Genomic DNA, 144,179 nt, shown 5'->3' on the forward strand with positions numbered 1-144,179 from the left:
ATGGGGCAGGCTGCCCTGGGAGTAGCTCTCATTGACTGGATGGGCATTCAAGTAAAATGTAATAGAGGTTGGGACCGAGAGCCTTGGGGTGGCCCAGGTCATGGTGGAATCTCAGACAGCTGGGTCTGTGGGCTTCTGTGGGAAGGGGGACGGACGGATCCTAGTCTGCTTCCACATTATTCTGAAACCTCGGGCAAATCTCTGTTGCCTGTCCTGGAAGGAAAGGAGGTTGAACTGGATCTCATCCAGCTGTGATCTGGGGCAGGGAGGACATGCCCGCCCCAAAGCAGGGCTGGCCTGGGCTTCAGTGGCATGACAGAATCACTGTCCCCAGCCCCCCATGGGAGGAATGGAGGCAGGGTTACCCCGTGGGGCTGTAGTGACCATGGGGGCTCTACGGTCTTTCCTTCCCGGGTGCCTCAGAACTACAAGGAGCTGGAGCTGCTCCGGCAGGTTTACTATGGGGGCGTGGAGCACGAAATCCGTAAGGACGTCTGGCCCTTTCTGCTTGGCCACTACAAGTTTGGCATGAGCAAGAAAGAGATGGAGCAGGTAAGGGGAGCCCACTCCCATGGGGTACAGAGATGGGGAGCTGGGCCAAGGGGCCCCAGGGAGGGGCCTCTCAAGCCTGGCCCCTTCCCAGCTGGAAAGAAATATGGCAGAGGAAGGTGTTAGCAGAGTAGCCCTGCTGTCTTCACCGCTAGGCCCAATCCTGGTCTCCAGCTGTCCTGGGGCACTCCCCCACCTCCGTGGTCGTGGTGTGCTCTCGGACAGGTGGACTCAGCTGTGGCAGCAAGGTACAAGAGGGTGCTGGCCGAGTGGAAGGCCTGCGAGGCGGCGGTGAGGCAGCGCGAGCGGGAGGCCCAGCCAGCCACGCTCACCAAGTTCTCCTCAGGCAGCAGCATCGACAGCCACGTTCAGCGCCTCGTCCACCGAGATTCCACCATCAGCAATGACGTGAGCCTGATGGGACCTGGGGGAGCTGGGGGCAGGGGCCGCTGGCGTTCTATAGGATTAAGGTGGAGTCCTGAGCACCAGCCTGAACTCTAGGAGTCACTGGGAGAATGGCTTAATGTGTTTTGTGTGTCATTTTCTTCTGCTGAAAAGCCAGCTGACGGTCCCCCTGCCGCCCACTTCTCTGAGTGTCGCAGGAATAAAATGAGATAGTGCACTGTGTTCTGTTTTAATGGACAAACGGGGAAAGAAGCTTGGGTCAGGATTTAGGGAAGTCCTCCTTCCTTGTAGAGAGATCTTTCAAAGCTAGAAACAGGCAGCCCAGGGTTGGAGACCCAGGTCCATGGCCAGTGAGATGAGTAACTCCTTTTCTCTGGGGCTTCGTGTCCACCTCTTAGCTCTGCTGTCCTCTGACTGTGGAGGTTTCACCAAGAGCTGTTGATCAGAGACCGAGACAGAGGGCTCCCATCGGCATCTACTGGCAAGACTATCCCCCCAACCCCACCATCCACCATGGTGTCCTCTGTTCCCTATAGAACTTACGGTGCAAAGCTAGTTCAGAGCTTACGTAGTTCTCCTGGCCTCACCCTAGCCTTTAGATGAACAGCGAGTTCCACACTATGGCTCCTGGGCCAAACCAGAAACAATAAGAAATTCCTATTCTTTGACTAACTTATGCTTTTTCCCTTTAAATTGTCTCTCTAGATAATGTCTAGTCTTGTTACTTTACTAAATCCTTGCACTAACGGAGAACTGAAGCTGGAACAAGACTTAAAGAAATATAACCACCAAGAGAATTCTTTGCACTCCTTTCTATGTGCCTTATTCTTACGCCCCTGTTCGTGAGCGTGCTCCCTCTCTCTGCCTTTGGGTTCTGTGCCTTCCCGGGTCTGTACTGGTGCCCCCGCTGCTTAGCCCACGAGCAGGAATAGCTTTCCTTGCTGACACTGACACAGGGCTCTGTGCTGCCTTTCCTGATTCTAACCCAATGCCTTACGCTTGTTGCCAGAGAGAAAACGCCTTTTAGCGTCCCTTTCCCTACATAGTCCAAATAGAAAATCTGTATACATATAGTCTGTATATGTCTCTTTTCTTTTTCATAGGACTTGTCCATAGTGGCAGACTGTTACAAATCTAGAACAGGTTATCTTTCACTTCTTTAAGCCCCCCTCCTAAGCTTGTGTGAAGCTCCCATAACTGATTAGGCTAGAGAAGATTCCTGTCTTGTTCTGCTAAATGTCCAATTCTGAACATAGGAAGAACCTGTTTTCCTCACACCTCCAGCCTGCTGCCCTTTGGGCTGCCCCAGCAGCCACCCCAAGGCTGGGGGTAGCCTTTATTTGTGCGCAGCTCTCCGGACCCGAGGCCGCCTTGTGACTTAGGTGTTTGGAGATCTACACGTGGCTCACGTTGGCCATCCAGTGTCTGAGCCTCCAGTTCCCCTTCCTTGTGGCCACTACAGGAAGTCCTGGCATGCTTCCCACCTTTTCTCAGGCCTCAGAGAGAGGCCCAGGAGGGGGACTAGATAGGGCTAAATATGGTGTCTTTCCGCTTGCCTGGAGCCTGATCGCTTTCCAGCTGGTTGCCTGGGTCAGAAGAGGCTCGGCAAGCCGGGTGGAGGTGCATTGTGGAGGCCAGGACAAGGCCTGGTTCAGACCCCAGGAAGGAGACTGAGGGAAGGGGCTGGAGTAGGGGTATGAGCCCCACCATCTCTTCACCACCACCAGGTATTTCTCTCTGTGGATGACCTGGAGCCCCCACAGCCCCCAGGCACTGAAGACTGCAGACCGGAGCTTGCACAGGAGCTAGGAGCAGGGCCCCCGGGCACTGCCGTGGTGGGACAGCAACAGTCTGTGGAGTTTGACTCTCCGGACTCAGGACTGCCATCCTCTCGCAATTACTCTGTGGCCTCGGGCATCCAGTCAAGCATAGACGAGACGCAGAGCATGGGCTTCGAAGAGGAGGATGGTGGTGGGGAGGAAGACTCCAGCAGGCTGGGCCCAGCAGCCGGTGCTTTCCTGGAGCCCCCAGATGCCAGCCAGCAGAAGGCCTCACAGGCTAGCGAGCCAGAGGCAGGGGAGGAGCTGGCAGCCGTGTGTGCTGCTGCCTACACTGTATGTGGATGTTCCCCAGACACTGTTCACAGCCAGCCCCAGAGGCCCTCCTGACCCTGACCCTGAGGCTTGGGGACAGGGGCTGGTGGGTGGCAGGTGGGGGCACCCTGACCGCCACATAGAGGGTACTAAGCCCATCCCTCGACATCCCCTGAGGGCTCTGTCCTCAGAGTCCCGGGGTTTCTGCATTCTGCTATCTAGGGGTCCCTGCCAGCCCCCACTCACTCCTGAGGCACCCCCGCTCTTTCAGATAGAATTACTGGATACTATGGCCTTAAATCTGCACCGCATTGACAAGGATGTGCAGCGCTGTGACCGCAATTACTGGTACTTCACGCCCCCCAACCTGGAGAGGCTCAGAGACGTCATGTGCAGGTGCTACACGGGGGGAGGTCAAGGTGGGGAGGGGAAGATGGTTAGGTCTGGCAGGTGCCCTGCTCCTCTCCCTTGCGCTGAATCATAATTGATGCTCTCTGCCTCTGCTCTCTGCGTTCCCTGCCGTGCTCCCCGCTCCACCCCTTTCTTTGTCTGAGGTCTGTCAATTCACAGCTTCAGCCAGACTCCTCCAGGAAACCTAGCTGATTGCCTCCTAACTGCCCCAGCCAGTTCACCATCTCTTTGCCTGAGCCCCCAAGGGCCTCAAGGACAGAAACTGTGGGCTTTCGACCATGGTCGTCCCAGTGTTTCAGGGTCGTAGAAAGACCGACTTCTGGGTAGCAGGCTGCTCTAGGGACCAGCTCCCCAGGGATCCCCACAGGGTAGAGAACAGCACACCCCCATGGTGACCATACCCTTGGCTTTTCAGCTATGTGTGGGAGCACCTGGACGTGGGCTATGTGCAGGGAATGTGTGACCTGCTTGCACCGCTCCTGGTCGTCTTGGACAACGGTGAGGGACCGAGCTGGGGTGGGGGGCAGGTAGAGCACATTCCCAGTGCTGTTGGGATTGGGCTGATGCCAGCCAGAGAGAGGAAAAGAAGATTGCTAGGTCTGGAAGGGCGGGGGTGTAAGCCAGCCCTGTCCTCTGGGCCACAGGACACCCCCTGTGAAGTGAGGCATGGGGGTCCTCTGCCTTGCCAGCCTCATTCCCATCTCCCCTCAGATCAGCTGGCCTACAGCTGTTTCAGCCACCACATGAAGCGGATGAGCCAGAACTTCCCCAATGGGGGTGCCATGGACACCCACTTTGCCAACATGCGCTCCCTCATCCAGGTGAGGTCAGCAGCTGCCCGTGGGCTGGGTACCAGGCACCGCTGGGCTCATCTGTCACCCACAGGGAGGCCAGGGAGCGTTCTCAACATCCCCTTTCCACATAAGCTCAGTATCTTTCATTCGAGAACCATTGTTTCAGCATTACAAATTGAGGGGCAATGTCAGCATATAAATATGGCGCTCCTGAAAATTGTGGTGAGCGGTGTGGTTGACAGCGAATTGAACACCCAGAAAGTGGTACAGTTCCACAAGGAGCACCTCCCTGAGAGCTGGCTGGGGCAGCAGAGCGCAGCCTCCACCTCAGGAGACTGGACGGGCTCTCCCCAGGCAGCGCGCTGCTGGTCGCAGGTGGAGGGGCCTGTTGGGTGGGTGATGGTGGCCCCCAGAGAGGCGATGGCGGCTCAGTCCTACTCCCTTTTCTTTACTTCTGCAAGATCCTGGACTCAGAGCTGTTTGAGTTGATGCACCAGAATGGAGACTACACCCACTTTTACTTCTGTTACCGCTGGTTCTTGTTGGATTTTAAGAGAGGTAAGAGGTGTGGGTGGGATGGTGGGGCTGGGCTCAGGGCGGTGGGAGACCCTCTCCCCCAGAGTCAGTGGCTGCTAACCTTCCCTGCACTTAAGAACCACCTGGGGAGCTGGTTGGAGATGCCAGCGCCTCGGCCTCACCTGGCCCCAGCCTGAGAAAGCCTGGCTGCTTGGGCATCCACAGTTTTAAAAGCTCCTTCAGTGATTCCAAAGTGCTGCCAACAGTCACCCTCAGCCAGCGGTTCTGGGGGCTGTTTTCCAGCCAAGTTTCTCAAGCAGCAAGGCCCGTCCAAGTAGAGCTGCTCTGGGTGACAAGTGTCCAAGAAGTCCATCCCTGAGGAGAAGGGCCAGGGCATGACCTTGGCCCTGGAACCCTCCTCTTGGACTAGGTTCTGTGTAGTGGGGAGACTCCCAGGACTTGGGTCCCTGGGGCTCTGTCTCTACCTTTGGCTCCATTTGGGCTCTTGGGGAGCCAGGCTCAGCCTTAGCCTCCGACTGTCCCTAGAGCTGCTCTACGAGGATGTGTTCGCTGTGTGGGAGGTGATCTGGGCAGCCCGGCACATCTCATCAGAGCACTTTGTCCTGTTCATCGCCCTGGCCCTGGTGGAGGCCTACCGCGAGATCGTCCGCGACAACAACATGGACTTCACCGACGTCATCAGGTTCTTCAATGGTAGGAGCTGCCCCAGCCATCCTGGATGCCCCCAGTGGGAGCATGGGGGTCCCCACTCCTGGCCTGGGCAGGGCTGGAAGGGCTCCCGTCCCTGGAAGCAGGTGGAACAGCAGGGTGGATGGCTACAGGGCTCCTCCCAGACGCCTGTCCCTGTCCCGGCAACCCTACAGCTGTGTGTGTGTCCCCCAGAACGGGCCGAGCATCATGACGCCCAGGAGATCCTGCAGATTGCCCGGGAGCTCGTCCACAAGGTGCAGATGCTCATAGAGAACAAGTAATGGCTGCAGCCGGGAAGTGGTGGCCGACTAGAGCCCGGGCTCCAGGCCCAAGCACAGGGCAGGGAGTGGGGCAGCGGCACGGAGACTGCCAGACCCCCAGCCAGCCCTGCCTGCCCACTCGCTTTCCTAATAAAGTGCTTGTGAGCCCGGGATCCAACTCTGGGCAGCGCTAGCCTTGCGGGGTCACAAGTCAGGGGGCTGGATGCCTCAGGCTGGAAGGGAAGGGGACGTGTTGGCCTCAGGGAGTGAATGCCTTGGGGGACACCTACTCTGCTCCCCTCTCAGACACCTGGGAATAGCCCCCCGTCACCTGCAGCCTCAGCCTGGACTGCTCTCACAGCCTCTCCTAGCTCAGCCTGGGGCCCTGTAGAGTTAACAGGGCTGTAGCTGCCTGCCTCCCCACCCTCGCCCAACCCTGCATGGGTCATGTGGGCAAACGGATTCTGTGCTGGATCTCTTCTTCGAGTCCCTTGGCAGGCGACGTGCATGTGCCCACCCCAGCCCCAATGCAGGCTGCCAGCTTGGGCCTGGGTCCCGGGTGCAGGAGTCCAAAGATGTGGGCCCTGGGTGGGAGCAGTCCTCCACAGCTGCACTGCCACTACCTCTGGCTGCCCGAGGTGACCCCATGCCCTGCCCCGGCCCCACGGGGTGCCTGCGTGCACCCACACGGTTTCACTTTCACCCCCTGGCTCTTGCTTTATGCATTAGTTGCTTCCCTGATAACAGTGTGACACTTTGGCCAGCCGGATGATCTAGAATGCAGGAGGAGCACTTCCCTCTCGAGAGGAATTCCAGGGTAACTCTTGAGGGAGGAAATCCTCTCATAGCCTCCTCTCAGGAACAGGCCCTGGAGCTTCGGGGCAGTCCATCGCCAATCTCAGGCATGAGTCCCTGGGTCTGGGGGAAGGGGAGGTTGCTTGGATCTCCTGTTTGTCCCTGGTGAGAAGCAAGGCCAGCTCTGCCTGCCCCAATGCTTCTCAGGGTGCAGAGAGGCCTAGAGACCCAGGAACCCCCTTGGAGGAGCCTCACTCGCAGGGGTGCTAGGAAGGGCCTGGCTCCTTGGCACACTGCTTGCTCTGCCATCCCCACTTCTCCTCCACCCCTAAACACGTGAGGCTAAGGCTTTGCCCTGGGGCCAGGAGGCCACTCTACCACAGTGGTGAGGGCCTGTCCTGCAGTCACTTCGGTCTGGAGACTTCCTGCATCTGAGGAACAGGGAAAGGGCCCCATGGCCCTCCTGCCTCCAGTACAGTCTCCCCAGCCCATCCCTGTCCTGGGCACTGCCTAGCCCATCTGGGGACCAGCTGCCCCACTGCCTACCCCTGTTGTCTGTGAGTCCTTGGCTGCCACCAGGCATGGTGGCCCTTGTGTGCCTGCCTTAGTAACTCAGTGGTTTTGTGAGAAGCAGAGTGTTTGTTTTTGTTTTTCCTTGGAAACTATACTCTTCAGTGTTAACAGACCAATAAACATAGCATTTGGCAATGCCTGAGCCTCTGGGAGCTGCTTGGGGGTTGGCACTAGACTGTGAGTGTCAGCACTCCCTATCCCCCCGGCTGGGCTTCTGGGACCAGAGGGAATTCTACAGCCACAGCGATAGGTCTGCTGGCCCTCCGATTGTGGAAGCCCTGCCCACACAGAGCTGCTAAATGGAAGCACCTGGATTCCTACTCAGGCCCCTGGCAGGCTCCAGCTGGGGAGTTTCTGCCGATCTTTAAGATCCAGTGATAGCCCTCAGATGACACTGGGTCAGCACGGCCAGAGGCTGAGGCTTCATCTTTCTCCTCAGTGCCAGACAGTGGGACACTAACCCTAACTATAGGCTTTCCCTAAAGTCAAGGGATGCCTCTCTTCCTGTTAGCTACCAGCAGAGGGAGCTAGCATCTCACAAGCGAAGGGGCTGGCCGCGTTGTTGGGCCAAGGAGGGGCACCGGATGGGCCTTTCTTGAGGTTAGCGTTTTCTCAGAGAAGGGGACCCCAAGACATTCGTGGCCATCCCGTCCTTCCCTAAGGATAACCCCTCCCAGGAAGAGAAGCTAACTTCATTCCTCTGGCTGGGACTGGGAGTGGGGAAGCTGTAGTCGGGGAGCTGGATGAGGCAGCCTGTCTATAGCTAAGCCGCTTTCTTCCCTCCATGCTTCCTCCTGCCACAGCCTGCCAAAGGGCTGGGTTCCCCTAACTTGGGACAGATGCAGTTCTAAGGACAAAGGTCTTCCAGGCCCATCTTAGGACATGGTTCTCTGAGTTCTGACTTCCAACTTCTTATTCTTTTCCCATATGGACTCCCCAGATGACCTGGCCTGACTTAGCACCTCAGAAGCATCTCCCTTCTCAGGAAGCCTCTCCCCTTTCCTTGCACTGATCCCCAATCCCCGACCCCCCGGGGGTCCTCCACCTTTCCTATTGGAACTTTCTTCAGTTGGGGATAGCTAGCTCTTTGGCAGGCCCCAAGGCAGAGTGGCACACGCTGGGAAACCCTGCCCAGAGCTCTGACTCCCCATGCTCCCAGGCCAGCTGTGTGACCACAACACGTCACTCAGCCACCTCTAACCTGTTTCCTTACCTGCCAGAACAGGGCTAGTTCTTGGCTTATGTATTCCACTGTGCTGTGAAGAGATGAAACAAGATAGTGTTTGTACGAATGGTTTGAGGAAGTATTACAAAAGCGTAAGGAAGACCAGCACTGCAGTTCTCAAGGCTTGCTGAGGACTGAACGTTGGTGTCAGAACTGGAAGGCCATGTCTTCTAAAACCGACCAGCATGGAAGCTGCTGGAGGACCCATTTGAGGGTCGCCGACAGGGTGAGACCCCCGGTGATTCTTGCTGGAGGTCCTTCCCGAGCGGTCGTGGCCTCTTGTGGCAATAGAGTGACCCAGATGCTGCAGCCTGGCGGCTCCATCTCTGGTTTCAGTGCAGGTTTATTTCAGTTTTATATTTTATTCCAGGCAAGTGCTTATTACATGGATAGTATTCATGTCTCAATACCTAAAGTCTTGGAGCATGAACAGCCACTAGAATACAGTTCAATAGTAAAAATACAATATGTACAAAATTAGGGTTTTTTGTAGGTTTTTTTTTTTTTTTTTTCCCACACAGCAGATGTATCCAAACACATAAAAATCTCTACAGTCTGGGGTCGCTACAGTTTATATTTCAGGAAACGGAGACACAGTGACCAAGTCCTCACTGTAAACAAGGGCCACCTCTTTGGGGGATGGGGGTGGAACCCTGGGATGGGGGAGAAGCTGTTCCTGGAGAGCAGGGGTTATAGTGACCCCCCAGTTCCCCTCCAGGCACTCCCTGCCCTTCTTTGGCCCCCAAGGAACCAACCACCCCCTCTCCCCGAGGTAAAAGCTCCCAGCCAGTGAGCCACTCTTAACGTCAAAAAGTAAAACACACATGAGAGGTAAGGGGTGTGTGTGTGTGTGTGTGTGTGTGTGTGTGTGTACACGCACGCGTCCCCCAGGCTGGAAGGGCTGGGGAGGGGGAGGGGCAGGCGGTCCCACAGGGTGAGGACAGACGTGGTCCTGACAGCTCTCAGAGGGGAGATGCCCATGGAAGGGCTGGGTGGTGGCTGCCCTCTCGGGCACACAGCATCACAGCATTCACAAACAACAACAAAAACAACAGCAACAACACCCATCATCACCAATCTGGACATAGTCATTCGGCACTAGATTCGAAGGCCCCCACTGCTAGGGGTGGGGAGGGGCAGGGGCGGTGAGCGGGCGGATGAGGTATCTGTGCAGGCCCCAGAGGCCACTGGGTGACACACTTTCAACTCTGGAATGGCCTCAGGATGCAGGGAGGTGAACAGAGCTTGAAAGGGCAGGCTCCCCAATGCTTCTCTGACTATTCCCTGGGCACCAGGCCCGTCCAGCTCCCTCTGCTCTTTCAGTTGGTATCACTCAGGGAAAAGCGGAGACTGGTTCCCCAAGAACCAGGGTTGGCAGAAGGTGGCTGCAGGGACAGGAAGGCAGGGAGCTTGTGGGGTGTGAAGCTCCCTATTGGGGGCCTCTAGGATGACCAGAGGCCTTCCCTTTCCCCACCCCAGGCAAGACAAAGGAGACCAGGCCCCTGGGAGGTCTCCAAGACTAGGAAAGAACTGAAAGGGACCTCTGCCAGCCTCCTCAGTTTCCTGTAGGTTGCTCCCCTTGCTCGTCAAAGCAAACTTCACACCTACGGACACTGGCTTCCTTTCCCCATGCTGAAAGGCCACCATGTGCGTCCAGGTGGGGAGGCGAGTGTGCACATGTGTACAACTGTGTGTCTAACACAAGGTCACTTGTAATAAATACCCACATAAAAAGAGAAGCCAAAGCAGTGGGCAGAGGCAAAGGCAGGGAAAGAAGCAGGCCTTGCACAAAGGCCCCCTCACTACCCACCCCAAGCTCAGCCTTGCCCTAGATCCAACTTAAGGACCTTCCTCAGAGGAAGGCTGTGGCACACTCAGAAGAGCCCACTGGAGAAAAGCTGATGTTCAGGGGAAAGAGATGATGCCAAAGACAAATCAGTTGGGGGCACAAGCAGCAGTCCTCCTCCCTGCTCTACAGGTCCCCCCAGGGCATCAGGGACGCGGGGAGGGGGGGTGATGCTGGGGATTTGGCTCAGGCCTTGGATTTAGACTTCCTAAGACCCAGACCAGAGGCTATAGGAGGAGACACTCCAGCATACACCCCTCAGGGGCGCGCATGGCTCTGAGCAGAGGCCAGGGAACTGGGACAGCAGAAGTGACCTCACCCCAGCCCCTCTGCTTTTGGGAAGCTAAGAGCCAGGCCCAGGGCTGGGGACAGAGATCCAGAGCAGCTCTCTCCTCAGTCCAGCCCCAGGCCAGCGGTGGGGTGGGTGTGGGGGCAGGACGGCCAAGCCATTCGTTCCCACCCTCCACCCTCAGCCTACCCTCCTGAGGTCAGGAGCCCAGTGGCAAGGACTGGGGGCGGGGGAGGCTCAGGGAGCTCAGCAACAGCATGGGATGAGTTGCTGGTAGAGACTCCTCTTAACTAGTTTCTGTGGTAACAAATCAGTGACTACGACTGGGTTGGAGAGTCCCAGGCTGGGGTGCCCAACTGTCAGGATGGGACCACACAGCCGCTGTGTCCTAGGATCTGTCATCTGTACTCGGAGCAGAGCCCCCCAGGCACCCAGCTCCCCAGCTCCCTGGGCCAAGTTGCTTCAGTCCTGCTCCCTACCCCCTTCCCCTCTGAGGGCCTGGGAAGAGAAGGCTGAGGCTAAGGACAGAGGGAGCTCGGCCACCTCATCAGCCAGAGCAGTAGCAGCAGCAGCAGCACAGGAAGGCAGGCAGAGCAGGGAAGTCGGGAGAACACAACAGCCACATCGCACGGGGTTGCAGGGTACAAAGTGGGGAGGCAGGAACGGCACTGGAGCTGGCACCAGGCCAGACAGAGTGGCACATTCACAAGAGTGTCTCATCACTTGATCAAGTCCTAGTGCAGTGGGGGTAACCCCCTGCCCTGTGCCCAGCTCCCTGGGGTGGCCCTCCCTCCCCTGGCTCAGAGTCTCTGCACCCCCTTCCCCTAGGAGGCCTGGGGGTGGGTGTGTGTGGGGGGGTCGGGCCTGGGCCTGGCTGGAATGTGTGGAGCTGGTGGGTGGGAGAGCGGGGGACGGGCCCCCTCCCTGCCCCCACTGGGGGCCTCTGAGTGGCCTCCTCCTCAAGCCAGTTTGAGCGTGCTGACTGGGAAGGAGGGCATGGTGACCATAGTCACAGGGTTGAGCACTGTCTGGCCCACCAGCTGGGGGTGGTGTACCACCTGAGCCCCCACAGCTGGCTTCGCCATGACAGTGGCCGGGGGCCCCAGCCCAGCTGTGCCATTCACTTGCTGGTGTGAGAGGGTGTGGGCAATGTGGCTCACCGCCACAGGCTGGCTCACCGCCACGGGCTGCGGATACAGGGGCAGCTGGGAGCCGAGGTGGGCCACGTGGTTGAGGGTGGCAGGGTGCACGGTGATGTGGCCGATGGGGGGTGTGGCGGGGGCCAGCTGCACAGCAGGGCTGGGGGCCGAGGGGGCGATGTGGGCGATGTGCTTGCCGCCTGGCCCCTGGAGAACGTGGTTCACAGTCTGGATGACTGAGGCGTGGGTGGTGGCTGTGTGGGCGATGACCGTGGAGCCCCCGCCAGCTGCTGCCACTAGATGGGCTGGAGCCGGCACCAGCGTCTGGGCAGGGGCAGCCGCTGGGGGAGGAGGGGCCGGCAGTGGTGTCTTCTGTGGTGGCGGTGGCTGCTGCCCAGGCAGGTGGACGGGAGACAGGGCCACAGGCTGGGGGTGGGGGTGTGGATGGGGAGGCAGAGGTGCAGGGGCAGCGTTGGGCGGGGGCTTCGGCAGCTCCGGGTGGGGGCGATGATTCAGTTTAGGTGGGCCCAGGCCAGCCTGGTCCTCCTCCATATCCTCGTCTATGTTGTCCTCACCCTCTGTCGGGGGACAGAGGGACAGGGACAGGTTAGAAAGGGTGGGGAAACAAGAGGCCGGAGCAGTAAATGCCCCCAGGGTCTGGGGACAGGGAGCTGGGGGGCAAGGGCCTGGCCAGGGAGGGGCAGGAGGGTGCTCACCAGAGGCCGTGGAGGTGGAGGCCTGGTCGTCCTCGGGCTGGCCAGTCTGCCGGAGCACACGGTCGATCTCCAGCACGTCCATCCACTGGCTCAGCTCATGCTTGAGCTCTGTCAACCGCTGCTGGGTAGCAATCTTCTCCCTCGCCAGCCGCTCCATCTCATGCTCGTATTCCTTCTCCTTCCTCTTCAGAGACTGGAGAACAAGGCAAGGACCCGAAGCATACCCTGAGCAGGAGCTCTAAGGCATCCAGTACTGCCAACCGCTCCCCTGGGGCACCCTGCTCTCAAGGTCCCTCAGCCCCCAGTGGTAGGCCCGCAGGGAGGGGGCTGCTGGAGACCACAGCTGCCCCTGCTTCTTGGCCAGGCCCCAGGGTGGGGGGGCCCATGTCCTGTGGACTGCAGGCGCTCTAGCAGGCACCACTGACAGAAAGCACAGATGCAGGTCAGCTCCCCGACCCCAGGATAAACGCCCTCCCCTCCACCCTCCCCGAAGCCTCCTCCCTCCATCCTGTGGGGGACAGAAGGGGAAACAGACTTCTTGGTGCTGCTCAAGGCACCACTCATACCACGCTGTTGGTCACCGAGCCACAAGCTACCCTCCTTGGAACTCATTCCCCAAAGAACCCCACACGATCGTGCCCTTCTCTTCACAGCATCATCCCCTAGTCGTCTCCATTTCAGTATCCCTGAGCATGCCCCTGAGACTTTGTGGCACACCGACCCCTCCCCCTGCACTTGGACCCCCTGCATTTCTTCCCAACCTGCCTCCATTTCCTTCATCCCAGGCAGCTGCTGGCTCTGCCCCCTCGCCCGGCCCGCCATGGGGTACTCCCCATGGTGCCTCCCTGGGCTGTCTCTCAACAACGTGGTTTCACTGCCCGCAGCCCTCTGGGCTACTGACCGACCCCCAAACCCTGGAATGTGCCCCCCACCTTCCACACCTGTAGCTGAGTTGCACTGACCAATGAACAACCGCTCCACAGCACCTCTCACACTGAGCACTGCCGCCACCTCCACCACAGGGTCCGGGCTGGCCCTGTCCCATGACCTGGAGGTACCCACCTCACTAAGAACACCAGAAGGGAATGCCCTTGGCCATGGGACCCCTAGCTGCTTCAGCCCCTCCAGGCGCACAGGCAGCTGGGGACCCTCACACAGGCCATGCCTCACCTATCAGAAGGATCCCCAGTTTCCCCTCACATGAGAGACTTCTCTGCAGCTCCAAAAGGCCAGCCTGTGTCCTTCACCTCAGCTCCTGTCCTCTGTGACCTCCTGACTCTGACGCTTTATTAAACGGACACCTCGAAGTCTCGTAGGCCTCCCCACTGCCAGCTTCTCCTTGGCCCAGGCATGTCAGGAGTGCTGGGGCCACCAAACATGGCCACTCTTGCCCTACAGCATCCTGGAATCTGGGAACCCACGCTGCTCCTGAGCTCCTCCGGGCTTCCAAGGCTTGCTGGCCACATGGGTGCAGAACCCACCAACCCTGCATACACCAAACTATCCAGCTAGTCTCGGTTTTCCTCTGAACCCTCTCACACACACAGACCCTTTCTCACCTCTCTGCCTCTTATCTGCTTGAACTCCAAGCCCACACCTGAGCACTGAATAAGACATCAGTACTTAATCACAAACTAAAATCATCCCTAAAAACTTCCTGTTTTGTCTTTCCACCTCACCTGTCCTATGCTGTGAGTAAAAGCCAAGACTACTCCATAATTAGCTTTTTTCCCTTGACCCTACCAGCAGCCCGGACAGAACTATGCATATCTTAGCCCCAGGGAAATGATCTGTGAGGATGTGAGCCTGTGGATTCCCACCTCTATCCTGTCCCTCTCCTTTATCACAGGAGAATCAGTCATCCATCACACCGAGTTTCCCTGGACTCCATTTACTACGAGTAGAGCAGCCTTCCTGGCTGTTCAGTTGCCCCTCCTGGGTATGGCAAGATCCTCGACTTCACCCACTCCCTCCAGTATCTCCAAACTCTTTGTATTTCTTTTTCTTTTTTTTTTTTTTTTAAAGATTTTATTTATTTATTTGTAAGAGAGAGAGAGTGAGAGCGAGCACAGGCAGACAGAGTGGAAGGCAGAGTCAGAGGGAGAAGCAGGCTCCCTGCGGAGCAAGGAGCCCGATGTGGGACTCGATCCCAGGACGCTGGGATCATGACCTGAGCCGAAGGCAGCTGCTTAACCAACTGAGCCACCCAGGCGTCCCAGCTCTTTGTATTTCTGACCTCACCACTCAAAGATGCCTCCAACCATTACTGCTCCAACACATAACCCAGATAGAACCTTACTCTGTTCTGGCCTGAAACCCGGTGGCTTTACAGTTCGGCCAGCAGCCCTGGGCCACACACAGCCTCCTCTGCATCCTGGTTTTTGAGATTTAACCTGCTTCTCTCCACAGTTCTGCCAGAAAGTCCCTCCCTTACACACACACACATCTGGCTTCTCACCTGGCTCTACCCTGAGAGGCCTGTGCTGGACATGACATCAGATGAGACCATACCAGTGATAGGGCCTGTGGTGAGTCAGCTCTCACTTGAACCTGGCTGCTGGGGGCTGGAAGTGGCTGTCCTAAACTTTACACAGGGAGAGCAGATTTCTGGCTCTGGGAGGAACTCAGAGGTCAAGACCTCTTTTTCTTAACCAGCCCAGTTCTCCACAAGCCTAGAGGCCCCTGGAGAGTTTCCCCAGATTCTAGCTTTGTCCACACTGCTTCATTTTAAACACATTTCCTAAGACTGCCTGGATGCATAGTTTGGTACCTGCCTACTCCTCTTCCTGTTTTCCTCCACTTCACAGTGGCTTGCTTCAGATCCCATAAGCACCTCCAAGCCACCCTGAGTTGGCCGGGGTGACAGCCTGCCCATCTCAGCACACACCCAGGGCCTTGAGTCTACACAGCTAATGTGGTCTCTCTGCTATTTCACTCCCAGCTAGTGCCCTGCTGTCCCCATCTCTCCATGGCAACCTTCGTGACCACCTTTAACTTCCAAAACTGCATTCTGCTCCCCAGGGCTGGAGAAACTTCGGAGAAGGCATTGGGCCTTCTGCCCTCTGCTTTGCCTAGGTCATCCTGAAATCTTCAGGTCCCAGCTTGAATGCCCCTTCCTCAAGCTACAACTTCCCTCACTCCCTAGAACAGATTCTGTGACCCCTGTCCCTACTACATCCTCATGGCACAGTCCTTTGTTTCTCCTCTGCCATCAACACCAAACATGTGACTAATGTATGAAGACAGAGACCCACACTTTTTTCTTTGCTCCCTGCTTTACTCTCAAAATCAGACAGAGCTGTCCAAAGCACCTAAATGAATAAATGAGTGAGGTTAAGGATTTAGAAGGCCTTGTCAGTTTTCTATTTCTGCCTCTGTTGCCAGCCCCAGTTACAAGTATCTCTTACGAACAGCCTGGGTACACCTCGCTGCCTACTCAGCCTAGACCCAAGTCTGCTACCTGTCTATAAAGTGGAATGTGCTATTCCATCCTTCCCCTGTCTTAGTAATTGCGATTAAGTTAGTATTTAGAGCGCGAATCCTCCTAACATCCCCAAGAGGAAGATACTATTTTTTTTTATTTAGCAAAATGGCAGTACAGAAGAAACTGATATTCACAGAAAACGTCACAGCATTTGGACAAGGATTTGCTCCTAGGTCATGTGACTGTGAATGACTGAAGAACCCGTAATATTCTCAACACCCAAGTTCTATAAAAACATGTCAGAAGTAGGCCTCCTGGGGACCCTCCAATCCCCGCTCCTCGGGCCCCTCCTCCTCCGAGGCCAGACGGGCCGAAAACGAGGCCCCTCCCCTCCCGGAGCACGCGCGCACCCACGCGGACTCGGCTTTGCAGCGTCACTCCGAGCCCGCGGCACCCCACCGATCGGCGCGCGGGAGCCCCGCCCCCACCCCGGCCCTGCCAATCCCCGAGCCCGGCTCCACCCCTCTCGGGTGCCGGGAAGCTGCCTGGAGGCCCGCCAACCACGCCTCCTCGCCTGCAGGGCGGGCGGAAGGGCGCGCGTTCGCAGGAGGCCGGGAGGGAGCCGCCGGCTGGGAGCAGTGGCGTAACAGCGCCTCCGCCCCCCGAACGAGTCAGGCTCCGGTTACCTCAGGGCTGTGACCCCGCAGTCTTGGCTGGGGGTGGGGTAGGGGGTGGGTGACGCCTCTGGCTCATAGTTCGGTCGGACCCCAGACCACGGGACCTTTGACGCTGCCCGGCTCCCCCTCACCCCCGCCCCCAGGTGCCCTAGTGCGCCGGCAGAGGGACCCCAAGCTGCCCCCGCCCCCACCCCGCGCGGGCTGGGAGCTCTAAGTCCCTCCCACTCCCCAACGGCTCGGTTCCGACTCAGTCTCCGCGGCAGCCAAGCGTGGCCACCCGCCCCACCCCCACAGCCTCCTTCCCCGCACGCGGAACCCTCGGCCGGTTTCCAAGGAAACCGAAACACGGGGCCGTCATGGCAACTGTCTTATCTGGCGGGAGCCCCCCCCCCCCCACCGTACAGCGGAGAGAAGCCAGTGCCCAAAGGGGGTTGGGGCACACGGCCAGGAGGGCCTCCTGAAAAGAAGCTTTTAAAAACCCAAACAGGAGGAGAGCGTAATTTTTTAAAGGTTCGGTGACCCCATGACTGCTTTGGTCACCCAGAACCACCACATTTCCCCAGCCTCCAGGTTTAACCCCCCAAATCCAGTCGTGGCACCTCAACGCTCTCACTGAAGGATCGTAATCATTCTGGGGTCAGAGTCGGGGTGGGGGGGAGGCTCAGCGGCGCGCCACCGTCTGCAAGCAGCCACGCCCAGGGGACTCCCCACCCCTCCGCGAGCGACATACTCTCGGGCTGTCCGCGTTCCCGCCCAGGCACCGCGGACGGGGTGGAGGCGCCGGGGCCGCTCCACGCCCTTCTCACTCGCGGGCACACTAACCGCGCCGGACGCTAACGCGGACCCCAGCGCCTGGTCTCAAAACTGAGCTGCGGGGGTGGTGCAGATGGTGGTGGTCCGTGGGGTGGCCCCGCAGGGATAGGGGGACATGGGAACGCCGCGGCCGCCCTCCCCCGCGCACGCGCGCCGGTTCCCCCGCCCCCTCGCGGGCGGGGAGCCCCGCTGACGTCAGCCGAACCATGTGCTCAGCGCCCGCGTGGAGGCGGGCGGGGGAGCCGGAGAGGGAGCGAGGGCCGGGCGGGGCCGCGGCTAGGGGAAGAGGGCGGGCGGGAGTGGGGAGGAAGCTGGCGCCGCGGCCACCGCCCGCCCTCCTCTCGGCGGTGCTTCCCTCCCCCATACCTGGATGTACCGCAGCGCCGTCCGCAGCACACTCAGATTCGACGTCTTCTTGTCGTCCACGTTGGGGATGTTGCGCTTTAGGGTCTCAAAGCATTCCTTCAGATGGGCCCTCCTGGGGAGAGGGAGTGGCGCTGGTTAGCCAGCACCTGGGGGATGGGGGTGGAGAGGAAGGCCCCAGGAGAGCTTGGGGGACCAAGGGTGGGAGCAGTCCCCACGGGGGGCGGGTCGGGCCCAGAGATACACAAGCAAGCACACACACCTGTTCTTCTCCAATTTGTTGTGTACTTCTCTGGTTCCGATCCTGAAACCCAGACAGACAGGAAGGAGGTTCAGGGAGGAGGACCCAATTCGGTGGCCTTCCTGCCCCCACTCCCCAAATGCCACAAGCGGTTTGCTCCCCAGATTCTCCGTACAAAGCTGCCATGGGAGACATTCACCCTGCACGGAGGTGGATATACCCCCTGGAGGGCACATGTATGCTCATAATTCACAATCCCTTTAACCCTCCATCCTGCTCTTGTCCACCTGTGAGGAGACAAGAGGGTGTCCTGGGGCTCACAGAAATAGCCAATTGGCCCCAGCCCTCACCCAAGAGATCTCCAATCCAATACTCTGTCCAAAGGCCTGGCAATGCCATCGGCCCATCCTTGAGGGTGTCAGAGAACAAAGAAGCCTGACAACAACAGACACCCATGACCATTCCCCACTCTCTGGGTGTGGATAGACACAGGCACAGTGAGAACTGTCCAAATACAGCAGGGTACTTCTCAGCTGGGGAGGTAGGATAACGCTTTGAAGGATGAGTTTAGGAGGGGGGGCTACTTTCTCCTGCACACACTGCCCAGAATGTGGGCAATTCTCCATCCCACCGGTCCCGACTCGGCTACACCTCACTCACCCCCCAGGCCTCTTCTTCTGTTCGTTGGATTTGACTTCTTCCGCTGGTGCCAACTTCAGGGTCCCAAGAGTGGGTGGGGGTGGCTGCTGGGGGGCCAGCTGGGGCTGAACTCCAGGGTGAGGTGCTATGGTCAGGATGGGTGTGGGGAGGGGCTGCAAAGGCTTGGGACTGCCAGTGGATGCAAGGGTGGTCTTGGAGTCTGGCAGCAGGGGAGTGGGATTGGGCACCTGTGGCCTAGTGGGCAAGGGAGCAGACTCCTTAATGCTGAGTCCAGGGGTGCTAACCAGGGCTGGCTGGCGAGGTGCCAGAGGCAAAGGCTGGGCTGCAGGAGGCAGTGGTGGGGGCGGGGGCAGGGGCTGAGGAGAGTTGGTCACTACTGGAATAGGAATGACAGTCAGTGGGGTGGGGGTGGCAAGTGGGGGTGGGGGTGCTGGAGGGGGTGCTGGTGGGGACAGAGGTAGGGGTGGTGCTTCAATGCGGGGCTCCTCCACAGGCAGGGCATGGGCCAGCCTGGCCAGGCTGCTGGCCTTCTTCTGCTCCTGCTCCCTCTCCCGCTCCAAGCGAAGCCGCTCCTGCTCCTCTACGCAGAGAGAACACAAGGGGTTTCTCAGTAGGCCAACAGTCCTGGGCTTTGGCTTCTGAAATCTTCCAACCACAAAGTATCCCCTGACCCTGTCCCAGTCAGTGCTCAGGGACATGCCTGCTCAGCCTGAGACACCACAAATGCCCATCCACACCCAGCTAGGCATGGGGGCTAAGTGCTGGGGGCATGGCAGTGAACAGTGAAAAGAGGCCTGGTCTCTGCCTTTGGGGAGCCCAAGACCTAGGGGATGAGAGGAAGGACAAGTAACAGAATAATCCATGCTAGGAGAGGAGAAGGGTGGTAGAAGGACAGAGCAGGAGCTGTCAGATGGGATGCTGGAAGCCTGGCCACCTGAAGGTTAAGGAGTTAGTGGAGCAGGGAAATTCAGGAACAACAAGGCTGAGGTGCATGGGATTATAGGTATGGTGGGCAGAGAGAGGCCAGTCAGCGAAAGACCTCACCAGCCACCACAGGAGAATGTAGGAGAGGCCAACAGAGCACAACTTTTGGGGAAGGTATTCAACAGTATTTACCAAGTACCTTCCAGAAGGCAGGCAGCATCTTCATATCAAGATGAAATAAATGAGCTCAGAGGAGTAAAGTGATTTGTTGAGGATCACAGAGCAAGTAACAGGTAAACTGGAACCAGACCCAGCCACCTGGCGGATGCCCATACCTGCTGTGTTAGCACATGCTCACTAGATGTCTGTACACACACACACCCGCCCCATCTGAATCCTCATGGAAGTCCATGCCACAGGCAGGGCAGGGACATCACCTTCAGTTCACACATGAGGACATCAGGCCCAGGAGTCCCAGGCCAGGTCCCAGTGTCTGGTTTCCTCAGAGACCACACAAAACCCATTCAGTCCTTCTCTGCCTTTTGTGGTGCTAGAACTCATGGGTCCCAAATCCCTCACCCTGGCTGTTCCCACCACCAGCAGCAGAAAGGGAAGAAAGGGAAAGGGAAGAGGCAGACCGAAAGGAAAAGAAAGCAGCCTCACACCTGTCCCTTCAGCATCCCCATGGCCAGCCCTGCTTCAAGGTGAGGCCTACTCAAGGGGCTGGCTGCCACCAGGGGAAGGGAAGGGCCCTTCCTGAGCCACAAGTACCTCCCCACCTCCACCCTGCCGGGGCTGGCCAGGCCCCACCAATCCGGTTCCCTGACTACAGGGCTGGGCAGGGTCTCTGGAGAGCAGCCGTAGCCCCCCAGGCCAGAGTGCAGGCAGGTCAACCAGCCCTTCTGCGGTTTGGGGACTGGCCACACAGCAGACTAATTGGGCTGACAGCAGGAGCTGGAAGACACGCCCCAAACATACCATGCCACAAGGGGTGGGGCTGGAGGACCAGGTAAACTAAGAGCCCCCAATAGAGGAGGGAATCAACCCCTCCAATGGTCTCTGGGGCTGAGGGCCCTCAGGCCCACCAACAAGGTGGGCACAAGCCAGGCCTGCTCCAAGCTCCTCCCTCCCGCAGGGGGGCAGGGGAGAAGGGGCCAGAGGAGGAAGTAGAGCAAGGTTGTGAGAGGGGAAGCACTCAGCGGTCTCCCAGCAGCACAGGCCTCTTCCGTAGCTCCCCTGCCCTTCAGAAAGGGGAGCTGCCAGGCCTGCTCCAATGAGGGCTCTCCCAGGCCTTTCCGGCTGGCACTGGCTTATGTTACAGCCCCAGAGAAAACCAGCTTTCTGCATTCCAGCTTCCCAGAGACCACACTAGCAGAGAAGTCTGTGGAGAGTTCCACCTACTAGCTACCTAGTCCATCCCCCATACTGCTCCCCACCTCCTCCCACCCCATCCCCTTCAGCTGATACAATACAGCCCACCTTCATTCCTTTGGGCCACGACCCAAATTCCTTCATTGGCTTTGGGACCAGGGTTACACTTTCCCATTAGCAGTGCGACAGAGAGGGCCCCAAGCCCCAAAGACAGGTGCCCTGGTAATCTAGACTGAAAGTAAACCTCATATTCCCCATGTTTTAAAGCAACTCCACAGCTCATCCAGGAGATGGCAACCACCTTCTCACCTACCCTCTCTCTTCCAGGGTCAGGCAGGTATGCCTCACGGGTGCCAGGAGGGACCCAGGTGAATGGCCAAGCTGTATCACACCTGGATCAGCATGGAAAGTCTTGACTGGTGGCGAAGAGGGGGTGTCCTGGGCCAGATTCAGCCCACCAAAGCTTCCTGCCTCCTCCCCACCCAGCAGCGACCCTCTTCCTATGCCCTGGGGAGGGGGAAACAAAAGGGGGGGAGCAAACTGGCAGTCACTCAGGGACTCCCTCAGGAACAAAACAGATTCAGTCTCTGTGAAATAACCCTGTGCTGCACTCAGGGGTGCACTCCCTCTCCCATTCCCAAATATGCACACGAGGGGGCCCCAGAGAATTCAGCATGACACATCTGGGGTGATTCAGGGGCCACAGTCAACACTAGGTAGCCTCCACTGTTCAGGGGGAGTTCTCCCCTTCTTCAGGCCAACAGGGAACTTGTGGATACAGCAGCCCCTCACCCCCCACCTGCCATATGACTAGGTCAGGTAGAAGAGGGTCGGTCCCATTTGAGCCACCTCCATGAATGCTGGAAATGACTTCTTCAATGCTGCTGACCACTTCTTCCCTCTCCCACATGCATGTGTGCACACATCCTCCCACACATCCACCCTTAAAATTGAAATGGGGCATGGACAAGAGAATCCCTGTTCAGAGCTGCTCATCAGGTCAGCAGGTCCACACACGACCTCTTCTCTCCCACCATCCCCATCCCAAGTTAGAGGACAGAACCTCAAGGAGGAGGAAGAAATGAATTTGAGACTTAAGTGCTGCGGCTAGGTCTAGCCATGTGTGCACGTGGGCTTTTGGAGTCCATCTGGCTTTGCAACACCCATTCCCTAAGAACTCCTGGCCCCAACAAGAAGAAACTGTGACCACTCAGTTAAACAGGGCCTCTACTCAGCTCCCTGCCCCCAGTTCTCACCACCTGGGGGAGGGGCAGGGCTCTGCAACTTCTTAGGAGGGAATCATTCCCAGGCTCCTCCACAGTGTTGCACACATCATTCCCGTCGTCCTTACTGCCAGCTCTGGACTTAGTATTTTGGAAAGGGTGGGGGAGATGGCAGTGGGGGCGGGGTGGGCTTCTCCCCTTCCCCATAAAACCAATCAGCCTGAGGGCAAACTGAAGGTGAAGTGAGTGCTCTCTTGGGGAAAAAGCAGGGTCAATCCTGTTCACCTCTAGCACAGTGCCTGAGAGGACACAATAGGTACCCCTCAAATGCACTGTGTTGATGGTGGCAGCAGGTGACTCAAATCTCTCCAGTTCTTGTCCACGCACCCCCTCCTCTCGCCCACTTGCTGCGTCCGCAAACGGGACATTTTCCGTCACAACCAGCACTGCCCAGGGCCTGACCCTGCTGGGGACCCCGGAGATAAGGAGGAGGGGCACGCGGGCTGAGGTCCCGGCCCATCAATCTCGCAAAATCTAAGCATCTCACTCTCACAGATCTCGAGTGACTCCTGACCTTGAGAGGCCGGTCGCCCTACTAGGCCGGGAGAACCCGCCGCTCCCCCGCCCCTGGCCCGCTGCCGCTCCCCCCACCCCACCCCCTCCGCCGCCGCGGCAAAAGCTGCAGGGCGCGCGCGCACACAACACACACTACTACCTCCAGCATGACTCATCATTGAAGCAACAATAGGCAGAGAGAAAGGAAAGGAGGGCGAAGCACTCTCTTCACCACAACGAACCCGTCAGGAGGAGGGAGGGGAGGCTGGAAGGGACAGGAGTCCCCGGATATCGTACACACACCGATCCAGGGCCGAGGGCCTCTCAATGGTCCGAAAAACGGAGGTCTTTCCCTCCAACCCCTAACCCTGCAACACCATGAAGCTGGGGACCACCGACAGGGCGGGTGGGACTGGAAGCATCTGAAATCCTCGTTTCCTAAAGAGGGAACGCCAAAGTTTGCCCCTTCTCCGCCTGGCTCATTCCACAATGTGACTAGGGGTACTGCCAGGAGGTCCTGGTGAGAACGTTCCCCCAAACGTCAATGGGAGTATGTGAGCTCTAAATGTCCTGTCACCCTGCGATTCAGAGGGCTTCCCTCGCCCCAGGATCAAGAACAGGAGTTTGGGGCAAGAACCGGCAGGTGAGCTCGGCGGCTCCTCCTCCCAGTACACAGGCTCTCCCTGGGAGGTGCCCGGCGGCCGGAGCCAGGGCCCAACCCCGCGCAAGGCCACTCGCCAGCCCCGCCCTGGCCCCGCCCCCGGCCGAGCGCGAGGCAGCTGGGAGGGGCCGGGCCGCTCAGTCCCCAGCGGGAGTGTCCCCCGTGCACGTGGTCGGAGGCGGGGCCCGTCCACGTCACCACCCGGTGTAACCAACGGGCTTGGAACGCAGGCACACGCAACATTCCAGCCGAGAGCGGGTTTGGAACGCGCAGACACGCCACATTCCACACCGGCTAAAGTGGGGCGCAGCAAGGGGGGCCCGGGGACTGCCCCCCAACGACCTGCGGGCCGTTTCGCAGACACCCAATCCTCCCAGCTCTCACCCAAACCCCTGAAGCGCGACCCAGCCCAGGCTTGGGAGGCGGGGTCAGGCGGGGCTGGCCAGGATCATAAGACACGCGATGTCATTTCATTCTGCAAAGGCCGCCTCCGCCCCAAGCGGCGCGTACCTCGGCCGGGAGCGCCCCCCGCACCCTCCCCACAGGGCCAGGGAAGCCGGGGAGCTGCTCGGCGTAGAGTAATTCCCACCCCCCACTCCGTTACACACACGCCCACTCGTGTGCACTATACACTCGCCCGTGTACACGTCCGTTCATCCGCTCTCCTCGAGGCTCGCATCACACATACCCCGTGCACACACGCACGCACACGCGGGTCTGCCACCCCCACGCAACACCATTCCGCACCCCACCCCCCACCGACTCACACATTTTCAGCGCTACCGAGGGCGCCGCTGGCCCACGCGAAAGGAGCCCCCACGAAAGGTGCACACAGGGTGGCAGGCAACTGAGGTGGCGCCCACAGGAGCCGAGTCCCTCTCTGCATGTTAATGAATTCATTAATTAATTTTACTGCCCCCAACACTTCTCCCCGGGCGGCGGCTCTTTGCGGAACCTTGAGCTGCCCGGCTTCGCGGGCAGCCCAGGAAAGCGTCCTGCCCGCGGTTTCGGAGATCAGGGTCGCTCGTCTCCCCTTCCCCGGTGCCCCAGGGGCCCAGCCCGGCCGCTCACCACGTGCTCTCTGTTGTTGCTGCGCTTGCCATTCCAGGAAGCGGGCCGCCTCCAGTAGCGTCTCTATGCTCATCGCGCCGAGAGCTGCCGGGGGCGCGCCGGGGCCGAGACTGCGGCCCGCGAGCGGGGCACAGGTCAGGCTGGCGGGCAGGCAGGAGGGAGGGATCACCTCCGGGGGGCGACAGGGCTGGGCGGCGCAGCGCACTCCGCAAGGAAAAATGGGAGAGCACGGAGAGAAAAAATTAATGTTTCCCAAAATATTTGCAAAATATAATTTGCAAATTTAAAAAATTTTGGTGCAAAAAAACAAAAGGCGGCACTGCCTCCCTCCTTCCCCTCCCTCTCTTTTTCCCCCTCTGATGCCTCCCGCCCCGCGGCCCCCGGGAGTCCCGCCGACAAGAAAAGGCTTTGCAACAAGATGGCGAGGAGGCACCGACACACACAACAAGGGAAGGAGCCGCGCTGCCCCCGGCCGCCGCCCCCGCTACTACACCGGGGCCGCAGCCAAAGCCCGGACCGGAGCCCCCGCCCGCAGGGCCGCGGCGTCTCAGGAAGGGAGGGGCGGGGTGCTGAGCGGGCTTGCCCCGCCCACTAAGGACGGCGCGCGCACACGTGGCCTGGATGGGGGTGGGAGAATAACCCGCCCCGCTCGCGCCCTGCATTTCCGCTTTCTCTCCTCGCCCCGCCCCGATGGCAAGCCACAAGTTGAGCAAGGGCTGCGTGTTGCGGTCATTCACAACGAAGTGTGTCCTGCTGGAAGAAAAGAGGGGTAGAAAATTTAAGACTTAAGTTAGCTCAAATAAGGATATTCCAGGTCAGGGAAACCTTAGGATGACTTAGAAGACTGGCCTAACCCCTGGGTCTCCGCTCCCTACCCACACGTGACCTAATTCCTGCAACCACCCCGGCTGTCGCAATTCCCCCGGGATCCGCCCGTGGGCGGAGCTGACGGCAGGAGGCTGCCAGAGACAGGCGGAGGGAGCGGAGCGATAATCCGGTTCCTCGTTTTGCCTCCGTTCCTCCCCCCGCAGTGCGTTCGCATCCTATTAGACGACGTCACCGGGCCACGGGCCAATGGGCGGGCAGGACAACACGGCATGGAGCAGCTCCACATGGACACCCCGCGCCGCCAGCCTTCTGTTTAAAGGGCCAGTGTCTAACACGGTCACATTCTTAGGTGCGGATGGGTCCACTCTAAGAACGGAGGGTGAGACGCCGAGAGGAAAATTCTGCAGTTGTGCCGTGGCCTACCCTTTACTTTTCAACACCCTTCCTTCCAAATGAAGTCTCTCTTTTCTACCCCCAAATTCTTCTTTGTCCACGCCTATCTAAGTTGATGCCCCCACAGGCCACCCTTTGCTACGGGGCCTGGGCGGGGGCAGTTAACGCCGGGCGTCCGCGGCCGAGACCAAGGGGGCGGGGCCCAAATCGGGAACAACAACGTGGAGGGCGGAAGCCTGGCCCTGCCAGCCGCTGGGCGGTTGAGGCCGCGGGCGGGGCGGGGGGTCGGGACGCTCTGCCTGGTCTCCACCGCGCTCGCCAAGAGGGCGGGACCCCGGGCTGGCGCTCGCTGCCGCCGCTACTTGAGCTAGTGTTTGGGGCTGCCTGCGGTACGATCATAACATAAAGTTAGACCTTTGTCAGCATAAGTAGTCTCATTTTGCAGATAAGGAAACTGAGGCCCAGACACGAGAGAGGACTTGTCTGAAGTCACTCGGTCTGCCAACTGCTGCATGCCCTGGAGGAAGGAGTATTTATCCTTGACCCCATCGACGACTCTTCTGAAGGCAGTTCTGAAACAGGGCAGGGCACCCAATTCGAAAAAAAATCGTGTAGGAATATCAAACTGTCTGCACAGGAAGTTGTCCACTTAATATACTGTAGTCTGGGTCTCCAAAATCTTCACCTGAAACGCTGCTGTTCTGCTTCTTTTGGCACAGGCCACACAAGCCCCACTGGTAGAGTTGGTAGTGGCACAAAGACCGACTGAAGGCACTTTGGTAGCACCCTAACACATGTACAGCTCTGTGGGCCCAATGCCTGCAGTCCTTTGGCCCCTGCGTCCTAGCCTTAAATTCCTTTTTTGCTACCAGTTCAGAATGGGACAATGCCAGCTGGGTTCAGAATCCTGCAGCCTGGGATTCACCATCAAAGCTACAAAGCAAAACGTAATGAGGACAGCTGAGTGGCAGACCATCCTGCCAACCCATCTCTTCCCATCCCATCCCAACCCCACTGTGCCCTTGGAGGGCTATGTTCCTATTTTGGGGTCTAGCTTAGAGGCACAAAAAGCCGGTACAAATGCATGCCTGTTGGCTTTGCTCCCTTCCTTTGAGGGCATAATACATACCAAGGAAAGAAAACCTGCACGGATCTTGGAAATCAAGAACCTAGTGAAGAGAAGGAAGGGGACTGTTTGCCAGCAGCAGTCTACGGAAGGATCTGATCTTCACACATTTGATGCCCTAACATCTGTAACTGAGCAGAGGCCATTACACACGTCCAGGTGCCACTGGCTTGGCTTGTGATGGATCTGGAAAGGAAGGTGGGGGAGAGGGTGGGAACAATGGAGCCCAGGTGTCCTGGGATGAATGCCCTTCTCTTGGAAGGGCGAGATCTGTGCTGGTCCTTAAATTGCTTCCTTTTAGATATCTGCCACCTTCTACTAGTGTGGCTGGCCTGGCCCACTGAACAACCAAAGAAAATGAGAAGTTTGAAGGCAATACACAGGTGTGTATGCTGGGGTGGGGCACTAAACAGTGTATATAACGTAACAGTGACCTGCAACAATGTTGACCAAATTTTTTGTTTGGGGGTCAGCACTGTACTATTCTGTCCAGTGGCCCATGATGCTCAGAGAGCTCCATTCAGCTGTATCTTCTGCCGTCCTCAAGTGGTCATAGCACTCAAATAGTCCTGAAGTCTCTTACAGAGGCCCAAGCCCAATTTTTGACTTCTTGCCAGATACCAGCTCTTTTCAATTAAGTAGGCACCCCTCTGAAAAGGAGCATTCTGAAGACACCTTTTCCTTCATGGGTGGGTAAGCCTGAGATAAAGGTGGGGTGAACAGAGTCAAATGCCAGTCTCTCCCTTGCCCCCAATACCCCATCTGCTCCAGAGCTTAGTGGAGATGCTTGCTATTTAAAACAAACAGCCTTACTGGCTTCACATGATCATCTGTTTATTTGGGTCATGTGGGGACAGCAGCCAGGGGATGTTAGGCAAAAGCAAGGGTTTATAAAGGAGGCTTTTTTTCTGAGCCGTTGTTGCCTACAGGAGCCTGAAAATGGCTAACCAGAATATATCAGCCAGGGTTTCCCAAGCTGGGGAAGGGACACAGTTGGGGTGGGAGATACCTACAAGGTGGGTATAAAAGGAGAGGGGAGGGGCACCTGGGTGGCTCAGTGGGTTAAGCCTCTGCCTGTGGCTCGGGACATGGTCTCAGGGTCCTGGGATCAAGCCCCATGTCAGGCTCTCTACTCAGCGGAGAACCTGCTTCCCCCACCTCCTTGCGCCTACCTCTCTGCCTATTTGTGATCTCTCTCTCTTAATAAAATCTAAAAAAAAAAAAAAAAGAAGAAGAAGAAGGGGAGAGGGGAATGAATAGGAGAGCCGTTTAACATTTTAGCCCCAGCTCCCTGTTCCAAAGGGATGGAACTGGGGTAGAAGCTGGCAACTGTATTCATTCAAAGCAAAGTGAAAAGAAGCCTTCTGATGTTTCAGCATAAAGGTACACTTTGGGAATGATCCAAAGCCCAGCCATCTCCAAAAAGTTGTTCCTAAAGTTCTATTATGGCTTCTAGGTGCTTAGTAACTTTAGAGCAGGGGGACACCTAGGCCACCCATCACTGTGTACTTTCTCATGAAAGGATTTCTATTTTTAGTCTTCCTCTTCAAGTCTGTGCATCCCAATGCCCAGTTCATCCCTCAATTTTTTAATATGCCAAGCTAGAGATATTCTCTTAATGAGACTGTCTTCCACCCTCCACCCCACCCCACTCCCTCAAACAAAGCATTGCATACATACATACATACAAATGCAACTCCAAGACGTATGAAGATCAGTTTCCTGACCCTCTAAGATGCATACATAATGAGATGGCAGAAAGGAAGTAAAGCCAAAGTACAGGTATTTGCATTAGATCCCAGAAGATGTCCTAACTGTTCAGGACCAACTTCTCAAATTCTGCATGTGGTTTTAAGGAGCTTTTCACATATCATAATTAAGACAAGACCAAAGGGAAAAAGAAAGCCAGCCAGGACGAAGAAGGGACAGAAAACTAGTAGTAAACCCAGGGTCACAGACGACATTCATTTAACAAATATTTACTGTGTGCCCAACATGTGCTAGGTAGCCTTGTAGCCAAGGCCAGGTGAACTTTGGTAAGCCAGGGTGGGGTAAGAGGTCACAAACAGGACTCTACTCCACAGTAATACCTGGAAAAGGTTAGCTTTGCTCTCTACCACCACCACACTGGACACAGCATAGAGATCCTACAACCACACAAAGACCCATAAGCATGCTGATGTACTCATTTAGTTTAGGTTCCCAGAGCATCATATTTCCTAAGAACGGATAAGAAGAAATTAAGTGGCCCATACATGATTCCTGACAAGCCCAGTCTGAATGATGAGCAGGTTTGTGAATGGCTCTGATAGAGGTGTATTCCATATAGTATTCATCCAGCCATCAGTGAGGTGGGACCCTCAGAGCCAGCAGTTTCCACCAAAGTCTCCAGCTACCTTCCTCCACTCCCACTGAGTAAAGGACTTCTCCTGAACCTACAAAACAGGTACAATCAAGTCACTTACTTTCTCCTCTCCCTTGCCTCATATGATCTCACAGCTGAAGAGTTGAGATAATCTAGTCTATCCTCCCAAGAGAAGATGTCTTATCCAACGTCACAAAGCTGCTTAGTGTCAGCTGGGATGAGAAGAATGGCCTGGTTCTCCCCTGACTGCGTTGGATAGCCAAACCTGGGAAGTGGGTCCAGAGTCCTAGAAAACCTCACAGAAATGGGTGATAGGGAGATAACTTCTCCCCTTCTGGCTAAAGACAGGAATAGTTATTAGCTTTGCTTAGTGGTATCCAATAAATAAACTTAGCAGAGGGGTGACAAGGCAAAGGAAAGAGAACTAGACTTAGGATCCAGAGGCCCAGACAATCTCAGAGACTCAGGCCACTGAGGAAATAAGAGCTTCTAACTGGGCCTGGGCAGACAGCCATTCCTCACTGGTGCCTATATCTGGCCCGAAAAGGTGACTGGGGGAAAGGGGCAGATTTTTATCCAGACAACCGCCCTGGGTGTGGACACTGAGTAATAAGGAAAGAAATGCAGTTCTGAAGCAAAAGGGGAGGAGCCATGCACTTTGAGCTTTTCTGAGAAACCAAAGAGGCTAACTAAACACTGTGGCTAGAGATGGGGGCTCTGGAGACTTGGTAGGAAGAAGCTGATCAAAGCAGAAAGGCACGAGGGAAAGGATATGAACTTCAGCTATTCCTCTGGGGAGGGGGGGAAGAGGAGGCTTTATGAGAGAAAATGAATTCAGGTCATTGGCAGTGAGACGGGGCAAGGTTATGAGCAGAGGCAAGGTGCAGTTTTGTAATGTGAGTCAAGAGCCAACTGGGTCAAGTGGGGGTGGGGTGTGTCCATGACAGGGGAGGACCCCCAGGGCAGAGCAGCTAGACTGTAATGCCCCATGGAAAGGACTGAGGTGGATTGTCCCAGCAATCCAAGCTCACCCAAAGGGCAGGCTGCACAGTCAAGTCTCTAAAACCCAAGAAATCAGCTACCTGTGCTCATAATAACTGATGCCCTCTCAGAATAGTATATAAGGCCCTGAGCAGTGGCCTGTGAATGACCAGACTGCCTAAATCCGAGGCTCAGCTCCACACCTACAACTGGATATCTTTCTAAAGACCCAGAGCCCATTGGGAAGTCTCTACTGGACAGTGCTGGGGACAACCCAGGACACTCCAGGAGCCACATACCAGCCTATACCTCTCCTGACACTTCTAGGCTGGGGGATGCTACAGTCCATGACCCTACCCCCCACACCCCAGCCTGCGGGAGTACCTTTCCCATCACAGATACCTCAGACTGCAGTGCTGGAGCTTACCAGTCATCTCTCTTGAGAGTTACTTTGTGAGGACTAGTAACCATTTGCTAAACACAGTTAGGTTCTTAAATGTCACATCATATACCAACATAAATTCAAATGTTACATGTAAAAAATAATGCCAAAAAGAGTCATAAGAAAATATAAGGAAACATTTTTTTCTGCTGCAAGAGCAGTTAAGAGTTCTGCCTATGAAGGCAAACAAAGAAAATATAAAGGCAGATGGTGTGCCTGGGTAGCTTGGTTGGTTAAACGTCCAACTCTTGATTTTGGCTCAGGTCATGATCTCAGGGTATTGAGATGGAGCCCTGGGTGAGGGGGGCAGTCGGCTTCTCTCTCCCCTCCTCTTCCTTTTTTTTTTTTTTTTCTTTAAAGATTTTATTTATTTGACAGAGATCACAAGTAGGCAGAGAGGCAGGCAGAGAGAGGAGGAGCAGGCTCCCTGCTGAGCAGAGAGCCCAACAAGGGGCTCGATCCCAGGACCCTGAGATCATGACCTGAGCTGAAGGCAGAGGCTTAACCCACTGAGGCACCCAGGCACCCCCCACCTTCCATTACTCACCCACCCCTCCCTCATGTACTCTCTCTTAAAAAAAAAAAAAAAAAAAGAAAATATAAAGGCAGACACATAACAGATTTGATTACATAAACCCTCTACAAGCTCCTGGGATGCATGGGTGGCTCAGTCGGTTAAGCAACTGCCTTCAGCTCAGGTCATGATCCCCGAGTCTGGGATCAAGTCCCTCATGGGGCTCCTTGCTCAGTGGGGAGCCTGTCCTCCCTCTCCCTGCTGCTCCCCCTGCTTGTGCTCGCTCTATGTCAAATACATAAAATCTTAAAAAAAACAAAAACAAAAACAAAACAAAACACCTCTACAGGCTCCTAATTATAAAAACAAAACAAAATCACCATGAATAAAAGGGGAAGGTAAATGACAGAATGGACGGTAATATTGGCAAATGTGCTCTTGCAGTTCAATAACAAAAAGAACACCTGTGTAGAAAAATGAACACAGAATAGAATTTAAATTTTATAAAATATATAAAATTGTGTATATTTGCCAATATATAAATTTTATAAAATATATTTACTACATATAAATATATGAAAATGACCTTGCTATAACCATAATAAAATTAAAACACTGGGAATATTCTTGTCTATCAATTGATAAAGGACTTATTTATTTTAAAGGTTTTATTTCTTTGTCTCAGAGAGCTAACGCACAAGCAGGGGGAACAGGAGAAGGAGAAGCAGGCTCCCCTGCTGAGCAACGAGCCTGATTCAGGGCTCAATCCCAGGAACCAGGGATCATGACGTGAGCCAAAGGCAGACGCTTAATCTACTGAGCCACACAGGCAACCTTAAGATTTTATTTCTTTTCTTTTTTTTTTTTTTAAAGATTTTATTTATTTGACAGAGAGAGATCACAAGTTGGCAGAGAGGCAGGCAGAGAGAGAGAAGGAAGCAGGCTCCCTGCTGAGCAGAGAGCCTGATGCGGAACCCGATCCTAGCACCCTGAGATCATGACCTGAGCCAAAGGCAGCGGCTTAACCCACTGAGCCACCCAGGCGCCCAAAGATTTTATTTCTAAATAACCTCTACACCCAATGTAGAGCTTGAACCTACAAAGCTGAGATCAAGGGTCGCATGCTCTACCAGCCAGCCAGGCACCTCAAAAGAGGATTTTTTTAAAAAAGCAGCCTTGGGGCGCCTGGGTTGAAAATCTGACTCTTGATCATGGCTCAGGCCATGATCTCATCATGGTTGTGCGCAGATCAAGCTCTGTATCAGACTCAGCACTTAGCATAGGCTTGCTTGAGATTCTCTCTCCCTCTCCCTTTGCCCCTCCCCTCACTTCTACGTGCTCTCTAAAATAAATAAATAAAGAAACAAAAACCTTAAAAAAAAAAAAAGAAAAAGAAAAAGACACCAAAAATTAGCCTTGTAGTGCTAACAAAGGTGTGGTAAAAACTGGCACTTGGGTGGCTCCATGGGTTAAAGCCTCTGCCTTCCACTCAGGTCATGATCACAGGGTCTGGGAATCAAGCCTCTCATCCAGCTCTCTGCTCAGCAGGGAGCCTGCTTCCCCTCCTCTCTCTCTGCCTACTTGTGGTCTCTGTCAAATAAATAAATAAAATCTTAAAAAACAAACAAACAGGCACTTAATGGAAATGTAAACTAGCATAACCTTTTTAGTGACCAAACTGGCAAATATACACAAAGAACCTTTAAGAATGTTCCTCTGCTTCAGTAATTCTTGTATAAGTTTAGGATGTAAAGCAGTAAGAAAACACAGTACGATTTTCTTTTTAAGTAAACTCTATCCCTAACATGGGGCTTCAACTCACGACTTGGAGATCAAGTCACATGCTCTACTGAGTCAGCCAGGCGCCTCACACACACATAAAAAGATTTTTATATAAAGATACTAAGGGGCACCTGGGTGGCTCAGTGTGGGTTAAGCTGCTGCCTTCGGCTCAGGTCATGATCTCAGGGTCCTGGGATCGAGTCCCGCATGGGGCTCTCTGCCCGGCAGGGAGCCTGCTTCCTCCTCTCTCTCTGCCTGCCTCTCTGCCTGCTTGTGATCTCTCTCTGTCAAATAAATAAAATCTTTAAAAAAAAAAAAAGATACTCACTAAAGCATTACTTATAATAGTAAAAACCAGAAAACTAGAATTTCCAGCAAGGAACAACTGGTTTACTGAAGTAACACAATACCGCATGTAAAGAAAACAGGTTATTAGTAAACCAAAATATTAGTGGTGGTTGTCTCTGGGCCGTGTGATTACTGGCAAACTTTTTTTTTTTTTTTTTTAACAGGTTTTCTGACACAGAGATTAGTTTTATAATGAGAAGGTTATCACAATATATTGCTACATGAAAAAGATTATAAAAAGTCATATACAATATGATCCCATACTTGCTATTTAAAATATATATGCATATAAAAATACTAACAAAATATAAAGTAACTCCATTTGCATAATGGAATTATACATTTTTATTCATTATTTTCTAAATTCTTTAACCCACTGAGCCACCCAGGCACTCCTCATTATTTTCTAAATTCTTATAATGAGAAAGCATTACCTTTGTAACTATGAAACAAGTTAAAGGGGAAAAAAAGTTCTGTGCTTTTCTCAGGAAGGGCCTTATATCTCTTAAAACCGACCAATGTGACAAGTTGCTATGAATCTACTTCCCACCTGAGTCCTTCTTCTGAAAGTGCTCCTGCTTCACCCCCCAACATGGGTTTCTTCATCTCCCTCCCTGCCACCAAAGGTATCTAAATCTCTTTCTGCTACTCAGCTGTGAAGTCCCCCAGAAATGGTTCAGGTGACCCTTCCAGTCCAGGTGAGAGATGAGGAAGAGCACTAAGGAAGTGGCAATTTGGATGGAAATGCTGGGCTGAACTGGGGAGATTATTTCTAACGTGACAGATTTTAGTCCCTGGTGGTAAAGCAGAGAGAGGAACAGAGATTCCTAATCTGGACCGTTTGATGGATGGTGATTAAGAATATGGGAGAGAAGTAGGTTTAGACAGTAAGTTGAGTTTGACATTGCCATGGTCCTGGGGCAGATGTCCAATAGGTGGTTAGGTATGAGGATGTTGAATGTTCAGGAAAGGTCCATTATTTGGGAACAATGAATCTGTGGGTAAACAGTAGCTGATGTCATGGGAATGGATGTGGTTAGCCAGAAGTGTGAGGAGCAAAAAGCAAACAAGGACCCTGGATGGAATCTTTGGGATTCTCTCCTAAGAGGTGAGAAGGACTCTATAAAAAAGTCAGGCAGGCGGCCGCCTGGGTGGCTCAGTGGTTGAATCCTCTGCCTTCGGCTCAGCTCATGATCTCAGGGTCCTGGGATCGAGTCCCACATCAGGCTCTCTGCTCAGCGGGGAACCTGCTTCCTCCTCTCTCTCTGCCTGCCTCTCTGCCTACTTGTGATCTCTGCCTGTCAAAAAAAAAAAAAAGAAGTCAGGAAGGCAAGCACAGAGCAAGCCAACTCGAGTAGAAGAGGTAAATGGGAATTTTAGGGAAACGAAGGTAGCAAATATTTAGACAGTTCTACCACCTGGTGGTGAAGAGGTCACAAAACTGATGGTCTACCAGGTTTTTACAGACTACTGAATTAGATGTTGGGATTTACAATTAAGTAAATTTCTCATAAATCTGGATTTCTGCTTCTTGCAAAAATTCAGAAGACCCCAGAAACACTATTTTTGCATGGCAACAACCAATGGGAATTGAATAAAAGCTACTCCCTTTTAGTCAGAACATGAGCTCCATCCCTTCTTGCCTGGCTCCTGCTATACAGAGCATGAGAAAATACTTCCCTCTGTGAATGAATCAAGTCTTTATTAGTGCTCATCTAGACTTCAGAGAAATACAGGCTAGAGTTTTGTTCAGAAAGCCCCACATGTGCCAACAAAAGGCAGGAAACCTGGGACAAACACACCTGAGTTAAGGATCCTATACTAGGGCTAACTGGGAAACCCCTTTCCTAGCAAGAGACATCCAATCTCTTGAATCACAGAATCTACGGGAGCGGGCCCATGCCTCCTCCGCTGTCCCAGGAGCCGTCTGGCTCCAACAGTGTTCTCTGCAGAGCCTTCTCCTTTTGGACAGCAGTAGCACAAGCTGCCATTTCCCTGGGGGCTGACTGGCTGCTGAAGCCAGCCAAGTCCCCTAGCTGGGAATTTCCTGGCTCTAGTTTCTAGAATCTTGGGCCACACTCTCTGAACGGGTCCACCAGATGGCAGGCAGCCTCTTCTTTTCTCTTGACTTACAGGAGTTCATTCACCCTACCTGGGGAAGATGACTTGCTGTTTTTCTGACAATTGTGACACTCTCTAGTAAGATCAAAAAGCTCATCAATTCTGTAAGTGAAATATTTTGAGCTGTCTATTAAAATATTAAAAAAGTCAAACCCTTCTCCCATTATTACACAATTATGTATTATCAAAGAGTCATTACCTAATTATTAGTATTTTACATTGATTCTGATCCAACATGTGCTTGCACTAGACATTTTATTATGTGGTTTCACTAACTACTTAATTATCTGCACTGCTGCCAAATACAAAGTTCTATGAAGATTTGGTAGCACAAATTAAGAACTAATTATAAGCAATTTCATTTATCAAATCTTGCTCATTGATCACAGGCTTGAAAATACTACCTTAAAGTGCTAAATGAAGTGAAGCTGGTTGAGACACTTTTTCTCTCTTCTGTATGCCATATAATAGAAGTCTCCCTCCCTAGAGGTAGGTCAAATGAGCCTGAAAGTCTATTTCCATTTAAGTGTAGCAATTGCTACAAATCTTGAGATTTGGTACAAGGCCCCTGTCTCAGATTTCTGAACCCGAATTCAAACCCCATTTCTGACTTAGCTCTGTGGATAACCTTAGAGCAAGTCACTTAAGCTGAGCTTCCATTTTCTAAAGCTCTCACACAGAGGGACACCCCACTACTGTGCTGGATTACTAAATGATACAATTTATATAGAAGATGGGCAATCACCTTGTACCCCACGCTCTGCTCCAGGAGGCAATCAACTTGGTTCCCTGTTCGTCACTCATGTACATGGAAGTATGGGTTTTGTTCTTGGCCAAGAAGTGGGACCCTACATCCGCAGTTCCACACTTGAGTTACTGGCTTTCTGACAGGAGTAGGTGTTCTGACCACAAATGAAAAACTCAAAGAAGATGAGAAGTTGAGAAAACCACTCTGCTCATGCACTCCTACAGGTGTCTTAGCACTTCTCTCATTTAACTGCCGCTACAACTCTGTGAAGCAAGAATCCCTCATCTTTTGCACGAGGAAGCCAACCAAGGCTTAGTGAAACCAACTTACCCCACGAGTAGAACCGGAACACAAAGCCAGGTCTGATGATGCAAAGTCTCTTTTCTGCTTTTCATTCTCCTAGGGGGCTGGAGAAGCATCTGGGATCAAATATCCTCTGCCCTCCTGGGAACATCACATACAAGCCAATTCTGCCAAGTACAGCAGCAGTTTCTGGTCCATGCCTTCTTATCTCAGTTTCTTGACTCACCACAAGCACCCGTGACCCTCCACTTCTCCAGCGAGAGCCTAAAATCCCTAATGTGTTTGCATGGACTGAGAGGCAGATAGGCCACACCTCCGAGGGCGTTCAGAGGTGCAAGGCCCTCACTCAGTCACAACACAGTCCCCTGCAGTAAAAGCACAACCTCCAGAAGGCAGCATTAGCTGCTCTAAAAGGGAGCATTAGCTGTTCCAACCAGTAATTAAAAAAATAAACTGCTGTTTTAGTCATTTGGGTGAGTCACAGCAGAGGATCTCAATGTCTTCACAGAGCAGAGCAGGAGCTCTTGGGTACGTGTGTGAGGAGGCCCTGCTGCCTGCGGGGTGGGACCCCAGAGGGCTTTCAAGTACTGTGCTGGCACCGGCACCAACACCCAGTCCTGGGCAGCATTCAGGGAGGCTCAAGACAATCCATGCTCTGCTGCAGGAGGCAAAAGCCAATTCAGTCTCAGGGGTAAACCTCTTCTGCATTTTACTGGGGTTAGTGCCCATTCAGCAAACCCAATCTCCTGGGCACCCTTTTCTAGGGGCACCTCTTTGTTGGCTGCAAATCTGCTGCACCTTTGAGACCTTCCTTCTCCAAGGGCCTCCTTAGTTTTCCAAACCGGACCTTCTCCCTCCTAATGTGCAGATAGATCTGCTGGGTGGCCCCTCATCACGTCCACTCTGTGCCATAATAAGGGTAGATGGAAATTTTCCCTGAACCCACATAGACCCCGGAGTTAGTAATATTAATGTTCTACAGAGAAACATCCCTTGTGGGAAACAAGGCCTAGCTCACCTACATCATGTACACAACACAGAGCCAACTGTGCCAACTTCTGAAGTAAACAACATATATGCCAGTCAACCACTCAGATAAACCAAAACAAGAATTTAAAGACAGAAGAGCAGCGAAAACGGTTTCTTAGAATTCTCTCTATTAACTCTTCCTGGAACCCACGACTTCTGGAAAACTACTGTTTAAGATAACCAAACAGCCCCTTCTCCTGTACCCCTATTAACTATGTAAAAGTTAATCCAAGACTGACCCAACCTGGAAATCTTCTAGAGTAGCAGGACATATGGAAATAAAAGAAAATACTGTCAACTAAGACCATCAAGAAACAGAAAAGGACTGAAATACTATGCCCAGATAAAGACCTTGGGGTGGTAGGTTTTCCAGTCTTTCTACTTTCATTTTGCAAATTTGACTTTATGTGAAAATGTACTTGTTTGCATAAAAATTATTATCTGGGTAGCAAATGGACATTTCAAGAAAATAGCAAGGACACATTTTATCCATTCCTGCAGTGAAGTTAAGGTGCTTGATTGAAGTGCCAAAGATGCCCCCGTGTGGCTAGAGAGGAAAATGCTTTGGTTTAGGTAAGATGAAGGGCTGCTACTACTACTCCCTTCTTTTAAAGAGGCCTTTGATTTTCCACAGGCTTTTGCATCCTTTTCACATCTCGCAGTTAGTTTTATTACCTGTTGGAGCTTAGACATTGGTGTGCTCACATCATTTCCATCAATAGAAGAGAGGTTTCATTATTTCAAAAAATATATACGAAAATTTTAAGAGACCAACATGAGCCCTTCAGATCAGCTGAAATTCCACCACAGCAACACCAACCCTTCTAGGACATGCAGCAGTTTGCTCTGGTGTGTCAACAGCAGGGCATGGATGTGAGGTGAAGGAACCAAATTGCCAGAAGCAAAGCAGATTCCAAAGAACAAAAGCAGCTTTGGTCTGCCTTGGAAAACATGTTCAGCTTCTGTTTCTACTTTAGTTACCAAGAGATCAGAAGCCAATGCCAGGACCAGAATAGAACTAAGATTATACCACAAAGATTTAAGTCCATAAAATCCATTAACATGAACCTGACCTCTAGGAACTTAGGAAAAGCATCACTCAACCTTATAATACATTGGTCAATAACCTATTTCTTTAAAGAAAAAAGAATTCCAGGGCGCCTGGGTGGCTGCTTTTGGCTCAGGTCATGATCTCAGGGTTCTGAGATCGAGCCCCTCATCAGTCTCCCTGCTTAGCAGGGAGTCTGCTTTCCCCTCTCTCTCTGCTGTTCCTCCTGCTTGTGCTCTCTCTGTGGCAAATAAACAAAATATTTAAAAAAAAGAAAAAAAAATCCCTTTCCCCTTATACCAGAGGTATATGCCACCACACATCACACAGTTATGCAATATATGTATAATTAAAATAATTTCTGGATGTCTTTTAAAAATGTGTTCTATGCTCTCCTGTTAGATAGAAAAAACTATTCTTCTTAGAGAAGAACATGAAGACATCCCAGTGCAAAGAGGCACTCACAGCTCTAGTTGGAAGCATCCCTTGTCACCCGGTTTTTGCCCAGTGAACGTGGGCTTACCACCTATAAAGCTTCCTCCAGGACAAGGAGCCTTAAACCTGGGCCACTGAAACACACAGGAATGCAAGACCCATCTTCTGTGCCTCCAGTCACACAAAGCACTTCCCAGGCAGCCTTCAGTACAAGCATTAAACGAATATTACTACTCTGTCTGAGATGCATTTTGAACAGGCAGAGAGTGTCTATAAATATGATACTGTTTTAACAGAGAAAAATATAAGACATTAAATGAAGTGTAATATAAAATCAAATACACACGTGTACACAAATGCACATCCTTGCACACCCACATTATCAATGGAAAGAGACACCAGAAGGAAATCCTGAAATACCAATAATGGTCATGAGACTGTGACGAGGAGTGACCTGGTTGCTGTTTTCTACTCTCATTTTCCACATCTTTAATGAGAACGTACTACTCTGTGTGACCCTGGGTATTGGTTTTCTCATCCTGTCAGCGATTCTTCTGAAGGGCTGGGGCTAGGGGTGTTCACAGAGCTCTCAGAAATAATGCAGGAGGTATATGGATTCTTTTGCGGTCCTTGGACTTCTAGTGAAGAACACTAGTTAATATGTTCTATTGGGCAGCTCTGTCTTTGCTGATAGAGGGAAGTATAATACAGTCCTATTTTTAGTTCTTTTATCTCTGCTGAGGGCCAGGTCTAGGTGCTGCCAAGACAGGCCAAGTTCATTAGTTTTCTGCCAGAACGAACAGCCACCTTTCAAAAGCATGGGTTAACCACTCAGCCCCCATCTACTCTGTGGACAGGAAGGGGCTCTGGCACTGTACTTCAGTCTAGACAGAGCCTTAGACCACTGGTATAAAATCACACTCAAGGGGGGGGGGGGCACCTGGGTGGTTCAGTGGGTTAAGCCGCTGCCTTCGGCTCAGGTCATGATCTCAGGGTCCTGGGATCGAGTCCAGCATCGGGCTATCTGCTCAGCGGGGAGCCTGCTTCGTCCTCTCTCTCTCTCTGCCTGCCTCTCTGCCTACTTGTGATCTCTGTCAAATAAATAAATAAAATCTTAAAAAAAAAAAATCACAATCAAGGTATGAAAGTTAAGCACGGCAGAGGGTAACTGAGACACCAAGAGAACAAAAAAAGAGACCCCCTTTCCAGAAGCATTCCTGCTGAGTCCTGAGACATTCCAATGAAAAACATGTTTTAAGAACATGGTCACCCTGGCCTCAGAATTCTCTAGTACCAACAGGTAAGCACCAAAGAGATTACAAGGGAACTCACAAAAAGCAACAACTGATCAGCTATAACTTCTCTGACAATAGATGAGACCTTAAGCAACCTACTGCTCATAACTATCTCGATCCATTTCTTATTTCTACCCTCAATCATTTATCCGTTCAAGCTATGAAAATACACCCCTCAATCCCAGGATTCAAACAGGACAGACAGATTTCAAATCTGAATACTTTTATATTAAAAATAAAACAAAGTTCCAATTCAAATATCAAAAGAAAAAAAATCACACATCAGTAAACCCGCTACAGAACAGTACTTTCAAATAGTTTGGAGGTAGGGCGGGGTATGGCTTCACTTCATTGTGTCTCAGTCACAACAGCGGGAGTTTTGCTCACCTAACTCTGTTTTACCTCAAAACAGACGTTAAGCCAGGAAATGACCTTTCCAGGTGCCTCCAGGTCAGCCCTTCTTCCTAGCATTACTAAGCTTTCTCTCCCTGACTGTTCACCACCTACCATTAAGCCAGGTCCTTTCTTATGACTGATGCAGGGGTACTCAACTATGTACCCAGGGGTCTTGCGGGTGACTCTAGAAGAGGGCACAGGGCCTATCTGTCCGGTGTACTGCCTCCATTCAGAGAAAGAGAAAGCCACCCCCCCTCATGAAGTAACTAGGGCTGACACAGCAAGACGCTCTGTAGTTCGGACCCAGACCAGACTCCAAAAACAGTCCTTTCAGCCTCAGCCTAAAGCTAAGGTGGTCAATTTAAGTCAGGTTTAAATACCTCCTGATTTTACTGATCGCTTTTTGTTGATACTGGTAACAATTTTTCCTCATGAACATGATACTAATGCCTAACAACTTTAGGGGGGGCGGGTGGGAGTGTTTTAAAATAGATGAATTTATTTATTTTTTGAAGTTAATTGCACATAATGTTATCAGTGGGCCTATGGTGGAATGAATGCCTCTTAACACCCTGAAGCAGGCTACTTTATAGAAACATACCCAATTGTGCAAGCAGTTAACTAGCAACAAGTCTGAAAATCTGGTTACGGATATAAGTACAAAGCTGGTTCATCAAATCCCTGTTCTGGCCCTCAACCCAATGCATTTCAACTAAAGCATCATCCACTTCCTTCTTCACATTTATCAAACACTTGAATAGGTAATGTCCAGCCACTCCTTGGAGATGGCTCCCTTTTTCAGACACTGGACTGCTGAACTGCTCAGAAGCCTCTCGGTCCTGGGCTCCATTGCTAGAGCCTTTACAACTCTCCAAAACCTCCATCCCTCCCTTCTCCTCACTCCTTTCATCCTCCATGTGTTCTGGGTTTTCTTCTTGGGGAAGTGAATCCTGGTTTGAGCAATGGCCCTCAACAGTGGCAGACTCGCCTTCCTGTGTGGCGGGCTCGCATGGGACACTCTCCTGGGGGCCCTGGGCCAAATCTTGGCCACTACCCGACTCTTTGGGGGTGGTGGACTTTTTCTCCTCCAAGGCTTGGATGACATCCTCAGGAGCTCGGGGAACTTCTCTCAATTGTCTCACTCGTTCTCTTTTCTTTCTCCTTAAATGAATCCAGGAGTTTTCTATTGCTGTTAGGAAAAGGCTAACTTCTTCCTTTCCACAGGGAACTCGTTTATGCTGGACCTATTTGGAGGAAGAACATAATTTTAGAGGAAATCACTTTTGTCTTAACTCCTTTAAAAAAAAACAAAAAAGAGGAGAAAGGAAAAAAGAGATTGTTGTAAGATTCTTCAATGTGCTTAACCAGGTACCTTCAGGTCGGTGAGGATTTTTTCAATCCATGCTGTCACCACTACTATGCCTTCCACTGCCTCTGACCCCAGAGATGATGCTTTGAGGGACAATTCTTTCATCACAGACTCCAACACTATGAACGTAATGGGTTTCCTTGACTTCTCTAATTTTCTTCGCTTACTGGGTGGTGACTAAAAGAAAAAGAAGGGATGGGGGAAGAAGGGAAAGTTATCCAAATAATCAAATCCTATGCATTATAATAAACTCGACTAGGAACATTTCCATGACTTCTACTACAAAACAGAGCACGGGCGCCTGGGTGGCTCAGTGGGTTAAGCCGCTGCCTTCGGCTCAGGTCATGATCTCAGGGTTCTGGGATCAAGTCCCGCATCGGGCTCTCTGCTCAGCAGGGAGCCTGCTTCCTCCTCTCTCTCTCTGCCTGCCTCTCTGCCTACTTGTGATCTCTCTCTGTCAAATAAATAAATAAAATCTTTAAAAACAAACAAACAAAAAAAACCACAGAGCACTAAAAACACAAAGAAAGGCCTTTGCATGTTTAATTTTAATACTAAAACAACTATGCCAAATAGATTGATCACCTCTTCATTTTATAGAAAGGAAAACTAAGATACAAAGATATGTAACCAGCTCAAGGTCACATAGCTAGTAATTTGGAAAGTTAGAACCGAACCCCAAACCCAGGTTCTTTGCCATGGGCTATCCGTATATAATACCCCCCAATTACTAAATGTCCTTAATCTACATGTTGTGCCTAACACATGCCTGTACAATTATTTATTTCAAAGGCCCTGGGGGCACTGAGTTCTCTTCTCTAAAAAACTACATGGTTTAGAGGCACCAGGGTGGCTCAGGCCATTGAGCATCTGCCTTCTGCTTGGATCCTAACCCAGGGGTCCTGGGATAGAGCCCAAGTCAGAATCCCTGCTCAGTGGGGAGTCTACTTCTCCCTCTGCCCCTCCTCCTGCTCAAGCTCTCTCTCATAATAATCTTTTAAAAAAAGGAAAAGAAAGAAAAAGAACTGCATGGTGTAATCTAAGTTGATACTTGTTGAGGCCTGAAGGAAAGCAGCTGGTTAGCCACAGCCTGTGAGATCATATGTGAGGAAAGTCCAGGGCCACTAGGATCAAATGGGCAGAGCAGGAGGCCTGCTGCACCTTGGTTAAGGTTAGGACCAAACCAATAGCTAGCTGAGCACTGCCTCTCTGCTCGAAGAGGAGATACCAGTAGTGAAAAGAAGAGTGGATTTTAAAACTAGTTCCACATAATTCAAGACTGTCATCTTTCATGGGCACCTGGGTGGCTCAGTGGGTTAAAGCCTCTGCCTTCGGCTCAGGTCATGATCCCAGGATCCTGGGATCGAGCCCCGCATCGGGCTCTCTGCTTGGCGGGGAGCCTGTTTTCTCCTCTCTCTCTGCCTGCCTTCCTGCCTACTTAGGATCTCTGTCAAATTAAAAAAAAAAAAAGAAAAGAAAAGACTGTCATCTTTCAATTTCAAGCTTAGGAAGTGAACTATACTCTACCCACTAGAGGGACTCAAGTTCCATTTAAAAAACTAAATGACATTGCTGTATTTAAAACTAATTTCTCTAAAGTAAAAGTTCACCGATTTTTTTAGTGACTCTTAGCTAAGAACAGATATATCATGAACACTTTAAGAGACAGACCTGTACCTGTTGGCAAAATTTATCAAAATTTTAAAAAATCGGGGCACCTGGGTGGCTCAGTAGGTTAAAACTTTAAAAAATCAAGATAATTCTAATGGTTAGGGTCAAAATGAGCAGGTAAGGATTATAAGGAGAAGGCTCATCAAGAGGGAACACCTTAGTCAGCTACGAAGACCATTTCCTGCAAAAAGCAGCCCGACAGTGGTGATGTCACTGCAAATCCACCTAGAAACACTAAGCGAACAAATGCGTAGGCACACAGAATCACATCCACTTACTGGGGGAGGCCTTGTACAGACTTAACCAGCAACTCCACATCATATAAATACACAACAAAACAGCCAGTTCTTTTCTATGCTAGAAAACTTCTAGATCATATTTCTATGAAATAATCTATATTTTCCCTTTATACCAGCTATCAACTAAAAAAATAAAAACAGGGACACCTGGGTGGCTTGGTTGGTTAAGTGCCTGCCTTTGGCTCAGGTCATGATCCCAGGGTCCTGAGATCAGGCTCCTTGCTTAGCAGGTAGCTTGCTTCTTCTCTCTCTGCCTGCTACTCCCCCTGCTTATCCTTTCATTCTTTCTATCAAATAAATAAATAAAATCTTAAAAATAAATAAAAAAATTAAAATTAAAAAAGGAAATTAAAGAACACTAGAAAACAAGCTTAGAAGAAAAGGCAGGGTGCCTGAGTGGCTCAGTTGGTTAAGCGTCTGCCTTTGGCTTAGGTCATGATCCCAGCTTCCTGGGATCCAGCCCCTCATTGTTGCTCAGCAGTGAGTTTGCTTCTTCCTCTCCCTTTGACTTTGCCCCTCTCCTCTACTTGTGTGCTTTCATGCAAGCTCTTCTCTATCAAAGAAATAAATAGAATCTTTAAAGGAGAAAAAGAAGGAAAGAAAGAAAAAATAAAAAACAAAAAACAAAGGGTTTATATATGACTAAGAACCTGCTCTTGAAAAATAAATTATGGACTCCAAGCTCTGAGTCTGAACTTATTCAAATAATGTTTCAGACAAGATGAGACAAATTCATATTGATATTAACACAGAAGTACTGTTATTACTCAATCACCTAGCATAAGATAATTTCTACAGTCTACTTAGAGTCTAACACTTTTCACTAAGAAGCTTAAGATGTGATTATTAAGCTGGGGAGGAAGTAAGTTAGTGGTGTGTAGGAGGGGGCTGGGGAATGAGAACCAGATTCCCCACCCCACTTCCCAATATCCAAAGATGTTACTAGGGACAGATCACTGTACCAGGATCATACCGGACAGCCCACTTGGCACACCAAAGGTCACCAAGAAATAAGGCTGAAAAAATAGCACCTCATATCTCTTCTGACAGAGATGATAATCATTGTGTTTAAATTCCAATGAACAAAGTGAAGATGCTGCTGTTCCTCAATCTCTGTGGCCTCCAACAGTCTTTCTCCAAAAGAAAAAAAGGACTCATCATTTCTAGAACTTACAGGAGAGAAATGCATCCTCAATGAACTTAATAAGAGCGCTATTAGGGATCCACTTTCCAACTTCTGAGGGAGTCAGAAATAACAAAATAGACAACTTATTACCCTATGACCCCAGGGTGAAAATGAAAACTTCTGTATCTCAAAAACAGGTCCTTTACCTGGCACTGTGGCCCCACTTTTTCATATATAATGGCCAAAAAATAAATCTGGTACTTCAAATACTTCTAGTGAACTGCTTTAAAGATTTACATATATATATTTGAGAGGGAGATGGAGATCAAATGCATGCGAACACAGGGAGAGGGGCAGAGGGAGAGAATCTCAAGCAGACTCCCTGCTGAGCACAGAGTCAGTCAGGCTCCATCCCATGATCATGAGCCAAAATCAAGAGTCAGACATTCAACTGAATGAGGCACTCAGGAACCCCTTTAGTGAACTGCTTTAATACACACGTACATATACACAGTCACAGGACTGTTTAATTTTATTCTATTATAGAAACTAGGCACTTAAGAGACAGATAATTCATACTCTAGAAATTCTTTTATTTTTCACTGTATTTTAACTGTATATTTTTTTTTTTAAGATTTTATTTATTTGTCAGAGTGAGAAAGGAGAGAATGCACAAGCAGGGGGAACAGCAAGCAGAGGCAGGGAGCCTGATGCAGGACTCAATCCAAGGACCCTGGATCATGACCTGAGCTGAAGGCTGACACTTAAACGACTAAACCTCCCAGGCATCCTGGGATTCTCAGTTTTTCAAACATTTTTAAGAAGATTTACCCATGTATTTGAGAGAGAGAATGCACCCATGAGCAGGGGAAGAGGTAGAAGGAAAGGAAGAAGAGGGAGAAGCAGACTCCCTGCTGAGTGTGACGCCCCAATATGGGGTTTGATCCCATGACCCCTGAGATCATGACTTGAGCCGAAATCAAAAGTCAAATGCTTAACTGACTGAGCCACCCATGAGGCCCCCCAAATTCTCAAAGTTTTTAAATGACTGAAGTTTAACATAAGCTTGGCTTACAGCAAACATTCCTTTACCCCTTGTGTTTGTACTGAAATTTCTTAGTAGGCAGGGCCAGAGTAAAATACAGGAGCAGGCCTTGAGAAATTAATAGTTAAATTCAACCCCACAGGTCTCTAGTAGCAGGTAATTTTATAACCTGCCACTAGTACAGAACACTAGTACAGAAGCTGTTTTCTTCCAATTGAGATGAACTTTGCAAATATGCTTATAATCTCAAACCACAATTATTTTTCAAAAAATATTTTATTTACTTATTTGAAAGAGAGAGAGAGAGAGAGACCATGAGCAGGGTGAAGGGCAGAGGGAGAAGCAGACTCCCTGTTGAGCAGGGACAACCCCCCCCCCCCAATGTGGAACTTGATACTGGGACTCTGGGAGCAAGACCCAAGCAAAGGCAGACGCTTAACTGACTGAGCCACCCAGGTGCCCAGAACCACAAATATTTTAACCAAAGAGTGCTATACTATACTATACTCAAACTTAAATCACAAGGTACTTTAAGCAGGCAAGATAAGATAAAAAAATTCAACATTTTTTTCTTTTAAGTATTTTATTTATTTGACAGAGAGAGAGAGAGAGAAAGAGAGACAGCAAGAAAGGGAATACAGGGACAGGGAGGAACAGGCTTTCTATTGAACAAAGAGCCTGATGTGGGATTCAATCCCAGGACCCTGGGATCATGACCTGAGCAGAAGGCAGATGCTTAATGACTAAGCCACCCAGGCACCCCAATAATTCAACATTTTAAAGTGTAAAACAAAAATCACTTATTTACAAGGAGTAGTCTAGTTTACGTGCAGAACTGTAAGGTGAACTTAGAACTGATTTTGAATTAGAAGATATTCTGTATTCCGCAGCTGAAAGGACAATGTCAAAGAAGTTTGGTGAGGAACTCTAAAGCCTATAGGGGATACTGGCTTTCTAACTTTTGAACTACACGGAGATGGGCCTCAAGTGTTATTTTGCTGCATCGTTAAAAATACAGTAGATTGAAACCATAAGTGAACAAAAACAGTTCTTAAATTTTAAAATAGGCTTTACCTAGCAGGGCTGTCTATAAATCTCTTAAATCCTGCTCTTTAATTTCTAGATCTCAGTGGTGCAATCAATCAAGAGACTTCCATATGAGGTACAACTTGACACAGATCCATGTAATGCCTATTATGCTTCTGTTGTTAACTAGAGCTAGGGCAAAACCTCCCAAAGAAGCCACAAGATACACAAAATCATTAAGTTCTCCCTAGGCTCTGCAGGAAAGGAAGGGTGTCATTCACTAGAATCTGCAGAGCATGTGGCCACAGCCTCCTTGTTTTGACACACCAACCTCCAGGATGGTCTTGAGGGGAAAGGAGTGCTCTTGCTCTTGGCCACAGGAATGGAGTCCTGCCATTCTGCTGTACTCTGAATGGCTGATTCCCCCACCCCTGGAAACAAGCCGCAATGCCTGGGAGCTGTGATTCTGAACAGGCTCTAACAATCTGGAGAAAGAGAGCCAAGGGCCAACAGTTACACCTGACTAGAATATAGACGGGGAGTGTGCCAGCCAGACTACCTTACAAACTATGCCTTATTTGAATGGGTTATCAGCTTTGCTGCCATGAAGGGGATTGAATATTCTGTTGTCTAAGGGTGTAACTTCCTTATTAACAAACAGTTCAGTAGATTTATCTATTACTATCTTAATCTGACAGGTTCCTTTTTAAAATGTCCTGAAATCGGAGCACCTGGCTGGCTGGCTGAGTTAATAGAGCATGTGACTCCTTTTTGTTACTATTTTTTGAAAATTTTATTTATTGAAAGAGAGAGCAGGGGAAGGTGCAGAGGTTGAGGGAGAAGCAGGCTCCACACCCAGCAGGGAGTCTGACTGGTGCTTGATCCCAGGACACTGGGATCAAAACCTGAGCCCAAGGCTAACTGAGCCATCGAGGCACCCCATGACTTTTTTTAAAATCATTTTTTAAAAAGATTTTATTTATTTGTCACAGAGTGATGAAGCACATAAGCAAAGGGAGAGGGAGGCAGAGGGAGAGGGAGGCAGAGGGAGAAGCAGGCTCCCCTCTGAGCAAGGAGCCTGATGCAGGACTTGATTCCAGGACCTGGGGATCGTGACCTGAGCCGAAGGCAGATTACTTAACCGACAGAGCCACTCAGGCGTGCTGGAACTTTTTAAAAAATGATTTTAAGTAATCTCTAAACCCAGTGTGGGGCTCGAGCTCAAGATCAAGAGTCACATGCTCTACTGAGCCAGCTAAGCACCCCAAAGAGCTTGTGCCTCTTGAGTTTTATATATATATATATGTATGTGTATATGTATATATAATATATATTATAGTATATTTTATTATATAATATTAATATATTAAAATATAAATCATATAAATAAATTATATACACAAATAAAATTGAATACTATGCAGCCATCAAAAAACCCCAAATCTTGGGCGCCTGGCTGGCTCAGTGGATTAAGCCGCTGCCTTCGGCTCAGGTCATGATCTCAGGGTCCTGGGGTCGAGTCCCGTATCGACTCAGAGAGTCCCTCTCTGCTCAGCAGGGAGCCTGCTTCCCTCTCTCTCTCTCTCTGCCTGCCTCTGAGTCTACTTGTGATTTCTCTCTGTCAAATAAATAAATAAAATCTTAAAAAACAAACAAACAAACAAACAAACTCCAAATCTTGCCATTTGCAATGACATGGATGGAAATAGAGGGTATTATGCTAAGTGAAATAAGTCAGTTGGAGAAAGACAATTATCGGGGCACCTGGGTGGCTCAGTGGGTTGAGCCGCTGCCTTTGGCTCAGGTCATGATCTCAGGGTCCTGGGATCGAGTCCTGCATCGGGCTCTCTGCTCAGCGGGGACCCTGCTTCCCTCTCTCTCTCTCTCTGCCTGCCTCTCCATCTACTTGTGATTTCTCTCTGTCAAATAAATGAGTAAAATATTTAAAAAAAAAAAAAAGAAAAAAAGAGAGAAAGACAATTATCATATGATCTCTCCGATATGAGGAATCTGAGATAGGGCGGGGGGTCATGGGGGGGGGAAGTGAAATAAGATGGAACCAGGGAGGGAACCAATCCATAAGAGACTCTTCATCTCCAGAAAAAAACCTGAGGGTTGCTGGAGGGGTGGCGGGTGGGAAGGAAGGGGTAACTGGATGATAGACACTGGGGAGGCTATGTGCTGTGGTGAGTACTGTGAATTGTTATGACTGATGAATCACAGACATGTACCCCTGAAACAAATAATACATTATATGTCGATTAAAAAAAAAAAAGCAAGGGGGAGAAAAGTCTATGTAGAATGTTATCTAAGAAGGGATGGTTTATTTATTGTTTCTAAGATTTTTTGGGGGGGCCACCTAAGTGGCTCGGTTGGTTAAGCAACTGACTCTTGATTTTGATCCTCAGAGTTGTGGGATCAGGTCCTGGGTCAGGCTCTGCACTGGGTGTGGAGCCTGCTTAAGATTCTCTCTCGCAGGGGCACCTGGGTGGCTCAGTGAATTAAAGCCTCTGCCTTTGGCTTAGGTCATGATCCCAGGGTCCTGGGATCAAGCCCTGAATCTGGCTCTCGGCTCAGCAGGTAGCCTACTTCCCCCCACCACCCCACCTGCCTCTCTGCCTACTTGTGATCTGTCAAATAAATAAAATCTTAAAAAAAAAAAAAAGATTCTCTCTCTCCCTCTGTTCCTCTACCCTTCTCCCCTACCCCCAGCTAGATAGATAGATACATAAATGAATAAATACTTTCTCTCTCCTTTCAAAGTAATCACCACACCCACTGAGGGGCTCAAACTCATGACCCCTTGACCAAGAGTTGCATGCTCTTCTGATGAGCCAGCCAGTCATGGTGGTCTGAACTGTACATATATAGTTCCTATGTTAAAAGACACATAGAGGGCGCCTGGGTGGCTCAGTGGGTTTGAGCCGCTGCCTTCAGCTCAGGTCATGATCTCAGAGTCCTGGGATCGAGTCCCGCGTCGGGCTCTCTGCTCGGTGGAGAGCCTGCTTCCCTCTCTCTCTCTGCCTGCCTCTCCATCTACTTGTGATTTCTCTCTGTCAAATAAATAAATAAAATCTTAAAAAAAAATAAATAAAATAAAAGACACATAGAACAGAAGAATAAATTATAATGACACATGGAGCAGGACCAGCCTGACTTCTTAGAGCCCCCTGTTTCCTCTTCTAGAAAGTGGGGAAAATACCATCTACTTTTACTTGATTGTTGTCAGGTTTAAATAAAGACGACATTGGGACGCCTGGGTGGCTCAGTTGGTTGGACGACTGCCTTCGGCTCGGGTCATGATCCCGGAGTCCTGGGATCGAGTCCCGCATCAGGCTCCCAGTTTCATGGGGAGTCTGCTTCTCCCTTTGATTTCTCCTCGCTCATGCTCTCTCTCAATAAATAAATAAAAATCTTAAAAAAAAAAAAAAACCGACATTAACCTGTGTGATGCATTCAAATAACAAAGACTACCCACCGGGCTTCAATTCTATTAGCTCTATTAATGTCCTGTTCACAATGCTGCACCTTAGTACAAATCCTACACCATTTCCTTTGGCATTCGAAGAAAACTTACTGAGCACCCGTCAGATATTGACAACTCCTCCATGAAGTCAGCTCTAACTAGGCCAGCCAGAACTGCTTTTGTTTTGGGAACTCCCTAACTCCCAACCATTCATTTCAGCATTTGCTAAGATGTAATTTCGGAGCAATGCTTGTGTGTGTTTCCCACCCATAAAACTTGTCAATGTTAAGGACAGAAAATGGTGTCTTCTTTCTTTGGTATTATCACAATGAAGGTCATCCTTAATAAGATACACTGCACCTAGGGTGTACTCAGTTGGGTTAAGCCTCTGACTTTGGCTCAGGTCATGATCTCAGAGTTCTGGGATCGAGCCCCGCATGGGGCGCTCTGCTCAGCGGGGAGCCTGCTTCCCCCTTCTCTCTCTGCCTGCCTCTCTGACTACTTGTGATCTCTTTCTCTCAGTCAAATAAATAAATAAAATCTTTTTTTTAAAAAAAAGATACATTGTTTCTGTTTTACAGCCTATGGTATAGCCTGGTATGATACTGGTTTTCAAACCATTTAACAACAGAATCCTTTCAATACATAATATCAATGCAAGCAGATCAGCTCTGATTAAAAGGAGGGAAAGGCCTGAATTACCAACCTGACATCTGCCCCCAGCTGCCAACCCCCTGTGGCACCCGATACAGAATCCCTAATCTTTCTAGAACCAGTGTGAATACCTATGCAGTAGTAAGAAAAATATTGCCAGGAGACCCTAGCTCTGACACTAACAAGGTTACCTGATTAATATGACCCCTTCCCTCCATCTGATTTCCAAAAGCCCTCTAATTTTACTCCCTAGACAGGAAAGTCTCCAGGCATAAAAGAAATGTCTTGAACACAGGGGGATAATTTTTTTAAAACCAGAGTTCCAGGGCAATGCTCATACCAAGAGTGCACAACTTACTGGGGCCACACTATTTTTCCCTCTTAGTTTGACAAGTGTTAAACTTCTGAAAGCAAAGCAAAGGTAAAATAACATGTTGAGCAATCAGAGAAGCAGGGACAAAGAGGCATTCTCAGTGGCATGTTAAATTTGTAAAGAGCAGTCCTCACAATACACTTCCTTATACTCATCATCAGTCAGGATTGATTGTACAAAAATTCTACCAACACTAGGACTCATCTTTTTGTTGCTAAAATAAATCGAGACATGAGCAATGGACTTACTGTAGGCACCTGAATCAGAATTTTTTTTAGCATTCAGCACTAACAGAACAAAGTCAGTGGGCTTGAGATAAGTGAAAACAGAAGTTGCCATAGTAACTTGCACATTTACCCTAAAAAGGCAGGAGTGGGGGTGGGGTGGGGAAGTAGGTCAATATTTCTACTTTACTAGCTCTAGTCCTTGGCTTCCTCCCACTGAAAGCAGCATCCTCTTATCTCTCCATCCCTAAAGGGAGCAAGGGCTGGGGGGAAGTCAGGTGAGCATTTAAAAAAGCAAGAGGTGGGGAGTGGTCCAGGTGAAAGGAAGGAGAACCAAGAGGACAGCCCACTGAAAACCTCAGGAGCGCCCTGGGACTACACCTGGGAAAGCAGCTGCTGATCAAGGGAACCAGTGCTAAGAAACTGTTGCTGGGTTACTGCAAATCAGAAATTGCCATTTTCCCTGTAGCAGTTTGAGTGCACCCAATGGAACACTTGGGAACATATTATTAACAGTTTTGGGTTGATGGCAGCAGTGGGGAGGCAGTACTCTGACATGGCAGAAACCTTTGCAAGAGGCATTCTTTGATGGCTGAAACTACGAATAGGGCTCAAGGATGACCTAAAAGACAAGGAGGGAGAAGGTTCATTTTCAAAATAAACTGATTCTGCTAACACAGAAACATAGTGCCTTTTGATATTTTGATCTGAAACAGCTACTAATCCAAGAGGGCAAAGGTGACTCTGGACCCTGAGATGACATGGAAAAGTGCCAGAGCCCATTATAAGCTCTTCTACCTGCAGTGCCAACAAATGTGGGAACAGGCACAGTTTCCCTTTCCTGCAGCTGCTAGTATCTGCACAGGGATGACCCAGTGTTTACACAGGGATAACCTAAAGCATTACTACTGATTTTAACAATTTGGTGTGAAAGCCCCAATATTCTAGAAAATGACAGAAAGGATAATCCTATAGAGAGATTAAAAAAAATTAGAACCATCTTTTTAAACAGTAAATATTTCAAACACTAATCTCTAGTTTCCCTACTGCATTGTTCAGAGGTGGGTCTAGACTTCCACGATAGGTCATTCAAACTTGACTGGGAGATTTCTCTCTCTCTCTCTCTCCCTTTTAAACGATTTTATTTATCTGTCAGAGAGCAAGTGAGTGAGCACAAGCTGGAGCAGCGGCAGGCAGAGGGAGAAGCAGACTCCCTGATGAGCAAGGAATGTGATGCAGAGCTTGATCCCAGGACTCTGGGATTATGACCTGAGCCACCCAGGTGCCCCTGGGAGACTTATTTCAACCAGCAGCACACTTAATAGCAGAATCCAGAAAGGACAGGCTGTTTTAAATGTGAGCCCACGTATTCAGAAATACCTGCAAATTGTCTCCTTGTAGTTCTGCACATGTCCCTATTCCTCTGCAGTGAAGGAAGGGTTAGAGGCTCACAGACACTGCAACATTTAGGATGCCTTGAAAGACCAAGTGCATCGAAGCCTTTGGGAGTTGAGCACCCAGAACAAGCATACTGTACAGACAGGGGATCAGAAACCTGAGGGACCAGGTACCAGGCACCAGGTCTCCATAAATACTATGGGAAGAAGGAGAGTACTGAGCAATCTTTGCATAAACTTAAGATGGGAGGCTCCAGGCAACAAGGTCCATCATTCTGTGAATGAACTATGGGAACAAACAGATGCTATTCTATTACCACCTCTTAGTACAGGCCAGTAAAATTATTCAGTCTAACCAGTTCAGAAGTATTTTTCCTTTACATATGATAACACAGAGGACAAAGAGAAGTTTGTGGAACAAATTATTTGTTTACAACAATCTATTCCAGGGACGCCTGGGTGGCTGAGTAGTTAAGCGTCTCTGCCTTTGGCTCCTGTCATGAGTCCAGGACCCTGGGATAGAGCCCCACATCGAGCTCCCTGCTCAGCAGGGAGTCTGCTTCTCCCTCTCTGTCTGCCCCTCCCCTCCTATTTGTGCTCCCTCTCTTTCTCCCTCTCAAAATAAATAAAATCTTTAAAAACAAAAATATTCAGGGCACCGGAACACCTGGGTGGCTCAGTGGGTTAAGCCTCTGCCTTCAGCTCAAGTCATGATCTCAGGATCCTGGGATCGAGCCCCACATTGGGCTCTCTGCTCAACAGGGAGCCTGCTTCCCCCCACACCCCGCCTGCCTCTCTGCCTACTTGTGATCTTGATATCTCTCTCTCTCTCAGTCAAATAAATAAATAAATAAAAACAAAAACATTCTATTCCCAATAATGTTCAAGCTTAAGCATATGCAAAACAGAGAGACTAGAAAAGTGACCTACCACCCAGCTTCAAAACTCACCAATATTCTAGTGGTAATTTTAAAGCTAACACAGAACCTTTTACTAGAATGATCCCTAAGTGCTACGCATCAAAAGCCTACAACCCCAAATAGCAATTTCTGTATTCACCAATAACCCCAAAGATAGCTACTCTACGAAAGCATCAATGGTAAAGGAAAATAAACAGATTTCAATTTTAATTCTTAAGGAATATCCAACAGAATAATTATACCACAGGTGTTTCTATAGGTTATATTACCAGAATTTTTAATTCCTTAAAGACATGTTTTCTAATTCACTTATGTCTGCTGAGAAAGAATCACTGTGTTGTACAAACCTAAAGAAAGGCTCCATGGTCACCAGTCAGCCTTCTAGGACTGTGTCTTGTTTCACAACCACTTCCCATTCCGAAGACTTCAGGGAAACCGAGGCAGTACAGATTTAGTTCATTTCTGACCTACTATAGCCCACCGTGTGCTGCCATTCCGAGAAGCTAAAGCAAAATCTCTACTTACTGGTACTGTAACATCATCATAAAAACTCCAAGCTAAAGCCCATCTCATTGTCCGACCTTGACAGAATTCGGTGTAGGTGACTTTAGGAACCTGAAACCAACAAACATGGCATCTCATTAAACTGAAGTAATTCTAGCAATGTTCTGCATTGCTGCCTCATGCTAATTATTTCTTTGTTTTCCTTTTTATCAGTTAACATAACACTACTATCCCAAAACAGTTATGCATAGCTGTCTAATAATCAATTAATAAGTTATCTTTCAACAAAGATGTGGGTTTTTATCCTCTCCCAAAATATTAGAATTTAGAGTTCTGGTTTGAAGGTCCAAATATTTAAAACATCCAAAATAACATAGCTCTTCAAAGAACCACTGGTAAATGGTTCAAGTGTTTTTTTTTCCCCTTTTCTTTTCTTTTTGGAAAAAGAGCCACCAAAGCTTAGCTAGATAAAGCTGTGTAGTCGATCTTTTGTCTATCAAATTTTAGGGTGAAAATAAAACTACTTTGTGGCTGTTAGAATTTTAACAAAGAAAAAGTGTGACAGGGAAAATGTCTGAAAGAAACCAGAAATCAGAAACTTGGTTTCTATCACTGACCACACATTTGATCCCCTTTTCTGAAGTCACCTGGCTCAAGCTTACCTGTGCCCCAACAATATAAACTGGGAGAGGTGTCAGGGGGCAATATTAATTTGCCACCTGCTTTTCAAAAGAGAAGCAAGGGGCTGAATTCACGTGGACTGCACCATAAAGAGCAGCACACTTGAATGATTATCATTCTAATTCTAGTTACTAGGTATGTAACCTAGAACAAGCCCCTTTAACTTATGTAACCTTCAGTTTCTGCAATCATAAAAGAGTCAGATGTAGAAGAGTGGGAGGTAGAACCAGGTTTTTTGATTTCTAATACATCTCTGATATTGTACTCATTCTGCTTTCCCCCATCTTTTCTCTGTTATGATTGTCAAGCAGACCTTTTAAAAATAATTTATAAAAAACCTTTTTTACAAAAGTAAAAAATAAGAAAACCAAAAAACACATTTAGGGTTTTAAGGTATAAAGGAAATTCCCATACTGTAATTACCATCAAAAGTAGATATAACCCGGAATAATAACGACAAAGACTGACCCCTTGTATTCGAAGTTCTTCCTTCAGAGGAGCCAGGCTGCATTTCTTCCCCAGCATACAGCTATACCACCTAGGAAGAAAAAAATCAGAGAAGTAAAACATCGTTTATGTGGTTACATTTTTTAATTAAGCATTTTTTACACTAACAAAATGAGAAGAGCAAAAAATTTTAAGTTATAAGTAACAATAACAAAAATTATATTTAGACAAAGAGCAAACCTAGCAAAGGAAAACAAAGGCACCTGGGTGGCTCAGTCAGTTAAGCATTTGCCTTTAGCTCAGGTCATGTCATGATCCTGGGATCCTGGGATCAAGTCCCATGTATTAGGAGGGCTCCCTGCTCAGTGGGGAGTTTGCTTCTCCCTCTGCCCTCCCCGCTGCTTGTGTTTTCTCTCACATAAATAAAAATCGTAAAAAAGTAAAAATTAAAAAAGGGAAAACAAACCCAAAGCAACTTAAAAAAACAAAAACCCACTAAGCCTCTCCAAGGATTCAGGACTGTACATGTTTGGAAAGAGAGTGAAAAAGAGAGAGCTCTCCGCTGTGACAGTCAGAATAAAGGCCTTTTAGCTCTAGGACAGAAATTATTTAATAAATAGCAGTAAAAACATGTATACCTAAAAGTACTACAATGTTGTATGTCAAATTATACCTCAACTAAAAGAAGTATAAACAATCCCCTATACCATCTTAATAAAAATTATAAAATCCAGGGGCACCTGAGTGGCTCAGTGGGTTGGGGCCTCTGCTTTCGGCTTGGGTCATGATCCCAGGGTCCTGGGATCAAGCCCCACGTCGGGCTTTCTGCTCAGCAGGGAGCCTGCTTCCTCCTCTCCCTCTGCCTGCCTCTCTGCCTACTTGTGATCTCTGTCAAATAAATAAATAAAATCTTTAAAAAACAAAATTATAAAATCTGACATGGACCTAATACTTTTGAGATGACCTCACTTGCAAAGGATTTAAGGATATATATTATTTCAAAGGAATATGAAATCAATTTCTTTTATTAGTAAACATAAATCTAGAAGTGGGAATGGGGAGAAGATGGGAATGAACTAGTTAAAAGGTAAAAGATGGAAGTGAACTAGTTAAAGGGAGTGTCTAGTCAAAAAGATATAGAATTTAGGGCTGCCTGGGTGGCTCAGGCATTGAGTAGCTGCCTTCAGCTCGGATCATGATCCCAGTATCCTGGGATCAAGCCTGGCATCTGGCTCCTTGTTCGCAGGGGAGGCCTCCTTCTCCTTCTCCCGCTCCCCCTGCTTATGTTCCCTCTCTCACTATGTCTCTGTCAAATAAATAAAAAATCTTTAAAAAACAAACATAGAATTTAGTCTGTGAAAGATTAACTACTATGTTTTCTATCATAATTAACTAGGAAACTTACCAAATATATATAGCAATTGTTTTACACACACTGGACAATTGCAGGGAAGACCTGTAACCTCTGGGAGAGAAACCAGGTGAGTCCCATAACTGTCAGAGCATACTGCCTGAAGGAAATTTCTAAGGGGCAATGCCCCGAAAGGAATCTCAAACAGAGCCAAATAATCTTGAACTGGTGAGCGACAGACTGGATTTCAAAGGCCCAGGCAGAAAGGATTTGAAGAGCAAAACATAAGAAAGGAAGGACTTGCACAGAGAGAGAATTCTGGGCACCTGCAGAAAAATTTCCTGGAATTTTTCTTTTTTTAAGATTTTATTTATTCGACAGAGAGAGACATAGCAAGAGAGGGAACACAAGCAGTGGGATAGAGTGAGAAGCAGGCCTCCTGAGGAGCAGGGACCTGGATGCCGGGCTCAATCCCAGAACCCTGGGATCATGACCTGAGCGGAAGACAGACGCTTAACCTATGGAGCCACCCACTGCCCCTCCTTGGAATATTCTGCAGAATAAGGATTTGCACCTGTGAAGTGGAACTTCAGACGAGGGAAAGAATTCTCAGAGGAGCGCCTGATTGTCTTAGTCGGTTAAGTGTCCAACTCTAGATTTCTGCTCTTGTCATGTCAGGGTCCTGGAACCAAGCCCTGATATGGACTCCACACTCAACAGGGAGTCTGCCTAAGGATTCTCTCTCCCTCTCCCTGCTCCATCTCTAAAATAAATAAATACATCTTAAAAAAAAAAACTTCCCAGAAAATAGTAAGCTGAACAACTGGAGTCCAGACATAACCAGACTACTCTGCAATTCTACTGGCCAGAGCAGAAAGCGCTTGTTAATAAAAGGGGCATCTATCTAGTGGAGTCCTAGAATGAGTCTAGAGGCTATTCTATATTTACCCTAACGAAGCTTAAAAGTAAAACTCAAAAGGATCAAAGATCACCAGTAACTTAAGTAAGCATCAAAATCTGACATTCTTTAAAGGAACACAATGAAATACAATACCCCAAAATATAAGATTTGCAATGTCTAGCATCCAATAAAAAATGACCAGATGTTTGTAAAAGAGGCAGGATAATGACCTGCAACCAGAATAAAAAAAATCAATCATTAGAAACAGATCAAGAAATAAGAGATGGATGAAATGAGCAGATGATGGACATTAAAACAACTCTTAGAAATATGTTCCATAACAAAACACAGACATGGTGAGGAGCATGAGGGAAGATATAAAAACCAACCAAATGGAACTTCTAGACATGAAAGTTATGGTACCTAAAATGAAAAATTCACTGGATAGGATTAACAACATATTAGACTCTGCAAAAGAAAAGACCTGAAACTATTAAAAAAAAAAAAAAAAAAGCAACAGAAACTATACAAAATAGGGGGCACCTGGGTGGCTCAGTGGGTTAAGCCACTGCCTTTGGCTCAGGCCATGATCTCAGGGTCTTGGGATCGAGTCCTACATCAGGCTCTCTGCTCAGCAGGGAGCCTGCTTCCCTTCCTCTCTCTGCCTGCCTCTCTGCCTACTTGTGATCTCTGTCTGTCAAATAAATAAAAATAAAATTAAAAAAAAAAAAAGAAACTATATAAAATAAAGCACACTGCAGGAAAAGATGATTGGCGGGGGGGAACCACAGCCCATGTGACCTGTGGGACACTATAAAGCAACACACATTAAGTGGTATTTCAGAAAAGGGATATAATAATAATCAACTAAAAAAAGTAACAAGAGAATCATAGTTTCCTTAAACATTTAAATCTTACATAAAATGTTTAAAAGTATGATGACACCAGGAATGATGTCCACCCTCCACTTCTATTCAAAATTATACTAGAGATTCTAGTTGATACAATGAAGTGACAAAATGCATGTGGACTGACAAGAAAGAAAACAGTCTCTTTAAACAGAAGACATGATCATCTATGTAGAAAATTCTTTGAAATCTAGGGAAAAGCTACTAGAATAAATAAATTCAGAAAGGTCACAGAATAAAAGCTCAATATAAAATCAACTGTATTTCTGTAAACTAGAAATTAAAATTTAAAAATTCAATTTACAATAGCTTCAAAATATATGAAATACTTAGGAATAAAATTAACATAATATGTGCAATAAAACCATCAAACACTGCTGAAAGAATTCTAAGATCCAAATAAATGAAGAGCTACACCATGTTGGGATGTAAGATTTAATGTTGTTAAGCAATCAGTTCTTTCCAATTTGATCTATAAAATCAATAAAGTCCCAACCAAAATCCCAGTAGGCTTTTTCATAGAAACCAATTCTAAAAGTTATACAAAAATAAAAGATTTCAAATTGCCAAAACAATTTTTTCTTTTTTTTTTCTTTTGATTTTATTTCTTTATTTGATAGAGAGAGAGAGCAAGCAAGCGAGCAGAAGTAGGCAGAGCAGCAGACAGAGGGTGAGGGAGAAGCAGATTTTGCTGAGCAGGGAGCCTGATGCGGGGCTTGATCCCAGTACCCTAAGATCATGACCTGAGCCAAAGAAAGCTGCTTAATCAAATGAGCCACCCAGGCCAAAATAACTTTTTGAAAAAGAACAACAAAATCAGAGGACCTACACTACTGAATTCAAGATTTACTATAAAGCTCTGATATCAAGACAGTATGGTAATGACATAAATATAGACATACAGATCAAGAGAATGGAATGTAGTCCAGAAATACTCACTTATATGATCAGCTGATTTTTTTAAATTTTATTTTTTAAATTAAGATTATTTATTTATTTGTCAGAGAGAGAGAGAGAGAGAGAGAGAACAGGCAGGCAGAAATGCAGGCAGAGGCAGAGAGAGAAGCAGGCTCCCTGCTGAGCAAGGAGCCCGTTGTGGGACTCGATCCCAGAATGCTGGGATCATGACCTGAGCAGCTGCTTAACCAACTGAGCCACCCATGCATCCCGAACAGCTGATTTTAAACCAAGGTACCCAAAGCTTACTTTCAAAAGACACTGTTATAAAAATAAAAAGGCAAACCACACTGGGAAGAAATACTTGCAAAACACATCTGATAAAGGGCTTGTATCCAGCATATATAAGGAACTCCTTAATAAACACATAGAAAGAGATATATAGGGAGACTTCTAGTTTCTAGTCCAACATATAAGAAGTTGGAAGTCACTATACACTTTAAGTAAAAAGCCTAGCCATCTGAAAAGCTAGTAACTCTTCCTAGATCATTCACAGAAGCAACTCAAAGGGGAAAGAACTGCCTCTAAAATTAGAGAGACCAACAAGTGAATACAAAGAACCACAACTCCCTAGAGCAGAAATCTAAAAGCAAAACCACCCTGGGAATCACTGCTAAGCTAGGGAAACCCGAATTCTAACTGACAAATTGCTGGAGATTCAGCACTGACAAGTCGGAAGAATAAAAACCCGAGGAAGACCCCATCATTAGGACCCCACACTTCTGTGACTAGTACCTCCAGGAGCTTGACCAGGTTCTCACAATGAATATGGGAGAAAAGAAATCTCTGTGCTTCCAGCACGGAAAGGGAAAAAGGGGTAATTCTGAAATAGGTTAGAGCATCCTGTTCTTAACAAGGCCTGACCTCAACAGAAACTACTTAACCAGATCCTAGCCTCTTGGGGTATTATGAGAACCTAACTGACCTAGAAGAATGGCATCATTCAACTCGAGCCCACTCTAGCAATCCTGTCCCAACAAAGGAGGGGGAAGGAGGTATGTGTGGAGTTCACAATCCAGAGGCACAGGCTCACTAAAAGACCAAGACCTACTCAGAGGACATGTTTCCCTCTCCCCACACATCACCACCAGATTACAAAGGCCTATTTATATTTATAGCAGTTCTTTTACCCAGTATATTATGTCCTTCTATTAAGAAAAAAATTACAAAACATACTCAAAGGCAAAAAACACTCTGAAGACACAGAGCTAGCATCAGAACCATATATGGCAAGAATGCTGGAGTAATCAGACTAGGAATTTAAAACAATTATGATTAAGATGCTTAGGCCTGGGACACAGGAGTTGTTCAGTTGGTTAAGTGTCTGCCTTAGTCCCAGGGTCCTGGATTCAAGTCCTACATCAGGCTCGTTGCTCAGCAGGGAACCTGCTTCTCCCTCTGCCTGTCACATCGCCCTGCTTGTGTGTGAGCTCCCTCTCGGACAAATAAATAAAATCTTTTTTTTTTTTTTAAACATGCTAAAGGGCTCTAATGGATAAATCAGAAAGCATGCAAAAACAGATGGGCTATTTAAGCAGAGAGATGGAAATTCTAAAAAGAACCAAAAAGAAATGCTAGAGGTCAAAAACACTGTAACAGAAAGAAATACTGCCTTTGACGGGCTCATTCAGGAGACTGGACACAGCTGAACAAAGAATCTCTGAGACTGAGGATTATCTCAATAGAAACTGCCAAAAGTGAAATGCAAAGAAAAAAGGCATAGGAAAATAAAAAACAGCAACAAAAAAACCGTAAAAGAATATCCAGGAACTGTGGGACAACTACAAAATGTGTAAAATATGTGTGACTGGAATACCAAAAGGAAAAGAAAGGCACAGAAAAAATATTTGAAACAATAATGACTGAGAATTTCCCTCAAATTAATGTCAGATACCAAATCACAAATTCAGGAAACTAAGAGATCACTGAGAAGGCAAAATGCCAAAAAAAAATTATACCTAAGGCACATGATTTTCAAAATATGGAAAAATCAAACATAAACAATCCTGAAGGAGCCAGAGGGGGAAAGCTACATTATTTATAGAGGAACAAAGGAAAGAATTATATCAAATTTCTCTTAAGAAACCATGGGGCTCCAGGGTGGCTCAATCAGTTAAGCATCTGCCTTTGGCTCATATCATGATCCCAGGCTCCCGAGATCAAGTCCCACATCGGCTCCTTGTTCAGTGGGGAGTCTGCTTCTTCCGCTGCCTGCTGCTCCCCCTGCTTGTTCATTCTCTCTGACAAATAAATAAAATCTTAAAAAAAAAAAAAAATGCAAGCAAGAATAGAGTGCAGTGGGGAGCCTGGGTGGCTCAGTGGGTTAAAGCCTCTGTCTTCAGCTCCGGTCATGATCCCAGGGTCCTGAGATCGAGCCCTGCATTGGGCTCTCTGCTCAGCAGAGAGCCTGCTTCCTCCTCTCTCTCTGCCTGCCTCTCTGCCTACTAGTAATCTCTGCTTGTCAAATAATAAATAAATAAATAATCTTAAAAAAAAAAAAAAAGAATAGAGTGCAGTGAAATATTTAATATGTTAAGAGGAAAAAAATCCAACCAACCTAGAATTCTATACCCTGCAAAACTGACCTTCAAAAGCAAAGGCAAACTAAGACTTCCTCAATCAGAAATTGAAGTAATTTGCTGCCAGTTCCTTCTCTAGAGAACTTCTCTTGATATTTACAAGACCTTACAAGAAGGAAAGTGGTATCGGGTCAGAAACTTAGACGTTTACCAAAAAAAGAAAGAAAAAAGAAAAGAAAGAAAAGAAAAACGAAATCTTGCCATTTCCAACAACAGGGACGGAACTAGAGGGTATTATGTTAAGTGAAATAAGTCAATCAGGGGCGCCTGGGTGGCTCAGTGCATTAAGCCACTGCCTTCGTCTCAGGTCATGATCTCAGGGTCCTGGGATCGAGTCCCACATCAGGCTCTCTGCTCAGCAGGGACCCTGCTTCCCTCTATTTCCCTCTCTGCCTGCCTCTCCATCTGTTTGTGATCTCTCTCTGTCAAATAAATAAATAAATAAAATCTTAAAAAAAAAAAAAGAAAGAAAAAAGTCAACCAGAGAAAGATAATTATATGATCTCACTGATATGAGGAAATTTAAGAAACAAGACAAAGGATCGTAGGGGAAGGGAGGAAAAAACAAAACAAGACGAACCCATAGAGGGAGACAAACCGTAAGAGACTCTCAATCTCAGGAAACAAACTGAAGATCGTTGGAATGGAGTGGGGGGCAGAGGGATGGGGTGGCTGGGTGACAGTAGGGAGGTTATGTGCTATGGTGAGTGCTGTGAAATGTGTAAGACTGATGAATCACAGATCTGTACCCCTAAAACAAATAATACATTATATGTTAATTTTAAAAAATGAAGAACAAGGGAGAAGAAATAAGTGAACATAAAAAAAAATATATAAACTTTATTTTTTCAAAAAAATATTTTAAAAATCTATTTACTTAAGTTATTTATTTACTTGAGAGAGCAAGAGAGCGAGCACACATGAGCATGAGGGAGAGGGGCAGGGGTAGAAGCAGACTCTCTGCTGAGTGGGGCTTGATCCCAGAATCTCAGGATCATGACCTGAGCTAAGGCAGACACTAAACTGGCTGGGCCACCCAGAACTCCCAAAACACTTTTTTTTTTCATTATTTTTCAAAACTTTAAAAATTCTTAATTAATAGGTAACTGTTTGTTAAAGATAACAATACCAACAATGTATTTGATTATGTATGCTTATAAATATATATGTATAAATGAATGACAGCAAAGATATAAGAAACATGAATTTTTGTATTTATACCAGTTTTATCAAGATATAGCATATGTAGTAAAATTCTCTAATTTTAAGTATATAATTCAATGAGTTTTGACAAATGTGTACATTACCACTTCCACAATCAAGATAGAAAACATTTACAACACCCTATAAATTTTCCCAGTGCCCTGCAGCATTCTTTCCTCCCCCTACCCCAGCCTCTAGTGACCACTGGTCATTCTATCTTAATAGTTTTGCCTGTTCCAGACTTATATAAATGCACTTAAACAGAATATTTTTGTGTCTGGCTTTGTACTGTAAATACACTGGCAGTTTCATATGGTTCCAACTTAATACATTAAGTAATATAAATAAAAATCTCATTGTTTATACAAGTATGAGAAATACTAGTATATTGCTACAGAAATAGTTTGCACTAACCAATATTTTGTTTTCTTTGTTTGTGGATTCAAGCAGGTGACTGCCCCATTTTTGCTTAGTCACAAATAACTGTTTTATCTAAACTACTTTAAACAACCCTGGGTAATTTTACTTTGAGCATAATCAATTTCATTTGGTAGTTTTAAAATGCCTGATACAAAAACAATACGCTCCCTTTAAGACCAGAGTATATTAACAGAGAAATCATTAACCAGGAATTCAAAGCCTTTGGCATATTAGGAACAAGGAAGAAAGAAGAAATTAAGAGCAATTAGTGTTCACACAGTAACAGTATACAATACGTTAACACCTCTCCTTTAAAATCAGCATTCCTGGGACGCCTGGGTGGCTCAGTTGGTTAAGCAGCTGCCTTTGGCTCAGGTCATGATCCCAGGGTCCTGGGAACAAGTCCCACATCGGGCTCCTTGCTCGGCGGGGAGCCTGCTTCTCCCTCTGCCTCTGCTGCCACTCTGCCTGCCTGTGCGCGCTCTCTCTCTCTCTCTGGCAAATAAATAAATAAATAAATAAATCTTAAAAAAAAAAAAAAAGATAAAATAAATAAAATCAGCATTCCTGAACAGACTAGATCAGAATCACCAGAAACCAAGAAATAGCCCAAAACAGAGACAAAAGAAAGGTAGTATACATTTCCTCAGGAAATGAAAGAAAGTATTTATAAAAGTAAGTTTTCTAACAGTTAAATATGTCCTTGGTAGTTAATAATAACTTGGGAAAGTTCACGTTTCTTTTAACCCTTGTTGTAAGCTGAATACTGCATTGTGAGTCTTTTAAGATTTAATCTCATTAGTAACTTTTCTGCAGCATTTATATTTCTTACAGGAAAAGCAGAAGTAACAGGGTGTATTAAAATTGAGTTGACTTCACTTCCAAAAAATGCCTACCCATTAGGTCCAAGCAACTCTCAACAGACATCTTGTGACAACTAATCAAAATGCAAGTAGGAAAAAAATGAACAAAAGGAAGATCTAGTTACCCGGGAGACTCTGAACCCATTATACTATTTTAATGATGAAAGTAGCACTCTACTCATTACAGCATTTATTAATTCCTCTGAGACAGCAGCTTTCAAGAAAAATTATTTTGAAATAATTTCAAGTGTACAGAAGAGTTACAAGATTAGTACAAATGATTCCAGTATAGTCTTCACCCTGATTCTTCAATCAACAGTTTCCTCCATTTGTTTGCTCTAGTTTTTTTTTGTTTTTTTTTTTTTTTTTTTAAGATTTACTTGATAGAGAGAGCACAATCAGGAGAGCAGCAGGTGGTGGGGGTGTGGGGAGAGGGAGAAGCAGACTCCCTACGGAGCAGAGTGCCCAATATGGGGCTCTCGATCCCAGGGCTCTGGGATCATGACCTGAGCCGAAGGCAGATGCTCAAGTGAGCGACCCAGGTGCCCCACTGTGTTTTTTTAAACCATGTGAGACTTAGATACAGACCTCATGCATGTCCCTTTCACCCTAAGTATTTTGGCATGTACATTTTAAAAACAACGACATTCTCCTTCAAAATCACAGAACAATTATGAAACAATTATGAAATCACAGAACATTTAACACTCACAGAGTACCATTTATTATCGAGAATACAGTCCATTTTCAAATTTCACCAATTACTCCAATAATGTCCTTCATGGCAATTTTCTCCCCTGATGCAAGATCCAATCTAAGATCCTGCATTTCATTTATGTGTCAAATCTCTTTAGTCTCCTTCAATCTGGAACAGTTCCTCACTAAGCCATTTTTTTTTTTTAAACTTCCATGACCTTTATATTTCTGAAGAAATATTTTACAAAACTCCTCCAAGTTCGTTTGTCTTTAAGCTTCCTCAGAGTTACGTTGAAGCTATACACGCTGGGCATAAAGAAGAGAGCACTACAGTGTCCTTCTGGGTGCTGTGGATCAGAAAATGATCACTTGCTTGAGGTGGGATCCTCCAGACTTCTCTACTGTAAAGTTACCCTATTTCTTTGTGATAATAAGTCATCTGTGGGGAGATACTCTGAAACTATTAACATCCTGGTCCTTCTCAAATTTTCCACTATTAATCTTTTAGTAATCAGTTATTATAATAATGATGGCAAAATGGTGATTTTTCTAACTTTATTAGTTTTTCTACATGTATTAGTTAGCATTCTATTGTAACAAAGAACTTTTCCTCTCTCCTCTTTGCTTATTTTATTTAAAGGCTTAAAACCCATTATTGCCATTATTTATTATGAAATCATATTGTCCCAGATTTGGCTGGAGCTGGCTCCTATATCCTTTTTTTTTTTTAAAGATTATTTATTTATTTGATAGACAAAGATCACAAGTAGGCAGAGAGGCAGGCAGGGAGAGAGAGAGAAGGGAAAGCAGGCTCCCTGCTAAGGAGAGAGCTTGATGCAGGGTTCGATCCCAAGACCCTGAGATCATGACCTGAGCTGAAGGCAGAGGCTTTAGCCCACTGAGCCACCCAGGAGCCCCCTATATCCTTTTGATGTCATATTTTGAGCACTTGCTTATCCTTTGGTCTTGTAAGACATTCCAGGCTCTTAAGCTTATCCGTATCCAGCACTGGAATCACCCATTTCTCCAAAGGGCCTAGTTCTTTTTAGTGGGGATTGGTTATTTTATTTTATTTTATTATTATTATTTTTTTTAGATTTTACTTATTTATTTGACAGACAGATCACAAGTAGGCAGAGAGGCCGGCAGAGAGAGATGGGGGTGGGGGGCGGGGGGCGCAGGCTCCCGGCTGAGCAGAGAGCCCAATGCTGGGCTCAATCCCAGTACCCTGGGATCGTGACCTGAGCCAAATTTAACCCACTGAGCCACCAAGGCGACCTGTTATTTTAGTTTTTAAAAAGACTATGTATTTATTTGAGAGAGAGAGAGAGAGCGCGCGTACATGTTTGTGCATGTGGGCATGAGCAGTGGGGAGGGGCAGAGAGAGAAGCAGGCTCCCCACTGAGCAAAGAGCCCGATGTAGGGCTGATCCTAGGACCCTGAGATCATTACCTGAGCTGAAGGCAGACATTTAACCAACTGAGCCAAGCACACGCCCCAGGATTGGTTATTTTAAAATACCAAACTTTAAACTGAAGTGTAATATAGAAAAATAAATAAAAGCAGAGCTTTGCAATTTAAGTGGCTATGAGCACAGTTCAAAAACTTCTCTAGTTGTAGAACTTAACATTTTGCTGCCTCTACCAATTTATCAGAATAAATACCCCTAGACATGTAGCAGAGCAGCCCTAATGTCCACCCAATCTCAAAATTGAGTATTTAAACTACCATAAATTACAAATCTGTGCAGCTAAAAAAAATAGTTTATTCCATGTTTTTCTTTTAATATTTTTATTTATTTGTCAGAAAGAGAGAATGAGAGTATGAGCACAAGCAGGGAGAGCAGCAGGCAAAGGGAGAAGCAGGCTCCCTGCTGAGCAAGGGGCCTATGGGGCTCAATCCCAGGAACTGGGACCATGACTTGAGTCAAAAGCAGATGCTGAATGACTGAGCCACCATGGCATGCCTCTATCTTTGTCTTAAAAAGCAGTTTTAATTATTCACACATTTTTACAAGAAACACTGTAAGAAGATTCTTCAAGGTAGTGGGGCCAGCACTTTTCATTCTTTGGCATTCCTTTGTATTTAAAAATTTTTAAACATTTTATTTATTTATTTGAGGAAGTGCATGAGCGTGGGAATGGGCAGAGGGATAGGGAGAAGCAGACTCCCGACCGAGCATGAAGCCCAGCACAGGGCTTGATGTGGGGTTGATGCCAGGATGCTGAGACCATGACCTGAGTCAAAGGTAGACACTTAACCAACTGAGCCACACAGGAGCCCCTGGGTATTCTTTTTTGTAATTGCTTGATGAACTAAAAACACATGCCCTTTTTATGGTAACAACTCTCTTTTGACCATTTAAAGCAGAACTAACCAGTGACTACCTACTATAGGTGGATATGCCATAAAAACTGATACAGATAACATGAGCAACCAGATTCAACCTTTTCTCCCTAAGACCTCAGAGCAGTCACCAATCAATGATGCTCTCCCACTTCAAACTTGAAAGGGAATTAAACTATGATACCTAAATTAAGGTGATGAAAAGTACATAACCTAATTACTTAAAAAAATAAATAAAGGAGCCCCTTATCCTTCAAGCTACTTATTCTTCATCATCCTACTTTAGTAGGAAGGAAACAATCAAAACCACCATCTGCCTCCTGTGCACCTCACAATTAAGAAATACTCTTTTAGGGGCACTTGGGTGGCTTAGTGGGTTAAAGCCTCTGCCTTCAGCTCAGATCATGATCCTGGGTCCTGGGACCGAGCCCCGCATTAGGCTCTCTGCTCAGCGGGGAGCCTGCTTCCTCCTCTCTCCAGGCCTGCCTCTCTGCCTACTTATGATCTCTGTCAAATAAATAAATAAATAAATAAAAATCTTTTAAAGAAAAAGAAAGAAATACTCTTTTAGGTTTAAATTGAGAAAAAAGCTCTTCTACCTGGAGAAGAGACTCATATACTATCTATTCCCCAATACATTTCTACCTTCTTTATCTGTGTAGTGAGCTGGTTCACTGGAGCAATGGGTGCATTTCTTTCTAATGACAACCAAAAAACACTTTTATTGATTTGCAACCCTGGGTTGGTCCCAATCAACGATGAAACCAGGGGCGCCTGGGTGGCTCAGTGGGTTAAAGCCTCTGCCTTCGGCTCAGGTCATGATCCCAGGACCCTGGGATCGAGCCCTGCATCAGGCTCTCTGCTCAGCAGGGAGCCTGCTTCCTCCTCTCTCTCTCTCTCTCTGCCTACTTGTGATCTCTGTCTGTCAAAAAAAAAAAAAAAAAATTAAAAAAAAAAAGTTTAAAAAAAAGATGAAACCAGAGGTCAAAGACAGCCACCCACAATAATAGACTCATTAGATTTATCTGTGGCAGTTTAGTAACAAATGAGACAATGAAAAAAAGAATATAATGCCCAATAATAAGGAATTACTTAATTATGGACTGTTGCCAAGCTGTTTAAAATTACCACATACCATTAACCACAAGGAAACAAAGGAATTAAAAAAGTGAAATTAAAAACAAAAGCAGAACACAAAACTACTGGTATTCATGATTAAAACCATATGAATGAAAAAAGCAGAAACTGGCAGGAAATGCACCCAAATTAAGCTAACAGTTGTGTCAATGTGCTGAGATCAATGTTTTCTCCATTTTCTAATTTTCTTTAAGTGTGATTATTTTAAGAGATTAAAATTATAAAGGCCTCTGGGTGGCTCAGTCAACTGTGTCCAACTCTTGGTTTCGGCTCAGATCATGATCTTGGGGTTGGGAGACTGAGCCCCATGTCAGGCTCCATATTCAGCAGAGAGTCTGCTTGAGAGATTGTCTCTCTCCCTTCGTCCTTCCCACTACTTGTGCACACTCTCTAAAATCAATCAACCAATCTTTTTGGGTTTTTTTAAAGATTTTTTAAAATTTATTCGACACAGAGAGATCATAAGTTATCAGAGAGGAAGGCAGAGAGAAAGGGGGAAGCAGTCTCTCCGCCGAGCAGAAAGCCCAATGTGGAACTCGATCCCAGGACCCTGAGATCATGACCTGAGCTGAAGGCAGAGGCTCAACCCACTGAGCCACCCAGGCAACCTGACCAATCAATCTTTTTTTAAAAAAAGGAAAGAAATATTATGTAATTTCTCTTCATTTCTGAACAACTGTAAGAGGTATTATCCCAACCTCATAGACAAGAAAAATCAAGTGGCTTACCCTTTTATAAGGGCAAGTCAAAATTTATAGTAAAATGGAGCCTTTCCACTGAAGAAATGATTAAAAGCTCAGTTATAAAATTTATAATTATTCCCTGAAAGTACTACTTATAGTACCCCATAACTCTACTAGCACCTACTTTAAAAAAGGAAAAGGGGAGGGATGCCTGGGTGGCTCAGTTGGTTAAGTGTTTGCCTTTGGCTCAGGTCGTGAACCTGGGATCCTGGCATCGAGCCCTGCAGTGGGTTCCCTGCTCAGCAAGGAGCCTGTTTCTCCCTTCTCCCTCAACCCATGCTAGTGCTCTCTCTCAAATAAATATAATCTTAAAAATAAAAAAAATAAACAAGAGGAGAAGGGGAGCTCTTTATTAAAACAACAAAGTACTTCTAAAATCCTTTCAACACATGGACCATAGCATGTAAATCTACTGAATTCCTAGGAGAGTCAAGAGTTGAGATGACCCTATTTGATATTCATCATATCAAATATGTGTTCATTTAGTTCTATAACCACCCTATGAGGTGTCAGGTAACTATTATGAAGTAGCTATTATTATCCCATTTTACTGATAAGAAAACAAAATTTAAGTCCAAGAATCACATTCAAAAGGCACAGATTATTCAATTTATTGCCCATCACCAAATATGTAGAGTATATACAAACCCAAGTAATATTTACCATCTGATAGAGGAGTAGGGATCAGAAAGAAATAAGCAAAAAGAGGAAAAATGGTGAAATCTGTATTAAGTTAGAACTTTGCCAGATACAGATCTCTGGTTCCTGGAAAAATCAAAAAATAACTGTAATAAAGGGCATCAGCTACAGACCTAATAACCAATGACAAGACTGGAATTCAGACCATGAGGAGTATGACCAAGACTGCTAATCTTTTTTTTTTTTTAAAGATTTTATTTATTTATTTGACAGAGAGAGATCACAAGCAGGCAGAGAGACAGGCAGAGAGAGAGAGAAGAGGAAGCAGGCTCTCCACTGAGCAGAGAGCCCGACTCGGGGCTCAATCCCAGGACCCCAGGATCACCGCCCACGCCGAAGGCAGAGGCTTTAACCCATGGAGCCACCCGGACGCCCCATCTGCTGATCTATTTAGAAGCTTTGGTGAGTGAGTCTCTAAAAAAGAAAATGCTGGGGTGCCTGGGTGGCTCAGTCAGTTGAGCATCTGCCTTCGGCTCAGGTCATGGTCCTGGGGTCCTGGAACTGAGCCCTGCATCAGGCTCTCTGCTCGGTGGAAAGTCTGTTTCTTCTTCTCCCTCTGCCTGCTGTTCGGCCTACTTGTACCCTCTCTCTCTCTGTCAAGTAAGTAAAAAATAAATAAGTGAAGAGAGAAGAAAATGCTATGAAGTAAGCTCAAGTCACAGGCACAAAACATGAACGGCAGGATGACAAACATTCCTGCCTGCCACTCTGCCTTGTTGTGCGCTCGCGCTTGCATGCTCCCGCTCTCTCTCTCTCTCTGACAAATAAATAAATAAATAAATAAAATCGTTTAAAAAAAAAAAAAAAACATACTGCAGGTGCTGCTGAGTGTCACTTAGGTGCGCCATGAATTGTAACAGGGAGATAAGGCATCCCAAGTGCCATCACTGAGATCAGTCCAACAAATTTAACTGATTTTATCCCATGTTACAAATTCTACTTAGTTATTTCACTTTTTCAGTAATAATAATAAAAAAAAATCTAGAGGGATAAGCAACTGATGGTAGGGTTAAAATACTTTTTAGTCCCTTATTCAGAGCTTCAAAATATAAGCATACCTGATTTTATTGTGCCTTTTATTGCACGTTACAGATCTTTTTTTTTTTTTTTTTAAACATACTGAAATTTGCGGCAATCCTGCTATGAGCTACTCTACTGACACCATTTTTCCAATAGCTGTTGCTCACTTTGTGTCTCTCTGTCACATTTTGGTAATTCTCCTAGTATTTTAAACATTTTCATTAGTATAGTATTTGTTATGATGATCTGTGATGGTACTGTTATAATTATTTTGGGTGTCATGAATCACCTATGTGAGATGATGAACTTGATCAATGAATGTTACATGTGTGATTTTATGATTTTATTTGTTTATTTGAGAGAGAGAGAGAGAGAGAACAAGAGAGAGCACAAGCAGGGGGAGGGGAAGGGAGAGCAGGCTCCTTACTAAGCAGGGAACCCCATTTCAGGCTTGATTCCAGGACCCTGATATTGTAGCCCAATCTGAAGGCAGACACCCAACATACTGAACAGCCACTGAAGCATCCCTGCTGTGTGTGTTCTGACTGCCCTATCAACCAGCTGTTTCCACATTTCTTTCCCTCTCTTCCTTATTCCCTGAGACACTACTGTATTGAAATTAGAGCAATTAACAACCCTACAATGGCCTCTAAGTGTTCAAGTAAAAGGAAGGTTCATGTCTCTCAATAGCCAAGACAGGCCCAAACTTAGGGTTCCTGTGACTGTTAGCCAACTTATGAATACAAATTAAGTTTGTGAAGGAAATTAGAAGTGCTACGCCAGTGGACACATGAATGATAAGAAAGGAAAATGGTTTTACTGCTGATATAGAGAAAGTTTTAGTGGTTTGGATAGATGGTAACACCAGCTGCAACATTCTCTTAAACCAAGGCTAATCCAGAGCTAGGCCCCATTTCTCTTCAACTCTATTCAAAGTTGATAAAGGTGAGGAAGCTGTAGAAGAAAAGCCTGAAGGTAGCAGAGGTTCATTCACAAAGTTTTAAGGAGAGAAGCTATTTTTATAACATAAAAATGCAAGGGCTGATGCAGAAGCCACAGCAAGTTCTACTGAAGATCTAGCTCAGATCACTAATGAAGGTGACTCCATTAAACAACAGATTTTTCATGTAGATGAAACAATCTTATATTGAAACAAGCTGTCATCTAGGGCTTTCATAGTTAGAGAGCTTCAAAGGACAGGATGATTCTCTTGTTAGGGGCCAACGCAGCTGGTGATTTAAACGGAAGCCAATGCTCATGGTTCCGAATAGTCAGAAAAATCATAGGGCCGGTAAGAATCATGCTAAATTTGGGGCACTTGGGTGGCTCAGTGGGTTAAAGCATCTGCCTTCGGCTTGGGTCGTGATCCCGGGGTCCTGGGATTGAGCCCCGAGTCAGGCTCTCTGCTCAGCGGGGAGCCTGCTTCCTCCTCTCTTTCTCTGCCTGCCTCTCTGCCTACTTGTGATCTCTATCAAATAAATAACTAAAATCTTTAAAGAAAAAAAAAAGAATTATGCTAAATTTACCCTGCTTGAGCTCCATAAATGGAACAAAGCCTGGGTGACAACACAATGTTTACAACATAGTTTACTGAATATTTTAAGCCTAAAGCTGAGATCTAGTGCTCAGAAAAAGATTCCTTCCAAAATACTGCTACTCAGTGACAATGCACCTTATAACCCAAGAGCCCTGATGGAGACCATGATGAGATAAATGTTGTTTTTATGCCTGCTAACACAACATCCACTCTGCAACCCATGGGTCAAGCAGTAATTTTGACTTTCAAATCTTGTATTTAAGAAATTCTTCTTTTCAGGGACGCCTGGGTGGCTCAGTTGGTTGGATGACTGCCTTTGGCTCAGGTCATGATCCCGGAGTCCTGCGATCGAGTCTGGCATCAGGCTCCCAGCTCCATGGGGAGTCTGCTTCACTCTCTGACCTTCTCCTCGCTCATGCTCTCTCTCACTGTCTCTCTCTCAAATAAATAAATAAAATCTTAAAAAAAAAAAAAAGAAAGAAACTCTTTTCATAACCCTCTAGCCGTCACAGACAGTGATTCTTCTCATGGATTTGGACAAAGTATACTATCTGAGTATCTTCTAGAAAGGATTCAGCATTCTAGTTCCATTAAGAACATCTGGGATTCACAGGAAGAAGTCAAAATAACAACATTAACAAAAGTTTAGAAATAAAGCTGATTCCATCCTGCATGTATGACTTTTGGGGATTTAAGACATTAGTGGAGGAAGAAACCACAGATGTGGTGGAAATAGCAAGAGAACCAGAATTAGAAGTAGAACATGAAGACGTGACTCAGTTGCTACAATCTCGTGATAAAACCTGAATGGATGAGAAGATGCTTCTTGTGGATGAGCAAAGAAAGTGGTTTCTTGAGCTAGAATCTATTCCTGGTGAAAATTAAGACTGTTGAAAGAAAATTAAGACTGTTTAAAGAAACTGCCCCATATCAGGCTCTGGTCAGGAGGGAGTATACTTCCCACCTTCCACCCCACCTACCTCTCCTACCTACTTGAAATCTCTATCAAACACACAAATAAAATCTTAAAAAAAAAAAAGAAGGGTCACCTGGGTGGCTCACTTGGTTAAATAGCTGCCTTCAGCTCAAGTCATGATCCCAGCGTCCTGGGATCGAGTCCCACATCGGGCTCTCTGCTTGGCAGGGAGCCTACTTCTCCCTCTGCTTCAGCCTGCCACTCTGTCTGCCTGTGCTCGCTCATGCTCTCTCTCCCTCTCTCTCTGACAAATAAATAAATAAAATCATTTTTTTTAAAAGATTTTATTTATTTATTTGACAGAGATCACAAGTAGGCAGAGAGGCAGGCAGAGAGAGAGGGAAGCAGGCTCCCTGCTGAGCAGAGAGCCCGATGTGGGACTCGATCCCAGGACCCTGAGATCATGACCTGAGCCGAAGGCAGTGGCTTAATCCACTGAGCCACCCAGGCGCCCAATAAATAAAATCTTTAAAAAAAAAAAAAAAGGAAAGAAATTTATTGGTTAAAAGCCTCCTGAAAGCAACCTTCCCTATATTCCTGATTGGGTTCAGTCCCCTCAAAAGCCAATAGCAGAGGGACGCCTGGGTGGCTCACTTGGTTGGGCGGCTGCCTTTGGCTCGAGTCATGATCCCAGCGTCCTGGGACAGAGTCACACATAGGGCTCCTAGCTCGGCAGGGAGCCTGCTTCTCCCTCTGCCTCTGCTGCCACTCTGCCTGCCTGTGCTCGCTCACTCGCTCTCTCTCTGGCAAATAAATAAAATCTTTAAAAAAAAAAAAAAAGCCAATATCAGACTCTAAGTAGCCACATGGCCCTGGTTACCTCTTTTCAGTTTCAGTGCTTTGTTACCTCCTTTAAGCTTATTTTAATTATTCAAACTTTTTTTTTTTTAAAGATTTTATTTATTTATTTGACAGACAGAGATCACAAGTAGGCAGAGAGGCAGGCAGAGAGAGAAAGAGAGGGAAGCAGGCTTCCTGCGGAGCAGGGAGCCCGATGCGGGGCTCGATCCCAGGACCCTGAGATCATGACCCGAGCCGAAGGCAGCAGCCCAAACCACTGAGCCACTCTCTTCTTCATACCCTAATAAGTCTTTAAAGAAATCAATTTAAAGCAGAAATTTATTGGGGGGCCTGGGTGGCTCAGTGGGTTAAAGCCTCTGCCTTTGGCTCAGGTCATGATCCCAGGGTCCTGGGATTGAGCCCCACATCGGGCTCTCTGCTCAGCAGGGAGCCTGCTTCCTCCTCTCTGCCTGCCTCTCTGCCTGCTTGTGATCTCTGTCTGTCAAATAAATAAAATCTTTAAAAAAAAAAAAAAAGCAGAAATTTATTAACCTTTGGCTTCAACAATGTGTAAATCTTCTGAAAGGCAGACCACCCAATAATCCAGTTGCTTTCCACAAATGTACAAACTGACATTTAACAAATTAGGATATTCATTGCCTTGGAATTGGCCTTTAAGTAAAATAAGCAGCTTTAAACACATAAAAATTCAAAAGAAAAGAAGTCTTCTTTATTTGGCAATTTCACTGGGCTTATACAAAAAAGAACAGAAATTTAGGGTCTTATCTGATATATTTGCACACCTGTGTTCACAGCAACATTATTCACAACAGCCAAAAGGGGAAAGCAACCGTACTATCCATCAATAGATAGATGAATAAACACAATGTGGTATACAGATACAATGGAATATTATTATTCAACCTTAAAAAGGAAGGAAATTGTGTTGCATGTTATAACATGGATGAACACCGAGGACACTATGCTAACTGAAGAACCCAGTCAAAAAGGTCAAACACTATAAAAAGTCCCCAGAATAATCAAATTCACAGAGACACACAGAATGTTTTTTGCCAGACGTTGGGGTAAAAGGGAGGAATGAGGGATTGCTGTTTAATGTGTAGAGTTTAAGTTTTATAAGAGTTCTGGGGATTAGGTGCCTAACAATACAAATGTACTTAACACTACTAACTGTATACTTTAAAATGTATAATTTTGGGGCACCTGGGTGGCTCAGTGGGTTAAAGCCTCTGCCTTCGGCTCAGGTCATGATCCCAGGGTCCTGGGATCGAGGCCTGCATCGGGCTCTCTGCTCAGTGGGGAGCCTGCTTCCTCCTCTCTCTCTGCCTGCCTCTCTGTCTACCTGTGATCTGTCAAATAAATAAATAAAATCTTTAAAATGTATAATTTTATGTGAAAACTATAAATTTCATGTTATTTTATTACAATTAAAAAAAAAAAATCTTCTCTATGTCCCCAAACAATCCTAGGGTTAAAAACCCTTTTACCTTTCAACTATCACATTATCCATCATTTTCAACAACACTTGGCAGGGTGAGAAGTCACGCATGACAAATAGTACTTTTCAAGTACCTAATGCTGCTTAATGACAGGTGTGTTGTCCGAAATAATTAGCTTTTAAAAAGCAATAGCCTTAACTCTCCTCTGGAACTGGTTAGTGATCTCAGTTTCCCTTCATTAAGTTCTTGACAGCTCAATGTCCTCACATCTGTCATTGTTTTGAAAACTAATTCCAAGAACATAAATTGCGTCAAGGATTAGGCAACAAATTTATTCTGGTCGATGGGACAGATCTGAAGCCATCTGTTTTCTAATCAAAAACCATATTTGAATCAGTTTTGTTCCATCATGGTACCATGCCAATGGGAGCAATACAATCATACAGTATTTTCCTCCTTTCTATCCAGGAATACAAGAAACACAAATCAATTAAAAGCCTAAGAGTATCCTCAGAAACAGGGTTTTTACAGCCTGTGGAATCTGCAACCTTTTCCACTTTTATCTGTTTATTCTTCAGACTACTGTGATTACATTTCCTCTAAGTGACATGGTTTATTTTAGAATTACACAGGAAGAAAACAGTCCCGTGTTGTAATAACTAACTTACCTTAATCTTTTTTTAAGTTGTAAACTGTCATGGATGATCCTTTTAACAAACTCTAATTCACCTCCTTCTGCCATGATTTCTGTGATACCTCCTGTATTTACGGAACTAGGTGGAGGTCTCCGGGGATTTCGGGAGTTTACTCCCTGCACAAAAACAATGACATCTGGTGAAAAATTTGTACACTTTGACTCTAATCTAGTTCTAAGTAAGAATGATTAGATGTAATTTAGTTTCCAAATATTATGCTAAATCTAGGATTTAAAAATCATATAGCCATTGCAATATTATATTTTAAGCAACTGCATTCCTACTAATATTCCTTCTCAGGATCCTTTTCACCTTCCATCTTTGTGATTTAATATATAAAAACTTCACCATTTTTATGTAACCTAATATGTCATTTTTTAATGTTCTGTCTTGGTATTATACACAGAAAATATTGTACCCGAAGATTATAAAAATATTTACTTGTGTTTTCTTCTAGTACTCTTAAGGTTTCACTTTTTAAAATTAAATATTTAATCCCCTCCTACCTCAAATCATATTAAAAAATTAACTAAAAAAGAGCAAAGATCTAGATAAAAAAGTTAAAATCATGATTATTTTCAAAAACACAGGAGTAAATCTTTCTGACTTTGAATTACACAATGGTTTCTTTCTTTTCTTTTTTTTTTTTAAAAGATTTTATTTATTTATTTGACAGAGAGAGAGACCACAAGTAGGCAGAGAGGCAGGCAGAGAGTGGGGGTGGGGGAGAAGCAGGCTCCCCACTGAGCAGAGAGCCTGATGTGGGGCTTGATCCCAGGACACTGGGATCATGACCTAAGCTGACGGGAGAGGCTTTAACCCACTGAGCCACCCAGGCGCCCCTAGGTTTCTTAGAGAATGGTTTCTTTTTTTTTTTTTTTTAAAGATTTTATTTATTTATTTGAAATATATATAGAGAGAGAAATCACAAGTAGGCAGAGAGGCAGACAGAGAAAGGGAGAAGCGGACTCCCCGCTGAGCAGAGAGAGCCCGATGCAGGCCTCAATCCCAGGACCCTGAGATCATGACCTGAGCCAAAGGCAGAGGCTTAACCCACTGAGCCACCCAGGCGCCCCTTAGAGAATGGTTTCTTAGAGAAACTGTACTCCTTGAAATTTAACTTTTAGGCTGTGAAGGATAGCAAGAAAAGTGAAAAGATGAGGTGTCTGGGTGAGTCAGTGGGTTAAGCACCTGCCTTCAGACCAGGTCACGATCCCAGGGTCCTGGGATTGAGCCCTGAGTCAGCCCTCTTCTCCCTCTTCTCCCTCTCCTTCTGATCAACTCCCCCACAACCCCCCATGCTTGTGCTCTCGCTATCACTCTCTCTCGCAAATAAATAAATTAAAAAAAAAAAAAAAAGTGAAAAGACAACCCACAGGAGAAAATATTTGCAAATAATAAATCTAATAAGGGACTTGTGTCTAGAATACATAAAGAATTCTTACAGTAATAATAAAGAGAAAAATAATCCAATTTTTAAATGGGTAAAGGATTTCTTGAAAGAAGATACAAAAATTGCCAATAAGCACATAAAAAGATGTTCAATATAATTAAACATCAGAAAAATAAACATCAAAACCAAGATGAGATACCACTTCAGACCCACTAGGATGGCTATAATCAAGACGACATATAACAACAAGTGTTGACAAGCATGTGGAAAAACTGGAAACTGGAACCCTCATACACTGCTGCCAGTGGAATGAAAAATGATGCACCCACTTTGGAAAACAGTATGGCAGTTCCTCAAACAACTGAACAGAGTGACCATTTGACCCAATAATTCCACTCCTAGGTATATATCAGGGAGGCATGTCTACATAAACATCTGTATACAAATGCTCTCATTAGCATTATTCATAATAGCCAAAAAGTAAAGTAACCCAAACATCCATCAATGAATGAATGGATAAGAAAATGTGGTATTTCTATACAATGGCATATTATCTGGCAATAAAAAGAAACTAAGTACTGATACATGCTACAGTATGGATGAACCTTAGTAAAAAAAGACCACATATTGTATGATTCCATTTACATGAAATGTCCAAACAGGAGAATCCATAAAGACAGAAAGTAGACTGGTGCTTACCTAGGACATTAGGAGCTGTGGGAAACAGAGTAACTACTAATGGGGATGCGGGCCGGGAAGGGGAGTGATGAAAATGATCTAAAATGGATTGTGATGGGGCGCCCAGGTGGCTCAGTGGGTTGAAGCCTCTGCCTTCGGCTCAGGTCATGATCCCAGGGTCCTGGGGTCGAGCCCCACATCGGGCTCTCTGCTCAGCGGGAAGCCTGCTTCCTTCTCTCTCTCTGCCTGCCTCTCTGCCTACTTGTGATCTCTCTCTGTCAAATAAATAAAATGTTTAAAAAAAAAAATAAAATGGATTGTGATGATAGTTGCACGACTCTTTGAATATACTAAGAATAATTACATTCTACCCTTTAAGTGGGTGAATTGTACGGCATGTGACTCAATAAAAGTGAAACGAAAAGGAATGTATTTCTTCATCTGGATTCTGGTTCCACAGGAGGGCTCACTTTGTTAAATCCAATTTACACTTATGGCACAGGTACTTTTATACATCTATCTTCATATATACATAAACTACACTGCTGCTGGATTTCTCAGATGTTTAAGCCAATAAATTTCCTTTATTAAGTCAATATGAACTGAGTCCTCAGGTGCTTGATACCAGAAGCATCCTGATGTAGCTTCCAAAATAAAGGTTATTCTTTGCTCTTATCTTTGCAAACATCAACAACTTAAATAGTCAATTATCTCTCTTTTTTAAAAAAGATTTTGTTTATTTATTTGAGAAAAAGGACAAGCAGGGGGAGTAGCAGAGGGAGAAGGAGAAGCAGGTTCCTCACTGAGCAGGGAGACTAATGTGGGGCTCGATCCCAGGATCCTGGGATCATGACCTGAGCCAAAGACAGAGGTTTAACCGATTGGAACCCAGGCACCCCTATAAATAGTCATTTGTCTTAAAGCAGAAGGTACTTTACCTTGGCTTCCAACTGATTGGCAAAAAAGGGAGGGTTGCACATGCAAAAATCATAGATTATCTCAGATTCTTCTTTAAGAGCATCCATCAAGAGTGTCTTCTGTGGTACTTTTACCACTAGGAGAAAAAACAGGAACTGTTAACAACTATTAAAGCTGTGGTAGTTTTCAAGTATGACCACAGATTCTGTGACACTAATTCCTTCAATAGGTGGAGTTTAATTTCCCTCTCCTTGATACAGGCTGTACTCAGTGACTCACTTTTACTGAAAAGACTGAATATGAAGTGAAAGGATATCACTTCTGAGGCTAGGTCATAAAAGAAGAGTGGCTTCTTCCTTATCCTATTTTATTAATTACTTGCACTAAGAGAAGCCAGCTGACACACTCTAAGGTTGCTCATGTAGCCTAGAGGAGAGATCCATGTGAATGACTCAAGCTTCTTACCTATGGCCAAGTTGTATGAACCATTCTGGAAGTTGTATGAACCATTCTGGAAGCAAATCAATCCCTCAGATGACTGCAGACTCACCAAACTGAACCAGAACCACCCAAGTAGGCTATCTATCAGTTCACACAATCTATGAGATAATTACTTGTTTAAAGTTGCTAGATTTTGGAGTAATTTGTAACACAGAAATGAAGAACTGAAAAACACATAAACAATGTTAGCATCTCCCCTTATAATGATATGCTTAACACTAGTAAGAGAAGCCTAGATCTTCCATAAAGAGACATCAATTCTCTTTAATTAAAAAAAAAAAAAAAAAAATGAACAGATCTTCAAATATACAGTAAGCACAAAATTAAAAGTAACTAGTCACTGGGGCGCCTGGGTGGCTCAGTGGGTTAAGCCGCTGCCTTCGGCTCAGGTCATGATCTCAGAGTCCTGGGATCGAGTCCCACATTGGGCTCTCTGCTCAGCAGGGTGCCTACTTCCTCCTCTCTCTCTGCCTGCCTCTCTGCCTACTTGTGATCTCTCTCTGTCAAGTAAATAAATAAAATCTTAAAAAAAAAAAAAAAAAAGTAACTAGTCACTAAGGGGACTTGATTGTCTGTGGCATAGTTCCATGTACTGAAATAAAAAAGATGGTATACTTTAATCAACAGCAGAGTTTCCCTTATAAAATCTTGGTGACAGGGCACCTGGGGGGCTCAGTCGGTTAACCATCTGACTCTTGGTTTCAGCTCAGGTCATGATTCCAGGGTAGGGAGAATGAGCCCCACACTAGTTCCCCACTCAGCGGGGAGTCAGCTTCTCTCCCTCTCCTTCTGCCCCTCCCTCCGCTCATACTCTCTCTCTCTCTAAAATTAAAAAAAATAAGATCTTGGTGACTAGGTTACTTCATAAACAGTTGCTTTCCATTATTTGTGGTAGTTATGTTCTATAAAGTCACCATGAACACTGAATTGGAACCAATGGCTCCTAAGAGAAATGGTAAGGTTAGGCAACTGTCAGCCTCTGGTCAAACATTCTCCACAACTGATCAATATGTAATTTTACTTTAGGTGTATTTCTACTTATTTATTTATAACACCTCATTTAATATACACCGCTAATTCATTAATACCAAAATGATGGCCCACAATACTAGATCATGTCTGAATGAAGCTTATCTAACACATGTATTTTCCCTGTAAGGTTCGTCACATTCTTCATATTTTGAAGGAACACCTACTAGATAGCACTTAAGCACTATGTGTAGGGGCCATTTTAAACAGCAAAATCATCAAGAAAAAGCACAAAAATGCAAAAAAAGTGACATCAAATTGACTATGACAAGGACACTTGCTTACAATAGAGAGCTAAAACAAAAGGGCAGAGGAGCATCACCTTGTTCAATTTCAGCTGAGACCATGTGTGTTGGAGGACTCAAATTTTTTGCCACTCTGTACATGCCTATAAATGACCATAAAAGTACCTCAAGTATTGATTTGGGGGTTAAACATAACCCCAACCAGGCAAATTCACAAATACAGAATCCACAAATTATGAGTGACTGTATTTACCAACCGTATTTCCTTCTGAGTTAAGCTACAAACCACATAGTGTAGTATTTCTTTTTCTGTTCTACTTGTTTCATTTATTTTTCTTCCAAGATTTTACTTAAATTCAAGTTACAACTAACATGTAAGTGTAGAATTAGTTTCAGGAGTAGAATTTAATGATTCATCACACTTACATGTAACACCCAGTGCTCATAATATCCAGGGCCCTCCTTAATCCCCATCACCTATTTAGCCCATCCCCCACCGAACTCCCCTCCAGCAACCCTCAGTTTGTTTTATATTGTTAGAGGAGTCTCTTATGGTTTGCCTCCTCTTCTGTTTTATATTATTTTATTTTTCCTTCCAAAATGTGCCATATTTTTTTAAATTACCAAAGTCTGTATATTAAAGCAAAAAATGAAATGTATTCAATTATAACGATAGATTAATAAACACTGCTTGAAAGGGATATTTATTCTGTAGAGCTAACCTTTTATAAGATCAGATAAATTATTCTGTTCCACATTTTTCTTTGCATAGTTGAAGCACATGTCATCTACTTCTGTTGCAAGGAAATACCAGCCATTTAATGTTGTTCCAAGTAAAGGATAGATGCAGGATGCTCCAGTACCTAGTACAAAAATATAAAACAGGTTACCCACACCAGAGGGAGATGTGAGAAGAACAAGGAAAACACCATTCTTCCTTCTTAGAATTCTTAAAACCTCGTCTGGTACCTGATTACATACATACTACAGCTGCTGGGTTCTCTAATCATTTCACGTATGGCAGTCTTACCTCCTAACTGGATTCAAATTTCTTAGAGGACAAAAACTTTGCTATCCTCTTCTTTTATATGTTGTATGTAAAATGAAGTGTGCAAAACTAGCTGGTGATCAAGGACTACAGGACTAATTAACCAAAAATTACCAAAACAAGTTTACTTTAGAAAATTTTTCATTTTAAAATCTCACACAAAATTCAATCTTCTTAAATTGAAATCAAAGCTTAAAATAGATCAATGTATATCCCATTCCCCAAAAGCAGAAAAAAATACAGAAGGGTATAAAATTGTTAGGATTATTTAAATGACCAATTCCCCCACATATCCCCACATATCTATAAACTGTTACTTAAAGGAAATCAGAAGTTCAAAACAAAACTAAACTAAAAACAACAACAACAACAACAAAAACAACTAAAGAGAGAATTCATTTCTTAGATGTGATGACATGGAAGACATCTGCTCCAGATCTAAAACATCAATCACTGGCTTGCCCCACCATAGTTTTAAGGGAGACATTCAAAGGCAAATGTTCCAGGCAAAAATCACTCTTTGACAACTAGGGTTTGGTCCTACTTGTATATAGATCCCCCAACCATGGACTGGACTATATACTAACAACAAATAACTACGTTTATGACCACTGACTAATCTTGGCCAATTAAGATCCAAAGCACATATTCGAGAGAAGAAAAGGCAGTGATTCTCCTAAAGGCCTGGAGTAGTCAGCACCTACCACCCACTCCGGCCTGCCTTCCCATACCACATCTCAGTGCCACTCTAGTCTTCTAAGGATTTGGCAAGAAGAGATGAGGTCTAGAGATACATACTCCTCACCCAAAGGAAACCCGGGGTCATCATACTGCTTTTTCATCAAGTATTCTGAACAGACTGATAAGAGACAGGACAGTGACAGCCCTATGACAGTCACCTTGATTGTTATACTTCCCATCATGTTTACTTATAGCATCCTGGCTCTGAGGCTACTGGGCAAACACCTCCTTGGGGATATATGAGGCAGTGAAGGAACGGGTGAAAAGGGAACTCAAGCTCCTCTCAGAGGCCACAATTATTTAGTCCCTGCTTGCCATTCTGGTAAGCCAAAGTCATTCGAAGTCATTCAGAGTTAGAAAGAAGCTCTGTAGGAAAAAATATCTGGACCGGATACCAGGCCCTTGATTCTCATACAACTGCCTTTCTTTTCATACTTCAAATCATTTAAGGGCGCCTGGGTGGCTCAGTGGGTTAGGCCACTTCCTTCGGCTCAGGTCATGATCCCAGGGTCCTGGGATCGAGCCCCGCATCGGGCTCTTTGCTCAGCAGGGAGCCTGCTTCCCTCTATCTCTCTCTGCCTGACTCTCCATCTACTTGTGATTTCTCTCTGTCAAATAAATAAATAATATCTTTATTTAAAAAAAAAATCATTTAGGGGCGCCTGGGTGGCTCAGTGGGTTAAGCCGCTGCCTTCGGCTCAGGTCATGATCTCAGAGTCCTGGGATCGAGTCCCGCATCGGGCTCTCTGCTCGGCAGAGAGCCTGCTTCCCTCTCTCTCTCTCTGGCTGCCTCTCTGTCTACTTGTGATTTCTCTCTGTCAAATTAATAAATAAAATCTTTAAAAAAAAAAATCATTTAAAAGCAAAGAGCAAAAAAGAAAAAATACTTTCCTTCCACTGCCCACAGATCAGGTACCTCCAGGGTAATAAATACAGGTAAAGGACCTGTCCTCTACAGCCCCCAGCAAAGAATCAAATTTCTCAATTCTTAAGACCAAGAAGACTTAAATTCTAACATCCTAGTCCCCTCAGAAAGCTGAATAACATTTTTAATTGGATACTAATCCTTGTAATGATAAATAAAAATGGAAAGTGTATAATCATAGAATTAGAGCAAAATGATGGAGTCTGGGGGAAGAATTTATATAAAACCCTAATTAGAATGAATGTGATTTCAGCAAGGGTGCCCCTTGTGAAGAGCTAAAATCCATTAACCTCCTATATCCCCAAGTGTTATTTTAGACAGTTTGGGGCATAATTAAAATAAATTAGTACCAAATATGCTCTTACTTTTTAAGCTTTCTATAACCCATCAGCCAATCTTTTGCTGCGAACATAGAAGTGCAGAGCCTCTGCTAAACCCCTCATTTTTATATAGTACTTAGCTCATACAGGGTGTTCAGAATTTTGAATGTTGAAAGAATGATGTATTTATCCATGAATATTCAACAAATTATTTGCTGAACACCTACTATGTGCCAGAAACTCTGCTGGAGGTAGGGGTGGGGCGCCTGGGTGGTTCAGTTGGTTAAGCAAACTGCCTTTGGCTCAGATCATGATCCCAGGGGTCCTGTGATCGAGCCCCGTGTCAGGCTCCTTATTCAGCAGGAAGCCTGCTTCTCCTCTGCCTGCTGTATTCCCCTGTTTGTGCCCACTCTCTCTCTGACAAATAAATAAAATCTTAAAAAAAAAAAAAAAACGAATTCTGCAGACCATGAGAGGTGACAGTGACTTGGACTGAGATGGTGACACTGGAGATGGAGAGAAGTATATGATTTTAAAAATATATTTTTTAAAGATTTATAGATTTATTTATTTGTCAGAGAGACAGAGAGAAAGACAGACACACAGACAGAAGGCACAAGCAGGGGGAGCAGCAAGCAGACGTAGAAGCAGGCTCCCTGCTGAGCAAGGAGCCCAAACAGAACTCAGTCCCAGGACCCTTAGATCATGACCTGAGCCGAAGCAAGATGCTTAAGCAAGATGCTTAACCAACTGAGCCACCCAGGTGCCCCAAGAAATATTTAAGAGACCAACCAAAAGGAAATGATGACAGATATTCTCAGTGAGAATGGGGAGGTGTATCAAGGAGTATCAAGAATGACAGGTGGACTGTGGTGTACTCAGTGAAATAAGGAACGAAGAAAGAGGACCAAGATCAAAAAGAAAAGAATATGAGTCTGGTCGTAGACATGGCAAAGTCTGAAATGTTCTTGAGATATGCGTATTTCTGACACTGGGGACTAGTAGGCAGAATACATAAATTTGTGGGTTATTTGCACGGAGGTGGAAAATAGTCATAAATGTGGATGAAATTGCCTAGAGTTAGGATGCTAAGAAAAGGGCTAAAGACAGGCACCTGGGGGCACTTAATGCTCTCTGGCTCTCTCAAATAAACAAATAAAATCTTAGGGGGAGGGGCGCTGGGTGGCTCAGTGGGTTAAAGCCTCTGCCTTTGGCTCAGGTCATGATCCCAGGGTCCTGGGACCGAGCCCCGCATCGGGCTCTTTGCTCAGCAGGGAGCCTGCTTCCTCCCCTCTCTCTCTGCCTGCCTCTCTGCCTACTTGTAATCTCTGTCTGTCAAATAAAATAAATAAAATCTTAAAAAAAAAAAAAAATCTTAGGGGAAAAAAAAAAAAAGAGGGGCACCTGGGTGGCTCAGTGGATTAAAGCCTCTGCCTTCAGCTCAGGTCACGATCCCAGGGTCCTGGGATGTAGCCCCACACATCAGGCTCTCTGCTCTGCAGGGACCCTGCTTCCCCCTCTCTCTGTCTCTGTCTGCCTCTCTACTTGTGATCTCTGGTTGTCAAATAAATAAATAAAATCTTTAAAAAAATTAAAAAGAAAGAAAGAAAAAGAAAACAAAAGAAAAGGGCTAAAGGCCGACGTTCCCAACATCTAATGGCCATGTACAGGAAAGTAAGCTCAAAGGGGAGAAGAGTGACTAGAATAGAGAAAAGAAAACCAGAAAAAGTCCACAGGGGAGCCAATAAATGACCCCAACAGGCCATTTATTTATTTATTTATTTATTTTTAAAGATTTTATTTATTTATTTGACAGGCAGAGATCACAAGTAGGCAGAGAGGCAGGCAGAGAGAGAGGAGGAAGCAGGCTCCCCGCTGAGCAGAGAGCCCCACATGGGGCTAGATCCCAGGACCCTGGGATCATGACCGGAGCCGAAGGCAGAGGCTTTAACCCACTGAGCCACCCAGGTGCCCTGAACAGGCCATTTATGAGGGGGATGGAAAAATACTTACTAAAAATGCATGCAAATGTCAAGAATTAAACATTTACTACTATCTAGAAAGTGTCTTTCCTATAAATTAACTCTATTATGATTAGAAATAGAGCCACATAGCTTTTTTCCCATAAAGGATTAGTAAAGGTCAAAGGATTAAAAAATTTTCTTAGCCCTATCAAATTAACACACTACCTATTTATAATTACAAAACATACCCTAGCTACATTTCCTTCTATATTTCCATTTAATCTCTCAAATGAATAAACCAGACAGCCTTTTCTACTGTAATAGTTTACAATTAAGAGAACATCTTAAAATTAATTACTTTTTTCCTCTTTAATTTTAGATTAAATGCCAATTAAATGATTAATAAAAATCCAAGAGATTTCTGGAAGTATTTAGCCCACATGATCTTTTATCAAATGGCCATCATTACAATATCTCAATATGTGGACTACTATACTAACACCAAATAATTCAGAGTAAAAATAATGTCCAAAAGAGGGGCACCTGGGTGGCTCAGTGGGTTAAAGCCTCTGCCTTTGGCTCAGGTCATGATCCCAGGGTCCTGGGATCGAGCCCTGCATCAGGCTCTCTACTCTGCAGGGAGCCTGCTTCCTCCTCTCTCTCTCTCTGGGCCTACTTGTGGTCTCTGTCTTTCAAATAAATAAATAAAATCTTTTAAAAAAAATAATAATGTCCAAAAGATTCAGACATCAATATGATAATCTGAAAAGCTAAGAAAACAAGAGTCTCATTTGCGTTCTGCACCATTACACCCTTGCTCCCTGTTTGGTGCTAAAAATCCCTTCTCAAGAGAAATAAATGGCAGAAAAGCCGAAGTGTAGCAAATAAGAACAGTAGTATCTGTAAGTCAGCTTTTTTCACACAAATATCCAGAAGAGAAGTTTACAAAGAAACTGACTTTGCAAAATTAATGGAACTTATGCTTAGCTAAAAAAGAATTTAAAGGATGCCTGGGTGGCTCAGCTGGTTAAGCATCTGCCTTTGGGGCAGATCACGATCCCAAGGTCCTGGGATTGAGTCTCGTTTCAGGCTCCCTGCTCAGTAGGGAGTCTGCGTCTCCCTCTGCCCCTGGCCCCCTGGCCCTTGCTTGCTTTCTTTCTCTCTGACAAATAAATAAAATCTTAAAAAAAAAAAAAAAAAAAGAATTGGGGTGCCTGGGTGGCTCTGTAGATTAAGCCTCTGCTTTCAGCTTTGGTCATGATCTCAGGGTCCTGAGATCAAGCCCCACATCAGGCTCTCTGCTCAGTGGGGAGCCTGCTTCCACCTCTTCCTCTGCTTGTTCTCTGCCTACTTGTGATCTCTCTCTCTCTCTCTCTCTCTCTGTGTGTCAAATAAATAAATAAATAAAATCTTTAAAAAAAAAAAGAACTTAAAACTATATAGAATTTAAAACCATATATACCTATGTCAATTCCTCTTCGGAGAGTACTTTTGTCAGAGTCCTGATGACCAATCAGATCTTCTACCCAATGAATGTAGTTGAGTCTCAAGGGAACTGTAGGAATCAGTCTTTCCAATGGAATATCAATAGAAAGTCCAAAATCTTCCTTTAGGAGAGTACAGGTCAGAGCTCTGACTGCTTCAGGGTCTTTAAAATTAAGACTGAGGAGTGGAGAAAAAGAACACTGATTAGTAAGATTCACTATGCTACACAAACTATGGCAGCCAGACAATATCAACACCTGTTTGAATTTTCTAGACCATATATAAATGGCTATACAGAACGTTTGGGGCAATGAAAAACACATATGGGTGTTTACAGAGACACAGTATATGAAAGGCAGTACAAATTTCCACTGACAACACTGCATTTTCCCACAAGGACACGGAGGACAGGAATGCCTCTGTTCCAATTCCTGCCCAATCATCTCCTTACTTAGTTATAGGACTTTGGACAAGTTTTTTAACCTCCATGAGACTGTTTCCTCAGCTGTAAAATGGGGATAATAATACCTCTATCATAGTATTGCTATGAGATAATCTGAGAAAATGTATAAATATATAAAATACATATGTATTATATATGTATAATACATATATATTATATATATACACATGTATGTATATATATTATATATATATAATGCCTAGTACATAGTAACTATTATACAAACGCTGGCTATTTTTACTATTATCATTAACATCATTTGACTTCAGCACTTTTTAAAAATCACATTTAAAAGTGGAAAGCAGTATAAAATGCTTAATAGTGAAAATAGGTTAAGATATTAGATATTACAAGTAACAATTTTTTTTTTTTTTAAAGATTTTATTTATTTATTTGACAGAGAGAAATCACAAGTAGACGGAGAGGCAGGCAGAGAGAGAGAGGGAAGCAGGCTCTCTGCTGAGCAGAGAGCCCGATGCGGGACTCGATCCCAGGACTCCGAGATCATGACCTGAGCCGAAGGCAGCGGCTCAACCCACTGAGCCACCCAGGCGCCCCACAAGTAACAATTTTTAAATACAACAATTTTAGGCAGCTTTACTGAGGTATAATTTGCATAAAATTCATAAGTATACAATTCAACAGTTTTTATTATAATAAGAGTTGGGCAACCATCACAGCAATCCAATTATAGAACACTTCCATCATCCCAAAAACAACACCTCATGGCCATTTGCAAGCCATTCCTTATTTCCACTGTCAGCTCTAGGCAAACATTAACATACTTTCTGTCTCCACAGATTTCCTTCTTGTGGACATTTCATCTAAATCAAATCATAAAATATGTGGTCTTCATGTCTGGATTCTTCCACTTGCCACAACATTTGTGAGGTTCAACAATACTGTAGCATGTATCAGTACTTCCTACCTTTATGTGGCCAAATAATATTCCACTGCAAGGAATAACTGCATTAGTGGTTTGTTTATCCACTCACCACTTAATGAACATTTTGATTCTTTCGCTTTTTGGCTCTCATGAACAATGGTGTTTTAAACATTCACATGCAAGTCTTCATCTGATACGATACTTTTATTTAACTTTTTAAGAAACTTGTGCCAATTTAATTATTTAAATGTTAAAATGCTACTAAAGTTGAAACCTTAAAACAAAACCAAAGATCTTATTTATAAATGGGGCAATGAAAAGGGAACAGAAAGCCAGTAGATGGGACTCAACTAAGAAAAGGAGCTTTAAACTGCTCTAAATTCTGGCCTAAGTTTTATGTTCCCATCTTAGCAATGAAGTGACCAGTCACTTGAAAAACTCAATGACCAGACAGAAGGAAGAGTGCTTTATCCACCTGGCTATCGTGGAAACTTCAGGTAGATACCAGGGACCCAAGCTCCACCATCACCCACAGCAAAATATTCTAGGGTATGGTAGTTCAGAAATCTGGAGTCCGATCTCGATTCTGCAATCAACTAGCCATGGACTGAAGGTCACTTCAATTCTTAGGTCTCAGTTTCTCCATCTATAAAACTAAGGGATTAAACAAAACAAAAATCCAAGGGTCCTTCCTGGTAAAATTTTAAGAGTTTATGATGCATACTATGAATTAGTAAGATGGTACTCACTTAAATATTTGTAGAGCAAATTATAGTGACATGGAACAATCAATACAGTTACTGAATAGAATAGTTATGAATACCAAACATTAAACATTTCTATTATCCCCTAGTCTGATACCTAACATTATCCTTCTGCTTCATGATAGTAAGCATTTAATAACACTATTAACACATATTAAGGAATATACAATCAATGTTTGTAGATGACATGATTTATTCTTTATTTTTTTGAAGGGGGTTCTGCAGGAGAAAGAAGATCTTAAGCAGGCTACACTCCCAGTGCTGAGCCAATGCAGGGCTCAATCTTACACCCCTGAGAGACATGATCTACTCTTTTAAAAAACTGTTCAGAAAAACACATTTTAACAGTAAAACAATTTGCAAAGAGTTGTGATAAGCAGGATTAAATTTCAGGAATATACACAAAATTTGTTATCTATACAAAAATTGCACTGTATACTTGAATATACGGTTTCTTACGACCTTTAAGAATGCTTCAGGGGGAACGCCTGGGTGGCTCAGTAGGTTAAGCCTCCGCCACTGGCTCAGGTCATGATCTCAGGGTCCTGGGATCAAGCCCCACATCAGGCTCTTTGCTCAGCTGGGAGTCTACTTCTCTCTCTCTCTGCCTGCCTACTTGTGATCTCTTTCCGTCAAATAAATAAAATCTTAAAAAAAAAAAAAAAAAAGAATGCGTGACGCCTGGGTGGCTCAGTTGGTTAAGCAGCTGCCTTCGACTCAGGTCATGATCCCAGTGTCCTGGGATCAAGTCCCACATCGGGCTCCTTGCTTGGCAGGGAGCCTGCTTCTCCCTCTGCCTCTGCCTGCCTCTCTGTCTGCCTATGCTCGCTCGCTCTCTCTCCCTCTATCCCTGATAAATAAATAAATAAAATCTTAAAAAAAAAAAAAAAGAATGCTTCAGGGAAGGGCGCTTGGGTGGCTCCAGTCAGTTAAGTGTCTGCTTTTGGCTCAGGTCATGATCCCAGGGTCCTCCGATCATGCTGCACACAGGGCTCTTAGCTCAGTGGAGCCTGCTTCTCCCTCTGCCCCCCACAACCCCAGCAGGCATTACCTTTCACGGAATAACCATCAATTTTTGAGGTAATTTTTGAGGGGGGATAAAAAGCATTCAATGAGGGGCGCCTGGGTGGCTCAGTGGACTGGGCTGCTGCCTTCGGCTCAGGTCATGGTCTCAGGGTCCTGGGATAGAGTCCCGCATCTGGCTCTCTGCTCGGCAGGGAGCCGGCTTCCTCTTCTCTCTCTCTCTGCCTGCCTCTCTGCCTACTTGTGATCTTTCTCTGTCAAATAAATAAATAAAATCTTTTTAAAAAAAATTAAAAAATAAAAATAAAATAAAAAGCATTCAATGAGATGAAAAAGCAAATATGCAGGAACAGGCAGAAATACAAAATGCCAGAGCAAAATTTGGAAGAGAGGAATTCTCCCCCGCTTTTTATTAAAGTAAACTTTACCCCAACATGGGGCTTAATTCATGACCCCCAAATCAACAATCACGTGCTCTAGTGACCAAGCCAGCCAGGCACTCCACGGAGGACAGTAATTTCCAAAAGTGATAACCCCCTTACATTTAAGTGGGGACTGATGAGCTTTTAAAGACCAGTTTCTACGAAACAGTACAAGTAGAAGTTTATTGAATCAATATATGCTAGCAATAAAAATTCTCTTTAAAATATATATTAAGACTATTTAAAGGAAAATTAGGTCTATTCCTAGACATCTAAGTAGATAGATATTAATTTTGTCATTTATGGGGGCTAATAAAAGAGAATTAGTCCATGAGCAAGCAACCACAAACACATTTCTGCTTCACTCAATTGCACAGCAACTGCCTCAATCAATTAAAAAAAAAAAAAAAGGACTTCTATTACCTTTGGATTTCTTTCTCAGTTAAAAGCAGTACAATCTCAGGGTCAACAAGATAAATGGAGCTAAAAGAAGGGGGGGATTAAATCTATAAAAACTTTTCATTCTAGGGGTGCCTGGATGGCTCAGCGGGTTAAAGCCTCTGCCTTCGGCTCAGGTCATGATCCCAGAGTCCTGGGTCTGAGCCCTGTACTGGGCTCCCTGCTCCACAGGAAGCCTGCTTCTCCCTCTCCCACTCCCCCTGCTTCTGTTGCCTCTCTCACTGTCAAATAAATAAAATCTTGGGACACCTGGGTGGCTCAGTGGGTTGGGCCTCTGTCTTTGGTTCAGGTCATGATCTCAGGGTCCTGGGATCAAGCCCCACATCGGGCTCTCTGCTCAGCGGGGAGCTTGCGTCCCCCTCTCTCTCTGCCTACTTGTGATCTTTCTGTGTCAAATAAATAAATACATAAATATCTTAAAAATAAATAAATAAATAAATAAATAAATACAATGTTTTTTAAAAAAGAATACTGCATTTGACTCCTGTGAAATCTGTGAAAAGATGGGACTTCATTTCCTTCAATGACAGAGAAATAAAAATTGAATTTTTACCTATGTAAAATTCACTTTGAGTACCACACTAGGGCATTCAAATAAATTCACATCCTTTATTCTGTAAAAGCAGCCTACTCTATTAAGCTTCATGGCTAAACACACAAATGAATTATGTCCCAATACAGTGCCTATGTTCAAAGCCTTAAAATCTGAAAGGTAAAAAGTCATAATTTTTCTATCAAAGAAACCTAATAGTCTAGATACCTTATAAAATAAGCTTGAACAGGATTACCTTAAATAGTGTAACAGCAACAGCAGGACACCTGACATGACATAATTACTTTCCCACAACTTCTGAATGTGACTTTGCACTGGCATTTTGAATAAAATTATGAAAATCAGGGAATACAAACTCCAATATTTACATGGTACTATTCAAAATGCCAGTCCCTAACAAGATAGAGAGCTTGTGCTGGCCTGTAAATTAGAACATTCAACCAAAGAAATGTCTGTTGAACTTAAACATGTAGCACAAGATCCCTACCTCTGTAGACAGTAACAAACAGTTTGTGGAGAAGCCACACTTTTAGTAGCATTATGCCAGATGACATAAATGGCCATTTAAAGAGTATGATCACCACCCAGTTCCAGGTAATTAATGACAAGTGAGTTTACCAGCCGTTTTGCCAGATCTTTAAAATCTCTAAAGGAAACCAACAAACCATAATTTTATATGAAATTTCCCTGATTCTTAAAATCTGTGTGGGCAATAAACAACTGCAAGCCTTAAACAATTCACACGCTTACAGGTTGTAACCTGTATTGTAAACAGTGGAACTATTTAAAAAAAAAAAAAAAAAAAGCTGGGGTACTTGACTCCTCTGTACTTTCAAAGATTAAGTATAAAAATGTTTCTATCCCAAGGTGCATGGCTGACTTAATCTCAGGGTTGTGAGGTTGAGCCCCACACTGGGTGCAGAGATTACTTCACTTTGTTCAACTGAGTTATACAGAATAAAATAGAATTTTCAAGAAGTTGTGACAGTGGGCATTTATTCCTTTATTCATTCCACATTTACCATGTATCAACTATGTGCTAGACATTGGGCAAAGTGCTAGAGATGCCGCAGTATGCAAATACAGACACGGTCTCTCCCTTCATGACAGTGACAGTCTGACAAAGGTTAGGTATTCATCCAAGAATCACTCAAATACATTTAAAATTGTCACTGTGATGAATGCTGTAAAAGATAGGTACAAGGTGCTATGAAACCTAAATAATTAGTGGAATTACCTTAGAACAAGTCAGAAAAGGTAACTTAGCTAATTACTAAGAGCAGAATAAAAATTAACAAAGAAAAAACTTGGGAGGGAATACCGTATTAACATGAGTTAAGAGGCTGGATAAAGGTGGTGGTGGCAAAGCCAGGGGAAAGTGAAAAGAATTAAGAGATATTCAGGACGGAAAATTTACCAAATTTGCTAGTGGACTTGTATGTGCAGTGAGAAAGGATATATTCATAGCTGTTCCCTAGGGTTCTGGCCTGTTCACCAGGATAAACCGTGCCATTCACTAAAATTGGGAACTCTAACAGAGAACCATTTTTTAGGATAAATATCATAAATCTGAGCTGAATCTGAGATATCCAAGTAGGGATACTGAGGAAGCAGTGACCTCCAGGTAAAAAGCCCAGAAAACTGGTCTGAAGAAACAGAGGTAGGAGCGATTTACAAACAAAGGAGTGAGGCCCCAGAGTAATGAGAATGCTTAAAGGGAAAATACAAGATTAGAAGAGAGCTCTAAGCACTAAGCCTTAAAGACTCCTTTCTTGGGACGCCTGGGTGGCTCAGTTGGTTAAGCGGCTGTCTTCGGCTCAGGTCATGATCCCAGCATCCTGGGATCAAGTCCCACATCGGGCTCCTTGCTCAGTAGGGAGCCTGCTTCGCTCTCTGTCTCTGCCTGCCACTTTGTCTGCGTGTGCTTGCTCTTGCTCTCTCTCTCTCTGACAAATAAATAAATTAAAAAAAAAAAAAAAAAGACTCCTTTCTTTAATGGCTATGCATACAATCATTACAAAGGAAGCTACACAAGGAGACAGAAAGGGTGAAAGAAAGTGTGGTGCCAAGGAAGCCAAGGGAAGAGGGTGTCCATGAAGAACAGTATCAGCAAAGTAACCTGCCTCTCAAAAGTCAACTGAAAACCAAAATTGCATTTAGTGACAAAAGATCACTAGAGACCTTTTCCAAGAGTTGCTTTGGTAGAGGTGGAATTAGAAACCACCCTGGAATGAGCTGAAGATTAAGTATGGTATGGGAAGAATGAAGACAGTAAAAGTAAACAATTCTTCAAGAAGTTGTTGTGCAAGGGAGAAGAGAGATGGGGCAGCATAAGTGGTGGTATTGATGGAGATTTTTATTAGTAATTTTTTTTAAGATTTTATTTATTAATTTGACAGAGAGAAATCACAAGTAGACGGAGAGGCAGACAGAGAGAGAGAGAGAGATAGGGAAGCAGGCCCCCTGCTGAGCAGAGAGCCCGACGCGGGACTCGATCCCAGGACCCTGAGATCATGACCAGAGCCAAAGGCAGCGGCTTAACCCACTGAGCCACCCAGGCGCCCTATTAGTAATTTTTAAATTGAAGACTCAAACATGTTTTAAAGTCAATGGGTGGGTAGCTCGCTCAGTCGTTAAGCATGTGCCTTCAGCTGAGGTCGTTATCCCAGGATCCTGGTATGGAGCTCTGCATTGGGCTCCCGGTTCAACAGAAGTCTGCTTCTCTCTCTCCCACTCCCCCTCCCTTTGTTCCCTCTCTTGCCCTGTCTCTATCAAATAAATAAATAAAATCTTTAAAAGAAAAAAAAAAGTCAATGGAAAGTCACATAGACCACATATTATTATTCTACTTATACAAAATATCCAAAACATGCAAATATATAGCAAAAGTAAGATTAGTGGTTGCCAGGAGCTAAAGAGAGAGAGGACAGAGTTGGGAGTGACTGCTGAATAGGTTTCTTTCCGGGAGTGACGAAAATGTTCTAGAATTAGTAGTGATTCTTGTGTAACCCTGCGACATATTAAGAACTGAATTGTACATATTAAAATGATGATTTTAGGGCCCCTTGTATGGCACAGTCAGCTGAACATCTGACTTGGGTTTCAGCTCAGGTCTTGATGTCCGGGTTGTGGGATGGAGCCGCATAGAGGACTCTGCGCCAAGCACAGTTTGCTTCAGTTTCTCTCTTCCTCAGCCCCTCCTAGTGGTACACATATGCTTTCTCTCTTTCTCTCTCAAATAAATAAGTCTTTAAAAAATGAAATAAAATGGTTTTATAGTATGTGAATTCTATCTCAAATTTATAAAAAGTCGAAGAGAAGAAGCCAATTGATAGAGAGAGATTAAATTAGGAGAAGGAAAATTAGGACTAAGGTTCCTGAGATGAGGGGAGAGTTATGGGTTCCATATGACAGATCTGATTAGAATATAGTAATAGTGAAAATCATGAATAGCAATTTGTTGAACAAAACCAAAAGCAGACCCATGGTCTTTTGTTGTGTTTTCCACCAACTCATACTTATCCATGACTGATTTTTCTTTTGGTGGGGGGAGGGATAAAGAAAGGGGAGAAAAGTGGGAAGAGAAAGAGAATTTTAAGCAGACAGACCCCAACATGGGGCTCAATCTCACAACCTGAGCCAAAATCAAGAGCTGGATACTCGGGCGCCTGGGTGGCTCAGTGGGTTAAGCCGCTGCCTTCGGCTCAGGTCATGATTTCAGGGTCCTGGGATTGAGTCCCGCATCGGGCTCTCTGCTCAGCGGGGAGCCTGCTTCCTCCTCTCTCTCTCTCTCTCTGCCTGCCTCTCTGCCTACTTGTGATCTCTGTCTGTCAAATAAAATAAATAAAATCTTAAAAAAAAAAAAGAGCTGGATAATTAACCAACTGAGCCACCAAGGCAGCTCCCTAAAGATTTTTTTTTACTTTTACATCCCATGGGTCAAATAAGCAAGGAGAGTAATATCATGCAAAAAAAAAGAAAGAAAGAAAGAAAAAGATTCTGGAACAGTGCAAGTGACTATTAACAATCTTAGACTAAACAACCCAAAATCTTACTTGCCAAATGACAAGAAACTGTGATCAAACTAATCTCATAAACGCAGATCCCTGTGCTAGCTAAAAAAGCCGGTAACAGAATAAACACCTAGCCATCCAAACACCTCTTTGGCCTTTCACGTACAGGTAAGAGTACTGCAACTTTGGCCTTCCACGTATAGGTAGGAGTACTGCAACTTTTCTAGCAAAGCCCAGCAACTTACCCTAAATGCACTTAAGAAAAAAATAAAAATAACAAAACACTTTAAAAAAAAAACCACACACACACTTCTGGGGTGACTATGTGGAAAAAACACACTTTTGGGGCACCTATGGAGCTTAGTCAGTTAAGCTGCTGACTCTAGATTTTGGCTCAGGTCAAGATCTCAGAGTCTGGTATCAAACCCCACAGAGCCCCCGACTGGCTCCACACTCAGAGGGGAGTATGCTCCCTCTCCTTCTGCCCACCCCCACCTTGCTCTCTCTCAAATAAATAATCTTAAAAAAAAAAAATATGGAGGACATCTGGGTAGCTCAATCGGTTAAGCATCCACCTTTGGCTTAATTCATAACCTGGGCTCGAGCACCAAATCAGGCTATCTACTCAGTGGAGAGCCCATTTCTCATTCTCCCTCTGCCTGCCGCTCCCCGTTTGTGCTCTTTCCTTCCCTTTCTCTAATAAATAAAATCTTTAAAAAAAAAAAAAAAAACCTTTTAAAAAGTTCAGTAGTAAAAGAATCCTTTTTTTTTTTAAGATTTTATTTATTTATTTGACAGAGAGAGAGATCACAAGTAGGCAGAGAGGCAGGCAGAGTGAGAGAGAGAGAGGAGGGGAAGCAGGCTCCCTGCTGAGCAGAGTCCCAGGACCCTGGGATCATGACCTGAGCCGAAGGCAGAGGCTTAACCCACTGAGCCACCCAGGCGCCCCAGTAGTAAAAGAATCTTAAAAAAATTGAAGTTTCGGGGCACCTGGGTGGCTCAGTGGATTAAAGCCTCTGCCTTCGGCTCAGGTCATGATCTCAGGGTACTGGGATTGAGCCCTGCAACAGGCTCTGTGCTCAGTGGTAGCCTGCTTCCCTCTCTCTCTCTGCCTGCCGCTCTGACTACTTGTAATCTCGTTCCCTCTGTCAAATAAATAAAATCTTTAAAAAAAAATTAAGTTTCATAATCAGAAATTTTAGAAATAATCTAACAGTAATCAATAAGGAGATTAGTCTGCAGTCATTTAAAGGACTAAGACTGAGGAGTTGCCTGGGTGGCTCAGTTGGTTAAGCATCTGCCTCTGGCTCCCGATGCGACTGCAGGGTCCTGGGATTGAGCCCCATGTCAGACTCCCTCTCCTCATCCCCCTCCTTGACCCCTGCTTGTGTGTGTGCACTATTCTCTCTCTCAAACAAATAAATAGGAGTTAGACTGGGCTGGTCCACATACTATTGCATAAAGAATATTTCTTGATATATATATATACATATCACCTTTGAATAAAAGCATATATATATAGGGACATCTGGGTGGCTCAGTAGGTTAAGCCACTGCCTTCGGCTCAGGTCATGATCCAAGAGCCCTGGGATTGTGTCCCACATGAGGCTCCTTGCTCAGCGGGGAGCCTATTTCTCTCTCTCTCTTTCTCTCAGCCTCTCTGCCTGCTTGTGCTCTGTCTCTCTCTCTGACAAATAAATAAAACCTTAAAAAAAAAAAGCATATATATATACATTGTGATCACATTGTTGTACCAAAAAAAAAACCCCAAACCAAACAAAAATGATCCCATGTGTATATGGTAAAAAAAGAGTCTGGAAGGGTTAAGGGCCACTTCTGGATATGCAAATAGGTGGATGGGTGAGTGGGGCAGAAACTTCCATTCCCTCTTCCATTCCCTCCTATTTTTGTTTTACCTGAATACATTTTACATAGTTATCACCTTCATAACTGTTTTATAACATTTGGAAAATGTTTATAATGCCAACTGGGGGGGGGGGGTAAAAAAAAGTCCTATTTTTATATCTGCATCAAAATTACAATCACAAAAAATACTACATATGTGTAAGGACAAAGACTTAGGAAGGAACACAAAACAATTTGATCTTCTGGGGATGGAAGAATGGTGATATTTTTCTTTTATGTATGCAACATTACCATTATAAATGTAGTTAGGAAGGATATATTTCTTTTTTTTAAAAAATATTTTATTTATTTATTTGTCAGAGAGAGTGAGCACATGCAGACAGAGAGGCAGGCAGAGGCAGAGGGAGAAGCAGGCTCCCTGCTGAGCAAGGAGCCCTACATGGGACTCGATCCAGGACGCTGGGATCGTGACCTGAGCCGAAGGCAGCCGCTTAACCAAATGAGCCATCCAGGCGTCCCAGGAAGGATATATTTCTATAATTTTCCCATTAAGTGTTCTGTAATATCTGTATGATAACAAAAATCCCATTTCCAAAATAGGAAAACAGGCCCATGGTTCCAGGATACTTCTCCATGAAAGAGGGACATTTCTGTTGGAAACCAAACCAGGATATTTCCCATGGTGACAACAATCACCAAAGAGAGTACTGCAGCTTAAGCATTAATTACACAGCCTTGTGGAACATTTGGAGCAAGAGAAACAGCATAATAATTAATGTTTTCTTTTTTTTTTTTTTAAAGATTTTATTTATTTAACAGACAGAGATCACAAGTAGGCGGAGAGGCAGACAGAGAGAGAGGAGGAAGCAGGTTCCCTGCTGAGCAGAGAGCCCGATGTGGGGCTCGATCCCAGGACCCTGAGATCATGACCTGAGCCAAAGGCAGAGGCTTTAAGCCACTGAGCCACCCAGGCGCTCCCTAATTAATGTTTTCTTAGTGGCTTGAAAGAAAGTTATTGTTTATATAAACAATTCTTGTTATTTAAAAATATATATATGTTCACCTTGATGGACTATAGCATAAATTTATTAATAAGGAACTACATCTTTTTTTTTTTCTTAGTAGGCTCCATGCCCAGTATGGGGCTTGAACTCACAACCTTGAGATCATGACCTGAGCTGAGATCAAGAGTTGGACACTTGGTGTCCCAAAAGGAACATCTATTACCAAGACATTAAACAGAGGCTAGTCAAATTAAACTGAAAAATATCTATGAAGAACTGATTCTTAGACTTTGTTAGCAAGGCAAGCGTTCATTTTCTTACTTCTAAGAAAACACAGACACTAATTTAAGGGTTGGAAATCCTTTTGTAGGACAAAGTCTAGTCATCCGGCTTTACTAGTTAAATATCTAGGTCACTGTAGCACCCTGGGATATTAAAAAATCCTGAATCCAGGCAAGATCTTTTCTCATTCTCATTTCTGAGATCACCGGAACTAAAATTAGCTCTCACGTGGAAATTAGCAATTTATTCCATCAAGTCTTTATTGTTTAACACATCCAACTTCACAAAATAGCCTACTGTCAACAGGCTCATGTCTGATTTCCCCAGAATGACTCCTGCTCTGCTACTGGTGAATATAGTATTACCATTATAGAGTTTGGAAAGATACATTCTGTGATCCATGGTAAAAATAACAATCACTCTAACACCACAGAGACCACCGAACCTCATGTAATAACAATAAGGGGTAAGTCCTCCCAACCAATTTTCCAAAACTGGTTTCTATTAGATCTTCACCAAGGGGTTAAAAACGTACAGGCATAACATATGAAAAAACCCTTCAAGATCTGGGTCTTTGGTTTAAAAACAAATCAGGTGGGATGCCTGGGTGGCTCAGTGAGTTACGCCTCTGCCTCCAGCTCAGGTCATGATCTCAGGGTCCTGGGATCAAGCCCCACATCAGGCTATCTGTTCAGCGGGGAGCCTGCTCCCCCGTCTCTCTGCCTGCTGCTCTGCCTACTTGTGATCTCTCTGTCAAATTAATAAATAAAATCTTTCAAAAAAATAAAAGTAAACATAAAAACAAATCAGTTAAGTGTCACACTTCATCCAAACTCAACTGGTAGGGCTCAAACTGCAGGATATCTGCATGGGGCTGGTTACTGTGAAAAATGTATGAACTAAAATCTAGTTACAATGGTCAGATATGATTACATCAAAGCAGTGATGGATGCAGGAAAGAAAAACAGAGAGAGACATCACACTAGTAATCCCAGTCACCTTATCAATTACACCAGGCATAACCACCTATCATTTTTAAAGTGTCTATAATGCTGTCACCTTACATGCATTATTACTAACCTTTATGACAAAAATCCAAAGCATGTCCTTTTATCCCTCTTCTTTAGATGAGGAAATTCAGTATCAGTAAAGTTAGGAAAATTATGTAAAGGGGTGACTAGGTAGGTCAATGGGTTAAGTGTCTGCCTTTGGCTGGGGTCATGATCCTCGGGTCCTGGGATCAAGGTCACTGGGCTCCCTGCTCAGTGGGATGTCTGCTTCTCCCTCTCCCTTTGCCTGCCACTCCCCCTGCTCGTGGTTTCTATCAAAACCTCTAGAACTGCTATGTGGCACCCGTAAGACTGGTCCTTAGGATGACTGACTGAGAAATGAATCCCCTCTCTCCATACAACACTCTGCTTAAGAGTTGAGCAAATAAATGACATTTTGATCAAGTCTATACTTTTGTCTGAAACTCCTTTTTCATAATTAACTGGGTTTATATTTTGACATTCTTTCTCATACATCTCATGGAAATAAATAAAAAGCCATGCTAAAAATAAAAAAAATAAAAATATCAACGTAGACAATCATCAAGAACTCTTAACTAGGGGCGCCTGGGTGACTCAGTGGGTCAGGCCTCTGCCTTCGGCTCAGGTCACGATCCCAGGGTCCTGGGATCGAACCCCACATAGGGCTCTCTGCTCAGCGGGGAGCCTGCTTCCCTCTCCCTCTCTGTGCCTGCCTCTCTGCCTACTTGTGATCTCTGTCAAATAAATAAAAATCTTTAAAAGAAAAAAAACCTCTTAACTAAGTAAGCAAGAAGGGGGAGTCCTTCTAAATATGCCACCTTGCCACCTATTAATAAGCTCATATTGCTTCCATCTTTAAAGAACAGAAGCCCCTCAGTGGGGAGCCTCCTTGTCCACCTCCCTCTTTCCCTCCCCCAACTTATGATCGCTCTCTTGCTCACTCTCTCTCAAATAAAATCTTGAAAAAACTATTTTAAAAAAGAGAAACAAATGAGGCTCTCCTCAAGCTTGCCTCATCCTCTTCCTATTCTTTCACAGACTAGCCTGTTGTTGTTTTTTAAGATTTTATTTATTTATTTGACAGACAGAGATCACAAGTAGGCAGAGAGAGATGGAGAAGCAGGTTCCCCGCTGAGCAGAGCCTGATGCAGACTCGGGATTAGGAAGCGAGCCAAAGGCAGAGGCCTTAACCCACTGAGCCACTCAGGCATCCTAGATTAGCCTGCTTTATCCTGCAAAAATTTAAAGATTTTATTTATTTGTCAGAGAGGGAGAGTGTGGGCACACGTGCACGTGCACGCACACACACACACACACACACACACACACGCACACACAAAATCAGGGAGAGCAGGAGGCAGAGGGAGAAGCATACTCCCCACTGTGAAGGAGCCTGATGTAGGACTCATCCCAGGACCCTGGGATCATGACCTGAGCTGAAGGTAGACAGATAACCCATCTGAGTCAACCAGGCATCCCTAGCCTGCAAAAAACTTAAAAATTGCTTTTGCCTAGGGGTGTCTGGGTGGCTCAGTTGGTTGAGTGTCTGACTTCGGCTTGGGTCATTATCTTGGGGTCCTGGGATGAGTCCAACATCAGGCTCTCCACTCAGCAAGGAGTCTGTTTCTCCCTCTATCCCTCCCCCTACTTGTATACTCTTTCTCTCTCTCAAATAAAGAAATAAAATCTTTAAAAAAAATAATAACTTTTGCCTATTCCAAAAAGAACATCAATGTGTTTGATTACAACCCATAACTTTTTAGTCCCTTTCTATGGTTTTAGCCCGAAATAAAATTATCACATTTGATCACCTGCAACATCCATTCTACAAGCTCCACGATATTCCATGGAACCTCACTGTTAAGAACCTACATACTAGATACTTACATTACTTCCAATTTTTCTGGTTATAAACAGCTTGAGGATAGACATTCTTTTTTTTTTTTTTTTTTTTTATTTATTTGACAGACAGAGATCACAAGTAGGCAGAGAAGCAGGCAGAGAGAGAGGAGGAAGCAGGCTCCCTGCTGAGCAGAGAGCCCGATGCGGGGCTCGATCCCATGACCCTGGGATCATGACCTGAGCCAAAGGCAGAGGCTTTAACCCACTGAGCCACCCAGGCGCCCCGAGGATAGACATTCTTAAACAAACATTATCTTCAAAGTTGCAATTTTACCCAGCATTTTCTCTGTACCATTTGACTACATTTTTTTTTTTAAAGATTTTATTTATTTGACAGACAGAAATCACAAGCAGGCAGAGAGAGAGAAGGGGAAGCAAGCTCCCTGCTAAGCAGAGAGCCGGGGGGCTCGATCCCAAGACCCTGGCATCATGACCTGAGCCGAAGGCAGAGGCGTTAACCCACTGAGCCACCCAGGTGGCCCCATTTGACTACATTTTTGCCATTAATGGATATTTTCTTCCTTTTATAAATGTTTTATTTATTCATTTGAGACAGAGTCAGTGAGTGAGCAGGAGGAGGAAGAGAGAGAGGGACAAGCACACTCCACACTAAGCATGATGCCCAACATAGGGCTGAATCCCATGATCCCGAGATCAGGACCTGAGCCGAAATCAAGTCAGATGCTCAACCCACTGAGCCACCCAAGTGTCCCAATGGATATTTTAATGCTTTACCTTTGCTAATAAGGTCTACTGTCTTTCCTCTTGTGAACTGCCCATTTTTAACCTTTACCTTTGTCTATAAAGGTTTCTTACTTTTTCTTATTGTCTTGTAAGAATTTTATTTTTAAGATTTTATTTATTTATTTAACAGACAGATATCACAAGTAGGCAGAGAGACAGGCAGAAGGAGGGGGAAGCAGGCTCCCTGCTAAGCAGAGAACCCGATGCAGGATTCGATTCCAGGACCCTGAGATCATGACCTGAGCCGAAGGCAGAGGCTTTAACCCACTGAGCCACCCAGGCGCACCTGTTAGAATTCTTTATATTGAGAAGGCTAATTCTCTGCCATATGCTGTAAATATTTGTAGTGTTCTGTCATCTTTTACTTTTAGTATTCCCTGACATGTAAAACTGTTTATATCTCATGTAGTTGAATCTAGCCATCTTTTCTTTTATGAATTCTACCTTTGGAGTATGCTTAGAAAGCCCATTTCTATAACCAAAGTTAAGATATATACCTACATTTTTTTCTAGTACTTAAAAAATATATTGAAATCATTCAGTTATCAGGAATATATTTTGCATAACATATAGGAAAGGAAATCTAAATGCACCTTCCCCATAGTTGTCCCAACTGCATCTATTAAATATCCATTACTGGGGCGCCTGGGTGGCTCAGTGGGTTAAAGCCTCTCTGCTCAGCAGGGAGCCTGCTTCTTCCTCTCTCTCTGCCTACTTGTGATCTCTGTCTGTGAAACAAATAAAATATTTTTTAAAAAATCCATTACTGGGGGCACCTAGATTGGTGTCAGCTGAGCGTCTAACTCTTGGCTTGGGCTCAAGTTATGATCTTCAGGTCCTGGAAAAAAGCCCCACATTGGGCTCTGCACTGGGCATGGAACCTGCCTGGGATTCTCTCTCTCTCTCTCTCCCCCTCTTTGCCCCTTCACCCACTAATACAGGCTCAGCGCTCTGGCTCCCCCCCCCCCAAAAAAAAAAAAACCATTACTAAAAAAATTCATTACTATCTGCCTCACCCCATACGAACTGAAATGCTACCCTATTCTACACTACAGACTTACTTGACAGGTTCTAAAGTAAGCACATAAAGTAAAAATCCAGTATGGTCAAAAATTTTAGATTGGAAAAATCTCCTTAACCATTTATAGCATGGTATGATATTCACATGATGAGAAATACACAGGAGTCAAGACTGATTAAGAAAGAAGATTTGGGGGCGCCTGGGTGGCTCAGTGGGTTTGAGCCGCTTGCTGCCTTCGGCTCAGGTCATGATCTCAGGGTCCTGGGAGGAGTCCCGCATCGGGCTCTCTGCTCAGCGGGAAGCCTGCTTCCTCCTCTCTCTCTCTGCCTGCCTCTCTGCCTACATGTAATCTCTCTCTGTCAAATAAATAAATAAAATCTTTAAAAAAAAAAAGAAGAAGAAGATTTGAGGCACCTGGGTGGCTCAGTGGGTTAAAGCCTCTGCCTTTAGCTTGGGTCATGATCTCAGGGTCCTGGGATTGAGCCCCGCATCCGGCTCTCTGCTCAGCAGGGATCCTGCTTCCTCCTCTCTCTCTGCCTGCCTCTGACTACTTGTGATCTCTGTTTGTCAAATAAATAAATAAAATCTTTAAAAATAAAAGAAGATTCACCCTGTTCACTTTGCACTCCCTCTGGGAGGTACGCTATTCAGTCAAATGGTAGGAATCATCCTACCACTTAACATGCACATGCAGTTGTTCTGCTATTTGGACTTAGGTGTGTTCTGGAATGCCACACTGTTGTTTCGAATGCCCATTCTTGCTCCAATACTGTACTAATATATATATATTTTTAAAGATTTTATTTATTTATTTGACAGGCAGAGATTACAAGTAGGCTGAGAGGCAGGCAGAGAGAGAGAAGGAGGAAGCAGGCTCCCTGCTGAGCAGAGAGCCCGATGCGGGGCTCGATCCCAGGACCCTGGAATCATGACCTGAGCTGAAGGCAGAGGCTTTAACCCACTGAGCCACCCAGGCGCCCCCAATACTGTACTAATATTTTAATTGCTCGAACTTAAAGATCTAGATGTTAAATATCTTAAATATCCAGACAGATATTAAAATATATTGTGAAGTTAAAAGTTCACACACACCTTGCTACCACCCATTACTCTTTTATTGCTTTGAGCATCTTTTCTTTGAATATTGGACACATACCAATCTTTCTCCCCAAAACAGCGATTTTGACTGGGGGAAACAGCAACATTTTAACTATATACATATGTAGTTACATATAACTATATATGTATATATACATGTACATATATACATGTATGTGCATATACATATATGTGTGTGCACACACACAACTTTTTTAAGAGTTTATTTATTTATTTATTTATTGGAGAGAGAGAGAGAGCACACAAGCAGGGACAGGGGCAGCAGGCAGAGGGAGAAGCAGACTCTCCTGCTGAGCAGGGAACCCAACTCGGGAGTTGATCCCAGAACTATGGGATCATGACCTGAGCCAAAGCCAGACACCTAACCAACTGAGCTACCCAGGCACCCCCAGCTCAGTCATTCCTTACTGTTATAAACCTGGGCAAATGATTTTAAAAGAATGTGCATTCATGGGGTGCCAGGCTGGCTCAGTCGGTAGAGCATGCAACTCTTCATCTTAGGGTCATGAATTTGAGCCCCAGATGGGGTGATTACTTAAATAAATCAAACTTTCTTAAAAAGTGGGGCACCTGGGTAGCTCAGTCAGTTAAGTGTTGAACTCCTGATTTCAGCTGAGGTCATGATCTCAGGATCCTGAGATCAAGCCCCACACCCGGCTGCACACTTAGAAGGGAGTCTGCTTGAGATTCTGTACTTTACCCTCTCCCTCTCCCCCCGTTCTCGAGCTGTCTTTAAAATTAATAAATCTTAGGGGCGCCTGGGTGGCTCAGTGGGTTAAGCCTCTGCCTTCGGCTCAGGTCATGATCTCAGGGTCCTGGGATCGAGTTCCGCATCGGGCTCTCTGCTTGGCAGGGAGCTGGCTTCCTCCTCTCTCTCTCTCTGCCTGCCTCTCTACCTGCTTGGTCTCTCTAGGTCAAATAAATAAAATCTTTAAAACATAGTAATAATAATAATAAAATTAATAAATCTTAAAAAAATAGAGGAATAGAAAGAGAATGTGCATTCATGTTTATAAGTTAAATGTTCAAAACATATCACTGAATCAAATTTACTGATTATAGGGACGCCTGGGTGGCTCAGTTGGTTAAGCAGCTGCCTTCGGCTCAGGTCATGGTCCCGGCGTCCTGGGATCGAGTCCCACATCGGGCTTCTTGCTCCGCAGGGAGCCTGCTTCCTCCTCTCTCTCTGCCTGCCTCTCTGCCTACTTGTGATCTCTCTCTGTCAAATAAATAAATAAAAAATCTTAAAAAAAAAAAAAAGAGTCTAGAACTGAGCCAGTCAGACATGGCCCCAACACAAGTATCTTTATCTAATTGTTTTTAAGCATTCCTGAATCCTTTCAAAGTCCCTAAGGCCATTGCTCTATTTACGTCTACTTGGTTAGAAATAAAAGGAAAAACGTCTCCAAGTTATATTAAACACTTACTAAAAAATATTTCTTATATTTTCTAAAATGCTAAAATCATTTTTTTAAACTTTCAATGAAAATTGTTTTAAAAAGATTTTATTTATTTATTTGACAGAGAGAGCACAAACAGGTGGAGTGGCAGGCAGAGAAGCAGGCTCCCCACTGAGCAGGGAGCCCCATGCAAGGCTCAATCCCAGGACCCCATGGTCATGACCTGAGCTGAAGGCAGCTGCTTAACCCACTGAGCCACCCAGGTACCCTAAAATTATTGCTTTTATTAATGTAAACTAGTTCTCTTTTTCTAATCTCATGATTTTTTTGCCTTCTATTTTACTTTTTCTAATTTGGGGGAACTCTCATTTGCCCAGTATATTTTTGCCCATCCCTTTATTTTTCATTTATCTGTAATTAAGTAAACCATTTGTGAGGTGGGTGGGATGGGGGTGGATTAAACAAGTGATGGACACTTGTGATAAGCAGCAGGCATCTGTAAGTGATGAATCACTAAATTCTATACTAATACTGTATGTTAATTAGACATAATTTAAATAAAAACTTGGAGAAAAAAATAAGTATGCCACTGGTAAATGGCACAGAAGTTAGGATTCTACAGAATTTTTTTTTTAGGGTAAATGTCCCAGATTATAATTGCTGGGTCATGTGGTAGATGCAGGGCTGTTTATTTGTTTTTGGTTTTTTTAGATTTTATTTATTTATTTGCCAGAGAGAGAAAGACTGCGCACAAGCTGGGGGAGCAGCAGGCAGAGGGAGCAACAGGCTCCCTGCTGAGCAAGGAGTCAGATGCAAAACTCAATCCCAGGACCCTGAGATCATCACCAGGGACCAAGGCAGACAGGCAACCAACTGAGCCACCCGGGAATCCCTATTCTCAAGAGTTTAACAAATTTACTGAATGTCTATTACTTGCCAGATACCCTTAATCCATTTGGATACACTATAATAACAGATCTCTTTGGTTTTCTCTGCGCCATATTTTAAAAAATGTTAATCTTAAACCATCTTAAAAACCCTCTGATTCCTCCAGTGTCTGAGCAATCAAGTGAACTTGCATGCTATGAGAGGCTCTTTGTGACCTATTCTTTTCCCTTCAGTCTCATCTTGTTATTTTGAGCCCACTATCCTATATTCAGTTCAGCCCCATCTAGACACAGCTCTCCAAACTTAAACACACCTTACACAAAAATCTGTTCTCTATACCTGAATTCTTTCCCCCTTCTATTCATTCTTCAGGATTCAGCTCAAAGACCCATGACCTTCACTAACACCACCTCCACATCACTGCTTTGTCCCGCTCTCCCAAACTTCATTTTTGATTGCCAACAAAATAACCCTACTTGAATATCCCACAGCCTTCTCAGGTACTATATGCCCCAAACTTAAAATCTCATCTCCCCACAAATGAGCTCATTCTTCCTTATTCCCTAACTCAATAAACTAGGCATTACTACCCATCCTCTCGCTAAATTAAAATTGCAAGCACCATATCTGGCTCAGATTCCTTAATTTCCACTATGTCCTGCTAATTCTATTCATGAATTTCACTCAAATTCATCAGTGATTTCTTATCCCTCCTCCCTCTATCTAGTTAGGCCACCAGTGTTTAATCTGGATCACTGAAACCATTTCCTACTCACTTCCCTATACCTCCAATCTTAATTTCCTCTGCAACCCATCTTCGTCCATGCTCCAAAAATATTTCTCTTTAAAACACAACTCTGAACATGTTATTCCCTGCCTTTAAACTTTAGTGGATTAGGACAGGGATGGGTAACTCTGAAGACACAAGAAGCCTTTATACCATATCCTTAAAATTAAATTCCAAACTCCTAGGGCACCTGGGTGGCTCAGTTGGTTAAGCGTCCAACTCTTTCTTGATTTCAGCTCACGTCATGAGATTGAGCTCTGCTCAGTGCTAGGTATGGAGCCTGCTTAAGTCTCCCTCTCCCTCTGACCTTTGCCCCCATGTGGGAGCAAGCTCTCGCTCTCAAAAAGAATAAACTCAGGCACCTGGGTGGCTCGGTTGGTTAAGCGTCTGCCTTTGGCTCAGGTCATGATCCCACAGTCCCAGGATCGAGCCCCACATAGCAGAGTCTGCTTCTCCCTCTCTCTCTGCTCTTCCCCCAACTCATCTCTCTTTCTTGCTTACTCTCTCTCAAATAAACAAAATCTTAAAAAAAAAAAGAATAAAAATAAAAAATTCCAATTCCTAAGTGGATCTTAAAATACTACAAGCATAATCCTCCCCAACCTCATCTCCTGTCGTTCGTCCACAACATCTTAGACATACTGAGCTTTTCCAGTTCCTCTACTACTCAGTGCTCTACACATACTTCCCCCTCTGCCTGTAGCATTCTATCTGGCTAACTCCTATTCAATTCTTCAGCCACTTCTGCTTCAAATCTTTCTCTACATTACAAAGTCACAGTGAGGTCTCCCTTCTGTGTGACTCCCAGATTCTGCCACACCAAAAGCTTGCCTGCTTATTTATGTGTCCACTTCCCCCACTAATGTGTGAACTCCAAATGCAGCAGTCACTGTGTTTCTTGTTTATTATGGCTTTTCTAAAACTTTGCACAGAATGGTTAATCAATAGGAATTTGTTAAGTAATTAAGTACAATGATAGGTATACAGAGAAAACAAAGAATAACAAAACTGTAGCTGTCCTAACACTACATGGACTAAATAAAACATTCACATATATAATTATGGAACAAAGATTTAAGAACAATGGTAGGGGGGCACCTGGGTGGCTCAGTGGGTTAAGCCTCTGCCTTTGGCTCGGGTCATGATCTCAGGGTCCTGGGATGGAGCCCCTTGTGGGGCTCTTTGCTCAGCAGGGAGCCTGCTTCCCCCACCTTGCCTCGCTGCCTACTTGTGATCTCTGTCTAATAAAAAAAAAAAAAAAAAAAAGAACAATGGTAGGGATTTAAACAAAGAGAAATACCAACTCAATCTAAGGTTTTCAACAAAGTGAGGGGCTGAAAATAATTCTTAAGAGTATGCAAAGAAAATACTATAACTTATTTAAAAACGTTTAATTTTTAGTTTGAACTATTTTCTAATGTGCTTAATATAGGAATATGGTCAGCTGTACAAACATTGATATGGAACTATTCTCAACTTTTAACTGAGTAGACAAAAAACTTTGAAACCATAGTCCTAGGGCATTTGATCTAACCTTTTGTACTAGGGGAAAAAAGGGGCCCAAATCGCTTTCAGAATCTGATGAAAACTAAGGATTATCTCCCAGAAATATGAGCATAAATATACATATTTTTTTAAAGATTTTATTTATTTGACGAAGAGAGAGAGCGCACGTGTGCAGAAACAGAGGGAGTAGAAGAGGGAGAAGAAGCTCCCCACTGAGCAGGGAGCCCAATGCGGGACTTGATCCCAGGACCCCAGGATCATGACCTGAGCAGAGGCAGACACTTAACCAACCGAGCTATCCAGGTACCCTAAATATACATTTTTAAACTTTTATAATATTTCTAGGCTATCTTGCTCCTCAGGTTAAATCCTGCCCTAGGACCTCCATTTCTAAAATCATAAGGAGACTGCTAGTAGGAAGAGGTCATCAAAATGCCTCAAGTCCTGTGATACTATTATTCCTTACCTTCCCTTTTCTCCACAATCCTGCTCCTCCTGCCCCTCATACTTAAATCACAACTTTCACCAGGAAGGCTTGGAATGTCCAGCCTCTAACTCCCAGAGTTTAGAAATGCAGTTAAAGATTTCCTTCTCAACAGTATAACACACGTATCAGTTATTCCCACACCATTATCATGTTTGCCATTTCCCACAGCACACAATATTTTCTTAATTTTTAAAAATCAACTTTTTAACTAAATTTAACTTAAAAAAAAAAAAAAGATTTTACTTAATTATTTATTAGAAAGAGAGAGAGACAGAAAGTGTGTGTGAGCACGGGAGGAGCAGAGGGAGAAAGACAAGCTGACTCCACACTGAGGACAGAGCCTGATGTGGGGCTTGATTTTAAAACACTAAGATTGTAACTTGAGAGAAAATCAAGAGTCGGACACTTAACCAGCTGCCTTCGGCTCAGGTCAAGATCCCAGAGTTCTGGGATGGAAGGAACCCACACTGGACTCCTTGCTCAGCGGGGGGAGTTTGCTTTTCCCTCTGCCTCTGCTCCTCCCCACATGCCCCCTCCACCCCAGCTTGTGCTCTCATTCTCTCTCTCCAATTAAAACAAAAAATTTTTTTAAATAAATTTATCAACATCGAAGTAATAGTATCCATGAAATCAGTTTTGATGTCTGGTTATTATTTTCTTACCTACATTAAAGTAAAAACACTTAAAATAAGGACTAAATACTTTAAATAAAAAATAAATAAAAATTAAAAATAAGGGGCACTTGGGTGGCTCAGTGGGTTAAAGCCTCTGCCTTCGGCTTGGGTAATGATCCCAGGGTCCTGGGATCGAGCCCCACATCGGGCTCTTTGCTCAGCAGGGAGCCTGCATCCCCCCCCCTCTCTCCTGCCTCTCTGCCTACTTGTGATCACTGTCTGTCAAATAAATAAAGTCTTTTTAAAAAAATTAAAAATAAAGAATCCTCACTAAAAAAATAAATAAATAAAATAAGAACTCTAGGCCCACATCAGCATCATGGTTTTTTTTTTTTTTTTTTTTTTTTTAGATTTTTTTAGATTTATTTATTTAACAGAGAGAGAGAGAGCAAGGCAGGGAACACAAGCAGGAGGCATGGGAGAGGGAGAAGCAGGCTTCCTACTGAGCAGGGAGCCCAACATGGGGCTCAATCCCCAGACCCTGCGATCATGACCTATGACGAAGGCAGACACTTAACCAACTGAGCCACCCAAGCACCCCAGCACCATGTTTTAGAGCACAATCCCAAGGTTTCTGCACTTAACTCTGGGATCCCTACTGGGTAAGCAATAATTTGGACATCAAAGTTTCATAAAGTCAGAAAGAAACTGAAAAGTATTTGGTCAAATCTTCTCATTTTATAATTTAAAAAGATGAAACCCAGGAGTGCTTGGGTGGCTCACTCAGTCAATTATCCAACTCTTTAATTTCAGCTCAGGCCACAATCTGAGAGTTGTGAGATCAAGCCCCAAGTAGGGCTCCTGGCAGAGCAATGGAGACTGCTTAAGATTCTTTCTCTCCCTCTCCTTCCCACTCCTCACAACCCCCCCCAAAACAAACAAAAAGGAAACCCAGACAGGTTAAGTGATTTGTCCAAAATCAGATGAGAAATTTCAGGAAATGTCTACGATTAGCATTCAGGTGTATTATCAGTCCAGTATGCTTTCCACTACCCTGTGTCCACTCAGATTATACTAGAATACAGTATTAAGAATTCTTCATTTTGGAGTGCCTGGATGGCTTAGTAGGTTAAGCCTCTGCCTTCAGTTCAGGTCACGACCTCAGGGTCCTGGGATCAAGCCTTGCATCAGGCTCCCTGCTGAGCAGACCTGTGATCTCTGTCTGTCAAATAAATAAATACAGTCTTTTTAAAAAAAAGAATTTTTCATGTTACCTACCTTACTCTTCCGTTCAGATTTATCTGAACATGCTGCTTAAAATCTGGGTATTTGGTTGCCAGATATGCAAAGTCAGGAGGTTTGTCCTTGTATCTATTTCTTGCATGCATTGATTTACTCAGAGCCATCTTTAAAAAGAAAAAAAAGGAAAAAAGTCAGCATATTTAGTCAAAAAAATACATTAATGGGGAAAAGTGGTGGTTGCCAAGTCAACAGTTACAGCCAACGTATTTTTGCCAATCAACTGAGAAAGTAGAAGTTATATTTTTTAAATGTACACAACAAATAAGCTAAAGAAAATATGCTTAACATCACCATGAGTCATTAGGGAAATGCAAATCAAAACCACAGTATCATTTCATACCCAGCAGGATGGTTATTATTAAAAGAGAAAAAAAAGTTAAGAAGTGCTGGTGAGGATGTTAGGAAATCGGAGCATTGCATGTGGGAAAATATACAATGGCTGTGGAAAACAGTTCAGCAGTTCTTAAAAAAGTTAAACATAGAATTACCATCATATGATCCAGCGATTCTACTCCTAGGTATATGCCCAAGAGAACAGAAAGCAGGGATTCAAACAGATATTTGCACATCAATGTTCACAGCAGGATTATTCACAACAGCCAAAAGGTAGAAACAACCCCAAGTGTCCATAAATGGATAAAGAAAATGTAGTACATACACACAAACAATCCAATGTCCTTTAGGCATAAAAAGGATTAAAATTCTCATATACCCTACAACATGAATAAATCTTAAAAATACTATGCTAAGAAAGATAAGCTACATTCAAAAGGACAAATGTATTATCTCTCTCATGATGAGATACCAAGAATAGGCAAATTCATAGACAGTAGAATAGAGGTTAACAGGGTTTGAGGAAGAGGTAGGAATGTTGAGTTATTATTTAATGGGATTCTGCTTAGGATGATGAAAAACTTCTAGAAATGGAGAGTGGTGATGGTTATATAACCGTGTGAACGTACATAATGCCAGCAAACAGTACTTAAAAAATGCTTAAAATGGGGCGCCTGGGTGGCTCAGTGGGTTAAGCCTCTGCCTTCGGCTCAGGTCATGATCCCAGGGGCCTGGGATCGAGTCCCGCATGGGGCTCTCTGCTCAGCAGGGAGCCTGCTTCTCCTCATCTCTCTCTCTGTCTGTCTCTCTGCCTATTTGTGATCTCTCTCTCTGTCAAATAAATAAAGAAAATCTTAAAAAAAAAAAAATGCTTAAAATGGGGGCACTTGGGTGGCTCAGTGGGTTAAAGCCTCTGCCTTCGGTTCAGGTAATGATCTCAGGGTCTGGGATAGAGCCCCACATGGGGTTCCTTGCTTCCCCCCCTTCCCTGCCTGCTTCTCTGCCTACTTGTCATCTCTGCCTGTCAAATAAATAAAATCTTAAAAAAAAAATTTTTTTTAATGCTTAAAATGGTAAATTTTATGTTCTGTATATTTTATCACAGTTTCAAAAGTATATACACCATTTTTTTTTTAAACCATGGAAAGTGCAAACCTTTCTTTAAAAAGTACCAAAGGGCAGAAGGCAGTATAATTTATAGCCAAGAACTACCAATCAGAGGTTAGTTTTTTCTTTTTCTAAGATTTTATTTATTTATCAGAGAGAGAGGGCGAGAGAGCAAGCACAGACAGACAGAATGGCAGGCAGAGGCAGAGGGAGAAGCAGGTTCCCCGCCGAGCAAGGAGCCCAATGTGGGACTGATCCCAGCGCGAAGGCAGCTGCCCAACCAACTGAGCCACCCAGGCGTCCCCAGAGGTTAGTTTCTACAAGGATCTCGTATGGACTGATTATTTGGTAGCACATCATTAAATCACTAATGTTTCAAAATATATCTCCTATTTTAGGGACACCTGGGTGGCTCAGTTGATTAAGCAACTGCCTTTGGCTCAGGTCATGATCCTGGAGTCCCAGGATCAAGTCCCATATCCAGCTCCCTGCTTGGCAGTGAGTCTGCTCTCCCTCTGAACTCTCCACTTTCACATTCTGTCTCTCAAATAAATAAATAAATAAACTTAAAAATATATATATATATATATAATATATCTATTTTATAAATTTCAGTCTTTCATTCTGAGGTAGTTAAAACCAAATGAAAACAATTTTGTCTTTTTCCAGATTAAAAAAGAAAAAAATTAACACATTTATAGCAAGATACGAAACTGAAGAAAAACCATCGATTGTAGTGTTTTAAGATTTATCCACTTGCGACAGAAAGAGCGAGAGCATGAGAGAAAGCACAAGCTGGGTGAAGGGCAGAGAGGCAGAGAGAGAAGCAGGCTCTCCGCTGAGCAGTGTGCCTGGTTCCATCCAGGGACTCCCAAGATCACCACCCAAGCCGAAGGTAGACACCCAACCAACAGAGCCACCCAGGTGTCCTGATCGTCATGGCTTAGTAAATTATGCAGTTGGTAATCTTAAAAATTATTTTAGTGCATATCTATGGGTAGTAAGTGATTTGTATTTTCTTTGTTATATCATTCTGTATTTCCCACTGTTTTTCACGAGGTGCATTCATCTAAACAGTATTATGTAAACCAGACTCCTAGTTTCACCTGATAGTTGTATACCCCTCTCATAGCCCAAGAAATCAACAGTCATGTAAAATTTACCTGCTAAATACCTCTCAAATCCACGTATTTTTCCCTATCTCCACCAATATCAGCCCAGTGAAAGTCACCTAGATTTAGAACAGTCTCCTGCTTGGTCGCCCTGAATCCACTCTTCTCTCTTAGATTTCCTTTTTCCACCTTGCAGAGATCATCTCCTAAACACAAATCTCACTATGTCTTCCTTCTCCTGTGCCCACTTGCTCAAAACTTTATTTAGGATTAAAAACAAAAACCATGGAAAACAAAAAACAACAAAAAAAACCATGGGGCCGCGGGGTGGCTGAGTGGGTTAAGCCTCTGCCTTCGGCTCAGGTCATGACCCCGGGGTCCTGGGATCCAGCTTCGAATCGGGCTCTGTGCTCAGGGCAGGGAGCCTGCTTCCCCCTCTCTCTCTCTGCCTGCCTTGCTGCCTACTTGTGATCCCTGCCTGTCAAATAAACAAATAAAAATCTTAAAAAAAAAAAAAAAAAGTCATTACTTCAGCATACATATAAAGCCCAGCATGATGTGGCCTTACCTATTTTTCAGCATCAGGTTAAGTCACACCTCATGTTGTTCTTTCTGTCCCTCCACTCTGGCAAGCAGGTCTTTCCAGTTTATTTCCTTTGTCTCTAATGTTCTTTCCTCCTCCTCTTCCTTCCCCTGATGAATTCCTATTCATCCTTACTCAGTTCAAGTGTCTCTTCTTCAGGAGAGTTTTCCTTCCCTAATTCCCAATTCACCCGCCTAACATCCTTTCTCCTTGTGAAGGAGCACTAGTCCTTCAAATCATACTCTAAGCATCATTTTCTCAGGTAGGCTTTCTATGACACCGCATATCCAATCAGACGCCCACTCTATATACTTTCAAAGCATTCTATGCTTTCCCTCAAAGCTCTTTACATTTGTCTGTTCCGACCTCCACCCCACCACCCAAGCTGCAATCCCATCCATCTTATTCTTCACTGTATTTCTCCAGCAACTGACAAACAATAAATACTTGTTGAGTGAATAATTCAGAATTTAGGGGAATTAATAGTCACCTGGAAGTTTTTTAGCATACTAAACTACCACCGTTTGCTTTAACGTTATCACAGAAACTCACTATGTACAAGTTGCAATTTCCCAACATATCCTTTACAGACTCAAAAAAAGAGGGGAGCATAAAATTAGGACAAGAATCAGTCCCCATTAAAAAGATGAAAAAAGTGTGCCTGGCTGGCTCAGTCAATGGAGCAGGCAACTCTTGATTTCAGGATTTTAAATTTAAGCCCCACGCTGGGGCTTAGAGATTAAAGAATCTTAAAAAGAGAGAGAAGAAAAGAAAAAAAGTTTTAAAGAAAAATGTTTTCAAAAAAAAAAAAATGTTTTCCTTTCTTGTGATTCTGGCTAGCAACGGAAAAAAAAAAGTATTCCAACAGTAATTTCAAAAGACACTGGTATGTTACGGCTCTGCAACACATTAAGATTCTGAAGACTGGGGGCGCCTGGGTGGCTCAGTGGGTTAAGTGGACTGGCTAAGTGGACTGGTTAAGTGGGTTAAGTGGGTGGCTCAGTGGACCATGCCTTCGGCTCAGGTCATGATCCCAGGGTCCTGGGATTGAGCCCCACATCTGGCTCTCTGCTCAGTGGGGAGCCTGCTTCCTCCTCTCTCTGCCTGCCTCTCTGCCTGCTTGAGATCTCTTTCTGTCAAACACATAAATAAAATCTTAAAAAAAAAAAAAGATTCTGAAGACTGCATAGTTAACATCAGTGTACATACATAACACTTTGAACATATGTGGAACAAATTAAATTACAGATATGGCAGATTTAATTTATATCTTACATTAATCAACCTTTCTGATAAAGATAAAGAGTCAATAAAGCCATTTTTTTGCTAACCTCCTAATGAAGGCAATGGAACGGTAGCCAAATCTATCCTATTTCTCAAAATTTAATCGAGTGTCAAACTCTTACCTGGCATTAACCCTGTCACTCCCCCTTCGCTCTAGCCTAATCTACTTTTCTCTTCCTGGCTCATTCTTATGTAGCCACATTAGTCTCCTTAGATTTTTGGGTTGGTCTGAATGGACTGCTCTTCCCCCAGAAATACATATATACTAGGTATCCTTGCCTTGTTCAGGCCTTTGATAAAACCTCACCTTCTCACTGTCTTTCCCTTCTCTTTCTTTCTTTTTTTTTTTTTTAAGTGGGCTCCACATCTAAGGTGGGGTTTGAACTCTCCACCCCGAGATCAAGAATAGCATGCTGTAAGGACCAAGCCAGTCAGGTGACCCTGATACCTTTTCTTAGTGTAGAGTGAACACTTAAATGTGCAGTGAGTGAGTGAACACACTCCTCTCCCCTTAATACTTTCAGTCTTCAACGCGGAACTTACGCATCTGACATTTCACATACAGTATTTACTTATTCTTTAAAATCTGCCCTGCCAATAAGCTTCATAAGGGAAAATATTTGTCCATCTTGTTCACTGCGATATCCCAGTGCCTAAATCAGGGCCTGGGAGAGTAAGCACTCATAAGTTATTTGTTGACTGAAAACATGATGGAACTCTTTTCACTGTCCGAAGCCACTGAAACACAGCACTCTCATTTTTTGTAAACAGTCTTCTTGGCACTCGAAAAGGCAGCCCTATTCAGAGCTGGACCTTTTTCTTCTGGGTTACCCGAGTCGATTCGGAAAGCCAAAGCAGTACACCCTTGAAGCTGACGCCTCGGCTTTCTTTGATCTTTGCCATCTCCATGCTACTCTTTCCTTGGTTTCTCCCACTCTTCAACTACCATTTACCTGAACACTCAAAAGAATCTAAATTCCTCTTCGAATTCTAATTTCCGATTCTAACTTCGATTTTCTTCTGTATCGATCTCTCTCAGTTCAACTCCAGTCTGTTTTTTCTCGTCGCCTTCCTTCATAAATTCTACTTTTTCCTCTAGTTCAGCCACAGGCATTTCCCCATCTCCTCCACTCATCCCATACGCTCATTTTATCGACTCAGTCTTCCTGCCTCAGTTTCACATCTCTCTAAACCTCCTCAGCCTCTAGGGTCTTTTGTACTTCAATCCTAGTCTCCATTCTAGGCGCCAACTCCTCCCATCCATCCCACCATTAACCTCCTCCACGTGCTCAAACGCGCACACACACCCATCCATCCCAACTTATTCACTCATTCATGTGGTCTCTCTCCCTAGACCCCAAGTTGGCACCTCACCGGTCCAGAACACGCGCGCGCAACATGCACGCACATACACAGAAACAAAACCACCCACCCATCAGGTATGTCTCCCTAGGCCCCAAATCAGACACTCACCAGCCCCGAACCCAAGAATAAGGAACTTGGGCCATATATGTTAAATGACCTCTCAACCCGCCCGAGAGATACAGAATGACTCACATCTGAACTCAAAAGTTTCTTCCAAATGACCGATCTGGAGTAGGCCTCTACAACTTCAGAGTCTTAAACCACCCGCAGAGCGAAGCACCTAGGAACGCAGATGTTACGCTCCTAGCGCGCCGCCATGTTGGGCAAGCATCCAGCCTCGTGATTGGACGAACCACTCTCGCGCGACCTGTAGCAGAACCTTAAGAAAGAAAAACCATCGCGAGACCTGGAATTCTCAGCTCCCGACACAGGGAAGGGGCGTGGTAGCAAGTGGAGTCTTTTGCGTGAGGGCTACCTGCATTAGAATTTGTTTGGGAATTTGTTTTGTAATGTAGATTTTTTTTAATGACAATGTAGCTTTCTGGGTCCCACTTCAGACTTACTAAATCCCACTGCGGTTAGGCGGGACTATGAGGAGGGCGGAAGGAGGGGCGGGGAGCTTTAGGATTTGCTGGCCAGCGGCAGTTAGCATTTATTCTGCAACAGGTCTCTTGCTTCATGTATTGTCTCATTTAATCATTACAGATATGAGAAGGAATGATCTCATTTACTGCGCGAAAAACTGGGGATCAGAAATATTAAGTCATTTGTTCAAGATCTTATACCCAGATGACATCAAATCCATGTTCTTTGTGTTTCCTCGCCTGCCTCTTGAGCTGGAATCTCTATCAAATGCTTTGCGTTTTTCTTTTCAACTCCGGTTATACTAATTTTTACTCTCTAGTAAGTAGAGTAAGCATTAGTCTCATTTCACGATTGAGACAAAAAGGGAAGTCATTTTCAAAAGGCATACAGCTAAGGCTGGAGCTAAAGGCAGCCTCTGGACACCCACCTAGTAACTCCGTCAAAGCTTGCCTGTGTGCTAGTAATTAATGCGAAAGCTTCTGGCAAAGCATAGCCATAAACTTGAGAGATAAAGTGTAAGAAATGAAGGTTTAAGTTTTATGTACAACAAAGTGTACCAAGTAAAAGCAAGGAGGTGTTCTCATTATCTATTGTGTAACAAACCACTCTAAAATGAATAGTTTTAAGACAACAGCTGTTTTATTTGCTCACTGTTCTGTAGTCTGGGTTGGAATTAGCCCAACTGATGAAGTTCTAGAACCTAGGTGAGGTATGGTGGCCTGAGGTCCGGAGCCGATGACCAAGAAAGAATTCTTGAGACATCTTTGGTGCAAGATGGTGATTTATTAAAGCACGGGGATAGGACCCGTGGGCAGGAAGAGCTGTTGCCCCAGATTGTGAGGGATGGCAGGTTATATACCTTGCCATTGGGGGGGTGTGAAGGGAAGGGAGATTCTTGGGGGGGGGGGTTATGATCCTGCTATCATTTACATTACCTTCTACCTCAGCCTCCTCCAGTTTATATGGGGAGGGAGACATTAGGGCTTCAGGAACTGAAGAGTTATTTGCCTCTGGAAATTTGTGCTATTGATAAGGTAACCTCCCTGTTTAGATCTCTAGGACATCTGTAGAGCAAGGGAGATTCCTGTTCTGCAGGATTGTGATCTCTGCAAGTTAACTATTTTATCGTTTTATGGCAGTCAGGGGTGCCTGAGGAATGCTACACATATTACGGAGGGGAGCAGGTGGAGAGGGGTGTGCAAGGTGCCAGCTTTTGCCCTGTCCTCAGCCAGCCTCCTGCTCCCTCATCACAACCATGCTTGTTCCATACTTGCTGCTGATGGTAGCATCAGGGAGTGGCTGGTTCAACTTGAGTGGCTGGGCTCCCCTCTCCCTGTAGTCTTAAATTCTCTCCCTCTTCCTGTGATCTTTCCATATAATTTCTCCAGCAGAGTAGCCAGACTTCTTACGTGTTACCTCAGGGCTCCCAAAAGGGCAAAAGTGTAAGCTGCTAGGCTTTCTTAAGGCTTAGGCCCAGAACTGGTGTTTTCATTATTCACTCAGTTACATCTGTTAAAGCAACTCAAAGGGCTGGCTAGTCCAGGTTCAAGAGGATGGCACTATGCCATGATATACTACAATACTGCAAGCCGTGGTTCACTGGATTTACCAATGAACAGAACACCACAGAAAGTTTTTTGTCTTTGGTTGGTAGTGACTTTCGTACTTGTTATTTTTATAGTATTTAGTGTTTGCTTCTGGAAATGTAAAAGAGAAAACGGCACTGGAGGTATGACTGTAGGGTTGTAAGTGGATTATATTTTAGATGCCAGTGAATTTATTAGCTCCAAACAGAGATCCAACTCCCCTGTGAGTCAAACCGAAGAGATCCTAGCTCTGTAACCAGGGAATTTTGGCTTTAGTCTTGCCCCCAACCACAATACTAACCTTGTGATGATGAACAATTTACTTAAACTATTTAAGTCTGGGTTTGTTCAATATTGTCAAACAGGTTAGTAATCTCATAGGGTTGTTGTAATCTCATAGGTTGTTGTAAATCAGGTAATACATATAAAACAGCACAGTTTCTGGCACATAGTAAGCTGTAATTAGTATTATTACTATTATTATTCCTTATAATTCCTTTGGTCAGTTTCCATTTTTATAAAAATTATTTCATGGGGCACCTGGGTAGCTCAGTGGGTTAAGTGGCTGCCTTCGGCTTAGGTCACGATCTCAGGGTCCTGGGATTGAGACCTGCATTGGGCTCTCTGCTCAGTGCGTAGCCTGCTTTCTCCTCTTCCTCTGCCTGCCTCACTGCCTACTTGTGATCTCTCTCTCTGTCAACTAAATAAACAGAATCTTAAAAAAAAAAAATAAAAATAAGGGACACGTGGGTGGCTCAGTTGGTTGGACGACTGCCTTCGGCTCAGGTAATGATCCTGGAGTCCCAGGATCGAGTCCCACATTGGGCTCCCAACTCCACGGGGAGTCTGCTTCTCTCTCTGAACTTCTCCTCGCTCATGTTCTCACTCACTGTCTCTCTCTCAAATAAATAAATAAAATCTTTTAAAAATTAATTAACTGGGCGCCTGGGTGGCTCAGTGGGTTAAGCCGCTGCCTTCGGCTCAGGTCATGATCTCAGGGTCCTGGGATCGAGGCCCGCATCGGGCTCTCTGCTCAGCAAGGAGCCTGCTTCCTCCTCTCTCTCTGCCTGCCTCTCTGCCTACTTGTGATCTCTCTCTGTCAAATAAATAAATAAAATCTTTAAAAAAAAATAAAATAAAAAAATAAAAATTAATTAACTAATTAAAATAAAAAATAAAAATAAGTAAATAATTATTTCATAATGACAAAACATATTCATTATAGAAAATTTATAAAAATTTTAACTAATACAGGAGACTATAAGAAAGAAAACAAAAATTATCTCAAATCTCACTACCTAGAGCTAATTACCAAAATTCGTTAACCTTACTTCCAGACCTCTACATGAGAACAAAACAAAACAAAACAAACAAAAATTATATATGGGTATATATATGGCTAGGTAACTGAACTTTTTTATAGAAATAACATTATATATTTTTTTCTCAGATATAAGTCTTAGAGGTTGTCCTACTTCAATGAATATATTTCTATACCATCCTTTGTGATGGGTGCATAGTATTCCATTGTATGGATGTGTCACATTTTTTAAAAACGAATTTCCCTATAAGTGGACATATATTAGCTTGTTCCTGAAATTATGATACAATGATAAGTACATCTCATTCAAAACAATTTCTTACATTAAATGAATATTGTCTAGAGACTCCACAAAATATATTAATAACATATTCAACATCTGCCTTTATGGCTTATCTCTCTGATTTACCTTCAAATCCCAAAGAATTTAATCTTGTAAGAAAAGTCTGTCAATGGGCACCTGGGTGGCTCAGTGGGTTAAAGGTCGTGATCCGAGGGTCCTGGGATGGAATCCTGCATAGGGCGCTCTGCTCAGCGGGGATCCTGCTTTCCCAGCCCCCGCCCCCGCCTGCCTCTCTGCCTACTTGTGATCTCTGTCTGTCAAATAAATAAATAAATCTTTTTTAAAAAGATTTTAATAAATTTTAATTTATTATTTATTTATTATTTATTTTAATTTTTAATAAATCTTTTTAAAAAGATTTATTTATTTATTTCAAATTAATAATTATTATTTCAAATAAATAAAATCTTTTTTTTTAAGATTTTATTTATTTATTTGACAGACAGAGATCACAAGTAGGCAGAGAGGCAGGCAGAGAGAGAATGGGGGAAGCAGGCTCCCTGATAAGCAGAGAGCCCAATGGGGGACTAAATTCCAGGACCCTGAGATCATGACCTGAGCTGAAGGCAGAGGCTTTAACCCACTGAGCCACCCAGGCACCCCTAAATAAATAAAATCTTAAAAAAATAAAAGTCTGTCAAACTTCAACATCCCATCAACAATAGTATAGTAGTTCAATTACATCCTTCGGTTTTTGCTGCTGCTTTGTAGTAGGAAACTGATTTTGTGCATTTGGTGGGTAATGCTGCTAATTCTGAAATGATGCATGGTTGCTACCAGAACTGCTTTCAGCATCAGCCATCTCCTAGGCTGCAATCAACCTTGAGGATATTCATCTTGAACTCCCACTCACTGGAGTTAATGATTTCAAAGAACTTGTTACTCTCTGCTGCCGCTCTCGTTTGGCCATGGCCTGCCAGACATCATCCACAGATCTAACTTCCTGTCTTAGAGAGTAATGATTGAGTACCAATTCCTTATACCCCAGAAGATCACGACTTACTTATGTAAATGTATTCCATTCCTTCTTAGGGACCAAGTTAATATGTCAGAGATCTAATGGCCATCTTAATTAAGTCACAAAAGGTCCTCCAATCCCAATACACTGTTTTTCAGCCTACATTTACATCAACGAGAAAACTATTCCCATGATGCTTTATATTTTTCTTTATTATTAATATTTATTTATTTGATAGAGAGAGACAGATCACAAGTAGGCAGAGAGGCAGGCAGAGAGAGAAAGGGGGTAACAGGCTGGGCAGAGAGCCCAATGTGGGGCTCAATTCCAGAATCCTGAGATCATTTACCTGAGCCGAAGGCAGAGTCCTTAACCCACTGAGCCACCCAGGCGCCCCTATTTTTCATTTTTATAAATAATGCTGTAGGATGCCTGGGTGCCTCAGTTGGCTGAGTATCTGATGCTTGACTTTGGCTGGAGTTATGGTCCTGAGATGGTGGGATTGAGCCCTGCATTGGGCTCCACACTCAGCAGGTAAAACTTGAGAGTCTCTCTTTCCCTCTCTCTGCCTAGACTCCCTACCCGCCTATGCCACACATGCACTCTTTCTCTCTAAAGTAAATGAAATAATTGGATGCTTAACTAACTGAGCCTCCCAGGAACCCTAATAAATAAATCTTTTTTTTTTTTAGATTTAATTTATTTATTTGAGAGAGAGAGAGTATGAGCGAGGACAAGGTCAGAGGGAGAAGCAGACTCCCCGTGGAACTGGGAGCCTGATGCGGGACTCAATCCTGGGTCTCTGGGATCATGACCCGAGCTGAAGGCAGCTGTCCAACCAACTGAGCCACCCAGGCATCCCATAAATAAATCTTAAAAAAAAATAATAGTGGTGGGCCTGGGTGATAAAATTGGTTAAACATCGAATTCTTGCTTTCAGCTCAGGTTGTGATAGTAGGGTCCTGGGATCGAGCCCCATGCTGGGTTCTGCGCTCAGTGCAGAAGTCTGCTAAAGTTTCTCTCCTTCTCTCTCTGTTCCCACCCATACCGTGCACATGTTCTGTGTCTCTCTCGAGTAAATAAATAAATATTTTAATAATAATAATAATAATAATACTGAATGCTTTCAAGACTTGAAAAGTAAACTTCAAAAATAAATAGCTGGTGGAAGAACTGGATCTAAATGTACATCTGACTACTCTCCTTCCTGTTCCAAGTCCCATGAGCCAGAATATATTAATTTCAAAAACAATAAATTCCAAATTATTCCAGAAATAACAGCATTGACAGACCGGAAATTTTGAGGATACTCTGAAAAAACAGGGCACAAATAGGAATAAAAGCTGAAATACCAAGAGATTTTTATAGGGAACTATAGATGATTTTTTTTTAAAGATTTTATTTATTTATTTGACAGAGAGAAATCACTAGTAGGCAGAGAGAGGCAGAGAGAGAGAGAGGGGGAAGCAGGCTCCCTGCTGAGCAGAAAGCCCGATGTGGGGCTCTATCTCAGGACCCCGAGATCATGACCTGAGCCGAAGGCAGAGGCTTAACCCACTGAGCCACCCAGGCGCCCCTATAGATGATTTTCAAATATATCTGGAAAACAAAATGTGAAAGAATAGCTAATTTTTCCAGTTGAAAAAAAATTATACCACACATAAAATAAATCCCATATGGATAGTAAACAAAGCAATTATAAAAACATAATCAACTATAGAAGTGTTAGAAGAATGTAGAACAATGTTTTTTACAAAAAGAATAGGGAGGGTCTCCTAAAGACGCAAAACTCAAAAACCATAAGGAAGGGGTGCCTGGGTGGCTCCGGGGGTTAAGCCTCTGCCTTCCGCTCGGGTCATGATCCCAGGCTCTCTGCTCAACGGGGAGCCTGCTTCCTCCACTCCCTCTGCCTGCCTCTCTGCCTACTTGGGATCTCTGTCTGTCAGATAAATAAACAAAAACCTTTAAAAAAAATTCAATATAATAAAAGATACTGTATACAGATAATTGATAACAGGAAGAAAATATTTGCAATATATGTAACAAAGAATATCCAAAATACATTCTCAAACAGTGTCAAATCAGCAATAATCCAATGTTAAAATGAACAATGGATATGAAAAAGAAATTCACAAAAGAGTATATATAGTAAATCAATAAATACATATGAAAAATGCTCAAATACGTAAGTAATCGTAGAAAGACATAGTTAAATAACTGTAACTTCTGTTTATAACATATCATATTAATAAAAATAACAAATGTTGGTAAGGATTCCTGGATGGCTCAGTTGGTTGAGCGTCTGCCTTCAGCTCCGGTCATGAGCTCCAGGTCCTGGGATTGAGGCCTGCGTCTGGCTCCCTGTTCAGAGGCTAGCCTGCTTCTCCCTCTACCTGCTGCTCCTCCCACCTGTGCTCTCTTTCTCTTCTCTCTCTGACAAATAAGTAAATGAAATATTTTAAAAATATATTGATAATGTCCAATTATGGCAAAGGTTAATGTGTTGGTTAGCTTTTGCTGTGTAACAAGCCACCGTAAAGCTTAGTGGCTTAAAACAATGACATTAATTATCACTCAATTCTGTACATCAACTGGGCAGTTATTCTGGTTCACTGATCTCTCTGCATTTTTTCAGAGGTTAAGCTGGGGGTTGGGTGGTCCCAGATGACCTTATTCACATGCTTGGCAGCAGGCAGGCTGACTGATCTAGTGTCAGGGTCACCTAACTACTCCCACTGGGCCAAATCTGGCCACACCTACTTATTTACTAATTGTTTATGGCTGTTTTCACAGCACAACAGCAGAGTTGAGTTGTTGCAACAGAGGCCACACAGCCCACAAAGCTGAAACTTAACATGTGGCCCTTTACAGAAAAAGTCCACTAACCCCTAGTCTAGGAAACCCAAGTTGGGAGTGCTTGTCTCTGCTTCACAGTTTCTTCCAATCCAGTAGCATAGACTGGGTTTATTTACATGGTAACAACATTCCAAGAGAGTGAGAAAGTAAGCTACTAATAGTGCTTAAAGCCTAGGCCAAACTAAATGCAAGGAGTGGGGAAGCAGAATTCATCTCTGGGCAGAAGGAACAGCAAAGAATCTATGGCCAATTGCAATTTATCATAGCTAGTGTAATTGCCTTTTCAAGGCTCATTTGGCAATATACATTTTAAATTCCAAAACATCCAATCCTCCTGGATACCTGTGAAAGGAAGAAACTGATGCCAATGATTTGTTCTGGAGTGAAGTACTAATGACTGGGAGACAGGACTAGAAGAAGACTTGGTTTGTGTTCCTTTTTATTTTTTTAAGATTTTGTTTATTTATTTGACAGATCACAAGGAGACAGAGAGAGGCAGGCAGAGGGAGAGAGGGGGAAGCAGGCTCCCCACTGAGCAGTGAGCCCAAAGAGGGACTTGATTCCAGGACCCTGGGATCATGATACTAGCCGAGCAGAAAGCAGAGGCTTAACCCACTGAGCCACCCAGGTGCCCTTAAATGTTTTTTCTGTTGCATCATTTAAGTATTTCACAATGAAATATTTCTCTCTCTCTCTCTGCTCTCTGCCTACTTGTGATCTCTGTCTGTCAAATAAATAAATAAATATCTTTTTTTTTTTTTTTTAGATTTTATTTATTTATTTGACAGAGTGAGATCACAGTAGACAGAGAGGGAGGCAGAGAGAGAGAGGGAAGCAGGCTCCCCGCTGAGCAGGGAGCCCAATGCGGGACTCAATCCCAGGACCATGAGATCATGACCCAAGCCAAAGGCAGCGGCTTAACCCACTGAGCCACCCAGGTGCCCCAATAAATATCTTTAAAAAAAAAAAAAAGTGGGAGAGGGACAAGTTTTTTGCTGAGCAGGGAGCCCAATGCCAAGCTTGATCCCAGGACCCCAGCTGGGATCATGACCCGAGCTGAAGGCAGACGCTTAAGAACTGAGCCATCCAGGTGCCCCAATAAAATAAAATCTTTAAAAAAACAACAACAGGGACGCCTGGGTGGCTCAGTTGGTTAAGCAGCTGCCTTCGGCTCGGGTCATGATCCCAGCGTCCTGGGATCGAGTCCCACATCGGGCTCCTTGCTCAGCGGGGAGCCTGCTTCTCCCTCTGCCTCTGCCTGCCATTCTGTCTGCCTGTGCTGGCTCTCTCCCCCCCACTCTCTCTGATAAATAAATAAAATCTTTAAAAAAAAATAAAAAAATAATAAAAAAACAACAACAGGGGAACCTGGGTGGCTTAGTGGGTTAAAGCCTCTTCCTTCGGCTCAGGTTGTGATCCCGGGGTCCTGGGATCGAGCCCTGCATCGGGCTCTCTGCTCTGCAGGGAGCGTGCTTCCAACTCTCTCTTTCTGCCTGCCTCTCTGCTTACTTGTGATCTCTGTCTGTTAAATAAATAAATAAAATCTTTAAAAACAAAAAAACAAACAACAATAACAACAAAAAACAAAACCCCCACAGCTTAAAACTCACATAAGAAATGACAGCTTGGGGGCACCTGGGTGGCTCAGTCATTGGTCCCAGGGTCCTGGGATCAAGTACTACATTGGGCTCTCTGCTCAACGGGGAGCCTGCTTCTCCCTCTCCCTCTGCTTCTGCTCTACCTGCTTGTGGGCTCTCTCTCTCTCTGTCAAATCAATAAATGAAAGTCTTAAAAAAAAAAAAAAAAAAGAACCAAATGACAGCTTGGAGGGGAAAACCAATGTTGGGTAATATGGGATAAAAGAGATTTAGAAGATATATCCAGAAGCTCCATCTCTGTTTAGTAGGAGTTCTGGAAGGTAAAAACACAGAAAAGAATAATGGAGGAAAAAAAGGAATAATGGAAGAAAATTTCCTAAAGCTGAGAATGATATGTCTTGAAATTGGAAGAGTTCACTGTTACCAAACTGAATGAATTCTAAAAGGCCCATGCCAAGTCAAGTTGTTAGTGTGAAGTCTAGTCCAGTATGTCTGGTATCCTTATAAGGAGAAGAGATTAAGGTCACACACAATGCAGACAGAAGAACAACTATATGAGGACACAGCAAAAAGGGAGCCATCTGTGAGCCAAAGACAGAGGCCTCAGAAGAAACAGAATCTCCCAGCACTTTGATCTTGGACTTCTAGTCTCCCATATTGTGAGAAAATAAGTCTTTGTCATTTAAGCTACCTGGTCTGTGTTTGTTGTTGTTGTTGTTTTGTTGTTATAACAGCCCTAACAAATGAATGCAGCCTACTTGGTTACATTTATTATTAAGTATTTTATTCTTTTTGTTCCCATTGTAAATGTAATTGTTTTCTTTTGCTCATTTTTAGTGTATACAAATGCAACTGATTTTTGTATGTTAATTTTGCATCCTGAAACTTTGCCAATTTTTTAAATTCATTCTAACAGTCCTTTGGTGGATCTTTAGGGTTTCTACATATAATATCATGTTATCAGTCAATATAACTCATTTTACTTCTTTCTTTCCAGTTTGAATGCCTTTTATTTCTTAATCTTGCTTAATTGTTCTGGTTAGAACTTCTAGATTACGTTGGACAGAAGTGGCAAAAGCAGGCATTTTTGTCTTGTTAATCCTTAAGAAAAGCATTTGGTCTTTTACCACTGAGTATGACATTAGCTATGGGCTTTTTGTAAGTTGATAATTTCCTTCTATTTCTGGTTTGCAGAGTGTTTTTGTCCAGAAAGAGTGCCAGCCGTTGGTGGGAATGCACGCCGGTGCAGCTGCTCTGGAAAACAGTATGGAGGTTCCTCAAAAAAGTTGAAAATAGAGCTACCCTATGACCCAGCAATCCCACTACTGGGTATTTACCCCAAAGATACAAATGTAGTGATCCGAAGGGGAACGTGCACCCTAATGTTTATAGCAGCAATGTCTACAATAACCAAACTATGGAAAGAACCTAGATGTCCATCAACAGATCAATGGATAAAGAAGATGTGGTATATATATACAATGGAATACCATGCAGCCATCAAAAGAAATGAAATCTTGCCATTTGCAATGACGTGGATGAAACTAGAAGGTATTACGCTAAGCAAAATAAGTCAGAGAAAGACGATTATCATATGATCTCTCTGATATGAGGAATTTGAGAGACGGTGGGGGGTTGTGGGGGTAGGGAAGGTAAAAATGAAACAAAATGGTATCTGGAGGAAGACAAACCATAAGAGACTCTGAATCTCACAAAACAAACAGGGTTGGTAGGGGCTGGGGGGGTTGGGATAGGGTGGTTGGGTGATAGACATTGGGGAGGGTATGTGCTATGGTGAGTGCTGTGAAACGTGTAAGCCTGATGATTCACAGACCTGTACCCCTGGGGCAAATAATACATTATATGTTAATAAAAATAACTAGAAAAAATTTTTAAAAAGATGACAAACTTTGCTAGGTACTTTTCCTGTGTCAGTTAAAATGATGTGTTTTTTCCATTTATTCTATTGATGTGATATATTAATTGAGTTTCATATGGTAAACTATTCGTAACATTCCAAGAGAGTAGACCCACTTGGTATAATATACTTGTATAATCATTTTAATATGCTTTTGAATTCAGCTCACTAGTGTTTTGTTAAGGATCTGTTGTTTCTGCATCAGTGTTTATAAGAGACATTGATCTGTAGTTTCCTTTTCTGGTAATGTCTTTGGGGTTTTTTTGTTTGTTTGTTTTTCTTTTTATAATTTTATTTATTTATTTGAAAGAGAGACAGAGGTGGTGAGAGAGAGCATGAACAGGGAGGGGAGGGAGAAGCAGGTTCCATGTTGAGCTGGGAGCCCAATGTGGGACTTGAACCCTGGATCCTGGGATCTTGCCCTGAGCCAAAAGCAGATGCTCAACGACTGAGCCACCCAGGTGCCCCTGTCTTTGTCTGGTTTTGCTGTCAGGTTATTGTTGGTTGCACAAAATGAGTTTGGAAGTGCTTCCTCTTCTTTGATGTTTTGGAAGAGCTTAAGAAAAATTTGTGCTAATTCTTATTTTTTTAATTTTTAAATTTTTAAAAGAGATTTTATTTTCAAGTGATCTTTATAACCAGTGTGGGGTTTGAACTCACAACCCCAAGATCAAGAGTCACATGTTTCTCCAACTGTGCCAGCCAGGCAGCCCGGTGTTAATTCTTTAAATATTCACCATTGTATTAAAACTACTGGAAATCTGGGGCGCCTGGGTGGCTCAGAGGGTTAAGCCGCTGCCTTCGGCTTAGGTCATGATGTCGGGGTCCTGGGATCGAGTCCCGCATTGGGCTCTCGGCTCGGCAGGGGCCTGCTTCCTTCCCTTCCCCTCTCTCTGCCTGCCTCTCTGCCTACTGTGATCTCTGTCTGTCAAATAAATAAATAAAATCTTTAAAAAAAAATAAAATAAAACTACTGGACATCTAATGAAGTATGGACCTTTCCCAAATAGCTAGCTGGATGTTTGAGTATCATTTTTAAAATTGTGTCTATTGTGATCAAATACACATAACATAAAATTTGCCATCATAACCATTTTTTTAAAAAGATTTTATTTATTTATTTGACAGAGAGAAATCACAAGTAGGCAGAGAGGAGGAAGCAAGCTCCCCGTGGAGCAGAGAGCCCGATGTGGCGCTCGATCCCAAGACCCTGGGATCACGACCCGAGCCGAAGGCAGAGGCTTTAAGCCACTGAGCCACCCAGGTGCCCCATAACCATTTAAAAAAAAAAAGATTTAATTTATTTATTTGAGGGAAAGAGAGAGAGAGATAGCAAGGGAAAGCATGAGCAAGGAGGAGAGGGAGAAACAGGCTCCCTGTGAGAAGGGAGCCCAACGCAAGGCTTCATCCCAGGACCCGAGATCTTGACCTGAGCTGAAGGCAAACTGAGTCACCCAGGTACCCCTCATCATAACCATTTGTGGGGGGGGTATTTTATTTATTTATTTGACAGAGAGAGATGCAGCGAGAGAGCGGAAACACAAGCAAGGGGGGTGAGAGAGGGCGAAGCAGGCTTCCCAAGGAGCAGGGATCCCGATGCAGGGCTTGTTCCAGAATCCTGGGATCATGACTTAAGCTGAAGGCAGCTGCTTAATGACTAAGTAACCCAGCTGCCCCACCATTTTTAAGTATTCAGTTAAGTAGAGTTAACCTTGAACGTTATTGTGAAACAGATCTGGAGCTTTCTCAATTTGCAAAACTAAAACCCTATATCCATTAAACATCAACTCCCCATTTCCTCCTTCCCCCAGGTGTTCCCCCAGGGAACCATCATTCTACCTTCTGTTTCCGTGAATTTGACTATTTTATATAGCTTATACAAGTGAAGCCATACAGTATTTGTCTTTTTGTGACTGGCTTCTCTCATTTGAATACCGTTTGAACCCATTGATTTGGACTTTTCTCTTGGTAATTCCTTAGTTCTCACATAGGCTTGGATTCATTTCCACATGTTTCCCTGACCGGTCTACCTATTTCCACACATGTACACATCTGGTTTAATTATTGTAGCTTTCTATTGTCTAACTCTTCTCTCACATATTTACACTTCCAAATAAACCCTAGAACCATTTTGTGAAGTTTTCTACAAAAATCCTTTGTTTTTTTGTTTTTTTTTTTTAACATTGTTATTACATTAAATATACAGACCAAGTTTGAGAAGGTCAGCATCTCCACAATATTAACTCTTCATTTGTATTTAATAATAGTTAAACTCGGGGCACCTGGGTGGCTCAGTGGATTAAGCTGCTGCCTTCGGCTTGGGTCATGATCCCAGGGTCCTGGGATCGAGCCCCGAATCAGGCTCTCTGCTCAGCGAGGAGCCTGCTTCCTCCTCTCTCTCCACCTGCCTCTCTGTCTACTGGTGATCTCTCTCCGTTAAATAAATAAAATCTTAAAAAAATAATAATAATAGTTAAACTCATCCTATCATACAAGACGATTTATAGCCATGTCCCACCCTTCCTTTCCCAGCCATGTTCAGTCTCCTTCCAGGCCAACTCGCTAATAATCTGGTGTCCAAATGTCCTTCATGTTCTTTTCTGTCTCTCTTCCCTTTTTCCGATTGGTCTTTCAATCCTGAAATGTCCTCCTCTCCTTCTCACGATTTCTACTGGTCCACATCCTGCACAGAGTTTAAGTGCCATCACAAATGCCACATCACCCTAATACTTCCTGATTCCTCCATCCAGACATGACTTGAAACTCCATAGTCTCCCCCACAAAAAAATGTGTCTCTTTATTAAGGTGCCCAACCCAATGTTTTCTGTAGTTATTTGTGTTCTTCTCTTATTGGTCCACAATCAACAATTTTGCATTAGCACAATAGGTTTCAACAAAGCCCCCCCCCCCCCAAGCCTGAATACTTCAGTGGGCACAGGAAATACATGAGAAAAGCCAGCTCTATGGGCATCCAGAGGTACAAGCCTGGTGCGGGAACTCCAGGAAGCTTGGCTGCAGAAAGCAGGCAAGACTGGATTTTGCATAACATACAGCTAGCTGGGCTACTTCTCTGAATCTTGGTCTCCTCTTCTGTCAAAGGAGAGTAACCCCAGTAGCCACTTCTTTCCAAGGATTGTGAGGCCCAGAAAAGAGAAGAGCAATGGATGTGCTTTCACATTGTCCACCGATAGACACATGGGGGTTCCAGTAGCTATTAGCGCTTCCGTGTCAGACCACCGACCACAGCCCTCCACCTCTGCTTCCAGTCCCAAGAGGGAGATCTGTGTCTCAAGGGAACCCGTTCTCTCACACAACCATTTCTTGTGTATCTCATCATGCTCCATTGGAAGCCTATCGTGGGCCACGCTGTGGGGACATAGTGGTGAAGGGCCACCTCTGCCTTCAAGGACCCCGGAGGCCGACCGGAGCCCAAGGGAGGGACACTGTTTGCATCTTTCGTCCTGTTTAAAATGAAGACAAAGCACTTGCGCAAACAATTTCAGACTCGCGGAGTCAAGTGAGTACACGAGCCGGGTGAAAAGAGGGTCAGCGCCAAGCCCACCCACAGCGCGCCCTCTAAGCCGAGGGGGCAGGCAGGGCGCGGTCAGGGGCGACTTTGGGGCGGCGCTGTCCTGGGTTTTCCGACGCCCCTTTGATTCCTGCGATGCCTGCAGCGCTCCGTGCTCCTCCAGGCCGGGCTTCCACTGGCCTCCCAGCGCCCCGTGCACCACCAGGTCTCAGCAGCCTTTGGCCGCCGCGCCCCACGGCTCTCAGATCCCCAGATTCCCGCCTCCTCTGGCCTGGGTGCCGCCCGGGGCCCTATTCCGGGCCCGGATCTTCGATCCCCACGTCCCCTGGGGCCCTCCCGCAGGCGGCCAGCACAGAAGTCGGCGCAGGCCTTCCCCGCCCAGCGCCTCGCTGGGGGAGGGTGGCTGGGGGAGTGTGGCTGCTTGGACCCGGCCCCCGAGTGCGGGCGGTGCTGAAGCTGCGGGCGCGCGGGGGTAGCCGGCACGGCCCTGTCGCCGGGCCTGTAGCCCAGGTGCCCGCCTCCTTCGCGTCGCTGGGGCGCGGTCGGGGCAGCTCGCAGCCGAGGCCCCGCCGGGACCGCTCCCTGGCTGGGGGGTCGGCAGTGGGCCCGGTGCCCTAGTGCCCTAGTGAGGCAGGTGGAGGCGCAGAAAGGCGGTGGAACAGGGTCTGCCACCAAATAGCGCTCAATAAATACTGGATAGCATTGCTTTTTCCTGAAATCCTCTCCTCCAACCTGCTCTGCTCCATGATGCTTAACGTGACTGCTCCTTCTGGGAGCAGAACTTTACCCCCAGATAACAGATCTGAGTGTTTGCTATGGGCTAGGCGCCTGGGGTTTATACAAAGGGTATCTCTTCTAATTTTATTTTATTTTAAAGATTTTATTTATTCGACAGTGATGAGGGAGCAGGAGGCTGGCTGAGGACAGAGCAAAAGCTGGCACCTTGCAGCCCCTCTCCACCTGCTCCCCTCCATATGTGTAGCATTCCTCAGGCACCCCTGTCTGCCATAAAACGATAAATAGTTAACTTGCAGGGATCGCAATCCTGCAGAACAGGAATCTCCCTTGCTCTACAGATGTCCTAGAGACCTAAACAGGGAGGTTACCTTATCAATATCACAAATTTCCAGAGGCAAATAACTCTCAGCTCCTGAAGCCCTAATGTCTCCCTCCCCACCATAAACTGGAGGAGGCTGAGGTAGAAGGGAATGTAAATGACAGCAGGATCATAATACCCCACCAAGAATCTCCCAACTATCTTGATGTTAATGCCTGACCTGAAGACGACATTGATCAAGCCATAAGGGCAAGCCCCCCCCCGCCCCCCCCTCGCACCTTGTAGGCCCTCCTTAACATGTGAAAACTCTGTTGAAACCTCCCATCCCTTCCCTTCACCTTCCCCCAACCTCAAGGTATATAACATGCCTACCCTCACAACCCGGGGCAGCAGCTCTTCCTGCCCACGGGTCCTGTCCCCGTGCTTTAATAAACCACTGTTTTGCACCAAAGATGTCTCAAGAATTCTTTCTTGGTCATCGGCTCCGGACCTCAGCCCACCGAACCTCATTTACATTCTAGAACTTCATCAACAGAGAGACAGAGATAGAGACAGAGAGCAGAAGCAGGGAGGAGAAGGAGAAGCAGACTTCCCGCTGAGCAGGGAGCCCGACAAGGGGCTCCATCCCAGGACCCTGAGATCTTGACCTGGGCGGAAGGCAGATGCTCAACCGACAGAACCACCCAGAAGTCTCTATCTCTTCTAATTTTAACAAGCACCGATAAGATAGGGGCTGTTATATGCCCCGTTTTAGTGATGACTAAAGTAAGACTTACTAAGAATTCTGTGCAAGGTCTGTCAGCAAGCCCGTGGAGGAAACGGAACTCAAATCTGTCTGGGTTCCAAGAGCTTATTTACTACCACAATACAAGTGTCCTCCCCAGCACCCTTGCAGGTCCTGTGTACAGGGTTCTTGGGGCCTAGTGGATTTTAGGCCCTGGAAGAGTGGAGGGAAAACATGCACATTGGGTAGTTGTTCTTTAAAAAAAAAAAAAAAAAAACACGTTCAACTCAAAACACATCTCTCTTATTTTTTATAATTTTTAAAAAAGATTTTATTTCCTTACTTGCTAGAGAGCGAGAGTGAGAGAGAGCACAAAAGCAGGGGAGTGGCAGGCAGAGGGAGAATCTGGCTCCCCCCTGAGCAAGGAGCCCAGGATCCTGACTGTTAACCAACTGAGCCACCCAGGCATCCCCAAATACATTCTTTTATTGTTTAAGGCAGCTTGAATTGGGTGTTCTGCTACAACCTATGGTATGCTTATTAAGACAAAATTTACTTAAAATGAAACTCACCATTTGATCATTTTTAAAGTGTATAATTTGGTGGTGTTTCATGTAGTCAATGTTGTGGAAGCATCAGCAGAACATTTCATCACCCCAAAAGAAACTCCATATCTGCTAAGCAATCCGTCCTTATTGCTCCCCTCCCAAGGAACCACCAACCTAGTTTCTGTTTCTGCGGATTTACCTATCCTGAACATTTAATAAAAATGGAATTATGTAACATGTGACCTTTTGTGGCTGGTTCGCGTCGGTAATGTTTTCAAGGGTCATTCACGTGGTATCCTGTATCAATAGTTCATTTTTTTTTTTAGTGGTTGAATCATATTCCATGTGGATATGCCACTTTTTTTTTTTTTAATTTGAGAGAGAGAGAGAATAGAAGGGGGAGGGTCAGAAGGAGAAGCAGACTCCCTGCCAAGCAGGGAGCCTGATGTGGGACTCAATTCCGGGACTCCAGGATCTCAACCTGAGCCAAAGACAGTCATTTAAGACACCCAGGTGCCCTTTAAGCCACATTTTTCTTATCTGTTCATTAGTTCATGGACATTTACCATTTTTTTGGTTGTTGGAATAAATGATGTTGAACTAGTCCTATGCAAGTTTTTGTTTGAACACCTGTTTTCCTTTCCCTTGAGTATATTCCTAGGAGTGGAAATATTGGTTCATGCAGTGACTCTATGTTTAACTTTTTTTTAAAGATTTTAAATTTACTTATTTGAGAGAGAGAGAGAGTGAGAGAGAGCATGAGAGGGGAGAAGGTCAGAGGGAGAAGCAGACTCCCCGTGGAGCCGGGAACCTGATGCGGGACTCGATCCCCAGACTCTGGGATCATGACCTGAGCCGAAGGCAGTTGCTCAACCACCTGAGCCACCCAGGTGCCCCTATGTTTAACTTTTTAAAGTTAATGGCTGCATCATTTTGTATTCAGTCAGTAGTATATAAATGTTCCAACTTTTATTATGAAAATAATGAGTGTAGGGGCACCTGGTAGTTCAACTGGTTAAGGGTCTGCCTTCTGCTCAGGTTGTGATCCCAGGGTCTTGGGATCAAGCCCCATGTCGGGGTCCTAGCTCAGCGAAGAGCCTGCTTCTCCCTCTCCCTCTGATCCCGCTCATTCTCTCTCTTTCTCTTCATGCTCTTTCTATTTCAAATAAATAAATAAAATCTCTAAAAAGAGAGAGAGAGAGAGAGAGAATGAGTGTAGTTTAAAAAAAAACAATGCTACAAGATTTGTGGCCAAATACAACAGTATTTACCCAAGCTGTCTCATACCCAAGAGGCAAACACTTCCAACATCTAGGATGTTCTTAGCAGCATTGCTGAAAACAGCAAAGAACTAGAAATCCAAAAGCCCTTAGATAAAAACATGGATAAATTCATTGTAATGTATTCACACAATGACAAACTATATACAGTACAAACGAACAAACCATTTACACATCAGCATGGAAGAATCTTAGAAACAATAAGCGAAAAAATTAATTCATAATTCAATTTATTTTTTTAATTTTTAATTTTTTAAAAGATTTTATTTATTTATTTGACAGAGAGAGAGAGAGAGAGAGATCACAAGTACGCGGAGAGGCAGGCAGAGAGAGAGAGGAGGAAGCAGGTTCCCCATTGAGCAGAAAGCCCGATGCAGGGCTTGATCCCAAGACCCCGGGATCCTGACCTGAGCCGAAGGCAGAGGTTTTAACCTACTGAGCCACCCAGGTGCCCTTATTCTTGTTCCGTTTAAAAATAAAACTAAACCTTATACTGGATGGAGATTTATATATGAAAAAGTAGAAAGGAAAGAAAAATACTGTGGGACGAATTCAGAATAGTGGTCACCTTTGGGTCAGGCAGGGGATGAAACATTTGAGCACAGACATGTTCCAGTTCTTTTCTTTCTTTCTTTTTCTTTTTCTTTTTATTTTTTTAAAAGATTTTATTTATTTATTTGACAGAGAGAAATCACAAGTAGACTGAGAGGCAGGCAGAGAGAGAGAGAGGGAAGCAGGCCCCCTGCTGAGCAGAGAGCCTGATGCGGGACTCGATCCCAGGACCCTGAGATCATGACCTGAGCCGAAGGCAGCAGCTTAACCCACTGAGCCACCCAGGCGCCCATTCTTTTTCTTTTTTTTTTTTTTTAAGATTTATTTATTTATTTGACAGAAAGAGAGAGACAGTGAGAGAGGGAACACAAGGTGGGAGAGTAGGAGAGGGAGAAGCAGGCTTTTCACAGAGCAGGGACCCCGATGCAGGGCTCAATCCCAGGACCCTAGATCATGACCTGAGCTGAAGGCAGATGCTTAACAACTAAGCCAACCAGGCGCCCCAGTGTTCCAGTTCTTAACTGGGTGGTGGGCTCATGGGCATTTATTTTATTATTATGCATATGACTGTATATACATAACAAATTCTTTTGGGTATATCAAGTATTTCAAAGTACAAAAAAATAGAAAGAATATTGAAATCCCCTGGCTGCAGTTGCAGTGTCTCAATATTACCATTCTCTGCACACACCCCATCTTTCCAATAGAAACTATGGACCAGGAAGTAAGCTGTCAAGCCTGAACAGGCCAACAGAAGCTTGTAAAAATCCACCTCCATCTGACCATTCAGAGACTGGGGCAAGCACGTATTCTGCCCGCTTCCTAGTCTGTGCCTCATAGACTGTACTTGTACATCACTGTACATCACTAAATGATGGCCTCTGATTGCATGGTTAGCTAAGATAGCATTTTTCTATGACAACACTGTGCTAGGGACATTGTTTTCCCAACAAGCAAGCTGTCTTTGTGGTTGCTTTTTCTTCTTCTTTCTTCTTTTTTTTAAAGATTTTATTTATTTGACAGACAGAGATCACAAGTAGGCAGAGAGGCAGGCAGAGAGAGAGAGGAGGAAGCAGACTCCCTGCGGAGCAGAGAGCCTGATGTGGGGCTCCATCCCAGGACCCTGAGATCGTGAGCTGAGCCGAAGGCAGAGGCTTTAACCCACTGAGCTACCCAGGTGCCCCTGTGGTTGCTTTTTCTTATCCTAAGGCATCCCTAGGACCCGCTCTTTTCTATTGACCAGTCTCACATCTGGCTCACTTCCTTTCGCATCTCTGGTGACGTACTTCTTTGGCGCCTTCCTTACTCCCTCTGAGCACAGCAGCAGGCCTAGGGCTGTCCTGGGCCTTGAAGATTCTCCCTCTACCATGTTTCCTAATGCCAAGAACTTTGGAATTAGGGACAGATCTTCTGAGGTGAGGTTTTGGCTTGACCAATGTAGCTGAATGGATTAGGGTTCTAAATAGGTGAGTTCTGATCCCCTATAGCCCCCTGTCTGATTGTGTGACTTAGGATGGGCCCCTCATTCCAACATAGCCACAGAGCCTGTGGTTTGCCTAAGAGATGGAACATATTGTCTTTTGGGATGTTGATAATGTGCAAGGACCATTACGAGATAGAAAAGAACTTAAAGTTCATCCAGTTTAACCCACTTTTTTTTTTTTTGAGATTTTATTTATTTGTCAGAGAGACAGGCACAGTAAGAGAAGGAACACAAGCAGGGGGAGTGAGAGAGGGAGAAACAGGCTTCCCACGGAGGCAGCAGCCTGATGTGGGGCTCGATCCCAGGATGCTGGGACCACGACCTGAGTTGAAGGCAAACGCTTAACGAATGAGCCACCCAGGCACCCCTAGTTTAACCCACTTTTTAAAAAGTTTTATTTGAGGGGTGCCTGGGTGGCTCAGTGGGTTAAGCCTCTGCCTTCGGCTCAGGTCATGATCCCAGGGTCCTGGGATCGAGCTCCACATCGGGCTCTCTGCTCAGCAGGGAGCCTGCTTCCCCCTCTCTCTCTGCCTGCCTCTCTGTCTACTTGTCTCTGTCTGTCAAATAAATAAATAAAATCTTTAAAAAATATATTAAAAAAAATAAAAAGTTTTATTTGAGTAATCCCTATACTCTAAGTGGGGCTTGAACTCATGACCCCGAGATTAAGAGTTATATTCTCAAAAAAAAAAAAAAAAAAAAAAGAAGTTATATTCTCCTCCAACTCACTTATACTGAAGATGGAAAAACTAAAGCTAGGATGGGGAGGAGGTCTGGATGGGCCAGGAATGATTTAATGGCAGCTATTAGAGTAGAACCCAGGTTTCCTGTCTTTCCATTACCTTGCCTCCCTGTTGCTTGATGAGGCATAGAGGTGAGGGAGGAGGTCATAGTTAGTTCTGTCCCAGCTCCATCCAAGGCCAACACACTCAATTCTTAGAAAATGTTGCTTTTGAAATTGCTGATGAGGCTGACCCTATCCGGGGGTGGAAGGAGCCTGCCTCACCTATCAGCTGATCCATTGCATAATCTGGCAAGCTGAGGCCTGAAATGATTCTTCCCACGTTAGTCCTAGCTGTGAAGAGGAAAGGTCAGAGTGAGAGAATGATAGAAAGGTTGGGCACTACCCCTACCTCTCCGGGAAGAGAGGCCGGAGGAGGGGAAACGGGGTGGCAGCTCTCTGCCCGAGTTGAAAGGGGGCAGGGCTAGTTCTCTGGCTCATCATCAAAGAGGTCTTCTCTTTGTGGGAGGGAATTTATAGACAAGGGAGAAAGGAGGAGGAAGAAGCTTTTGGGTTGGCCCTTCTTTCAGCTCATGAGTTGAGAGTTTATATATGATACAGAGAAATAGGAGAAAATGAGGCAGAGAGCTGAGCTGTTCTGTAAGGCTGTCAGTGGAGAGCTTAATGAAGGCAGTGGAGCCTGACTCAGTGCAAAGACATCTGGGCTCCCAGTGTGGTCCCCTGAACTGTGAGGCAGCAAATGGAGAGGCCAGGACTACACATGACCTCTCACAACCCTGACCTGCACACAGACTGTCATACTTCAGCACTTCAGCCCCCATTTGAAACATGGCCACTATTCAGGAATTCCATCAAAGGTCCCTGAGCAACCCAATTAGACTTTTTATTACTATGTTTAAAGATTTTTATTTATTCATTTGAGAGAGAGAGAGCGCAAGTGGTGTGCGGGGGTGAAGGGGCTGAGGGAAGAGCAGGCTCCCCACTGAGCAGGGAGCCCAATGCAGGAGTCAATCCCAGGACCCCGGGATCATGACCTGAGCTGAAGGCAGACACTTCACCGACTAAGCCACCCAGGAGCCCCTAAAAAAATTATTTAATTTTATAAGACTGCATAACTGTAATACAAAGAGGAGTTTTTTTCATTTAACATTGCAATATAGTATAGCAAATCTGGGCCAGATCTTACAGTCTGAACACAGGTATGTATGTATGTATGTATGTATACATGTTTGTAGGTATGCATTTAAGATTTTATTTATTTATTTGACAGAGAGAGATGCAGCAAGAGAGGGAACACAAGCAGGAACAGAGGGAGAGGGGAAAATCAGGCTTCCTGCTGAGCAGGGAGCCCATCCCAGGGCTCTATCCCAGGACCCCGGGATCATGACCTGAGCCAAAGGCAGACTTTTAACGACTGAGCCACCCAGGCGCCCCTAAACACAGGTATTTAACCTTCTCCATGCTGTATGTCTACAATGGACAGAAGTCCTATGACTGAAGCCATGCCTTTCTGTGCCTTTGTAACTGCTGAAACTTCAAGCCTCAAACTCAGTTGTACAAGAAATAGAGCTGGGGGTGGGATCCTCAGTACCCATGAGTTAAGTACGGTTTTGGGAGAACTTTTTATTGGGGACCCCATCAGGCAGTGGTCCCCTCAGGTCACAGTGGCTCTGTCAACTGTTTCTACTCCTAACTTGGTGACATGGGACTCTGTCCCTGGATGCAGTGAACTGCCACGTCCTCTGGGGGAATCACAGTCTCAAAACCCTCTGCTTGCTCTTTCTTTCCTTCCATCAACCTCAGGGGAAATATTGATATAGGATTGTCAAAATATTTCATTATTTTTAAAAAGATTTTATTTATTTTGAGAGAAGGAGTGAGCCCGGAGGTGGGGCAGACTCCACGCTGAACTCAGAGCCCGACACCAGGGCGTGATCCCATGACCCTAAAATCATGACCTGAGCTGAAATCAAGAATCAGAAGCTTAACTGACTGAGCCACTCAGGTGCCTCCAAAAATATTTTAAAAACAGACCTCTGATATATTAACGTATGGATTTTTTAAAAAGCACATTAAATACCAAGATCTAGTGATGGATATAATACCTTTATACTTTTGAAATAGTGATAAATGTAAACAATATTTCAACATATTGCAGCAACTGTAATAAGATATGAAAAGCGCTATTTCTATGGATGCCAAATGCAACAGTGGTTTGTTGTTAGGTATTTCTTTGAAAGAAATACTATGTTTCAGATACATATTAGTGAAAATAAAGATACAATTTTTTCCCATCATCAGAAGAAACCCGGGCGCCTGGGTGGCTCAGTGGTTAAGCCGCTGCCTTTGGCTCAGGTCATGATCTCAGGGTCCTGGGATCGAGTCCCGCTTCGGGCTCTCTGCTCAGCAGGGAGCCTGCTTCCTCCTCTCTCTCTCTCTGCCTGCCTCTCTGCCTACTTGTGATTTCTCTCTGTCAAATAAATAAATAAAATCTTAAAAAAAAAAAAAAAAAAAAAAAAAAGAAACCCATCTCTTCTCAATCCCTGATTCTTCACTAAGAGCCACAAACTGGGACGCCTGGGTGGCTCAGTTGGTTGAACGACTGCCTTCGGCTCAGGTCATGATCGCGGAATCCCGGGATCGAGTCCCGCATCAGGCTCCCAGCTCCATGGGGAGTCTGCTTCTCCCTCTGACCTTCTCCTCGCTCAAGTTCTCTCTCACTGTCTCTCTCTCAAATACATAAATAAAATCTTTAAAAAAAAAAAAAAAAAAAAAGAGCCACAAACTGTCCCTGAGACTAGTAGAACAGGACTTATTATCTGGGTGCCTTGGTGGCTCAGATGGGTAAGTGTCTGCCTTTAGCTGGGATCATGGTCTCAGGGATGTGGTATCAAGCCCCACATTGGGCTTCCTGTTGAGCTGGGAGCCTGCTTCTCCCTCTCTCTCTGCCATTCCCCCTGCCTGTGCTCTCTCACTCTCTCTCTCTCTGTCAAAGAAATAAATACAATCTTTAAAAAAAATATATAAGGGAGACAAGAATTCAGAAATCCTAGAAAACTGGATTTAGTTGGTATAGAAGTAAGTAACTATATGTACTTTAACTTCCTTGATTCCCTCTCTGAGAATGCAATGACGGATATTCATCTCTATGATCTTATATTCTGAAGAAAAAAAAATAATGCATGCTTGTTAACCTAGACTTAGGAAGAGGGATGTAAGGACAAAGGACCTAAAATATTTAGCATGATATCTAAGCAGATAATTAAAAGAGGCTCCCCTGGGAGTAAAGGACATGAGGAGATTCTTTTTTTTTTTTTTTTTTAATTTTTATTTATTTATTTATTTATTTACTTGAGAGAGACAGAGATCACAAGTAGGTAGAGAAGCAGGCAGAGAGAGGGGGAAGCAGATTCCCCGCCAAGCAGAGAGCCCGATGTGGGGCTCAGAAACAGGACTCTAAGATCATGACCCAAGCTAAAGGGAGAGGCTTTAACCCACTAAGCCACCCAGGCTCCCCAAGGACATGTGGAGATAATGGAACCACTGGAGGAAAACCAGTTGGTGTAGCAACACCAACAGTGAATTACAGAGCAAGGAGAACAGAGCTCAGGTGACTCCCATTCATCCAGTGGTATCAGCAGTTCTACACCTCAGAATTCTGAAATCTTTTCCCACCAAATCCAAGTATCTTTTTTTTTTTTTAAAAAAGATTTTATTTATTTATTTGACAGAGAGAAATCACAAGTAGATGGAGAGACAGGCAGAGAGAGAGAGAGAGGAGGAAGCAGGCTCCCCGCCAAGCAGAGAGCCCAATGCGGGACCTGATCCCAGGACTCTGAGATCACGACCCAAGCCGAAGGCAGCGGCTTAAACCACTGAGCCACCCAGGCGCCCCAATCTAAGTATCTTTTAACTTCCCTCTGGACCAGGGCCAGCCAGAAGGGGCACCAAGAGAGTTATTAAGGGCTGACACTGGAAGACACCTGCCTTTTACAGACGAGGAAACTAAGGTTCAGTGATGAAGTTAGTGTAAAATTAGCATTGTTTCTTTCTTAATTATTTCAGTAGAATTCAAATGATAAAACCATCTGGGCCTGGAGTGACTTGTGGTGATGTTTTTAAGTACTGATTTGATTTCAGTCATAAGTATAGAACTATACATATTTTCCATTTCTTCTGGTGTCTTTTTGTAACTTTTATTTTTTCTCATATTTGCCCATTTTAATAAAAGTCAGAATTACTAGAAAAAAGTTGTCCATAATATCATGTAAAATATTTATAGACTCTATATTGATACATGGTTTTTTTTATTCCCAATAGTGGTTATTTTTTTTTAAAGATTTTATTTATTTATTTGATAGACAGAGATCACAAGTAGGCAGAAAGGCAGGCAGAGAGAGAGGAGGAAGCAGGCTCCCTGCTGAGCAGAGAACCCCATGTGGGGCTCGATCCCAGGACCCTGGGATCATGACCTGAGCCAAAGGCAGAGGCTTTAACCCACTGAGCCACCCAGGCGCCCCAATAGTGGTTATTTTTCTTTTTCTTTTCTTTTTTTTTTTTTTAATATTTTATTTGTTTATTTGACAGAGATCACAAGTAG

At 44.8% G+C, this 144,179-nt stretch overlaps 3 protein-coding genes across 6 annotated transcripts in view; 1 reads left to right on the plus strand and 2 right to left on the minus strand.

Moving 5' to 3' along the window:
• Positions 1-7,244, plus strand: part of SGSM2 (small G protein signaling modulator 2) — a 36,803-nt gene extending 29,559 nt beyond the window's left edge. For 3 of the 4 annotated variants that reach the window (XM_059380915.1, XM_059380916.1, XM_059380917.1), the window contains 9 exons: positions 424-552; positions 775-957; positions 2,682-3,068; positions 3,319-3,443; positions 3,874-3,956; positions 4,170-4,279; positions 4,714-4,810; positions 5,315-5,482; positions 5,672-7,244. In XM_059380915.1, the coding sequence (XP_059236898.1) occupies positions 424-552; positions 775-957; positions 2,682-3,068; positions 3,319-3,443; positions 3,874-3,956; positions 4,170-4,279; positions 4,714-4,810; positions 5,315-5,482; positions 5,672-5,760 (1,371 nt within the window). In that variant the 3' untranslated portion in view covers positions 5,761-7,244. Of the gene's footprint in view, positions 1-423; positions 553-774; positions 958-2,681; positions 3,069-3,318; positions 3,444-3,873; positions 3,957-4,169; positions 4,280-4,713; positions 4,811-5,314; positions 5,483-5,671 lie in introns of those variants that run through there. The other variant, XR_009400514.1, reaches the window with a different exon arrangement.
• Positions 7,245-8,657: 1,413 nt separating this feature from the next.
• On the minus strand, positions 8,658-24,863 carry MNT (MAX network transcriptional repressor). Its single transcript, XM_059380897.1, has 6 exons — positions 24,306-24,863; positions 18,501-19,080; positions 17,862-17,903; positions 17,603-17,714; positions 12,323-12,515; positions 8,658-12,184 (listed from the first exon to the last, which is right to left on the minus strand). The coding sequence occupies exons 1-6, from the start codon at positions 24,376-24,378 to the stop codon at positions 11,427-11,429; spliced, it is 1,758 nt and encodes a 585-aa protein (XP_059236880.1). The 5' UTR covers positions 24,379-24,863; the 3' UTR covers positions 8,658-11,426.
• Positions 24,864-39,085: 14,222 nt separating this feature from the next.
• Positions 39,086-118,833, minus strand: METTL16 (methyltransferase 16, RNA N6-adenosine). The gene is made up of 10 exons (XM_059378499.1): positions 118,692-118,833; positions 112,692-112,819; positions 88,157-88,356; positions 82,419-82,559; positions 79,942-80,057; positions 76,906-77,048; positions 55,683-55,752; positions 54,555-54,644; positions 41,832-42,005; positions 39,086-41,703 (listed from the first exon to the last, which is right to left on the minus strand). Exons 2-10 carry the CDS (start codon positions 112,817-112,819, stop codon positions 41,077-41,079), a joined length of 1,689 nt encoding a protein of 562 aa, XP_059234482.1. The 5' UTR covers positions 118,692-118,833; the 3' UTR covers positions 39,086-41,076.
• Between the last annotated feature and the right edge of the window lie 25,346 nt (positions 118,834-144,179).

The sequence above is a fragment of the Mustela nigripes genome, chromosome 16, assembly GCF_022355385.1.
Source record: "Mustela nigripes isolate SB6536 chromosome 16, MUSNIG.SB6536, whole genome shotgun sequence".
NCBI classification, from domain to species: Eukaryota; Metazoa; Chordata; class Mammalia; order Carnivora; family Mustelidae; genus Mustela; species Mustela nigripes.

Bases quoted from the DNA above. Each gene is read 5' to 3' on its own strand.
- MNT (XM_059380897.1), bottom strand. From the start codon at position 24,378: ATGAGCATAGAGACGCTACTGGAGGCGGCCCGCTTCCTGGAATGGCAA. The intron at 12,516-17,602 runs GTATGGGGGAGG...CTTGTTCTCCAG, and splicing joins CGGCGCTGCGGTACATCCAG to TCTCTGAAGAGGAAGGAGAA. The intron at 12,185-12,322 runs GTGAGCACCCTC...GTCCCCCGACAG, and splicing joins CTCCACCTCCACGGCCTCTG to AGGGTGAGGACAACATAGAC.
- METTL16 (XM_059378499.1), bottom strand. From the start codon at position 112,819: ATGGCTCTGAGTAAATCAATGCATGCAAGAAATAGATACAAGGACAAA. The intron at 88,357-112,691 runs GTAGGTAACATG...TCCACTCCTCAG, and splicing joins AATCTGAACGGAAGAGTAAG to TCTTAATTTTAAAGACCCTG. The intron at 77,049-79,941 runs GTAAAGTACCTT...GTTTTTGTGCAG, and splicing joins CCAATCAGTTGGAAGCCAAG to GGAGTAAACTCCCGAAATCC.